This window comes from Melospiza melodia, chromosome 6, assembly GCF_035770615.1.
Source record: "Melospiza melodia melodia isolate bMelMel2 chromosome 6, bMelMel2.pri, whole genome shotgun sequence".
In the NCBI taxonomy this organism is placed as follows: domain Eukaryota; kingdom Metazoa; phylum Chordata; class Aves; order Passeriformes; family Passerellidae; genus Melospiza; species Melospiza melodia.
This window is the reverse complement of record NC_086199.1, coordinates 2,283,691-2,414,293: the sequence shown is the minus strand read 5'-3', so window position 1 is coordinate 2,414,293 and position 130,603 is coordinate 2,283,691. Positions and strand designations below refer to the sequence as shown.

The 130,603-nt window shown below is 51.4% G+C and overlaps 3 protein-coding genes across 9 annotated transcripts; 2 read left to right on the top strand and 1 right to left on the bottom strand.

The window, feature by feature from the left end:
* Positions 1–34,489: 34,489 nt before the first annotated feature.
* On the top strand, positions 34,490–104,520 carry TRIM9 (tripartite motif containing 9). Of its 7 annotated transcripts, none has more exons than XM_063159616.1 (13): positions 34,490–35,387; positions 71,521–71,616; positions 72,501–72,623; positions 81,497–81,607; positions 82,958–83,111; positions 86,422–86,567; positions 89,538–89,676; positions 94,878–95,066; positions 97,826–97,867; positions 98,900–98,923; positions 99,944–100,247; positions 101,309–101,471; positions 103,644–104,520. In XM_063159616.1, the coding sequence occupies exons 1-13, from the start codon at positions 34,572–34,574 to the stop codon at positions 103,704–103,706; spliced, it is 2,370 nt and encodes a 789-aa protein (XP_063015686.1). In that variant the 5' UTR covers positions 34,490–34,571; the 3' UTR covers positions 103,707–104,520. The 7 variants fall into 7 exon arrangements, with proteins under 7 accessions (XP_063015686.1, XP_063015685.1, XP_063015688.1 ...); XM_063159615.1 differs by having other exon boundaries at positions 86,410–86,567; XM_063159618.1 differs by lacking the exon at positions 94,878–95,066 and having other exon boundaries at positions 86,410–86,567.
* Positions 104,521–106,691: 2,171 nt separating this feature from the next.
* On the top strand, positions 106,692–120,709 carry PYGL (glycogen phosphorylase L). The gene is made up of 21 exons (XM_063159614.1): positions 106,692–106,767; positions 107,687–107,939; positions 109,324–109,425; positions 110,709–110,787; positions 111,009–111,112; positions 111,658–111,789; positions 112,783–112,894; positions 112,971–113,053; positions 113,932–114,075; positions 114,200–114,292; positions 114,511–114,657; positions 115,230–115,393; positions 115,495–115,609; positions 116,264–116,365; positions 116,444–116,591; positions 116,686–116,744; positions 117,401–117,542; positions 117,669–117,876; positions 117,954–118,088; positions 119,304–119,370; positions 119,926–120,709. Exons 2-21 carry the CDS (start codon positions 107,697–107,699, stop codon positions 120,112–120,114), a joined length of 2,568 nt encoding a protein of 855 aa, XP_063015684.1. The 5' UTR covers positions 106,692–106,767; positions 107,687–107,696; the 3' UTR covers positions 120,115–120,709.
* Positions 120,526–126,941, bottom strand: ABHD12B (abhydrolase domain containing 12B). Its single transcript, XM_063159627.1, has 13 exons — positions 126,822–126,941; positions 123,940–124,067; positions 123,408–123,510; positions 123,199–123,318; positions 122,883–122,913; positions 122,682–122,727; positions 122,464–122,593; positions 122,215–122,255; positions 121,952–122,031; positions 121,748–121,830; positions 121,213–121,291; positions 120,959–121,083; positions 120,526–120,670 (listed from the first exon to the last, which is right to left on the bottom strand). The coding sequence occupies exons 1-13, from the start codon at positions 126,902–126,904 to the stop codon at positions 120,649–120,651; spliced, it is 1,071 nt and encodes a 356-aa protein (XP_063015697.1). The 5' UTR covers positions 126,905–126,941; the 3' UTR covers positions 120,526–120,648.
* Positions 126,942–130,603: the final 3,662 nt, after the last annotated feature.

Genomic DNA, 130,603 nt, shown 5'->3' with positions numbered 1-130,603 from the left:
CAGGGGAGATGTCAGCACACCTCACATTTCCCTGCCACCATGGAAAAGGAAGCCTGGGCAGCCTGAGAAGCTGGAAAAAGGACCAGAAATTGTTTATTGTGGCCAGTGCTCTGTGTGGTTCATCCCCAGGCACCTGCAGGCCAGTCCCAGCCTTGTGAGGCACTAAAGATCAAACCTGTGGGTTCCCTGCACTCCCTGAGGCTGGAGGGGATTTTCTGGGAAGCTGGGAAGGAAATGATGTTGTTTTTGAAGCCAAAAATAATTCTTTAGATAACTTAATCTGTAGCAGGCCCTTTACTTCACTGTATCAGCTAATGCTGATGAGAGGCAGGTCATGACCTTCTGGAAGATTCTGTTGGATTATTGGATCAGATTAAATTGGATTATCTTCCTGGATATTGAGGTCACAAGGGGACAGAGGGATGGGCTGGTTTTCCACATATCCCCGGGCATCCAAGGGCCCTTCATGGGGAATCACCTCACTCCTCTTTTTCTTTACATCCCTATTGTTATGAATAAGAAGCTTGACTAGGTCAATATTCAAGCAGCAATCAATTTATTAATTAATATGGTAAAGTATGAGCAATACAGCACTGGGAACCGTGGGGGAAGTTTTCCCTCCAACTGCACACCCATAATTTAGGCTTACAGGTATTTATAGGGGCACTCAAAAGCTTTCTCAGCAGTTTCTATTCCAATTTTTACTCATCAGCAGTTTCTATTCCCAATTTTTACGTCACAATTCTTTACACTATTGTGATTTAGTTTTTCTCAGGATGTATCCCAAAAGGAGCATCCCCAGATGGTGGTGGTTTGGTTTCTGAAAGAAGGAAGGAGTATCCCATCTGGTGAAGTCCAGCTCCCTAGCTCCCCAGACCTTTTAATTGCAGGGACTATAAATCTCATAACAGTGATGTCCAGCTTCCCTTGGTCAAAACCATAAACCCTTGAGGTGATGTTCATCTTCCTTTCTCATGCTTTATTAAGGCATGAGATAAGCATGTTTCCTTTATATATATTCCAAAGCTATGGTTTCAAGGATACAAGCAATATCCTAAAATTATACTTCGAGGTTATTATTGCAGAACTCTTTAAGGCTTAGCTACAAGCAAAAAGCAACATCCTTAATGCTTTCATTCCAATGCTCCTAAATAAAGCAAGGTTAATTGCAAACAAAGGATAGGTTCAAAGGCCTTCTTCCATGCTTTACTTTCTTCATTTATTATTAGAATTTGCAACTGTTGGTCTCCACACATATCACAATCACAAATACACACATTGCCTGTATGTACCTGACACCAAACACAGCTTTGTATTTCACACTATTCCATTGACTTCTGTCAGGGAATTGATGCCAACCTCTTTCCAGCCATATCCTCACTGCTGGGACCAAGCCCCCAGTGCCACAAATAAAACCCTGGAAGCATTTGTGCCCTCAGAAAGAGCCAGGCTGGCTGGCTGCTGGCACAAAGCCCTCTGTGCCTCATTTTAAAAAGGGAGTTTAAATCAAATTGGTGGCTTTTTTTTTTTTCTTTAAACAATTTAAATGGAGAGAGCTCAGCTTCCAAGAATCCAACAGAGCAGCACAGAAACAGCCCCAGAGCTTTCTAAGGAGGCAGAGAATGACACTCCTAACCCTGGTGAGGCCAGCAAGCACACAGAGCTCCCAAAGCCAGCAGCTTGGAGCACAGGGGAACATTTCTCCTTGTGGTTTTTCCAGCCAAAAGAGGAGCACAGTGGTAGCATGGCAAGAGAACAGAACTGTTCTTCCAGAAGGAACCAGCATGTCCAGCCAAATATCTCCTCATTGCCACTGGTGGGCTCTGAGTCAGGCTTACAAGGGATGAACAGCACATCAAGGTTTTCCTTGGAAAATTCTCCCCCACTTTTCTCCCTGGAGAGGCTTTCTGTGAGAAGCCCCATTTCTGGCTGGTGCTGATGGATATTTGCTCTCCTGGGCTGGAATTAGGATGACAGGACCCAAAAAAACCCCTGTCTAATTACAAAATACTACCCAAACCTATGAAGAAGAAGGAAGAAGAAGGTAAAGAAGAACAACCTGCCTGTGCTGGTGTTCACAGGGGTCTCAGGTTGAGGGAAGAGACAAGGATCTGACTCCATGTTTCAGAGGGCTCATTTATTATTTTATGATATATATTACATTAAAACTATACTAAAAGAATAGAAGAAAGGATTTCATCAGAAGGCTGGCTAAGAATGGAATAGCAAAGAATGATAACAAAGATTTGTGGCTTGGACAGAGTCTGAGCCAGCTGACTGTGATTGGCCATTAATTACAAACAACCACATGAGACCAATCCCAGATGCACCTGTTGCATTCCACAGCAGCAGATAATCAATGTTTACATTCTGTTCCTGAGGCCTCTCAGCTTCTCAGGAGGAAAAATCCTAAGGAAAGGATTTTTCATAAAAGATGTCTGCAACACCTGCCTCTGCTTTAAAACTTCTATTTTGTTTTATATATATATTACTATATTCTAAAACTCCAAACTCTAAGTTTTCTACCTTGTGATATTACACACTTCTAATCAAATATACACTCGTAATCTTAGTGTTATTAATTAGTTTCGAAAGCTTGTTCCACAGCCTCAGGTCAATGCAGTGTTCCCCTGTCAGCACAGAAAGTATAAAGTTCTCAGCATCCAGAACTCCCAACAGCCATCCAAACTCCCTGAGACTGGAAGAATTTAGATCTCACTGGAAGAATTTAGATCTCTCTCTGGCCTTTCTTATTTACATTTGTTTCTCCTGGCCACATGATTTTGCCTTTGTACAGTGGGTGTGCATTTGCCACACTTGCTCCACCAGACAACTTGTAAGGTTTGCTAAAAACTCCTCCTGTTATTTTTATAACCAATATTCCCTTTGCAGTGCCAGGCCCCAGGGGGCTGCAAGGCAGCAGCTGTGATGAGGATGGAGGTGCTGGCTCACCCACAGGAGGGCTGTTTGTGTCACACTGTCCCTCCCTGTGCTGCTGTCACCGAGGGGTCTCACTGAGCTACCTGCAGAGAGCAGCTGGCTGAGCTTCGTGGCCTCTGTAAATTCAAATGGAAACCTATTTTCACTAACAAAATATGGATTTATTCACCCCTTTGCAGCAGAAGCAGAGTCACTTTAATCTGCTTTCAGGGCATAATTGAGTCAGTGGCTGTGTAATGAGAGCTCTGTCCCTGTTCCTCAGAGGGGGTTCTCTCTGGCACATTTATCCACATTCCTGCTGGGAAGAGCCCTGAACGAGCTGCCCACGCTGTGGCTGCTGTGTGGGTTTATTCAAAATGTTCCTTCACCCACCCTCCCTACCTGCCTCTGCCTTCAAATGTCATTGAGAACCAGCCCAGAATTCAGGCTCGGGGGAGCAGCTTCTGTGCCAGGAGTCTGCTCCAGCCTGGCCCTGCTGACCTGCAGGTGGCAACCCCAAATCTGCTGCAGAGTCTGGAAAGTGGTGTGGGGTTTGGGGCTTGTTTGGCATTCAAAGGAACAGCATGGGGGACATCTGCTTATGTGAAATGATAAAGTCATTGACTGGTTTAGGGTGGAAGGGACTTTCAAGGTCACCTTGTCCTAAGACAAGGGACACCTTCCACTGTCCCCAGGATGCTCCAAGCCCTGTCCAGCCTGGCTTTGGACATTTCCAGGGATCCAGGGGCAGCCACAGCTGCTCTGGCAATTCCAGCCCAGCCAGGAATTCCCAATTCCCAATCTCCTACCCATCCCTGCCCTCTGGCACTGGGAGCCATTCCCTGTGTCCTGTCCCTCCATCCCTTGTCCCCAGTCCCTCTGCAGCTCTCCTGGAGCCCCTTCAGGCCCTGCCAGGGGCTCTGAGCTCTCCCTGGAGCCTTCTCCTCTCCAGGGGAACATTCTCAGCTCTCCCAGCTTGTCAGAGGAGTTCCAGTCCCCAATAATTTCCATGACCTCCTCTGGGCTCATTCCAACAGATCCTTGTTTTCCCTGTGCTGAGGACCCCAGAGCTGGGCTGATATCCCAGCATGGTGAGCACAGGGCTCCTGCCCCACAGGAACAGAGGATGCAGTGATGGGAGAGAGTCTGAGACTCAAACATCAAACACAGTAAAAGTGGGACCCAGGGTTCCCATCAAACATCTAAACCAGAAGCTGGAGCCAGGAGGAATTCTGACAGAATGAATCCATGAAGGAGCAGCTTTTCCTAGCACTCAGCTTGCCTCTCATTTCCATTTATTTCTGCTTTTCCTCACGTCAGGAACAGCCCCGTGTGCTGCTGGAATCAAACTGAACCTCCACACAAGCAAACAAGCAGTCAAAAAAATCCTCCCCAGGAGAAAGGGGCTCATTTTCTGGGTACAAAACACAGGGCAGAGATGGCAGAGAGCGGAGCTGGCACTGCCATGCAGCTGAACTCTGCCCTTTGGCAAAATCCATCTCTGCCCTTCCCTCTCTGTGCCTGAGCAGTGCCAGGCACCCAGCACCTCCTGCACAGACGTGGCTCGTGCTGCCTCTGCCGCTTCCTCCTCTCCTGGCTGCTGCTGCAGTCAGATAAATCAGGTTTCATCACTCCCGAGTCTTATTCATCTTCTTATTCAGTGTTTGTGGGGTTGCAGCAGCGATTTCGTGCAGATCAGTAACTCCTGAGCACTTTAAAAGTGTTGGTTTCACCACGTTCAGAATAGAATTATAGAATCATAGAATCATGGAGTGGTTTGGGTTGGGAGGAACATTAAAAACCATCTCATTCCATCCCTGCCATGGGCAGGGACACCTTCCACTGGACCAGGTTGCTCCAAACCCCATCCAGCCTGGCCTTAAATGGGTATGAGATGGCAGGGGGAGGGTTTTAAGGTGGAAAAGGGTAGATTTAAGTTGGATTTTAGGAAGGAATTCTTTCCTGTGAGGATGGGGAGACCCTGGCACAGGGTGCCAGAGCAGCTGTGGCTGCCCCTGGATCCTTGGAAGTGCCCAAGGTCAGACCAGACAGGGCTTGGAGCAGCCTGGGACAGTGGAAGGTGTCCTTGCAGATGGCTGAGAATTGGAACAAAATTACCTTTAAGGTCCTTTCCAAATGAAACCATTCCATGATTCTATGATTCTCTAACCTCAGAGCCCCTTCCAGTGCCTAAATGGACTCCAGGAGGACTGGAGAGGGACTTGGGACAAGGGTCTGGAGCGCCAGGACAAGGAGGAATGACTTCCCACTGCCAGAGTTTGGGGTTAGATGGATTAAAGCTGGAGATTTCTAGGATGAGAAGGGGAGAGGAGACAGTTGGGACATGGCTGTGGGAACAGCACAGGTCAGAGCAGAGCTGAGAGCCCAGCCCTGTGCCCGAGGAGTCTCAGGTTTCTGAGGTTGAGATGACTTTTGAGGGATTAGAAAATCTCCTTTTTCAGCCCTGCAACCAAAGAAGAAGTTGAGATTCGTCATTTCTGCTTTTCAAGGTTGTTTATTTTCTCTTATCCATGACATTCCTTCTCTGACCTTCTGAGATCAGTCTGGCAGGTCGGGTTGTGGCACAGTCCCTGTCCTTGGGGTGGTGTTGGCTTTTTATACTATGAACTATGTGTGCTTTATTTACAATAATTTTCCAATACCTATCACCTATGTTAGACAGTCTGTCTCTACTCTAAACCAATCCAAAAGTGTCACCATCACAGCAGAAGATGGAGAACAAGAAGGAGGAGGAGGAGGAGGAGGAGGAGGAGGAGGAGGAGGAGGAGGAGAAGGAGAAGGAGAAGGAGAAGGAGAAGGAGAAGGAGAAGGAGAAGGAGAAGGAGGAGGAGAAGGAGAAGGAGAAGGAAGAGGACATGCCCGGATTCCTTCATCTTGCCTCTTGAATCCCCATTCTAAAACCCCAAAATTCTACTTTTTCACCCTGTGACAAATTCACTGTCATTCTACTCAACCCCTTGTGGCTTGTAACTCCTCACATAAAGTTGGGAATTTTTTTTATGGACTAAAATCAAAGGCACAGGTGTCTGTGACTCCGTGCCAAGGTCTCTGAGCCCCTGCCAGGGTCTGGAGTCCTCCAGGGCAGCCAGAGGAATTCCTGGGTCCTGACAGAGGTGGGACATCCTGCTTTGTCACCTTGTCACCCTCACATTGCCAGGCTGGTGCCCTGTGCTGGCCCCGGTGCCATGATCCCAATCCCAATCCTGATCCCAATCCTGTGAAAAATGCCAATCACTTGTTTTTAAAATTTTAAAAGTTTTATAGTAATAAAATGGTTATAAAAAACAGTAATATAATTAGAGTAATAATAATTTGGACAGTTTGAATTAGGACAATATGAGACAATAGAAACAAAGAGTTACAGACAGTCCGGGTGCCTTTTCTGGGCAGCTCGAGCCTGAAAAAGGCCCCACGTTAACAGAGGATTAACCCTTAAAAGCAACAGCCTGTTGCATTCTCATACAGCTCATCCATGGTGCATAAATTCCATTCAAACCCAGGATTCTGGCTGGGCAGTGTCAGCTTCTTCCTCTGAATCCTGACGGCGTCTTCAGGGCTGAGCAAGGCAGGAAGAAGTTCATTTCTTATAATGGAGCAATAAATTCTCTTTCTCTGACAGATTTAGGTGTCCCGTGGCTGCTATCTCAGTGAAAGTCCTTTCTTTAAAAAAAAAAAAGTATCCTATATAGCATCGTTTCTATTTTAACATTATGTTATAACCTAAAACTATATTTAATACACTGCTTAAGAGAATTAACACAGCATCACTTTCTAACAGAACACATATAATATTCATTTTAATATTTGCAAAAAGCCAATCATAAAATATGCATTTTTCACAATCCTGATCCTGATCCACATGCAGGCTCCCTGCAGAGAAAATCCACCCTAATGAAACACTTCCCTCAGTAATTGGATTTCCACTGCAAACCAAGTCATTATGCTGATTGCCCTCGTGCTTTTGGAGATGAGACAAGTGGCAGTGAGTGGCAGCTCTGGCTCCTGGATCCCTTTGGTGGAAAGTCAAGAAGGAGAGGAAGAGCTGCTGTGTGTGCGAGGCTCAGGAGGCCCCTGGCTACAAATGTTCTGCTTCTTCTCCAAAAAGGGGGCAGGGGAGAGGCTCTGAAGTGGGCAGGGGACTTCCAGGAGCGTGTCCCAGCTGTGGTGGCATTCCCAGGGTGGCCTCCCTGGCTGAGTGACAGGCAATTGCCAGTCTGTGGTGCAGAGCTGCTCAGGGCAGGGCTGGCCGTGTCCCTGCTGGGAATGCACAGAACTCCAGCCCACAGCAATGCCAGGTGGGAGAAGGAGCAGGGGAAGGATGGCAACCAAAGGTGTGTGCCAGCAGCAGAGCTGGGATCAGACCCAGGCTCCTCTGAGCTTCCTGATTTTGGAGATTGTGGGAACCCAGAACATCCCTCTGGCTGTCCAGGATGGCCAGGACCCCTGCCAGGGGGCTCAGAGACCCTGCCACGGGGCCCAAAACACCTGTGGCTTTGATTATAACCCATGGAGCAAATTACCAACCTTGTATGAAGATCAGAAAGCCACAACAGTTTAGGTAAAATAATAGTGAAGTTATCACGGGGTGAAAAAGTAGATTTTGGGGTTTCTGGTATGGGGATTCAAGAGGCAAGATGGAGGGATCTGGGCATGTCCAGCCTTTCTCCTTCTTCTTCTTGGCCTCCATCTTCTCCTGTGATGGTGGCACTTTGGGATTGGTTTAGAGTAGAAGCTCACTGTCTAACACAGGTGATAGGTATTGGGAAGTTATTGTAAACATTGCATATGTAGTTTTTAGTATAAAGACATAACACCACCCCAGGGGCAGGCAGAGTGCCTGGAACGGACCTCGACAGGGCAGGAGAAGATTTTTTACAGATAAGATAAAATAAACAACCTTGAGACCGAGAAATGAAGAGCCCTGACTCCTTCTTCAAGTGCAGGGCTGGGAAAAGAGACTTTGGAACTTTTCTCGGGGTCACTCTGACAAGCCAAAGATCCCAACAGGAGATCTCAGCTGAGCTGGTGCCAAAAATCTTCTCCTGCATGGTGGAAAAGAGGTGAAGGGAATTTTAGGACACTCCTGGAACAACCACAATTCCAGCTGGGGTTCCAGCAGGGCTTTGTCATCGTGGTTTGATCAACAGCACATGTCTGCCTGTGCCATCTCCTCCCCCTTTTGTTTTCCGGGTTCTTGAGTCACACAGGGAAATGTCAGGCTTTAAAAAAAACCCACAGAACAAAATGCAAAGCCCAAGTGAAAAGGAAAATGCAGCTGCAATCCCAAGGTTGCCTTTCTGGTTGGTTGTGACTGAAATCCTTCCAGCAGTGCCAGTAGGCCTCACAAAGACAAAATGCCATTGGGAATGGAGGTGCCTGGTTGGATTTGGGACTGGTGAAATGCACAGCACAAGAGGAAATGGTCACAAGTTGCACTAGGGAAGGTTTAAGTTGGACATTAGGGGAAATTCCTTCATGGAAAGGGTTGTCAGGCCCAGAGTGGTGGTGGAGTCCCCAAAGCTGTGTGGATGTGGCACTTGGGGACATGGTTTAGTGCTGGAATAACAGCTGGACTCGATGATCTCAGACCATATTTCCAGAGCTGATGCCAGTTCCCAGGGAGCTCAGTGCTGGTTCCCATCCCAGCTCTGGGGTCACTCTCCCTCTTCCCTCGTGTCCCCATGGCCAGAGGTCAGTGGGAAGAGCAGAAACCCTGGACATGGCTGGCTGGCAGCTGGCAGCAGCTTCCCAAACCTGAGCACACAGACAATTTATTCCATGTCCAACCCAGTGCTGTGACAGATCCCAGTGTCCATCTCCATCCCCTCCACCTCTCCACACACCAGGATGGGCAGATGGACTCATCCACTCACCCACTCTCCCCACCAGCAGCCAGGTGGGATTGGGAAGCAGGGCTGGATTCAGGCTGCCAAGGGGCAAAGCAGCAATGCCAGGAAGAGCCTTTGAGGAAATCTGGGATCCCAAACACTGCTGGAATGCTGAGCCTGGGGTCAGTGTGACGTGTGGAGCCCCTGTGTGAGAAGAGGCCATGACTGGGACAGCACCTCACTGGTGCTCTGAGTATTCCAGAGTGGGTTTGGAAAGCCAGGTGTCTGCTAGGGAAGGCAGGAGCCTCCCTTGAAATGGAAAATGCAAACCCCTCCCTCTGGATTATTGTAATTTTGAAATTATGGTGCTTTCAGGCAAAGATATGGGAGTAGGAATAACAGTTCTTTATTAGGGAAAAAAAAAGAAAATATACAAATAAAAATGCAGTAATACAAAACAACAGTGACAGAATCAGAAATGGACCTGGCACCCTGTGGGTCAGCTCCATGCCACGGGGGCTCAGCCCTCCTGCAGTGCCAGCTGTGGCTCTGCTGCAGCAGGGATCCTGCACAAGGGGGGAGTTTTCCTCTGCAGCTCCAGGGCTGCTGCAGATGGGCCTGGGCTCCCTCTGGCCATGCAGGGCAGCAGAAAGCTGCTCCTCTGGCAGTGCAGGGGGCAAAGGCTGCTGTGCTGTGCCAGGCTCAGATTGTGCCCAGGCAGGAATGCTTGGCTCCTCCCCTGGGCGGAGCATCTCCCCATGGGATGCTGGGATTGGATCAGCCCTGCAGGGACACTCAGTGGCCATGGACAGCAGAGATCTCCTGCAGGGAGGGTTGGCTGTGGGAGAGATAAAGAAACAACTGCCCCAGGAACAGCAGAGAACTGCCCAGCTCTGACAGATGGGGATAGAATACTCATCCCTAACCACACGTTGAATTCCCAACCTAAATCACAGAGCCTCTGGGCAATGTGGAGCAAACTGGGAAAATCCCCTCCAAAGAGCTTTGGGAAAGCCAAAAATCAGGGAGACAGGGCTTGGGAGGGAGAATTCCGGAGACTGTCCCAACAGATAAACCACATATAGGTGAGGGAACACGCAGGTGCTGGGACAACACCTGGGGAATAAATCAAAGATATTGTCCTGCATGTGTGACAGCATCACCCTGGTCTGAGGGAAGGAGCAGCTCTCCTGTTAGGAAAGGTTGGGAGAATTGGGATTGTTCAGCCTGGAAAAGAGATGGCTAAAGAGTGACCTAATCATGGTCTTCAGGTACCTCATGGGAGCCTGCAAGGAAGATGGAGAAAAACTTTTCACAAGGGCTTGGAATGACAGGACACAGGGAATGGCTCCCAGTGCCAGAGGGCAGGGATGGATGGGAGATTGGGAACTGAGAATTCCTGGCTGGGAGGGTGGGGAGGCCCTGGCAAAGAGAAGCTGTGGCTGCTCCATCCCTGGCAGCGCCCAAGGCCAGGCTGGACAGGGCTTGGAGCATCCTGGGATGGTGGAAGGTGTCCCTGCCGTGGCAGGGGTGGCACAGGATGAGTTTTAAGATCCCTTCCAACCCAAACCACTCTGGAATTCTGTGGTTCTCTGGAATCTTAAGCAGGCATCTGCAGACATGAACCGCCAGTGTGGCCTTTCCCTGATCTTATCCAAATGTGGCTTTGAGATCTGCCTGAAAATTCAGGGGAAAAGAGAAGTTTAATATCCCCATTATCCAACAATGCAGAGGCAATGCAGCCCTGCTGTGCCGTTCCCAGGGGGGAGAGGTGAGTGCTGGAGCCTTTTTGATCTAATGAAAACAGTGCATAATGATCCCCAACGGCAAGGAGCTCCAGCCAGAGAAAAATTCCAGATGGAAATTGTTGGTTTTCTCAGCTTTTACAGAGATGGGGCAACTCAGAGGCGTTTTAAAAGATTTTATTTCATTATCAGTCTCGAGGAATAGTGAGACACAAGAGATGTAAAACTCAGTGTCATTCTATCAGAAGCCAACCCACTTCCTGGTCACAATGCTTTATAAATGTTTTTCAGCCTATTAGCTTTTGCCACACAATGCTGCTATTACTTCTAACACCAATCACCTGTATTTTTTCCCCCACATGGTCCTAATACAATGCATCTTTTACAGTTCTAATTCTCTAAAATATCTGGTCTTTTTGCAAAACCATCTTTTGAAACTTGTTGGAATTTGTTTCTAGTTCAGTCTCTGTCTCAGCAATGTCATCTCTACTCCATGGCCTTCCTAAGGCTTATCAGAGCCTTATCTTAGAGTTTGCATACAGGTGGACAAGGCTGTGTGAGCTTTCTGTCAGGTTCTGAGAATAATCCTCTACAAACACATTTCCCACAGAAACGAGATGCACATTTTTAAGGGAAGGGGATGAATCCCTGGAGCAGCCTGCCCTGGGATGGGATGAAGGCTCTGGCACATGGAGCCTTGCAGCCTCAGCTGGATCTGGGAGGGAGAGTCTGTGTGGAGCCACCAGCTGTGGTCATACACATCAAAACTGCTGCCCTGAAACCTGGGATGTGTGTTTGCCATGGGAAAGAATCCTACATAGGATCACACGTTTGGGATGGAAGGGATCTCAAAGCTCATCCCAGTGGAAGGCACACCTTCCACCATCCCAGGCTCCCAGTGCCCAGCCTGGCCTTGGGCACTGCCAGGGATCCAGGGGCAGCCACAGCTGCTCTGGCAATTCCAGCCCAGCCAGGAATTCCCAGTTCCCAATCTCCCACCCATCCCTGCCCTCTGGCACTGGGAGCCATTCCCTGGCTCCTGTCCCTCCGTCCCTTGTCCCCAGTCCCTCTGCAGCTCTCCTGGAGCCCCTTCAGGCCCTGCCAGGGGCTCTGAGCTCTCCCTGGAGCCTTCTCCTCTCCAGGGGAGCACCCCCAGCTCTCCCAGCCTGGCTCCAGCGCTTGGAACATCTAAGGAACAAATCTACACAACCATTTATTTTTCCATACTCTATTTCCATACTCCATTTCCCTAACACTTCTCCTGGCCCCCCACAGCAGACACCAGGATGTCACCCCACACTTTGACCCGTGGGTATCTAAGAAGGGGCTGTGTCCCCCCAGCTGGGGTTCCATTGATCACTGAGCCACATCTCTGTTTGCCCAGTGACCCAAAATACCAAATGATCACATCTTAATCCAGCAGCACACGGGCCCAGGGAATACATTTGTAACACTTTCACTTAATTTATTCACACAATCAGATTAGTACACGAATGTGTGCTGAGCCCTGTCTCTGTTGCTGTCCAGGGATATTTCTCCCTGCATCTGGATGTCTGACAGTTTGTTTACATTATCACAGACATGAATAACTTAAATTATTTGGCTTAGCATCCTGAACAGCCTCTATTTCAGCCGCCTGCAGTGGTAACTCCCAGTGAATTTTAATAAGCCATTAACAATGTGTGCATGATTTGTTGGTGTCAGCAGAAGGATGGGGGCACAGATATTTCCTGAGGGCTACAAAAGGATTAATAATTTCTTTTTCTGTAGAGCTGAGCTGCCTGGCAAGGTGGGGCATCCCCAGAGCACAGACCTTTCCCTGACTCCTGAGGGAATGGCTGTGCCAGGGCAGGTTTGGGTCGGATTTTAGGGAAAGGTTCTTCCCCCAGAGGCTGCTGGCACTGCCCAGGGTCCCCAGGGAATGGTGACATTCCCAAGGCTTCCAGAGCTCCAGGAGCATTTGGACACCACTCCCAGGGATGCCCAGGGTGGGATTTCAGGTGTCTATGCAGGGCCAGGAGCTGATCAATGATCCCTGTGTGTCCCTCAGGATTTTCCCTCAGAATATCTCAGGGTGTTCTGTGGTTCCATGACCACCCTGGCAGGAGCTGTGCTGTCACGACTCAGCTTATTCTCTCCAAGGAGACTCTTTAAAAAGAAAAGGGATCATGGTTGTGAGGAATGAAATCCTGGAGATGAGCGCTCTTTTTCAGGGTAGTAACTGGTAGTTGATGTTAATGACGTTTGATAGGGTCTTAATTTGAAGTGTTGGTCTGTTGTTAAACATTGAATGTTAGAGTTCTAGGACTTGCCTTTAGTTGCCACTGTTAGATGTTACTATTTTACCCTGTATTTGTATCTCTCCCCGGATATTTGTTCTGTATTTGTATTTGTTCCCCTTTCCGTCTCACCCCGGATTTGTATCCATTCCCCTCAGGAACCACTTCCCTGCTCCCCAGAGGCCTTGCACCCGGACTGAATTCAAATGAGAGGCTGTGGGAGCTACATGAACCCTCTCAAAACAACAAACCAGCGCATAAACTTTGACTTTAACCCAGCAGAACCACACTAAACAACAACATTGCCTTCCCAAGGACTCTCGTGAGGGAGGGAAGCCCCAGCTCTGCCGAGAGACAAAGCTGCACTCTTCCTCCTCCTCAGCGTGGTCCTGTGGGAGCAGCGGCGGTGAGCACAACCCCCTCAGGTTCCCCACCCAGAACTGTCTTTAATAAAGGCCTTTTAAAGGAGCTGCTCTCCTGGCCCTGTTTATTACAATGGTCACTGCCCTGTTTATTACAATGGTCACTTTCCCATCCTCCTGGCAGGTTCCTCCCCAGCCCTGCTCTTGTTGCCCACAGTCAGCTGTCTGGAATTCCCTGCTTTGGAGCTGAAGCATCCAAGCCATGGTATGAGTGCCCCTGGGGCTCTGCCATGACTGCATTTCCAGCAGCGCTGGGGCTCCTCAGGGCCCTGCTGCAGCCTTGGGAGCAGCTGTGCCCCAAACCCCTCAGTGCCGGAGGCTTTGTGGCCATGGGGAGCCCACCCGTGCTGGTGGCTGAGTGCCCTGAGGAGTTACCTGCCCAAAAAGAGAGAAAAGCAACTCCAGGTGTGTCACAGGCATCTTTTCATTAAAAATCCTTTCCTTGGGATTTTTCCTCCTGAGAAGCTGAGAGGCTTCGGGAACAAAATGTAAACATTGATTATCTGCTGCTGTGGAATGCAACAGGTGCATCTGGGATTGGTCTCATGTGGTTGTTTGGAATTAATGGCCAATCACAGTCAGCTGGCTCTCTCTGTCGGAGCCACAAACCTTTGTTGATTCATTCTATTCTATTCTTATCTTAGCTAACCTTCTGATGAGAACTTTTTCTTCTATTCTTTTTAGTACAGTTTTAATGTAATATATATCATAAAATAATAAATCAGCCTTCTGAAACATGGAGTCAGATCTACATCTCTTCCCTCATCCTAAAACCTCTGTTGACCACCGTCACACAGGTGCTCAGGGCTGGCTTGGGACCAGGTTTGTGCTGGTCCCAAATGAGGGAGAGGCATCAGGAGCACATCCCTGTGCTCAGGATGGAGCAGAACTCCCCCTTCCCAGGCAGCTCCCTCTCCCCCAAAACAGAAATCATGGGGGGCTCCCACATCCTGCAGATCCTGGGACACCCAGCAGCCCCCAAATCTAAACAGGAGCCTAGCACCAATAACAGGACAGCCAAAATCCCTCCTGCTCCCTTCTCTGCTCTGCTCTGTGTAATCAGCATGGAAATGGTTCCAGGTGCTCCCAGGGGGACACTGCCTTCACACAGCCCTGGGAGCTGCAGGGAATGCTGGCAGAGCAGGTTAATGAGGAGTGACACAGCATGTGGGGGTGGTGGGGAGGTGTTTGGGAGTTTGGCTTCTTCATCCCATCTGATGGGCTCCAGGAGAGGCCACAAAAATCATCAGAGGGCCAGAGATGCTCTGCTCTGGAGCCAGGCTGGGAATGTTCATCTGGAGAGAAGGATCCAGGGAGAGCTCAGAGTCTCTTGCAGCATTCCATGTTCCTGGGAAACAGGGAAAGCCTCAGGCACTGGGAATATTGCTGGAAAGAGGGGAAAATCCCCGCTGTGGATGAGGAAGGTGAGGAGGTGGCACCAGCCTTCACCAGGGGCAGCTGCCCTGGCAGAGCACAGGAGTCCTGGCTGCTCCAGGGAGGGATGCTGCAGCTCTTTCCTCACACACAGAGCAGAAAATTGGACACTTTGTGAGTTTGTTTTTGGGTTTTTTTTTTTAGTTTTATTTGATTTGGGGATGATGAGCCAAGCAGCTGGTGTTGGGGTAAGCCCTGGGGAGCTCCAGGCTCTCCAGAGCACCACGGGGCTGGAGAGAGCCCTGAATTCCTGCTCTGACAGCCCCAACCCTTCCTTTCTTCAAGGCAGCATCTTCCTAATCACTGGTGCCATAAAACAACCTGCTCCAAGTGTGTGCTGAGGGTCTGTGGAAATCTGGGGTGTGGGATGTGCTGCCACATCCAATAGGAGGATTTTGGGGTGTAAATGGGAGAATTTTGGGGTGTAAATGGGAGGATTTTGGGGTGTAAATGGATTTAAACTGCCAGAGGGCAGGGATGGATGGGATATTGGGAAAGAATTCCTGGCTGTGAGGGTGGGCAGGCCCTGGCACAGGGTGCCCATAGAAGCTGTGGCTGCCCCTGAATCCCTAGAAGTGTCCAAGACCAGGTTGGACAGGGCTTGGAGCCACCTGGGACAGTGGAAGGTGCCCTGCCCATGGCAGGGGTGGCACTGGATGAGTTTTGAGGTCTCTTCCAACCCAAACCATTCCATGATTCCACAGGCTGGGATGGCAGAATTTGTCTCATGGCTAGATCAGAGAGCAGCAGACCTGGAAGATGGCATTTCAAACAGAAGGGCATTTTTAAAAAAGGGATTTTATTAGAACATTTCACAAGGGAAGTTTTCACCAGAGCCAGGGGACTGTGACCAGCACGTGCAGAAATGACCCATCCAGCTCTCCCCAAGCCCAGCAGCTCCTAAAAAACCTTTTACAATCAACTCCTGAACTCAAGCAAGGCCACATCTTAACCTCACTCCTCCCACCACCCCGCTGAGCCCAGAGCAGCATCGCAGCAGGAGCAGCACCCACCTGGGCACAGGTGACACCCAAGGGACACATCCCCCGTGCCAGGGGTGTGAGACACAGCCCCCCCGAGGCTGTGCCAGGCTGGAGGAGAGGCAGGAGGCTCGGAGGGAGCAGCTAAAACGGGATTTGCGCACTCTCTCCTATTTTTGCAGAGCTTTAGTCACAGCACCACGTCCTCCCTGGATATTTTTATCTGTTGCAGTTGGGGAGAGCATCCTCGGGAATGCGGCTCCTTACGCAACAGCCCCGGCACGCTGCTGGCCCCAGCCCCTGCTGCTCTCACTCCTCAGGGGCAGCTTTTCTGCTTTTCAGGTGCTGTGCTGCTTCAGCATGTGGGGCTGGGGGGACATCAGGGGATGGTGAGCTCTGTGCACAGAGCAGGGAGACAAAACAATTCCTGCTCTAGTTGGCACCGAGGACAACTTGTTGGGTTGTGATTTCAGGGTTTGCCTCAGAACCTTGAGTTTTCCCCTGATAATTCCCTCCCAGGTGTGTCAGTCACCTCTCCTTTCCCCTCCCAGCACTGTCTGTCAGTCCTGCAATTCCAGAAGGGCATGGAGTGATTGCCAAATTCAAAGGATGGGGGCATTGGGCCATCCAGGTGTCCTTTGTCCCTTGTCCCTGCTTGGTGGCTCCCTGCCCCTTCCCTGCCCCTCTCCTGGGGTTCAAAGGAGCAGCAACCACGGGCTCAGGGAGTTCTGCTGGAGCTGGTGCTGCATTCAGAGGCCTGTGGGCCAGAATAAAGCTCTGGATCCAAACCCTCCATCAGAACCAACTCCTTTCCTTCACCATCGCCTTAAAGCTTCTCTGCCAGAGGGAAACCTGAGCTCCTGCAAGCCTGGAATTGTCTCCAAGCTTCCACCTGCAGCATCCAGCCAGCCAAAGGTGTCTCTGGGGTGAAAACACCACAGTTGCTGCTATTTGGTTCAGCACCAAGGGCCAGACAAACTCAGGCACGTCCTGTCCAGCTATATTGGTAATATTCCAGTAGTACTGGTAATATTTGTTATGAATATATACCAATATATTGGTAATAGTCATTACAAATGATCCAGGCCCAAGAGCACAAACCCCGTGGGCTGGAGAGAGAAAAACAAGCAGGGTGGGACTGCCTGGGCTAAAGCTGCAATGGGACAATGAACTGCAAGGTGCAAATGGAGCAGAACTGATCCCAGGGACAGAGCCCGTGCCCGGCCGTGCATTTTGGGGCCATTTTGGTTGATCTTGGGTGCAGCCCTGGCTGGGCTCTGGTGCTGCCCAAGGTGGATGCATGGAGGAGATGCTTTGAATGAATCCCTGCTTTATTCTGGAGCTCCATCCAGCCTCTGCTCTAGGGCTGCCTTCCCTCCGTGTCCTGGGAGGGGATGTGGGAGCTCAGGCAGAGCCTGGGGAGATCCAGGAGCATTTTGTGGCCTCGCTGCTCTGGGTCAGAGGAAGGAAACACCTTCCTGGTGTTTGTGACCTTTGGAATTTGAGCTCTGCAGGGGCAGAGTGGATTTTGGAAGGGAGCTTGGCAGGAATCATCTCTCACATGGATGGAGAAGGAGCCGCTGCTCCCTGAGAGTTTCCCTTCGTTTATAAAATCCCTGGGAATGCTTGCAGAGCCATCTGTGACTTCAGCCTAACTTTGCCTTCCCCTCCTGCCCTTCCAGAGCATCCCTGGAGGTGGCACCTCCTGCTGGGTCCCTTCCCTTTCCCTGTCACCACATTTAAAAGCTTTGCTGGGAAGGGATCAGCTGAGCTGCCTCCAAGGCAGGCTCAGGTTGGCAGCCCCTGGAAGTGCAAAATGTGATTTTTTAAGAATTAAAACCATCACCAGTGGGGCCTCTGACTTATTCCTCTGCCTGGAGATTAAAGCTTCCTGGGGCTTCTTGAAATTTTGCCATGAAAAGTAATTTCTCCTATAAATACAATGAGTCAGTGATGCCTGGGAATTGTTGTGTGCAAGAGCTTTCTTCCAGAGTCATCCTCTTTTAAAAAGGCAAATGTCTTGTTTATTCCTTACTTGGATAAAGGCTTTTCTTCACCATTTATTATTTCCTGTGAGTCAGGGCACCTTGTAAGGTTGTCTCATTCTCCAACTGGTTATTTATATATACAAGGGGGAGATAATGACAACCATTAATTGGGAATTAAGGAATTGTGTTCAGTCCGTTCTTGCTGCACAAAGGAAGAAGCACAGCTGTAATGAGCACCAGGAGAGGAGTTCCTCACCAGGGCTATTCAGGGCTAAATAAACATCCTTAAAAATTGAATTAATGGCTTGTTTTGAAAGCCAGTGTAAAGGTGATTGAAGCCATTTCAGGCAGAGCTCGCTGCCACAGAGACCCTTTCAGACCTTGGAAAATATTTTCAAAATACAGATTAAAGAGAGTAAATTATGAAGTATTTTCAAAACCAGTAATCCTTTGCATGAAGCGTGAGATGTAACAAACATTGTCCAGAGAAGCTGTTGCTGCTCCTGGATCCCTGGAAGTGTCCAGGGCCAGGCTGGATGGGGATGGAGCCACCTGGGACAGTGGAAGATGTCCCTGCCATTACAGGGGATGGGACTGTGTGGGGTTTTAAGGTCCCTTCCAAACCATTTTGAAAGCTTTTCCATTTTTGTTCTGTTTAGATAAACAGTGAGGCTCCCCTTAGCTTGTGGGAATTTTTTCCACAGCTAGGCAGCATTTGCAGTGTGGGGACATCTGTCAAAAATGATTCATTCCTTCCCCTCCTCTCTCTGCTGGTATTTTCCTCCCAGCCATAATAATAATAATAATAATAATAATTTTTCTCTCTTGATCTTCCTCACACTTGAGTGTTTGGGGTGTTCCTTGCCCCAGGGGGGGATTGGTGAGGAGAGAGAGGGGTGGGACGGAGACCAGGAGCATGGCATGGGGACATGCCTGACAGCCACCTCCTCTGCAGGGCACAGAGCCATGGAACCAGGGAATGCTTTGGGCTGGAAGGGACTTAAATCCCATCCCACACCACCAGTGGGAGGGCCACCTTCCACCATCCCTGCCTGCTCCCAGCCCTGTCCAGCCTGGCCTTGGGCACTGCCAGGGATCAGGGGCAGCCACAGCTGCTCTGGGCACCCTGTGCCAGTGAGCTGACACAGCCAGCCTGGCACTGCCTCCAGCTCCCTGTGACCAGGCTGGATGTCCCCAAACCAGCACAGGACCAGCACAGAGCTCCTCTGTTATTATCACTTGGACATTTACACAAAAATGCTCTGAGAGCTGGATTTCCTCTGCTCTGGAGGCAGGCTGGGAGAGCTGGGGGTGCTCACCTGGAGAGGAGAAGGCTCCAGGCAGAGCTCAGAGCCCCTGGCAGGGCCTGAAGGGGCTCCAGGAGAGCTGCAGAGGGACTGGGGACAAGGCATGGAGGGACAGGACACAGGGAATGGCTCCCAGTGCCAGAGGGCAGGGATGGGTGGGAGATTGGGAACTGGGAATTCCTGGCTGGAATGGAATTGCCAGAGCAGCTGTGGCTGCCCCTGGATCCCTGGCAGTGCCCAAGGCCAGGCTGGACAGGGCTGGGAGCAGGCAGGGATGGTGGAAGGTGTCCCTGCCATGGCAGGAGGTGGAATGGGATGGACTTTAAGGTCCTTTTCCAATCCCAACCACTCCAGGACCCTCTGATATTCAACTCCTCTCAGTCCAGCTGTGGAATGCCCATCCCCAGAGCCCCCCAGCCCATGGAGGGCTCAGGCAGCAGCTGCTGAGAAGATATAAATAGGGAGCTTTTGGCTCCTGTTTCCAAGTGCGGCAGGCAGAGCCAGAGCCGGCTCTGCTCCGCTCGGGCGGTGCTAAATATTCCCGAGCTCAGTGACAGAGAAGACAATGGGGAAGATCTCAGGCGTCGGGATCCTGTTCTCTGCTCATTCCCTGTGCCCACCTCCTGCTCCTCCCACCCCTCGGCACAGATGGAGCTGCAGCATCCTCCAAGGGTTGGGAGGGAAAGGGAGCTGGGGATCCACTTCTCCTGCCTGCACAGCCCTCTCGGACAGGGCATGCTCCTGTGAGAAACAGCGACTCACTTTTGTGAAAAATGCGTATTTTATGATTGGCTTTTCACAAATACTCAAATGAATATTATATGTGTTGTGTTAGAAAGTGATGCTGTGTTAATTCTCTTTAGTAGTGTGTTAAATATAGTTTAGATTATAACATAATGTTGAAATAGAAACGATGCTATGTAGGATACTTTTTATAAAGAAAGGACTGGCAGTGAGATAGCAGCCACAGGACACCTGAATCTTTCAGAGAAAGAGAATTTATTGCTCCATTATCAGGAGAAATGAACTTCTTCCTGCCTCACTCGGGCAGGATGACACCACCAGGATTCAGAGGAAGAAGCTGACACTGCCCAGCCAGAATCCTGTGTTTGAATGGAATTTATGCATCGTGGATGAGATGTGTGAATATGTAACTGACTGTTGCTTTTAAGGGTTAATCCTCTGTTAACGTGGGGCCTTTTTCGGGCTTATTTTGCCCAGAAAAGGTATCCAGATTTCCATAACTCTTTGTTTCTATTGTCTCATATTGTCCTAATTGAAATTGTCCAAATTATTATTACTGTAATTATATTACTATTTTTATAACCATTTTATCACTATTGAACTTTTGAAATTTTAAAAACAAGTGACTGGCGTGTTTTCACAGGATCCATTGGGGCCATCGCTGCTGAGCAGCCCCAGCACCAGCACTGCTCCATCCTCATTGGGAACGCTCCTGTGTCACAGACTTCTTTTATGGAAAATCCTTTCACTAGGATCTTTTCTCCTGAGAAGCTGGGAAGCTTCAGCTTCTCCATGCTTTGGTGCTTTGGAATGTGATTTGGAGAATTGTTTACCCAGCATGTGAAATTGTTTTCACTTGATGACCAATGACAGCCACCTGTGTCGAGGCTGTGAGAAGTCACAAGGTTTTATTGTCACTCCTTTCTTTTCTATTCCTTGCTAGCCTTCTGATGAAATCCTTTCTTCTATTCTTTTAGTATAGTTTTAATATATCCTTTTGTTTTAATATAATATATATAATAAAATAATAAATCAGCCTTCTGAAACATGGAGTCAAGATTCTCATCTCTTCCCTTGTTGGGGTTGCTTGCAAACTCAACACTCTGCTTGCCCCAGGCTGCCTTGCTTTAAGCCTTTATTTTTTATAATAAATACTGAAATCAGTATTTATTATAAAATAATATCACTTTAGTACCAGGAGCCTGCTCTCATTTGTAACAAATCCAATCCCTGAGCCACCAGAGGTCACTGACTTGGAAAAGGGTCAATGTCACTGTAGGACACAAAATGACATGAGGGCACACACTGCTGTTCTCAAGGTGGAAAAAGGAAGTTTATTTTCTGACTCTAACATTCATAGATTTCCAAAAGTGACAGTGGATTGGAGGGTGAAAGTGCCACCTCTCCAATGACACTGGACAAACCAACAGTCCATCAAATTTCTCCTTCTCTATAAAAGAATGCAAAACAAGAAGTTATTTACAGAAAGTGTGTGAGAAAGTTCATTACAAGAATGTAAACATCAGAAAGCTTAGAAAAAATCTTAAAAAAATCAGAGTGACAGGTCCCTCATTCCCTTTGTGTTCACTGCTGGAGACACTCCTAGCCCATGGTACACTGTCAGAACCTTACAGAGAATTACATTCCTCTGGCTGCACTGGAGGACTCAAACCCCTGCCTGGGGGGCTCAGAGACCCTGGCAAGGAGCCCAAGGCTCCTGTGCCTTTGATTTAGCCCTTGGAAAAAATATTTACCAACCTTTATATGAAGAATTACAAGTCAAGAGAGTTTAAGTAGAATGATAGTTTGTTTATCACAGGGTGAAAAATAGATTTTTGGGGTTTTAAGAATGGGGGTTCAGGAGGCAAGATGGAGGAATCTGGGCATGTGCAGCCTTTCCCCTTCTTCCTTTTCTTCTTGGTCTCCATCTTCTGCTGTGATGGTGGAGTTTTTGGATTGGTTTAAGGTAGAAGCTCACTGTCTTACATAGGTGACAGGTATTGGGAAGTTATGGTAAATAATGTACATGTAGTTTTTAGTATAAAAAGAGAACACCACCCCAAGGGTGCTCAGTGTGCCTCAACCCAACCTGCTGGACAGATCTCAGCAGGTTGGAGAAAGAATGATCGAGGTAAGAAATAATAAACAACCTTGAGAATGATAACAGAAGAATCCTGACTCCCTCTTCAACTGCTGGGCTGGGAAAAGAGACTTGTACACATCTGAGAGTCACCGTGAGCAGCAGAGATTCTGAGTCCACCACCCCTCCATTCTTAAATGGACACTGCTGCCATTCCAGAGCATCCTTCCCCAAATCCCTTCCCTTCTCCAGCCTCCCATCAGCAGCTGCTGCTCGCTTTGGTGCCCACTGCAGATGGGATCATTTGATCTCCAGATTTCTCAGTGCAGCCAAGTCGGAGCTTGCAATTTCCTTTCAGCTGCATTAAGTTCCTGCATGATTTTCAATTCACTCCTCCTTTGTGGGGGATGAATAGAGAAGGGTGTTCTCTGTCAAAGAAGGTTTATTAAAATGCAAATAAACTTCAAGCTGAAGGTCCATTTCCACTGAAAATCACTTACATCAACAGGGAATATTAAATTTGGTCACAAGAACTGGGAAGCAGAATAAGGAGGGAACAAAGCATCTCTGCCACAAAGAGATGCTTTGGGTTAAGGTATCACCCCAAGCTCCAGGCAGGCAGAACTGCCATTTCCCATGCCAGGTGTCCTGCCTGCCTTCCTGGAAAAGTTCAGGCCAGGTCAGCCCCTTTTGAGGAAGAAATAAAAGCTGCAGGGGAGGGTGGATGAGTCCATGGTGAGGACTCCAGGGAGAATTGCTAAATTCAAGCAGTGGCACCTTCTCCATCCATGGCTGAAGCTGTCCAGAATGGAAGGGTGGAAATGGCCATGGATTGCCCTCCAGGGAGACTGGAGGGAGCTGCTGGGGAGGAGGAGGAGGGAATGAGGGAGGAAGTCACCTGCGAGCTCAGAGGGGAGCAGTCTGCAGATTTCCAGCTTTCCTCCTCCATCCAAGTGCAGCAGCACCTCTGGCTGAGGTCACATCTCAGCAGGGACCACCAGGGATGCTCCTGGAGCAGCTCCCACCAAAGTGCCTGAAAAGGGACTGGGGACGAGGGATGGAGGGACAGGAGCCAGGGAATGGCTCCCAGTGCCAGAGGGCAGGGATGGGTGGGAGATTGAGAATTGGGAATTCCTGGCTGGGCTGGAATTGCCAGAGCAGCTGTGGCTGCCCCTGGATCCCTGGTTGGACATGGTTTGGAGCAGCCTGGGACAGTGGGAGGTGTCCCTGCCATGGCAGGGGTGGCACTGGATGAGCTTCAAGGTCTCTTCCAACCCAAACCACTCCATGACTTTATGCTTCTATGAACCATGGCACACAGACCCAATTCCTGCCATCCCAGTGGGCACTGCCCAAAATAACCCCCTCAAATCTCCCCAGCACCCAGTCCTGGAGGATCCACAGGGAGGAGAGAGAAGGAAGCCCATCCTGGGGGGATGAGGGAGGATCCAGCACAGTCCCTGCCTGCAGGGCATTCCCAGCCCTGCCAGACCCCAGGGAGCTCTGGCACTCGGTGATTGATGTCCCTGTGGCCATCTGCAGCCAGGGAGGCCAAAGCCGTGACCAGAATCCATCCAGGTTGCCATGGCAGCAGGAACAAAAAATTTAAGGAAAAAATAAAAACAAGAAAGGAGAAAAAAAAAAAAAAAAAAACCAAAACAAAAAAAAAAAAACACGTCTTAGGTAAGGGAGAAGGAATCTCCAGCAAAATAAAAAGCCAAGATGATCTCAGTGCCAGCACAGACCTGGTGGAAGCTCCTGTGGGAAGAATGAGGTGTGGTGGCACAGGGATGGATGATGGATGGATGCAGAGCAGTCGTGGGAGGAGGAGGAGGAGGAGGAGGAGGAAGGAGGGTGCAGCATTACCAGTTTGTCACTCTCCTTCAGGGAGGAAAAAAGAAGCCCTTTAGAGCTTTATGGGATGTCTGGATCAGGTGCCACAGCCCAGACACTCCAAACAATTCCCTTTTTTACAGACAGAAATGCTGCAGTGTTTCCCTTGTTCTTTCCCAATTGCTCGTGCCTCACGCTGGCTCTGGGCATCCAGTGATTGAAACATCCCATCAAAGCAGATTTGTTCCTTACCTGGGCTTCTCCAAGGTCTAAAAGGACTGCACTGACTCATTTTCATTCCCTCCATTTTCTTTTTTTGGTTCATTTTTCCAGTCCTGTTCCCCACACCTTCTCTGCTCCCAGCAGTTCTGCACTGAGACACAAAATCATGGAATTACAGGGAATGGTTTGGGTTGGAAGGGACCTTAAAGTCCATCCCATTCCAACCCCCTGCCATGGCAGGGACACCTCCCACTGTCCCAGGCTGCTCCAAGCCCTGTCCAACCTGGCCTGGGACATTTCCAGCGATCCAGGGGCAGCCACAGCTGCTCTGGGCAAAGAAGTGCATGGACATTTCATTTTCCTGGCATTTTAGCAGCCTTTTCACACAGACTGGTTGTGGGTGAAGTCTCCACACAAATTATGCCCTTTCTGCTGTGCTAGAAAGAGCCTTTGGAGTTTCTTTCCAAAACACACAAAGCCAAAAGCAGGGAGGAAGAATAAAAATCTTCAAAAAATTGTCCAGCAAATCCCACGGAGCACTGATTTCCTGATGTCCACATTTTCCTTTTGCCATGGTCCAGACCTTGCTTTTCCCTCCTCTCCTTTGTGCTGGAGAGCTGCCTCAGCTCCAGCACAGCAAAGGCAGCCAGGAGAAAAAGGGAAAGGTTTTTCTTGGAGTGGGTTTTGTCACTGCATCAGGTGCCATTCCCTTGGCAGGATCCCAAGGCCTGGAGTCACACAGGCAAGGAGCTCTTCTGTCCCCACATCCTGCTGGATCCACCCTGCCAGAGAGGTGCAGGGAGGACACTCCAGGTGCAGGGAGGTGATCACACAAAATGACCCAGAGGATGGATCCTTCATCCTTCCCACATCCCCTCCTCTTCACCTGCTCCAACACTGTGACGGTGCTCACAGGGGTCTCAGGTTGAGGGAAGAGACGAGGATCTGACTCCATGTTTCAGAGGGCTTGATTTATTATTTTATGATATATATTACATTAAAACTATAGTAAAAGAATAGAAGAAAAGGTTTCATCTCAGAAGGCTGGCTAAGAGTAGAATAGGAAGAAATGAATAACAAAGATTTGTGGCTTGGACAGAGTCTGAGCCAGCTGACTGTGATTGGCCATTAATTACAAACAACCACATGAGACCAATCCCAGATGCACCTGTTGCATTCCACAGCAGCAGATAACCATTGTTTACATTTTGTTCCTGAGGCCTCTCAGCTTCTCAGGAGGAGAAATCCTAAGGAAAGTATCTTCCATAAAAGATGTCTGCAACACAACATCTCCTTTCCCCATGTCTGACGCAGATGGGATGCGCCTCTTCCATCCCTGAGCCCAGGCTGGATGCTTCAGGGCTAGACCCCCTGAATTTGCAAGGAATGTGCCTGTGCATGGCAGGAACACCCCCAAAGAAGGATTTCCCACTTTTTTGGAATTAACCTTGGCATTGGAACAGCAGGAGGTAGCAGTGGTGTGTGGGAGGAGTAACCTTGGCTATCCATGGTTGGACAATGGATTCATCCCAGGATGTTTCCACTGCCACCTGGGATGAGATCAAATCACAAAACCCTGAAATATCTCAATGTGCCAGTTTCTGTCTGTTTTGCCCTTTTTCTGAGATTTAAAACTCTGGTGTGCCAGCCAGAGGTGAGTGTGCATGAGGAGTGGGCAGCGAGGAATGGGAACAAGCCTGGTTTGCTTCTCTCACATCTCCTCAGCTCTTCCACCACCACCCCCTGGATTCATCAGAGCGTGTCACTGCAGGCAGCTGGGAACACCCACGCCAGGGATCCGTGCTGGGAACGGGGAGGGGACACCTTGGGAAGCAGAGATTCCTCTGGGAAGGGCCAGGGACAGCCAGGCCTGGAGCATGGGATCCACCACCCCATCCCTGAGGGGCAGCTGAAGGATTTGGGAAGGGTGTCCCTGCTGCTGGGCTTCCCACAGCCTTCAGGGTAGGAGCTTTTACCCAAATCTCAAGCTGCACCAAGGGAAATACAGGTTGGATAGCAGGAAAAAGATTTTACAGAAAGGGTGATAAAGGACATCCAGCAGGAAACGCAGGCCAGGCCTGGAGCAACCTGGGCTGGTGGAAGGGCAGTGGGTTGGGACTGGATGGTCTTGAAGGTTCTTTCCAACCCAAAGCATTCCAGGATTCCATGAAGCTCACCGTGAGGAATGGTGGCACCTTCTGCTGACCTTGGCAGGACATTGCCAGCCTCTGGTGAAGGCTCTGCAGCAGAGGAGTGTCCTGGAGCCTGGGCATCTCCTGAAGGCCACTTGGAGCAACTTGAGAAAAACTCATCCCATGGGAATCATCCCATCCATCTCATCCCAGGCCATCATGAAGACACCCACACCTGGGCAAGTCTCCCAGGCTCCCTTCCCAAGGCCCTATCACAGAATCACAGAATCAAAGAATCAATCACAGAATCCCAGAATTCACAGAATCCCAGAGTCCCAGAATCCCAGAATCCCAGAATCACAGAATCACAGAACCACAGAATCACAGAGTCACAGAATCCCAGAATGATGAGGTTGGAAGAGACCTCTGAGACCATCGAGTCCAACCTGTGCCCTCACACCTCACCCAGACTACAGCACCCAGTGCCATGTCCAGTCTATTTTTAAACACATCCAGAGATGGTGATTCCACCAGCTCCCTGGGAAGAACATTCCAGTACTTTATTATTCTTCTGGTGAAAAATTTCTTCCTAATATCCAACTTGTACCTTCCCGGTCATAGCTGGATTCTGTGTCCTCTGGTTCCAGCTGTCTGCAGCCTCCCTGCAGGAAGGTGTAGAGAGCAATTAGGGCACCCCTGGGCCTCCTTCTCTCCAGGCTGAGCACCCCCAGATCCTTCAAATGTTCCTCACAGGGTTTGTGTTCTCAGCCCCTCTCCAGCCCCGTTGTCCCCTCTGGATGTGCTCAGTGTCCCAAGGTCCTTCCCAAGCTGAGGGGCCAGAGCTGGGCACAGCACTCAGGGCTTGGCCTCACCAGTGCCCAGTACAGGGGCAGAATGACCTCCCTGTCCTGCTGGCCACACCATTCCTGATCCAGGCCAGGAGCCATTGGCCTTCTTGGCCACCAGGGCACTCTGCTGGCTCATGGTCACATTGCTGGCTCATGTCCAGCCTGCTGTTGACCCCCAGGTCCCTTTGAGCCTGGGCACTGTCCAGCCACACTGTCCCCAGCTTGTAACCTTGTAGGGGATTTTTGTGCCCAAAACATAGAACTCAGCACTTAGACTTATTAAATTTCATCCTGTTCGACCCTGCTCCTCCATCCCTGCCTGATTTCAGCTCTCTGATTTAGGAAGAGATGCTGGAGCCCTTGGGCAGAGGCACCACTCAGGGCTGTCCCACACCTGGGAGGGAGCCCCAAAAACACTCCTGGGGTGTCCTCCCTGCAGGCTGGCTCTCCAAGCTCCCCCAGAGCTGCCACCTGCACGGGCAGCTTTTCCAGAAGCCCAGATTTCATGGATTTAGTGGTTTATTTTGTGGTTATTTCGAGCAGATGGACACTGGCCCCGGTTTCATGAGTGTCCCCTCACACGTAACCACAGCAGGTGCTGAGCAGCTGCTCTGAGCACCTCCAGCCCATCCCCAACACAAACCCCAAAGAACACAGGGGAGGCAGGTTGGCCTCCAAAGTTATGCAAAGCATCTAACCTGGAGATAATTTTCCCCTGTAATTAGAGGAATGTTAAACACCGTTACATAATGGCTGCAGATTCCAGGTCAGATCCTCCATACGTCACGGAAGCATGGAGTGTTTTGACATTTATGGGAATGCTTCTTATTTTTAGTTAGTTTGGTTGCCATGGCAGCAAGGAGAAATCTGCACCAGACTCAGCCATACATTAGATTTGAGCCTCCCACTTGATACATCCAAAAAAGTTTTCAGCTGCTCTCCTCCAAAGTTCTCAGCCACAAGCTTGGAGGAGTGGAAGAAGGCTTGGAAAGAAAATATCCCACTCCATCCACTAATGGTTAAGCTGCTCCTGAAGGCCTCTCTAACATCTGGGTGACTCATCAGCAGATCCACTTTAATTGTTCTATTTAGATATAATGTAGAGTTTAGAATTTAAAACTTTGTAATTTAGATTTTATTTTAGGAGATGTCTGTACTGCAAAGGTTAGGAGATTATTTTGAATGAGCAGCTTTCTGCTCAGAAGAAGCAGAAATTGTCTGAAAATGGGAATATCAGAGAATCCCAGAATGGTTTGGGTTGGAAGGACCTTCAAGTTCATCTCATTCCACCCCTGCCATGGCAGGGACACATTCCACTATCCCAGGTTTCTCCAAACCCTGTCTCACCTGGCCTTGGACACTTCCAGGGCAGATCAAACAAGCCTTGAGTTGTTTGTGAAGCCAATAAATTTTGGGCAAAGCTTCTTTTTCAGTGCTGAAGGCACAGGGAATGTCCCACCTGCAGCACATCTGAAGCACCAAGTGTTCCAGCTGAGCCTTTGGGCAGCAGGGAGAGGAGGATGGAGACAAACTGGCTGTGGGAGGAGGGACAGATTTTTCTGGTGGGATGAATTTAATGTTGCTGTTCTCCAAAATGAGTCACAAGCTGGAGAAGTGGGGCATTAATCCCAGAGGGGATGAGTAAGTGGGCAGGCTGGTCAAAGGAGCATCACAATTTAGACTTGAAGCTCTGCTCTTCCCCTGTATTAGCAATGGGTTCTGCTCGATTTTGATAAAAATCAGAAATTTTCCACCAGCTCCTGGGAGTAAGAAAAAATAATGACTTAAAAATAAATGATGTCACCCTTGAAAGTAAGCAGCACATTGAGATGTACAGATTTTTTTTTCAGAACATCTCACTCTGAGGCATCATTTGAGCTTGAACTTCTCCAGTCAGACATGCCCAGATCCTGGCACCTCGCCAGGCTGGCTCATACTGATGGAGCAATTTTGCCACCTTATTTTCAGAAGTGATTTCCAGAGATGTTTTTGGGCAGCATTATCCCTGCCAATGCCCATGGTCATAGCTGGAATTCCTCAGGGAAAAACAATCTCCTCTGGCACTGGGGGTTTATCCCTACCCTGTGCTACCAATTAAATGCTGGGTTTAATCAGCAGAGTTTGTGCTTGATGCCTTGTGCAGGCTGCCCTAGAGCAGAGGCTGGATGGAGCTCCAGAATAAAGCAGGGATTCATTCAAAGCATCTCCTCCATGCATCCACCTTGGGCAGCACCAGAGCCCAGCCAGGGCTGCACCCAAGATCAACCAAAATGGCCCCAAAATGCACGGCCGGGCGCGGGCTCTGTCCCTGGGATCAGTTCTGCTCCATTTGCACCTTGCAGTTCATTGTCCCATTCCAGCTTTAGCCCAGGCAGTCCCACCCTGCTTGTTTTTCTCTCTCCAGCCCACGGGGTTTGTGCTCCTGGGCTGAGATTTGGGTCATTTGTCCTTGGTGCCCAGCTGGAGCAGGAATTGTTTTGTCTCCCTGCTCTGAGCTCAGAGCTCACCATCCCCTCATATGAAGCCCAGACCCACAGGCTAAAGCAGCACAGAATGTGAAAAATAGAAAAGCTGAACCTGAGGCATCATGCTCAGCAATTGTAATTAAAGTCTGACAGAGGATAAAACCATTAAATCAGTTCCACAGTTAATGTTGCCATTGGAGTTTCTCAGGACCCTGTGCCAGAGCAAGGAGCAGCCTTGGACACCTCCACAGCTCCTTGGGAAGGGTTGGAGCAGTCATGAACCAGGGGTTGTTTCACACCCACTCCGTGTGGGTGGTGATGAACAACTCTGCTGGTGTTGCTCATCAGCCAAACCAGCCCTGAGTGTTTGGGGAGAGAGAGGGGGAAGCAGAGAAATCCCTGAATCATGGAATGGTTTGGGTTGGAAGGGACCTTCAGGATCATCCAGTGCCACCCCTGCCGTGGCAGGGACACCTTCCACCATCCCAGGCTGCTCCCAGCCCTGTCCAACCTGGCCTTGGGCACTGCCAGGGATCCAGGGGCAGCCACAGCTGCTCTGGCAATTCCAGCCCAGCCAGGAATTCCCAGTTCCCAATCTCCCATCCATCCCTGCCCTCTGGCACTGGGAGCCATTCCCTGGCTCCTGTCCCTCCATCCCTTGTCCCCAGTCCCTCTGCAGCTCTCCTGGAGCCCCTTCAGGCCCTGCCAGGGGCTCTGAGCTCTCCCTGGAGCCTTCTCCTCTCCAGGTGAGCACCCCCAGCTCTCCAGCCTGGCTCCAGCCCTGGAGCAGCTCTGTGGCTCCTCTGAACTCTCTCCAGCAGCTCCACGTCCTCCTTGTGCTGAGCCTCTTTGTCTGCCTCCTACACAACAGGAAAAATTCTGAGTGTTTTGCCATTGGGAAGCTTTCCTTTACCTTCCACAATCCATCCAACCCCAGGAAACCTCAGCAGCTCCTTGCCAGCAGTGAGGCAGCAGAGCTGGCATTGCCCTCAGCCTGCAGCAGCCCAGAATGGTGGGAAGGAACCTGTCCTGGGTGAAGGAAGGTGATTCTGGAGAAATGGGCATCAAAATGGTCAAAATGCCCAAAAACTGCAAGGTCTGGCTACAGGCACAAAGCCTTTCCTGGATCCTTCATGTTTGTGATATTGGACAAAGATGCCACCTGTATTCAATGGATTCAATCATCCACAAAAATCTGGCATCTAAGGAGACTTTAGAAACAAATGAGAAAGGTTTCCAGCTTTCTGAGCTCCTGAAATGGTGCTCAGAGCAAATGATGTCACCAGCAGAAGCTCTGGAGGTTGTTCTGGGAGGCAGCTCCTGCCAGAACTCTGGGAGCCCTGGAACCTTTCCAGGCACGGTGCCAGCACCCCTGACCATGCTCCTGGCACCAGAGAGCAGAGTGACCTCAGCTGCTGTCCTGCTGCCAGGAGCTGTCCCCAGGACAGGGAAATCAGGATGTGGGTGAGCTGAGGGAGCAGGATGAGCTCAGGGATGCTGATTTCAAGGTCGTGCACACAGGGACTCACAAACGAGGATTGCTCCTGTCAGCCAAGAGCTCATCCTCTCAAAAGGATGGAGGAGGAGGAGGAGGAGGGCGTATTGGTTGGTGACAGGATGAATTATGAGCTGCCAATGTCTTGGAGTCATGAAAAGGCAGCTCCAAGCTCTGGCTGCATCTGCTGAGGGCACAGGGAGAGGTTTCCAGCACAAGGGGTTCTACAGGAGCAGCAGAGATCCTGTGTGGGGACCAGGCTGTCACAGACATCTTTTATGGAAAATCCTTTCCTTAGGATTTTTCCTCCTGAGAAGCTGGGAGGCCTCAGGAACAAAATGTAAACATTGATTATCTGCTGCTGTGGAATGCAACAGGTGGATCTGTGATTGGTCTCATGTTGTATGTTTGTAATTAATGGCCAATCACAGTCAGCTGGCTCAGACTCTGTCCAAGAGAGAAGCCTTTGTTATCATTCTTTCCTTTCTATTCTTAGCCAGCCTTCTGATGAAATCCTTTCTTCTATTCTTTTCGTATAGTTTTAATGTAACGTATATGATAAAATAATAAATCAGCCCTCTGAAACACGGAGTCAGATCCTCGTCCCTTCCTTCATCCTCAGACCCCTGTGAACACCAGCACACCACACACCACGTGTGGGACCTCCAGGGACAAGAGGAAACACATTCCCAGAGCCAGGAGCAGGTTTCCCTCATGGCAGTGGAAGATCTGCTTGCATCAGACACCTGAGGCCTCTCTGGAAAGGTTCTGGCACTCCCAGTTCTCTCCTCTGAGGAGCTCTGAGCCTTTGTCTATTCCCTGATTTATCTGCTCAAGGTGTTCTGGGCATGGGATGAATAAAGAGACTGCAGAGTTGTTGTCTTGGTTCATTCCTCTTTTATTTATGAGCTCTAGCCTGGCTCAGATATTTATGACCATTCACCAAGAGGATCCAACAGCACTTATAGAGTCTAAATGACTTTAATTTATCTCAGCCCAGAGGTGGCTTCCACACTCTCCAGGGCAGAGCCTGGTTACAACAGGAGATGCACCAACAGCAGGAGATGGAGGAGCTTCTACAGCAGGAAAATCCAGGATAATTTTCATCATGGAAAGGGGGGTCAAGCATTAGAAGGGACCCCTGGGGTGGTTTGGAGTCCCGGTCCCTGGAGGTGTCCAGGGAATCACTGGAGGTGGCACATTGTTACTGTGGGGACCCAGATGAAGGAAGGAATGATGAATCTGACTCCATGTTCTCAAAAGGATAATTATTATTTTATAATGCTATATTATATAAAATAATGCTATATTAAACTGTACTAAAGAATACAGAAAGGATACTTCCAGAAGGCTAAAAAGATAATAATGAAAACTCATGACTCTTTTTAGAGTCTTGACCCCAATTGGTCAATAAGTCAAAACAATTCCCAGAAAACCAATGGAACAATCACCTCTTGGTAAACAATCTCCAAACACATTCCACATGTGAGCACAACACAGGAGAAGCAAATGAGATAAGAATTTGTTTTCCTTTTTCTCTGAGGCTTCTCATATTCCCAGGAGAAATCCTGGGCAAGGGGATTTTTCCAGAAAGTGAGATTGCCACGGTGGCACTGAGTGCTCTGGGCTGGGGACAAGGTGGGGATCAAGGCTGGACTCGATGATCCCAGAGATCTTTTCCAACCTCACAGATTCCACGGCTCTGTGTGAAGGTGAGAGCCACAGGAGAACAGCAGGAGCCAGATGAGAACAAGACAATTTCTCCACCCTTTAACTGACCCCAGCCATGTCAGACAAACCAATACTGAAGCTGGGTCAAGTAATTATTGAGAGCTCTCAGGGCAGGGACAAGCGTGACAGGGGCTGTGTGACAGCTGTAAATAAAGCACAGCCAGAGTGCGAGCAGCACTCAAGCTGCAGTGCCAAGCAGAAATCAGCTCCGTGTTCATGACCAAGGGCTGCTTCCAAAGGCACTGCCTGTGCTCCTCTCTCTGCCCATTTCCATGAGCAGCAGCATCACTCCAGCAGGAACGGCAATCCCAGACCTGCCAGGGTGAAAAATGGCCACAGGAAACAAGAGGCAAACGAGGAATGATGGTTTTATTTCAGCAAAAGGGCAGCTCGAGGAGGGAGAGCAGGGGAAAAAAATGAGCAGCTCTGAGCAGAGACACCATCAGGGAGCAAATGAGGAATGTTCAGCAGAGTCCTGGGGAAGCCACGGCCAATACAGAGCCTGAGGAAACAGAAAGGGAAGAACAAAGCACACTGGAATGGAAAAAGGAAGCTCTCAGGAAATCCTTTTCTCCTTATCACTTGTCCTTCCTTGTCAGGCTGAGAAATGGTGGTGCCTTGCTTGGGCATCTGGGCTTTTGGGCTTCCCCCCGCCTGAATATCAGTGCTGGGAATTGCAGCTGCTCCCTGACTGCCAGGACCTGCCCGGCCCCACGGCAGAGGGGAAGGAGCCCCTCAGTGGGTCCTGGCAAGCAGGGGACCCACAGCCCTGGGTGCCAACCTGGCCTGGAACACTTCCAGGGATCCAGGGGCAGCCACAGCTGCTCTGGCAATTCCAGCCCAGCCAAGAATTCCCAATTCCCAATCTCCCACCCATCCCTGCCCTCTGGCACTGGGAGCCATTCCCTGGCTCCTGTCCCTCCATCCCTTGTCCCCAGTCCCTCTGCAGCTCTCCTGGAGCCCCTTCAGGCCCTGCCAGGGGCTCTGAGCTCTCCCTGGAGCCTTCTCCTCTCCAGGGGAACATTCCCAGTTCTCCCAACCTGGCTCCAGCCCTTGGAGCATCTCCATGGGCTCCTCTGGACTCACTTCAGCAGCTCCAGCTCCTTCTGATGTTGGGTCCCAGAGCTGGACAAAACCCAAAGCCATCACAGGGGGCACAGAGCATCTGCACCAACGGGCAGCGCCAGATTTGTGCACAGAGAGAGGGAAATAGGAGATAACACAGCGGCATCCCGAGCAATCCCATTTTTCCATTGGCTGAGCAGGACCCGCTGTGCCGCTCTGTTGCCAGGAGGGTTTAAGACCTCAGCCGACCTTGGCAGCGAGCAGGGCCGAGAGGCAAAGCCGCGGGAGCCCCTCGGCGCCGCTGTCCCCGCAATCCAGTGGCGGAGCGCGTCCCCACGGGGGCGTCCCAGCCTCAGCGACCGCGTCCCGCTGCCCACGCCGGGATCACCGCGGCACCGGGCAGCACTCCGCTGCCATCCCCCGGCATCACCGCAGGGCACCGGGCACCGCTCCGCTGCCATCCCCGGAGAGCCGCGGCACCGCCAGCACCACACGCGTGCGGCTACGCCAGTCACTACAATTACTCCCTCACGACCGCATCCGTCAGCGGGTCCCTTGCACTGCCAAAGTCACCTCGTGAGGGCAGAGGGGAAAGCGCAGGAGCGCTCCTGGATCCCGGGGAGGGGATGCTGCGGGGCTGTGGTGTCGGTTCCCGGGAGCCGGGGAAGGGAAAATGAGCGAGAAGATGAGAGGGAAGAGCAGCGGGAGGAGCGGCGGCATGCCCGGGACCGCCGCTCGCCCTCACGGACCCCGCAGCGGCGCCGCAGCCCCGAGCGCAGCCCCCGCAGCGGCGCCGCGGGGCGGGCCCGCGAGTTGACGGACGGGCGTATCAGCCAATCGCAGCGCGCAGCGCACCCCCGCGCCGGCGGGCGGGCCAATGGCGGGGCGGGGGGGGCGGGGCCCGGCGGCGCGCGCGGCGGCGGGCGGCGAGCGGGCGGCAGTCGGCGCCGAGGCGCGGTGCGGTGCGGGTTGCTCCTCGGGCTCCTGCCGCGGCCGCCGGAGCCGCGCCGCCGCCCTCCTCCTTCCCTCCCCTATGGAAGAGATGGAAGAGGAGCTGAAATGCCCGGTGTGCGGCTCCTTTTACCGGGAGCCCATCATCCTGCCCTGCTCGCACAACCTGTGCCAGGCGTGCGCCCGCAACATCCTGGTGCAGACGCCCGACTCGGAGTCTCCGCAGAGCCGCCGCGCCTCGGGCTCGGCCGTCTCCGACTATGACTACCTGGACCTGGACAAGATGAGCCTGTACAGCGAGGCGGACAGCGGCTACGGCTCGTACGGGGGCTTCGCCAGCGCTCCCACCACGCCGTGCCAGAAGTCCCCGAACGGGGTCCGCGTGTTCCCGCCGGCCGCGCCGCCTCCTCCCGCCGCGCTGGCGCCGCCGCCGCCGCCGCGCAACGCGTGCCTGACGTGCCCGCAGTGCCACCGCAGCCTGGTGCTGGACGAGCGCGGGCTGCGGGGCTTCCCCCGCAACCGCCTGCTCGAGGGCGTCATCGACCGCTACCAGCAGGGCAGGGCGGCGGCCCTGCGCTGCCAGCTCTGCGAGAAGGCGCCCAAGGAGGCGGCCGTGATGTGCGAGCAGTGCGACGTGTTCTACTGCGACCCGTGCCGCCTGCGGTGCCACCCGCCGCGGGGACCGCTGGCCAAGCACCGCCTGGTGCCGCCGGCCCAGGGCCGCGTCAGCCGCCGGCTCAGCCCCCGCAAGATCTCCACCTGCACCGACCACGAGCTGGAGAACCACAGCATGTACTGCGTGCAGTGCAAGAGCCCCGTGTGCTACCAGTGCCTGGAGGAGGGCAAGCACTCCAGCCACGAGGTCAAGGCGCTGGGAGCCATGTGGAAGCTGCACAAGGTGAGCCCCGGCTTGTGCCAGCAGCCCCAGCAGAGCCGCCTTGTGCCCACAGGTTCCATCTTCCCCGGCTGGCAGTGTGGGAGCATCTCCAGCCATCCCATCCTCGGTCATCCTCATCCCCGGCCATCCCATCCTTGGTCATCGCATCCTCTCCTGTCCCATACTCGGCCATCCCATCCTCAGCCCATCCCATCCTCGGCCATCCTCATCTTCGGCCATTCCCATTCCCGGCCATCCTCATCCTCGGCCATTCCCATCCCCAGCTGTCCCATCCTCTCCCGTCCCATCCTCGGCGATCCTCATCCTCAGCCATTCCCATCCCCGGCCATTGCTCATCCTCAGCCATCCTCATCCTCTCCCGTCCCGTGTTGTCCCCTCGGCGTGGGGACCTTGGCATCGTGCAGATGATGCTCCCCTGATGTGGGTCCCCAAAGGAGCTGGCAGGGTCCCCCGGGAGTGGCTCGGGGACATCCGCGCCGCAGGGCTGGGAAAGCAACAGGAGCGATGGTTTGGGGAGGAGGAGGAGGAGGAGGGAGGCGTGAATGCACCGTGGGAGCCGCGGGGAGCCACCTCCTGCCGCACTCGGAGTCACCGGGAGGAGGAGGAGGAGGCAGCGGGCAGCCGGGAGCTGTCCGTGAATACTGATCAGCTGCACTCGCTCCCCACGCGTCCGTGCTGGAGCTTGAGGCAGGGATGTGGCCATCATCATCATCATCATCTTCAGCTCCTCCGTGCTCTGCCTCCTCGCAGCAGGGGCCGAGGGAACTGGGGCAGAAGTGAGCGGGACACGGGCGGACAGGGATGGGCGTCATTCCCTGCATGAACATCGCCCTAATTGGCCCCGCTCCAGCAGATGGGAGCAGGTGGGGGGGACCTGTGACAAGGGGCTGGGGAGGGTGTGACCTCCCGGTGGGAGGGACCGGGCTGGGATTGCTTTCCAGGAATAATTCGGGATGCTCTGGCTGGATGCAGATCTCTGGGATGGAGCTCTGCACCCCAGTTGGGTCAGTGGGTGCATGCAGGGACAGGCTGTCCCTGTCACAGTGCCCCAAAAAGGGGGTAAGCACGTTATGCTGTGGGGAGAAGGTCTGGTGGTGCTTTGGAAGGGTTTAATGGTGCTTTCCTGACCACCTTGTGCTGCGAGGAGAAGGTTTGGTGGTGCTTTGGAAGGGTTTGATGGTGCTTTCCTGACCACCTTGTGCTGCGAGGAGAAGGTTTGGTGGTGCTTTGGAAGGGTTTGATGGTGCTTTCCTGACCACCTTGTGCTGTGAGGAGAAGGTTTGGTGGTGCTTTGGAAGGGGCTTTTCCTGACCCTGACTTTGCTGGGAGCAAACAGGAGCAGCTCCTCTCCAGGTTTTCAGAGCTCTTGTGGAGATGTGCCAGACCAGGGCAGTTTGGTGCCCCCGTCCCCATCCATGGGGTGCAATCCCTGATCCCAGAGTGCTGGCACTGGTGTGGGATGAGCCTGGGTGTTTCCTGACCCAGGGTCAGGGTGGCACAGGTGACAGGGGAGCTGCTGGCAGGAGGCAGAGGATGGAGCCAGGATCCTGTGGAGTGGTGCAGAGGGATGAGAAGCAACAGGCTGAGTTTGGAACACAGGAAATTCCACCTGGAGAGCTTTACTCTCATTGGAAAGGGCTTGGAGCAGCCTGGTCTGCCCTGGTGGGAGGTGTCTGCCCATGGCAGAGAGGCTGGAATGAAATGAGCTTTAGCTTTTCCTTCCAAATCCCTTTTCCCCGGGGAGAGCTTTAGCCAAGTGCTGTTTCATTGATGTAGCTGACAGATGAGGATAATGTAACATTATTTCAAATGATGGGCTTGGACAATGGAGCCTCATCTGTCTTGAGAGAGCTGTGGTTCTGCAGGGGTTCACTGCTATTACCTGGTGCTAGTTTGCTTTTTTGGGGAGGGGAGGAGTCTGTGGAGTTAAATGGGTGTTAAGGAACAATTGAAGGAGTGATTTCAGGGCTAGAACTCAGATTGTTACTTGAGATGCCATCTAACAAAATCAGGGGGCACGCTTATTTACCTTAATTTTTGTTGCACACACACACCAAAAAAAAAAAAACCCAAACAAAAACAAAAAAAAACAAAAACACAAACAAAAACCAAAACAACAACAACAAACCAAAAAACCAAAACAACCAACCAACCAAGGGAAAAAACCAAAACAAACAAACAAAAACCCCAGAACCAATGCCCACGATTTCCAAGCTTGATCCTGGTTGGGACTGGGCATTAGGAACCAAAGCACCTGTGGGCTGGAGTGGTGATCCTCTTGCAGGAGTGTCTGGTGGTGTCATTTTTTGAGAGCACAGTCCCTTGGCAGTGGGACAGATTTGCTGAAGGGGTGACTGTCTCTTTTTGCCTGATCTTTTCTCTGTGATGAGCAGTGTAATGATACCTGCAGCTCACAGGAGGGAATTATGGAATGGTTTGGGTTGGAAGGGACCTTAAATCCCATCCAGTTCCATCCCCTGCCATTCACAGGGACACTTGCACTATGCCAGTTTGCTCCAAGCCCTGTCCAGCCTGGCCTTGGACACTTCCAGGGATCCAGGGGCAGCCACAGCTTCTCTGGGCACCCTGTGCCAACCTCTCACCACCCTTCCAAACAATAATTCTTTCCCAATATCCCACCTAAATCAACTCTCTTTTAATGAACACCCATCAGGCAGCTCCTGAATTCTCTTGTGCCATTCCAGCACCTCTTGGTGTGAATGTTCTTTGGGATGCTCTTCCCTTGTGGCCCGGGGGGGCTGGGATTGTCCCCAGAGCCTGGCTAAGCTGTGGTTCCTGAAGGCAGCTCTGTTCATGCCCCAGTAGGTGATTGCCAGAGCCAGGGCAATCAATCCCTGCTAATTGCACCGTGCTCCCCTTGGAACCAAATCCAAAGGGTTTTTCACAGCCCTCTCTGGGAGCTGCCCCAGTTTCCCCTCTCCTCCCTGAAGGTTCTCTGGGATGATCATTGGAAATAATCTCTGCTGAGACACAATCAGTTGTCATTCAGGGAGCTGGGCTTTCTAAGCTGGACACAGATTGTGCCAAATCCTCTCTGCCCCCGTCTTCCTCTCACTTGTTGGGAGCAGGGTGAATATTCAGAGAAGCACTGAGGGAAATGGGTATTTAATCTGAATTGTCCCAGTTTTGCACAGATATTGCAGCTGTCTGGGTTTTTATCCTGACGAGCTGGAATGCTGCTTGGCATGCCAGGAGCAGGAGCACAAGATGGAGCTGAATCATTTATTCCTCGCACATCTGAGTCCCTCTTCTGCTGGAGATGTGTGCAGAGTGCAGGCTCAGCAGCTGGATGGTGTTTTTATGGATGGATGGGTGCATGGATGGATGCTTGTGTACAAATACAAACAGGCTGGCAGGGATCTCACTGATGCCTTGTGCAGGCTGCCCTAGAGCAGAGGCTGGATGGAGCTCCAGAATAAAGCAGGGATTCATTCAAAGCATCTCCTCCATGCATCCACCTTGGGCAGCACCAGAGCCCAGCCAGGGCTGCACCCAAGATCAACCAAAATGGCCCCAAAATGCACGGCCGGGCACGGGCTCTGTCCCTGGGATCAGTTCTGCTCCATCTGCACCTTGCAGTTCATTGTCCCATTCCAGCTTTAGCCCAGGCAGTCCCTCATTGTCACAGGTGTCACCTCACTGTCACAGGTGTCACCTGGGCTCAGCCCCTCCTGCCCCAGCACAGGTGCAATGAGGGATGTAGGTGATTCCTATTAAGAGCCAAAAATCCCACACTGGGACTTAATCCTGGCTGGTTTGGATGTCTGGGGAGAATCAGGGATGGGAAGCACTGCATGGGTCCCTCACTTTGTGCCCAGGGGTCACCAGAGCCAGGACAGGGATGAGCAGAGAGGATTTTTCCTGTTTTCACTTGCCAGGGCTCTGTGTTGGCTGCCAGAGGAGCTTTGGAGGGGAGATTTGGACACTGGGAATGTGCTGCTCTGGTGTCCATGGCAATTCCTGCTCCCACAGCACTTGGGGAAGTATCCAGGGAGTTGCTGTATGACCAAGATCTGTTTGCACTTGCAAAGTAAAATATTTGCTGTTTAAAGAGAAGCAGGGAGAATCCTTAATGCTTCCCAAGCCTTGGTGTGATGGCCTGAATCCCACCACCCTTCTTCCATCTGCAGCAGCAGGATCCATCCTCCAAATGCCCTCCCCACCTCCTCCATCCCTCTCTGGCCAAATCCAGAGGGTGCCAAACAGCCTGAGAGACTTTGAAGTCAGAAAAAGCCAAGAAATGTCAGGATCTGGAGCAGAAATGTGATGAGGAGAAGCTGAGGGAGCTGGGCAGGGGCTCAGCCTGGAGCAAAGGAGGCTCAGGGGGCCCTTGTGGCTCTGCACAAGGAGGGGACAGCTGGGGGTCGGGCTCTGCTCCAGGGAACAGGGACAGGACAACAGAAACTGTCACAGACACATTTTCTGAAAAATCCTTTCATTAGGATCTTTTCTCCTGAGAAGCTTGGAAGCTTCAGCTTCTCCATGTTTTGCTGCTTTGAAATGTGATTTGAAGAATTGTTTACCCAGCATGTGAATTGTTTTTACTTGATGACCAATGACAGCCACCGGTGTCGAGGCTGTGAGCAGCCACAAGATTTTATTATTCTTTTTTTTTTTTTTTTTTGCTAGCCTTCTGATGAAATCCTTTCTCTATTCTTTAATATAGTTTTAATAAATCATTTTATCATTTTCTTTTAATATATATCATAAAATAACAAATCAGCCTTCTGAAACATGGAGTTAAGATTCTCATCTCTTCCTATGTTGAAGTTGCCTACAAATTCCACAGGAAACCATCTCAGGCTGCTCCAGGGCAGGTTCAGGTTGGATATTTGGGAACATTTCCTCATGGAAAGGGTGGTTAGGCACTGGATAAAGCATCCCAAGGCAGTGCTGGAGTCCCCATCCCTGGAGGGATTTAAAAGCTGTGTGGGTGTGACACTTGGGGACATGGGGATTTAATGATTTAAAAGCCTTTTCCAGCCTGAATGATGCTGTGATTCCCACCAGCCTGTGCCTGCCCAGCATCCAGAGGTGGTGCTGCTGATCCTGTTCATTTATTTGGATAAAAGCTTTCTGTCAGGTGGCTCTTTGCTTTGCACTCCCTGCAGTTGATGGAGTAAGGAGCAGCCCCAGACCCCCTGTAAATCAAAGGTGGTGTGGTACAGCAAGTTCTCCAGGGGTTTGTGGAGCCCAGGGGGCAGGAGGTGACCTCTGGGTTATCTGCAGATGGAAATGGGCCCAGGGTCATCTGCAGATTTTATTCCATTCCAGTGGGAAGGTTAGATTAGAGATGAGGAACAAATTCGTCCCCTGGCACAGGGTGCCCAGAGCAGCTGTGGCTGCCCCTGGATCCCTGGAGGTGCCCAAGGCCAGGCTGGAGCTCCCTGGGACACTGGGAGGTGTCCCTGCCATGGCAGGGGTGGAATGAGTTGAGCTTTGAGTTTCCTTCCAACCCAAACCTCTCCATGGTTCTGTGTCCAAAAATGCACAGATCTGACAGAGCAGAGCTCTGTTCCACCATCTGCCTCAGGCTCTCCACAGGCTCCACAAGCAGATTGAGCTCTGGTGGGGTCCATCTTCATCTGTAAATATCAAACCTTTTCCTTTCTCTCCCCTGTCTTCTCTTCTCTTGGCCAATTGATGAATGAAGGACGCCCCTGGCTGGGTTTTGCTGCATTTACTGTAGGAGCACCTCAGCTAAGATGGGGGAAAATTACCCAGGGACTGATTCTTGTGTCTCTTTCAAGGAAATTTCTGCAGTATCCATACCCAGAAATTCCCCTGTTAAGGTTTTTATTGACTCAGAGGTGGCGTTTTAAAAACTTTTATTCTATTTTCAGTCTGATGTGAAGGGTGAGGCAATCCAGATGTTATAATTGACACCATTATAATTAGAAGCTCTTTTCTAATTACAATGCATTAAAAGTGTTTTTTAGCTTACATTACTTGAGAATTAAAATATATGAGAAAACTTTTACCAGAAAGTAGCTAAACAAGAACAAGTTTGTATACACTTACTATGTGAGCCTCCTATCAAGCTTTAAGAATTCTCTACAGATTCATTTCCCACAACCACATCCCTAGCCTGGAAAAACAGGAGAATGAGGAAGAGCAAACACTGTGCCTGGTGTTAAATAAATTACTTGAGAGTGTGGAAAGGCTTTGCTGTTCGTTAGGCAGGTTTCACAGGATGCTTTCCAGGAGCTGACATTGCTACAGGGTGGATCTTTGTTGGGAAAATGTTCTCAGGAGGCTTTGGGGCTGCTCTGCATTGCTGATTCCTGTTCCTCTAAGTAATCCAGCACCCAGAAGTTTTGGCTTTTTAGGGGAAAACTTTGCTTGGTGTCACAGAACCCCAGAATGGGTTGGGTTGGAAGGGACTCTCAGGATCATCTCATCTCAAACTCTGCCATGGCAGGGACACCTTCTACTGTCCCAGGCTGCTCCAAGCCCTGTCCAGCCTGGCCTTGGACAGAATTCCTTCCCAATACCCCATCTAAATCTTTCCTGTTTTTTTCTTCTTGCCACCACCCTTTCCCCTATGACCACAAGTTCCTTTTTGGAGTCCTGCTGTGCACTTTCTAGCAATCCAGCACATAGCGCTGGGAGATATTTCCCTTCCCTGGACTTGGAAGGAACTTCCAGCAGCCTTTGATTAACTCGTGTAACTCACACAAATTCATTTAGTTCAGAGTGCCTTCAAATTGCATTGCTCTTCCCAGCTGTATGAAAGAGTAATTAAAGAAAAATGTGCCTGAAACATAACGACTCTCAAAGCTGCTCTTTTGTCAGCCTTGGTCTTTGTTTTGTTTGTTCTTGGGACGAGGCATTTTACACTGGTAAATTGGCTTATAAATAAGCCAGCTCCTTCCCTGTTCATTCAGCTCGTCCTGCAGGGATGAATTGGATAAATTTCTATTTAGAGCAGGCCCATGAGGCACAGAGAGCTGGGGGGATAAATCTCTGGTGACCCTGGCTCAGGTAAAGTCCTGGAAGAGATGGAATTACTGTGAGGAGTAAAACTCTCAGGGTGAGTTTCTCAAATCCAGTTGTAGCTGGGAAGAGCAGGGATGGTTTGGGGTCTGGGATCATAAATGGGAAATGTATAAAACTCTTCAACAGGGAGACAAATAAATAGAAATGAAGCCCAGCTCTCACCCATTCCAGTGGCAGCTCCCTGATTAATGCAGGAAGGAGAGCAGAGCTGAGAGCAGCAGGGCAGAGAATTCACCTTGCCTCTGTTGGAAGGAAAATTTTGTTTGCAGCCTGAACCAGCTCATATTTTGCCTTCAGAATTGGATTCAGCTTTGGGGGCAGCCTGACCTGGAGCTGGCTGGAAAAGCTCAGCAGAGGCTCTGATCAGGGCAGAATTTCTGGGTGGAAAGAACAAGACAGAAGCTGAGTTTGCAATTTTCTTGAGCAGCAGAGGGATGACTGTGAGGGTGATGCCAACCTCAAACACCATATGCACAGCATGGATTGAGGTTAGGGCCACGTTTTTGTATTTAATTAGCCATTAAATTCCCCGTGTCACAGAAATAGAGGGCTGTTAATAGGAGCCTGCTCAGTTCTGTAGCAGCAGAAATTGCCCTGGGAGGGATCTGGCAGTTGAGGGATTTCCCATCAGTGTTAATTACCCTTTCCCCTTTACTACCTTTATAGGAATTGATGGGTTTAGGATAAAAAAAGCTGGAATTGGATGTGAATAAGGCATGCATGGATGCTGCCTGGAGGCTGAGAGTGGAGCCGCAGTTGCCATTCCCAAGGGGAGTGGGCTGGATCTGCAGCTGGGGTGGGTGAAGGGAGCTCAGATCCATGGAAGCAGCTGCAGCAGCCACTGGAGTGGAAGATCACATTTGTGACTTCCAATGCCTCCTGAAAATCCCAGGAGATCTCCTGTGGAGATGCCAGCCTGGCTGCCCACACTGGAGCTGCTGCTTCCTGCTTGGTGTAAAGCCAAAATACGTGGGAAATATCAGTTAAATTATTTGCACCACCCCCAAAAATGTGAAATCTCTTTCAACCAGTGATCCTTTTTATTTCTTTTTGGTCTCCAAATGTACAAATTTAATTTGTATTAAATCCTGTCATTTTTTCCCTTGCTCCTGGCCTCTCTGGATTTGCATGGTCAGTTCAGTTCCCTTCTTGTTGCAGTTCCCTGTGGCAGGATTGGGGTTTTTGTGTGTGAATTAATGATGGGTTATGGCCTTGCCTTCAGCTCAGTGCTGCATCCATGGCATCACTCATGACAGCCTGTGCTGTGGAGCTGCTTTCCACCTGCAGCTCTTGGGGTTTTCTCTGGTGAAATCCCTCTGTTTTCCCAGATAACCAGTGTCAAGATGTATTAATTCACTGCTTCTGTTAACTCCACCATTTTCCTTCTCCCTCCTTCCTTTCCATGAGAGTATTTCAGGCCAGGCTGGACAGGGCTTGGAGCAGCCTGGGACAGTGGAAGGTGTCCTTGCCCATGGCAGGAGGTGGAACAAGATGGGATTTAAGGTCCCTTCCAACACAAACAATCCTGGATTCTGTGATTCCCATGGTCTCTGCTGTGCCTGTGGGATTCCTGCTTGAGAAGGACCTTTCTGCCTGCAGTGGCAAACTCAGAGGTCTGAATGTGATCCTCCTTTCAAAACAGATTTCTGTGACCCTGTGCCTTGGTCTCTCTGGCAAGCTCAGAGGTGTGAATGGGATCCCCTTTTCAAAACAGAATTCTGTGATTCTGTGCTTTGCTTTCTCTGTCAGGGGATATAAAGCTGGCAGAAGGGGGGTTGTGACAAGCTTTGAAATGGATTTTTCCTAACAAGGCACATTTATTGATTTCCAGACGCAGACTGCTTTGGGGGCAGAGTTCCCTCCCTTCCCTCTGTTCTCTCCCTGTTTCACCCACATCACCCAGGGATCCAGGCTGGAGCAGGGGTGGACTGGCAGGGAATTGGGGCAGCATTTCCCTGAGGATGCTGGAAAAAGGGAAGGGCTGGGCTGGAGATCTCCCTGCCAAGGATTTGCTTCGTCCTCCTGGGCAAATAATTGCACAAAGCCCCTGTGTGTCCTCTCCCAGGAAATGTGTGTTTAGCACCAGTGCCCTTCCTCCAATTATGGTGGGAATTGATAACAGAACACGTGGAGATGAAGTGGGAATTTCCAAACTTGTGAGAGCTGGGTGAAATCCCATCAAGGACACAACAGGAGCATCAGCCTCCCTCCCTCCCTGGGAAAGTAGTTCCAGCCTTGCTCAGACAAGGATTGAAGTCACAGAGATTTGAGGGCATGACTGAAATGCTTTCTCACGTTGGAACATCGGAGATGATAAATTGGGAGAGCCCTGGATGTGCAAACAATGCTGGATTAACGAGGTGCTGGGTGAGGCTGGTGCTGTCCCTTGGCTCGGTGACAAGTGCCACCATTCCCTGGGTGGCACAGCACTCATTCTTTGGCAGGGTACAATGTTACTGTAGGGATTTGTACTGAGTAAAAGAATTTACTCCTTTTCTAGAAAAGGAGGGAAGGAGACATGGGGTTAGGAATTAACTTGGGGTAGAAATCAATTTGGGATTTACATGAGGTGTGCTGGTTTGACTTGTTTAGTCTCTGGCTTGCTCACATTGATGCCTTGTGCAGGCTGCCCTAGAACAGAGGCTGGATGGAGCTCCAGAATAAAGCAGGGATTTATTTAAAGCATCTCCTCCATGGATCCACCTTGGGCAGCACCAGAGCCCAGCCAGGGCTGCACCCAAGATCAACCAAAATGGCCCCAAAATGCACGGCCGGGCATGGGCTCTGTCCCTGGGATCAGTTCTGCTCCATTTGCACCTTGCAGTTCATTGTCCCATTGCAGCTTTAGCCCAGGCAGTCCCACCCTGCTTGTTTTTCTCTCTCCAGCCCACGGTGTTTGTGCTCCTGGGCTGAGATTTGGGTCATTTGTCCTTGGTGCCCAGCTGGAGCAGGAATTGTTTTGTCTCCCTGCTCTGTGCACAGAGCTCAGAACTGCACCTCATCAGAACCATCCCCTGATATGGAGCCCAGACCCTCACACTAAAGCAGCACAGAATGTAAAAAATAGAAAAGCTGAACCTGAGGCATCAGCACAGATGAAGTGTGCTGTGTGTTTAACTTTAGTCTGTGAGCTTGCTGTGCAGAAGGCAGAGGTGTAGAACAAGCTTCAACCTCCTCAGCAAACGCTCTGCAGCTCAGCCCTGCTGTGTGAGGGAGCAGTGACAGCACCTCTGATTGTCCCCACGTCCCTTCCCTGCTGCTCCTCTGTAGCTCAGCCAGCTCCCTCTTTCTTGTGCCATTTCTGTTCTTTGTGGGGCTGTTCCCTCAGAGGAGCAGCAGTGCTGTGTTACTGTCATTTTTTGAAAAACCTCTTCACTAGGATTTTTTCTCTTGGGAAGCTGAGAAGCTTTACAGAAAAATGAAAACAAGATTTGGAGTTTTTTGTGTTTTGGTTTTTTGGGAATGTAGTTTGGACCTTGTTTACCAACTGGTCATTGTTTCATGTAAATTGTTTTAACTTAATGACCAATCACAGTTCAGCTGTGTCAGGAATCATGAGTTTCATTATCTTCGTAGCCTTCTGTCTGTATCCTTTCTCTATTCTTTAGTACAGATATAAATAACATAACGTAACATAACATAACATAACATAACATAACATAACATAACATAACATAACATAACATAACATAACATAACATAACATAACATGACATAACATAACATAACATGACATAACATAACATAACATAACATAACATAACATAACATAACATGACATAACATAACATAACATGACATAATATAACATAACATAACATAACAAACATAATCCTTTTAAGAACATGAAGTCAGATTCATCTTTCCTTCCAATGACAGAAACCCCAGAAAACACCCCAGTGGAGGCTCCTGTCACTCTGTCACACCAAACCCGTGGCTTAGCCTGTGCTGCCTCCATCCTGCACCAACACCTCTCCCATCCTGACGTTCTGTTCCCAGGAAATGAGGACCTCAGAGGGCATTTGCTGAGGTCTGTGCTGCCAGCAGCCCACACCTTGGTGAATCAGAGAGCTTAGACACAGTTTCTCACCTCTGAGATGATTCCTCACCTCCCACGGAGCACAGCAGTTAAAATTCGTGAATATATGAATTTTTATTTTTTTCATTTATCTCGATTTGGAAAGCCAGGTCTTTGCTAAGCAAGGCAGGAGCCTCCCCTGAAACGGAGAATTTAAACCCCTTCCCTCTGAATTGCTATAAATGTTAAATTAAGGGGCTCTCAGGCAAAAAATATGGGAGCAGGAATAACAGTTCTTTATTAGGGAAGAAAATAAAGGATAAAATAAACAATGCAGTGAACCAAACCAACACTGCCAGAGTCAGAACCCAACCTGACACCCTGTGGGTCAGGCTGGTGGCAGCAGTCCCATTGGAATTGTGGCTCAGCCCTCCTGCAGTGTCAGGGGTGGTTCTGCTGGAGCAGGGATCCTGGAGAAGGGTGCAGTCTTCCTCTGGAGATCCAGGGGAAGAGGGAAATCCTCTGGGAAATCCAGTGGAGAAGCCGTGCTGGTGTTCCAGAATCTCCAGATTATATCCAGGCAGGAATGCTTGGCTGCTGTTCCAGAATCTCCAGATTATATCCAGGCAGGAATGCTTGGCTGGTGTTCCAGAATCTCCAGATTATATCCAGGCAGGAATGCTTGGCTGCTGTTCCAGAATCTCCAGATTATATCCAGGCAGGAATGCTTGGCTGCTGTTCCAGAATCTCCAGATTATATCCAGGTAGGAATGCTTGGCTGGTGTTCCAGAATCTCCAGATTATATCCAGGCAGGAATGCTTGGCTGCTGTTCCAGAATCTCCAGATTATATCCAGGTAGGAATGCTTGGCTCCTCCCTCTGGGCTCACATCTCCCAATGGGATGCTGCAGTTCTTATCAGCCATGCAGTGACATTCAATAGCTGTTATCAGCAGGTGTCTCCCTAAGGGAGGAATGGGTTTGAAAGAGATAAGGAAAACTGCCCACTGAACAGAAGACAACTGCCATAAGGATGGCAAATAGAATAAAATTTGCTTGACAATCCAGGACATATTTTTAAATAAAAATTAAATAATTTTTTAAAAATAAATAATTTTTTAAATAAAAAATAAATAATTTTTGCCCCTGGCAGTGGATGCTGCACCTGCCCTAAGGACAGATGGAGGGTTGGAAGGTCAGGGAGGATGGACAGCCCTGATGGAGGGGCAGGGAGGTCACATCTGCTGGGCTTGGTGCTGGGAGCCTTGCTGTCCCCCTGGAGCTGCGGCCAGATGATCCATCTGTGGCTTGGGCTCTGCACTGACCTCCTGCCATGGTGCCAGGCTGTCAGATGGACAAGGACAGGCCACAGGCAGCTTCAGGAGGATCTTGGCTCCATTCCTGCCTGGCAGGTGCTTTGCCCATGTCTCTGCCAAGCTGCCAGCTGAGCACTGCTTGTTGCAGGTTTCTGGCTCCTCTTGCCATGCTGTGCTGTTTGATGGTGGCTGGGTGGCCTGGGATGGGATTCCTGCATGAGCTGGAAGAGGTAGGAAGGTGCCAGAGGAGCAAAGGAGGCTCAGGGGGGACCTTGTGGCTCTGTACAGCTCCTGACAGGAGGGGACAGGGACAGGAGCAGAGGGAACGGCCTCAGGCTGGACCAGGGGAGGTTTGGATTGGAAATTTGGGGAAATTTCTTCATGGAAAGGGTGGTCAGGTGTGAGAAACACTCACATCAGGTATTGAAAGGAGCTGCCTGGAGAGGTTTGGAGTGCCCACCCCTGGAGGTGTCCCAGGAATTCCTGGAGGTGGCACTCAGAGCTCTAGGCTGGGGACAAGGTGGAGATCAGCTTGGACTCCATGGGCTGGGAGGTCTTCTCCAACCTCAGGGATTCTCTGGGATGTCTCATGATGGTGGGAAGCCTGAAGGAACTGCAAGGTGGAAAGGTGGAAGAAGGAAAGGGGAAAGGAAATGGGATCCCACCCCATTCTCCATCCCCACCCCGCAGGGCTCCAGCACCTGGAGAGGCTTCAGGGGCAGAGATTCTGCTCAGTTTGTTCCAAACTGGGCTGAACTGGGCTTGGGGCAACCTGCTCTGGTGGAAGGTGGCCTCAGACATGAGCTCTGAGCTGGGGAACACCTCCTGCCATTGTGGGATGGTTCTGCAGCTGAGGGGGAAAACTGGGATTGCTTTTATGGTGTGGTGGTGTTTGCAGGAGTCCCAGGATGACGCAAGAGATGAGAATCTTGACTCCATGTTTCAGAGGGCTGATTTATTATTTTATGATATATATTACATTAAAACTATACTAAAGAATAGAAGAAAGGATTTCATCAGAAAGTTAGAAATGAAAGGAATGGAATGATAAAATAAAAAATCATTTAAAAATGATAAAATCTTGGGACTGACCAGAGTCTCAACACAACTGGACTGTGATTGGTCACCAAGTAGAAACAACTCACATGGACTAATCAAAGATGCACCTGTTGCATTCTACAGCAGCAGATAATCATTGTTTTTCTTTTCCTCTGAGGCTTCTCAGGAGAAAAAATCTTGTCCAAAAGATTTTTCATAAAATATGTCTGTAATATTATTGTTTTTCTTTTCCTCTGAGGCTTCTCAGCTTCTCAGGAGAAAAAAATCTTGTCCAAAAAAGTTTTCATAGAATATATCTGTAACTTTATGGAGCTGCTGCAGTTCCTGGGATGGTCTGGGGTCTGACAAAGGCAGCGACAGGAGGATGGTGCTGCACAAGGTCATTAGTGGCAATTAGCACAGATTGTCTCCCAGAGACCTTGTGCCCTCAGCATTTGGCACCTGGGTTCATCTCCTGCTGCACCCAAAGGAGAGGCAAGGAGGAATAATTGATGGCAGGGCTGTGTGTGGTGGGATAAAACCCTTCCTGCCATATGCCAGGTTTGGCTTCAGCCAGGCTGGAACTGGGGAATTCTCATGGATCACAGCAAGTCCCAGAGCTTTGGGTTTCACCAGCCTGACAGTGACCCTGGCAGGGAGGGACAGACTTTGTGACAGGGCCTGTTGTGATGGTTTTAAACTAAAAAAGGATGGATTCAACTTAATTTAAGGACAAAATTATTTATTGTGAGGGTGGTGAGGCACTGGAGCAGAGCAGCTGTGGCTGCCCCTGGATCCCTGGCAGTGTCCAAGGCCAGGTTGGATGGGCTTGGAGCAATCTGGGATGGTGGGAAGTGTCCCTGCCATAGCAGGGTGGGATGGGATGAGCTTCAAAGCCCCTTCCAGCCCAAACCATTCTGGGATTTATTCAGAGTTAACATCAGGTAGGTCATGGCTCAGTTCCCTCCCAGCGAATGTGTTACAAACAAGAAAATAAGTCTAAGTTAAACCAACCAGTGGGGTTTGTGTTTATGCAGCCCTTCCTGAAGGGGCCACATCCCAGCAGGGCTACTGATCCCAGGAAAAATACACTTTCTTTGTACATGCCCCAGAATACAGCTATTTTAAATAAAATCTATTATTTTATTAAATTATTGTAATTAATTATATCTAATATTATTATATAAACAATATTATATAATATATAATAATAGAAATATATAATTATATAAAAATATATATTATATACTATATAATACATATATAATATTCATTATATGTTATGTGATAATTATAGAATAATCAATATTTCATAATATAGAATGTAACATAATTTAAATATATAATAATATTTAATATCATTAATATTTATAATATATTACACATTATATGTTGTATAATTATAAAATATTTTTGATATTGTATTAAAATTATTCTATAATAATTGTGTCATTATTATATTGTGTATGTTATATTTTTAATTTTATCTTTTTATTTTTTTAATTATTATATTTTTTAAATTTTAAATTAAATATAACAAAGCTTATGGAGCCAACACCATCACATGCTGCATGTGGAGTTTAGGGTGGCTGTGCTGGTTTAGCCTGATTCAAACTCCACTATAAATCATGACCTGTTCCTAAATGTGCTTCCCAGGGATCCAGAGCAGGGTTTTGTGCCTAATCTCCATCTCTGGGAAAAGCTTTTAACCTTGGTAAAACATTGATGAAATCAGTAATTATTATTTTATTGCAGCCATTTAATTTAAGCAGATTACGTGGTTTGGGGTCTCCAGGTTGATTTGCAGTTACAATTTGAAGGAGCCAGGAGATCTCTGAGTACAAATAATGTCACAAATGTCACAAATGGGTGTCCAGGGTGGGATTTAAGGCCTGATTCCGCCTCCTGCATTTCTCCTGGCTGTCAGGAATATCTGTGGTAACTTGCAGTGATTGATTCCTTCAGCATGAGGTTGGTGGAGTTGGACTCTGAGCATTTCTGTGGGGTTGGGAGGTAATTTATGTAACATTTTATGTAACAGCTTGCTGCCTTCACCACTTTGCATGTGCACAAATCCATCAGCCGAGCTCTTCCTGGAGCAGAATATTTTAAAATCAGGTGGTCTTGGTGGCTGCACAGCCCTGCAGCAAAAAATAGGTGTTTATTCTGAGGCTGGGGTGATGTAGAGATGCTGATTTTGGATGCCTGTTCCCAGATATTATGATCTGCAGTTAAATACATGAGACATTGCTGGCCCTTGTGGGGATATGGAGATAATCCAAGGCTGGGAGAGCTGGGAATGTTCTCCTGGAGAGGAGAAGGCTCCAGGGAGAGCTCAGAGAGCCTAAAGGGGCTCCAGGAGAGCTGGAGAGGTATGGTATTTTCAGGGTCCCCAGGGTGAAGGAGGAGTTGAGAATCTGACTCCATGTTCTCAGAAGGCTAATTTATTCTATTATAATATTACATTACATTTTATTACATATTACATTACATTTATATTATAGAATGCTATACTAAAGCTATACTAAAGAATAGAGAGGCTACATCAGAAGGCTTAATAACATACTAATATTACATTATTATATTATATTATATTATATTATATTATATTATATTATATTATATTATATTATATTATATTATATTATATTATATTATATTATATTATATTATATTATATTATATTATATTATATTATATTATCATTATATTATATTGTATTTTTGTTACATTATATTGTATTATATTTTTATTCCCTTGTATTATATATTTTATTATATTATGCTATATTAAGCTATAGTAAAGAATAGAGAAAGGATACATCATAAGGCTTAATAAGATACTACTTAAAAATTCAGAGTCCCGACACAGCTGGACTGTGATTGGTCATTAACTTAAAACAATTTACATGAAACCAGTGAAACAATCACCTGTTGGATAAACAGTCTCCAGACCACATTCCAAAGCAGCAAAACACAGGAGAGAAAAATGAGATCTTGTTTTCCTTTTTCTCTGAGGCTTCTCAGCTTCCCAGGAGGAGAAATCCTGGTGAAGGGGTTTTTCCAGAAAATGTGACAGTGACAGAGAGGGACTGGGGACAAGGGATGGAGGGACAGGACACAGGGAATGGCTCCCACTGCCACAGGGCAAGGATGGATGGGAGATTGGGAATTGGGAATTCCTGGCTGGGAGGGTGGGCAGGTCCTGGCAGAGGTGCCCAGAGAATCTGTGACTGTCCCTGGATATTCCTGGCAGTGCCCAATGTCTCTCTAGGGCACACAGGTCTCTCCTTGGTGGCTCTCCATGTTGGAAGTGCCAGTGAGAGCTCAGAATTCATGGAGCTCTCGGCTCCTGGTGCTGCTCCCTGTGCAGGGAATGGTTTTGGTGCTGTGCAGGGAGCCCCTGCCCTGGGCTTGAGAGAAGGATGGGCCTGGACAAGCTTTGCTTAATGAGCTGCTTCTCCTTTGTGTGTTCAAAACTGGTTCTAAGTTTAAATGGAAGCATCCTTAAATAAAGCAAAGCCTCCAAGGGAAAGGAACAGGCCTTGGCACTTCTGTGACTCAGCCCTCACCTTGGAAAAGCCAAGGAAAAATGGAAAAAAGCCACTGGAAAAAGGCCAAATTTCACATTTTAGGGTTAAATTGAAACCCCTGGTTCTCTGTGACATTTGTGTGCAGACCCTTTGTCCCTGTGAGGAGCCAGCAGAGCCTCCTGGCAGTGCCAGCGCTCCCAGGCTGGAGGTGAAGGCACAAAGGCTGGGTGGGACAGACAGGACAAAGGGCACCCATGGGACAAATCCAGGCTTGTCCTGTGCCTCTGGAGTGTCACTCCAGTGGGTCATGGCAGGGACACTCAGGCTGACCACCTGGGAGCTAATTAAAATCAGGGCTAATGAGATCAGGCTCACTGGGCTAATCCTCCTGTGCAGTGGACATCCCACACAGGGGACAAGAGGAAACAGCTTCCAAATGCACCAGGAGAGGTTTGGGTTGGATAATGGGACAAGTTTTTATCCAAAAAGGGCTGTTCAGTCACAGCACAGCTGCCTGGGGCAGTGCTGGAGTCCCCATCCTTGGAGGGACCAAAATCCATGTGGATGTGGCACTTGGGGACATGGAGCAGTGGTGACTTAGGCATCCTCAGCACTGTGAAAAATGCCACTTTTAAAAAAAAATGTTGGTTTTTTTTCCACTTGTTTTTAAAATTTTAAAAGTTTAATAGTAATAAAATTGTTATAAAAATAGCAATATAATTAGAGTAATAATTTAGACAATTTGGATTAGGACAATATGAGACAACAGAAACAAAGAGTTACAGACAGTCCGGGTGCCTTTTCTGGGCAAAATAAGCCTGAAAAAGGCCCCACGTTAACAGAGGATTAATCCTTAAAAACAACAGCCTGTTGCATATTCATACAGCTCATCCATGGTGCATAAATTCCATTCAAACCCAGGATTCTGGCTGGGCAGTGTCAGCTTCTTCCTCTGAATCCTGACAGCACCTTTGAGGACAGAAGAAGTTCATTTCTTCTGATAATGGAGCAATGAATTCTCTTTCTCTGAAAGATTCAGGTGTCCTGTGGCTGCTATCTCACTGCCAGTCCTTTCTTTAGAAAAAAACCTATCTTACATAGCACAGTTTCTATTTTAACATTGTGTTATAACCTGAAACTATATTTAACACACTACTTAAGAGAATTAACACAGCATCACTTTCTAACACAACACATACAATATTCGTTTGAATATTTGCAAAAAGCCAATCATAAAATACACGTTTTTCACAAGCACCATGTTGTGTTACACCTGTATCTGTGACTCCTTTCCTCCTTAGCCTGGTTTTTGTTTTTTTTTTCTTGAAAGGGTTTTCCCCTAGAAAAACCCACCTCTATTACTGAGGTAAATGTGAATTTTCCCTCCACTCCCGTCCCCTGATATTTCCTGGGTTCTTCTCCATAAATGCTCATGAATGATTCAGTGAGCCCAGCACTGGCTTCCCTGGTGACACCAGGATGGATTTCTCTGCTCCAGTGGTTCAGATTGTGGGGATGGAACCCCCTCACTCCTCCTTCTCTGTAGAAACACTGACGAGTTATTCATTACTTCCTAATTAGCCAGACATCCCTTCTTATTAAAGATTAATTTTTTTAAAAGGCAGTCATTATCTCAGCTCTTCCAAGGGTTATTGATTTATTTTTCTTCTTTTTTATTAATGGATCTACAACCTCCTCATAATCCATCCAGTGCAGTGGTTCCCCTGCCTCTCATCCTCCTTTCCCTACACCATTAATGTAGGAAACAGATTTGTAGAGAATTTTAAAAGTTTGATAGAAGGTTTATATATGTAAATTTTGAGATAAGAAATGGTAACTTAGAAATTATATGGAATAGGATAGTCATTGTTGAGAAAGAAATGGAATTAGAAATGTTTGAAAAGGTGGTTTTATAAATAAGATTAGATATTTTGGAGAAATAGAATTATGAAAGATGTATTGTAGTAGGACTTAGGAAAAGTAATTTTAGATAATTAACTTTAAAACATTTACAACATAGTGTAGCTAATGCTGATAGGCCAATAAATGCTTATAGTGTATTATAAATAGGAAATAGATGGCTTCTGATAGTAATAGCATAAATTATAACATCTGTATTCTCTCACCCTTCGCATGAGACTGAAAATTGAATAAAAGTTTTTAAAAACCTCTCAGTTACCCCATCTGTGGGTCAGAACGGGGAATAATCCAACACATTCCCAGTCTCCTGCTGCCATCACTGCTTTTCTCACTCAGTGCCTCTCTCTGGGCTTTATTTTCCTTGGGAATCTCAGTGTGGGTTCCCAATGGGCCACTTCCAAACATCTGCTGAGCTTGAGGGAGTGGGATTTCCGAAGAGAGCTTGGGTTTGTTTTCCTGTGGCCATTCCAGCCCCCTGCCAGAGGAGGAAGAGGTGAAATTCCTCCCGTGCTCCCTGTCTCAGGTGGGATTTCTGTTTATTCTTAGTCTGGGAATGAGTTGCTTTCCCATCTCTGTAAATCCATCTCTCTCCATGTTTTGGAGCCCCTGTAATCCAGGCTGCCTTTTTGGGTATCTGCAGCACCAAATCTGCAATCTGGTTGCTGTCACATTTTGGGATAAATTCCAAATTCAGCCCTTTCCAACCTGGGATGCTGGCATCCAGCTGCAGGGGCTCAGACCCAGTGCCAGGAGGAAGGAGTTAACAGAGAAGAAAAGCTGAATTACTGTGTTTTTCCTGTGATTTCCTGCATTGGAGGGGAGATCTGAGCTCCTTAGGTGTGTTTTCCTGGCAGCATCCACCCAGCCCAGCCGTGGTGAGTGGTGCATTCCCAGTGCTCCAGTATCCATGGTGATGGGAAGGATTTCTGAAGGGCTGCTCTGAAGGAAATGTGAAATCTGCTCCTTGGACCTTCCCTTCAGTGTCTGGCAGAGCAGGACTGTGTGGGGCCCAAGGGGTCTGGGTGGGCTTGCTCAGCTTTGTCCCCCCTGAAACCACAGTGGGGACAAGGTGGGAGCAGCTCTGCTCAGGCAAAAATGTTCCTGGCAGGAAAAATCTTTTTTTTTCCAGTCACAAAGCTTTGGTCATAAAAAACTTCACATTAGGAGGGACCTCAGAGCTCAACCTTCTGCCCAGAAGCAGCAGCAGTAACTGAAGGAGTTTTCCAGAGTGATGTGGGTTGGAAGGGACCTCAAATCCCATCCAGTGCCACCCCAGCCATGGCAGGGACACTTCCCACCATCCCAGGCTGCTCAAAACCCCCAATTTCCAACCTGGCCTTGGACACTTCCAGGGATCCAGGGGCAGCCACAGCTGCTCTGGGCACCCTGTGCCAGGGCTTCTCCATCCTCACAGGGCAGAATTCCTTCCCAGTCTCCCATCCATCCCTGCCCCCTGGCACTGGGAGCCATTCCCTGTGTCCTGCCAGCTCTGCTGCTGAGAGCTCCACATCTTTCAGGCTGCCTGGAATGTTCTAGAGGCTCCTGGCTGAAAGCTCTCTACTGCTGAGATCTCCACATCTTTCAGGCTGCCTGGAATCTTCCGGGTTGTATTTGTCCTGCTGAAAGCACAGATCCAAGGTGATGCTCTCCAGGGAGCATTTCCCATCCTGTTAGAAAGGGGAAGAAATGCAGCAGCAAGAGCAGGTGATTTTCCTCCTCCTCCCTGCTGCTGTGTGAATCCAGCAATGTGATTAAAAGCAGCATCAAATTAGTGATAATTAGCTGATGAGCAGAGCAGAGATGCTGCAGTGGCTGTGAGTCAGGTGGGCAGAGCTGCTGGTTCCTGGAGATGTGAGGGGGAGCGCAGGGATGCTGCTGGGGATGCTCAGGTCCCTGAAATGTGTTTTGCTGCTGGCTCTGGGCATCCTGGTTACAGCAAGGGTTTGAATGAGAGATGTGGGATTTTAGGCAGCTCTTCAAAATGCAGTTTATCGCATCTAAGACATTACAGCAGCCCAGGGTTGTGGGTGACAGAGCTGTGCCCACAGCTGTCAGCTCCAGCTGCAGGCAGGCCTGGAGTCCCCCATCCCTCATTCAGGCCCTGACTGATGGTGCCCCACGTTGGGCGCCACTGTAAGAGCCTGAATGAGGGATGTGGGACTCCAGGGGCTCTCCAAAATGCAGTTTATTGTACCCAAGGTGTCACAGCAGCCCAGGGCCGTGGGTGACAGAGCTGTGCCCACAGCTGTCAGCTCCAGCTGCAGGCAGGCCTGGAGTCCCCCATCCCTCATTCAGGCCCTGACTGATGGTGCCCCACGTTGGGCGCCACTGTAAGAGCCTAAATGAGGGACGTGGGAGTCCAGGGGCTCTCCAAATGCAGTTCATTGTACCCAAGGTGTCACAGCAGCCCAGGGCCGTGGGTGACAGAGCTGTGCCCACAGCTGTCAGCTCCAGCTGCAGGCAGCCCTGGACACCCTTAGTTTAGGTTACAATGCATTATAGACTTTTCTGTGCTGAGCATCTTCATACAGCAGAACCAATCTATACTTTAACTTTTACCTATAGCCCATCATAACTGCTGTAATCACCATATTCATGTCACTGTTCTCCAGTTACTAAAAGTTAGCACATTACAGTTTAAGCTAGAAGATATTTTTCAGTTTTTTTGCAGTAGAAAATTCTGAGACCTTTTTTCTACTTGCAACATCAGCAAGCTTGTTTGCTTGTGTTATTTTTCTGCCTAGTAAAAACATCTTCTTGTTTGGGGTGGGTTTATCCTTTGCTCTAAGCCATAAAAACCCTTTCTAACTAACACACCCTTTGCCTCCTTGGTCATCCAGTGAGACTGGCTCAGCAATTCTTTTCTTCTGGAACAAAACTTGCTTCCATCTCTAGCCCTTCTTCAGACTCTACATCCAAAAATCTTTCTGCTAAGCACACATATCTGTGAGACTTTCTTGTCAAACTTTCATCCTTCCCAACATGCTTCCTCCTTGGAGGCTGCAGCACTGAGGATTCTTTAGGAAATGCCAGGAGATGAGTGCAAAGCCCCTTGTGGGGATGCTGGAGGATATTTGTGCTCCCTCCTGTCACCCAGAACATCTCAGGAGGTTTAAGATGTCATTTTTGTGCTCCTCGGGCACTCACCATGGAGCACCAGAGCTTTAAAGCACTGGCCTGGCCAGGAGCAATGTTGAGTGAAACACCAAAAATGATGTTTTTAAGAGAACCCACATGGTCCTAAAAATGTGCCAGGCAAGCAGAGGGAGGGGCTTGCTGTGTGCTTGGAGGTCAGGGACACCTTCCGCTATCCCAGACTGCTCCAAGCCCTGTCCAACCTGGTCCTGGACACTTCCAGGGATCTGGGCACCCTCTGCCAGGGCTTCCCCACCCTCCCAGGGAAAAATTTCTTCCATATATTGAACTTAAATCTCTTCTCTTTCAGCTGAAATCCATTCTACCTTGTCCTGTCCCTCCATCCCTTGCCCAAATCCCTCTCCAGCTCTCCTGGAGCCCCTTCAGACCCTGGAGAGGGCTCTGAGCTCTCCCTGGAGCCTCCTCCAGCCTGGACTCTCCCAGCCTTCATGGTCACCACCCAGCCACTCACAGCCATGGGATGTGTTCCTTTCCCTTCTTGCCTCAGTGATTGCTCACAACTGGAGAATCCAATACTATTTGTATTTCTAGGCAATTAAATGTCAAAGCAAAGTCAAGATGCTGGCGAGCTGTCAAGGCTGTTTATGGCTGAGGCTGGCTCCAGAGCCCAGATGGTAATTAAAGCTGTAGGACAAGACAAAAGGATGGTCAGGACACTCCCTGCAGGAAGAGGAATTGCCCCACAGGGCTCTCAGCCCTGGGTTAGGGCCAGGAATGGGGGAAAAAATCATTGTTTATGCACTTAATCAGGTTTAAATTTATTGTAATCAGATTTCAAGACTTAATGCAATAATGGGATGGGAGAGCTGAAGTGTGAGTAACCACTGGAGAGGGATTGGAGCAGATGGAGCAGAATTTTAAGGCAGGAAGCAGCAGATCTGCAGGGTGCACATTCCTGGGTGTGCCTGGACCACAAACACTGCCTGGATGGAGTTGGAGGAGAAGCTGCTTGGTGCTCACAGGCAGTGGAGACCACATCTGTGTGTTCCTGTGCTAATTCTACCCCAAAACCTGGGTGTGCCCATCCCCTGACAGCTTCATGGCCTTCATCCAGGATGGAGAAGAGCTGTGTCTGAAGCGACAGTGTTTGCCTGCTGAGACTTCCCTCACCACTCACAGCAATGTCCTCCAGATTTTTATTTTTTTTTTTTGAGTAGAAAGATGCAGCAGTGATTTGTGTCCTTCAAACTCAGCAGGAACCAACCCTTTCCCTAGCACTGACCTGGTTGGGAGTGGTTTGGGTTGGGAGTGGTTTAGGTTGGAAAAAATGGTTTGGTTGGAAGTGATTTGGGTTGGGAATAGTTTAGGTTGGAAATGGTTTAGATTGGAAGAAGTGGTTTGGGTTGGGAGTGATTTGGGTTGGAAATGGTTTGGGTTGGAAGAGATTTAGATGGGAAGTGGTTTAGGTTGCAAGAAGTGGTTTGGGTTGGAAGTGGTTTGATTTGGGAATAATTTAGGTTGGAAGAAGTGGTTTGGGTTTGAATTGGTTTTGGTGGAAGTGGTTTGGGTTGAAAGAAGTAGTTTAGGTTGGAAGTGGTTTATTTCAGAAGTGATTTAGGCTGGAAGTGGTTTGGGTTGGGAGTGGTTTAGGTTGGATGTGGTTTGAGTTAGAATTGGTTTAGTTTGGAAGTGGTTTTGTTTGGGAATGGTTTGGGTTGGGAGTGGTTTAGTTTGGAAGTGGTTTGGGTTGGAATTGGTTTTGGTGGAAGCGGTTGGGATTGGAAGAAATGGTTTAGGTTGGGAGTGGTTTAGGTTGGAAGAAGTGTTTTGGGATGGAGTGGTTTAGGTTGAAAGTGGTTTAGATTGGAATTGGTTTAGGTTGGAAGAAGTGGTTTGGGTTGGAATTGGTTTAGGTTAGAAGAAGTGGTTTGGGTTGGAAGTGGTTTGGGTTGGAAGTGGCTTATTTCAGAAGTGATTTAGGCTGGAAGTGGTTTGGGTTGGGAGTAGTTTCGTTTGGATGTGGTTTAGGTTAAATGTGGTTTGGGTTAGAACTGGTTTAGTTTGGAAGTAGTTTGGCTGTCACAGATATATTTTATGAAGAATCCTTTCATTAGGATCTTTTTTCCTGAGAAGCTGAGAGGCCTCAGAATCAAAATGTAAACAATGACTATCTGCTGCTGTGGGATGCAACAGGTGCAGCTGTGATTGGTCCCATGTGGTTGTTTTTAATTAATGGCCAATCACAGTCCAGCTGTCTTGGACTCTCTGATCAGTCACAAGATTTTATCATCATTTCATTCTTTTCTATTCCTTGTTAGCCTTCTGATGAAATCCTTTCTTCTATTTTTTTAGTATAGTTTTAATATAATATATGTCATAAAATAATAAATCAGCCTTCTGAAACATGGAGTCAACATTCTCATCTCTTCCCTTGTCCTGGGACCCCTGTGACATCACCACAGTTTGGGTTGGGAGTGGTTTAGTTTGGAAGTAGTTTTTGGTTGGAATTGGTTTTGGTAGAAGTGGTTTAGGTTGGAAGTGGTTTGGGTTAGAATTGGTTTAGGTTGGGAGAGGTTTAGCCTGGACATGGTTTAGGTTGGAAGTGGTTTAGGTTGAAATTGGTTTAATTTGGAAGTGGTTGAAAGCTCCTTGACCTTCTCTGGCAGTCATTCCCCCAGCACTCATTTGTCCTGCATAAATAGGAGCATTTCACAGCAATCCCTGAGGAGCTCATTTCCTTCTGGATGAGCTCAAACCCTCAGGCCTGAAGCAGAAGGGAGGTCAAGTGGAGCAGTGCTTTTTTAGGGAGATGACAGCAGGTTGCTGAGGAAGAGAGAGGAGTTTGCTGCCTCCAGGATATAATTAAGGATGGCCATGACACTATCAGTGCTTCGCATCCTACTTTTCATGTTGTGGGAATCCTTGGGAAGAGCTGAGGTGCCGGACCATCGCTGCTCTGTCCCTAAATCTTTTTTTTCTTTTTTTGTTTTTCTCTTAATTCTAAAACTGGTGGGAGTTCGTAGCTGGAAACACAGAATGGTTTGGGTTGGAAGGGATCTTCAAGCCTGTCCCATTCCAACCCTCTGCTCATGGCAGGGACATCTCCCACTGTCCCAGGGTGCTCCAAGCCTGGCCTTGGGCACTGCCAGGGATCCAGGGGCAGCCACAGCTGCTCTGGCAATTCCAGCCCAGCCAGGAATTCCCAATTCCCAATCTCCCACCCATCCCTGCCGTCTGGCACTGGGAGCCATTCCCTGGCTCCTGTCCCTCCATCCCTTGTCCCCAGTCCCTCTGCAGCTCTCCTGGAGCCCCTTCAGGCCCTGCCAGGGGCTCTGAGCTCTCCCTGGAGCCTTCTCCTCTCCAGGGGAAAATTCCCAACTCTCCCAGCCTGGCTTCAGCCCTGGAGCAGCTCTGTGGCTCCTTTGGACTCTCTTCAGCACATCCACATCCTTCTGATCAACTTCCCTTTTGTTCAGCCTCCTCCACTGCCCCTTATTTAATCCCAAACCTCCTGCAGAGGCAAATCCCTCTCTGCTGTGCCCTGGGATGTCCCTGGAGATGACACACTGGGACTTTTTGTGTGGCCACTGGTCCCTGCGAGGGTGACCCAGAGGGAGTTGTGAGCTCTGCACCTCAGAGGGCAGCACTGGAGGAACCAATGGAACCCCTGGAGCTGACCCTGGAGCTGAGGACAGCACAGCCGAGTCTTTAATACCCATTCCCTTCTGTCTGCTGCCCCGTGGTGAGGGGAATCCAGGGCTCTGAGGCTTAGGAGTGAAGGGAAAATGCCACAAGGAGCAGGGATCAGCCATGGGGGGATTAGCTGCTAAGCAGCCTGCTCAGGAAATGCAGCTCTGGCTCCATTAAGGGCCTTTCTCTCTAATTAAGGCTCTGCAATGAATTTGTTGCTTATTAAGAACAACAGGAATGCTCTTTCTGTGGCTGCCTGAGATGGGAGAGATCTTTCTTGAGGATCAGGAATATTGGGAACTGGGAATTCCTGGCTGAGAGGGTGGGGAGGGGCTGGGGTGGAATTCCCAGAGCAGCTGTGGCTGCCCCTGGATCCCTGAAGTGCCCAAGGCCAGGCCCCTGCAGGATCCCAGGACACAAGGAGCAGCCCTTAGCAAAGTTGGGGCTCTTCTTGCCAGGGCTCAGCTCCCCAAAAAAGCCAGACTCAACTCCAATGGATTTGGAATTCTCTTGTCCTGATTCTCCACCCTGATGTCTGTGCAGGGCTGCAGCACCTCCTCTCAGGGACACAATCTAAAGCATGGAGAGTGAACTTCATCACCAGCTCTCTCAACAAGGAGATATTTGGAGATTTTACTTTCTGTCCTTACCTCGTTTCCCCTCTCTGTGCCTGTGGGAGAGCAGCAGCTCCTGGCTGAGTTTTTCTCAGCATCCCTGTAACAGATCCTGCAGTTCTGCCAGTGCTTTCAAAGGGCCCTGTGTCAGGTGCTGGCAGGGAAAAGCTAAGATCATTTTCTGTTGATCATTAGTGAAGCAAGCCAGGAATTAATTGGACAAAATCAAAGGGCTGTTGCGAGGTGCTTACATTTCTTCTCCCCAAAAATCAAAGCAAAGACTGGATCCTGTATCAAAGCAAGGACAGAGAACCTTTAATACATCCTCACAGCCAGGAGCAGCCCAGGACATCCCAGAACTCTGGTATTTGTTTGGCCTAAACACCAAGGACAGCCAAAAAAGTCAAATTACTAATCCACACTGAGTGTCCCTGAGGGCAAAACTGGCCTTGCTTGGCTTCAGCCAACCTGGAAGTTGGACTTGATGATCTTGGACGTGTCTTCCAACCTTTTAATGATTCTTGGATTCATCAAGGAATCCTCCTAGAGCATTTTCCAGGGGGATGAGATAAAATGAGGCTGATCCCACTGCAGTGCTTGAGGTGGGGAGGGTCACTGCAGCTCTGATGCAATCTGGTAACTTCACCTGGTGCCTCCATGGGTTTGGAAGGCTGGTACCTCACAGGCCACTTGGGTTTGTGTCTTCTGCTGGGGAACTCACAGAATTCACAGAATAATCACTGGGTTGGGAGAGACCTTCAAGATCATGGAGTCCAACCCAGCTCCAACAGCTCAGCTCAGCCCTGGCACCCAGTGCCACATCCAGGCTTTGTTAAACACACCCAGGCATGGGGACTGCACCACCTCCCTGGGCAGCCATTCCAGAACTTTATCACTCATTTTGTGAAAAACTTTTTCCTAATATCCAACCTATTATCTCAGCCTGTCATATCAACCAAAATCTCAACCACAGCTTGAGCCTGTGTCCTCTGGTTCTGTCACCAGAGAACCTCTGGTTCAACCCCACCTGAGAGTTTTGCATGGTTATTGTATTTTCAGGGTCCCCCGAGGCAGAGAGGAAGGAATGATGAATCTGACTCCATGTTCTTAAAAGGCTAATTTAATATTTTAAGATACTATATTATATTAAAGAATACTAAACTAAACTATACTAAAGAATAGAGAAAGGATACTTACAGAAGGCTCAAAAGATAATAATGAAAACTCGTGACTCTCTCCAGAGCCCTGACACAGCTTGGCCCTGATTGGCCAAAGAGTGAAAACAACTCCCAGCAGAATCCAATGGAACAATCACCTGTGGGTGAACAATCTCCAAATTCCAGTTGAGCAAAACAAAGGAGAAGCAAATCAGATGATTGGTTCCTTTTTCTCTGAGGCTTTTCAGCTTCCCAGGAGAAAAATCGTGGGTGAAGGGATTTTTCCAGAGAATGTGAATGCCACACCTGGTTTGCCCCTCAAAGACATGGGATCTGAGAGCAGGGATGCTGGAGTTTGGGGGCTCTTTCTCCCAAATCCTGCTGAGGAATCACTGCAGGCTGCAGGGCAGCAGCTGGCCTGGCCTGGGAGCCAGGGAATAGCAGGTCCAAGTGAGCACAAGGATTCCCAGCAGGAACAAAACGCTTTAAACACTTTTGCTGTTCTATTTCTGCAGCGTGTGACCTGTCCCTGAGCATCCCAGGCATTCCAGCCAGGCCCTCACCCATATGGCTCCTGGCAGGAGGGCTGCAGCCCAGATTTGTTCTTTCACAGCTCTGACATAATTGTTTTGTGCCTCAGAATCCATGGCAAGAGAAGAAATGCTGGGTTTTACCCTCCTGCTTCCAGGAGATTGCAGTGCAGGGCTTGGCGACCAAATAATTTTTAAAATATTAAAAATCTCCTTTCAGGGATGACCCCAAAGCTGGGGGCTGGTCAGGGTGTGGGGTGAGGGGCTCTGGGCAGCCAGCTGGCCTGGGCAAGCACAGATGGATGGCAGACACTGCCACTGCTGCGGGATTGTCACCGTCACCAGGCTGGATAAACCCTAAACCCAGCATGGCCTGGGAGAGCACCGAGCCTGCCCAGGGCCAGGGGACCCCACATGGGAGGCAGTGAAAGGCTTTCAGTAAGGTCATGCTTGAAAAGAATCCATCCTTGCTTTATTTGCAGGCTGGAGCTTTGAATCAGCTGTGCCTGCTGAGGGAACACAGTGCCCCTGTGTGTGCCTGAACAAAGCCAGGCCAGGGCCATCTGTGCAGCCCAGGCACAGCACACGGGGCTGGGGCTCCAGCTCTGCCTGGGCTCTGCCAGCACCACCCCACAGCGAGCTCAGGCCACCCTCGGGCGGGGGGAATTTTGGAAAGAATTCCATTTATTTTTAATAAATTTTTACAATTTATTTATCTTTCTGTAAAAGCAGGAAGGGTGAGTTGGGCTCACATCTTCACTGTTCAGAAGGTCCCAAGACCCCTTTTAAGGATTTATTGACCAATAAAACACAAGGCTATTTATGTTTTTGACCCAATCCTTAAATATTTCTGCTTATTTCTTCTACATTGTAAGCTTTCTTAGCCAATCCTGTTATGGCAAACAAACTCACAGTGTTGCATTCTAAACTCCTTGTTTATCTCTGGAACTACTTTTATTTCTATATCTTGAACTCTAAAACTCTGTACTTTCTTCTTCTTAACTTTAAACTACAAATCCACATTCTCACTTCTAGCACCTCAGTTTGGAGCCTTTTCCAAGGCTTTATGGAGCTGCTCTCCCAGGGGCTGTCCCACCTGAGGATTTACATTTCACCTCCCTCCTGCACACCTCAGATTCCCTGGGGTAACTGCAGTGAAGGAGGAGAACCAAGGCCCCTGTGGAAGGCAGCAGGGGAGTGGGATCCATGCCTAAAAATTCCTTTTTCTCCTACAGTTTGCACCCAGGTTTGTGCTCACAAACCTGCCTCTGTCTGTGTGTCCTTCTGGTGATAAGTGTAGGCACTTCCTTGATTTGTTGTTTGATTTGCAGCTTTTTGGCAGGCTGGGATATTGTATTTGGGGGGTGCCCCATGGCAGGAAGGAATGATACATCTGACTCCATGTTCTCAGAAGGCTAATTTCTTATTTTATGATACTATATTATATTAAAGAATACTAAACTAAACTATACTAAAAAATACAGGAAGGATTACTTGCAGAAGGCTAAAAAGATAATAATGAAAACTGGTGACTCTTTCCAGAGCCCCGGCACAGCCTGGCCCTGATTGGCCAAAGAGTGAAAACAACTCCCAGCAGAATCCAATGGAACAATCACCTGTGGGTAAACAATCTCCAAACACATTCCACATAAGCACAACACAGGAGAAGCAAATGAGATATGAATTGTTTTCCTTTTACTCTGAGGCACCTCAGCTTCCCAGGAGAAGGATCCTGGGTGAAGGGATTTTTCAGAAAATGTGACTGCCACACTGGGATCACATCTTCTTGTGGAAAACCAGGGAAAGCTGAGCTGGAGCCATGTGAAATGCTCAGCAGCAGTGGTGGAGCTTTGGCAGAGGGACAGTTCAGCCCCTGTTCCTGTCATCTGCTTTGGCTCAGTTACACACATTTGCAGCTGAGATTGGAGAATCACAGCATCAAGGAGTGGTTTGGGTTGGATAGGATGTTCAGGACAATCTCATCCCACTTCTGTGGCATTCACATTCTCTGGAAAAATCCTTTCACCCAGGATTTTTCTCCTGGGAAGCTGAGAAGCCTCAGAGAAAAGGAAAACAATAATTATCTGATTTGCTTCTCCTGTGTTGTGCTCATGTGGAATGTGTTTGGAGATTGTTTACCCACAGGTGATTGTTTCATGGGATTCTGCTGTGAGTTGTTTTCACTCTTTGGCCAATCAGGGCCAAGCTGTGTTGGGGCTCTGGGAAGAGCCAGGAGTTTTCATTATTATCTTTTTAGCATTGAGTGAGTATCCTTTCTGTATTCTTTAGTATAGTTTAGTTTAGTAATCTTTAATATAATGTGTAATGTAATCATAAAAAAATAAATTACCCTTCTGAGAGCATGGAGTCAGATTCATCATTCCTTCCTTCATTGGGGCACCCCACAAATCCAATCCCACAAATCCAATACACTTCCACCTAGTCCAGGTTGCTGCAAGTCCCATCCAACCTTGAGCTGGAGAGGGACTGGGGACAAGGGATAGAGGGACAGGACACAGGAAATGGCTTCCAATGCCAGAGGACAGGGATGGATGGGATTTTGGGAACTGGGAATTCCTGGTTGGGAGGGTGATGTGTCATTACAGGACACAAAATAAAATGACACAGACACGCAACGCTCTAAGGTAAAAAGGAGGGAAGTTTAATTTCTGACTCTAACATTTATAGATTTCTAAAAGTGACAGTGGATTGGAGGGTGACAGTGCCACCTCTCCAGTGACACTGGACAAACCAACCGTCCATCAAATTTCTCTTCTTCTAGAAAAGAATGCAAAACAATCAGTTATTTACATAAAGTGTGTAAAAACATTTGTTATAAAAATGTAAACATCAGAAGGCTTAAAAAAAAAACCAAGGCAACAGTGGTGAAAGGCTGAGATGGAATTCCAGAGCAGCTGTGGCTGCCCCTGGATCCTGGCAGTGTCCCAGACCAGGCCCCTGCAGGGTCCCAGGACATGGCACTGTCTGACCCCTCAATCTCAAGGGGCAGGATCAGCCCAGGCTGCAGCTCCTGGTTCCTTTCCAAGGGCAGCCTTGAATCCAGAGGTCAGGCACTGGAGCCAAAAGCCAATTAGCAGCAGTTTAGCTTCATCAACTTCCTGACTGAATGCGAGTTTTAATTAAACGTCCCATTTTAATTAGGCAGCCACCACGTACAGGGGGCTGGCCTCAAGACTCAAAGGCTGCAGGTCCTGTGCCTTAATTAAAAGGAAGATTCACATGAGTTCAATTCCAGCATCTGTGACAGCTCCTGATCCTTTGGAGGGCAGGAGGACAGCTGGAAACAGCTCCTGCCCTGCCATGGGGTTCTGTGGTGGTGTTCAGTGAAGGAAGAGATGAGAATATTGACTCCATGCTTCAGAAGGCTGATTTATTACTTTATAATAATTATATTAAAGAATATTATAGTACATGTCAAATATTATTAAATTATTATATTATGGAGTACTATACTATACTAAAGAATACAGAAAGGATACTTACTGAATACAAAAAAAATATAATGAAAACTCGTGACTCTTTCCAGAGTCTTGACACAGCTTGACACTTATTGGCCAAAGAGTGAAAACAACTCCCAGCAGAACCCATTGGAACAATCACCTGTGGGTAAACAATCTCCAAACACATTCCACATGTGAGCACAACACAGGAGAAGCAAATGAGATAAGAATTGTTTTCCTTTTCTCTGAGGATCCTCAGCTTCCCAGGAGAACAATCCTGGGCAAAGGGATTTTTCCAGGGAATGTGAATGCCACATTCTGCACTGGCTGCTGCCATCCCTATGTGGGGACAAGGCAGAATCAGAGAGTGACAGAAATGCCTTTGTCAGCCTGCCTGGGAAGGAGGAGGGTTTAGTGAGCACAAAGAGAGGACAGATTCTCTCCTAAGTGCTCTGGGGACAGAAAGATTTAAATGCTTAGCTGCCATTAATGCTGATGTGAATCACAGAGGTCTCTTCTTACTGCCTTGGACTGGGAGCATTGAGAAAAGAGGGCAGCTTTCCACAAAGAATTAATTCCCTTGATTTTAAGGCACCAGAAAATGGGATTTTTCTTCATTTCAGACTCATTAATTCCCCTGCCTGTACTGGTTGAGGGCTGGGCTCAGCTCCACTCCAGCCCCCCATGATGGTGTCCCCAGAGCAGGGTTCCCGACCCCAAAAAGCCACAACGATTTTGTTGTCATGTGGAGATGCAAAGTGCAGCACTCCAGGTTGCTGCAGCGTGCCAGAAATACTCACAGTTATTTGAATGCATCACACAATATTCCTTTTGTGGAGGAATAAAATGCCTAAAGGAGCTCCAAGAGAGCTGGAGAGGTGTTGAGTTTGTGAGGGTCCCCAGGATGAGGTGAGAGATGAGTATTTGACTCCATAGTCTTAGAAGGCTGATTTATTATTTTATTATATTTATGTTTATATTTATATTTTTCTATATATTTATATAAATATATAATTACATAAAAATATGTTATATTAATTATATATTATATTAATTTCATAATTATATTATTTTAACATTTTATATAAATATTATATTGTATTATATTATATTATATTATATTATATTATATTATATTACTATACTAAAACTATACTAAAGAAAGAGAAGAATACAGACAGAAGGCTTAACAAGAATGAATAATAAAAAGCTGTGACTGACTCCTCAGAGTCCGACACAGCTGGTTGTGATTGGTCATTAAATAAAAACAATTCACATGAAACCAATCAAACAATGACCACAGTCTCCAGACCACATTCCAAAGTAGCAAACCCAGGAGAAGCAATCCGATAATTCTTGTTTTCATTTTTTTCTGAGGCTTCTCAACTTCCCAGGAGAAGAAATCCTGGTGAAGGGATTTTTCAGACAATGTGACAGTGACAGAGAGGGACTGGGGACAAGGGATGAAGTGACAGGACAAGGGGGAATGGATTCCTGAGGGAAACCCATCTGGAGATGGGAATGAAGCTCTGCTGGGGAAAAGCCAAACCTTGGAGCTCCTGTGCCCACCCATGTTTAGGAACGGTCCTGAAAATTCTGGAAATCCTTAAAATTCTGGGGAAATTACACTTTTCAGACTAGACAATGCTCTTCCCTCACTTGCCGTGGAGGCATCAGGAGTACCTGGAGCAGGGGGAAGGGCTGAGCTGAGACAGGGGTGCAGGGAGCCCACAGGCAGGGATGCTCTGAGCTCCTGGACCATCTTTTTGTGAGGGCTCCAAGGTTGCTGCACCAGGGGAGCTGCTGTGCTGTGAGTCTGGGGGTGCCTGGGGTGGAGGAACCTGCATGGACAGCACACACAGGCACCACAGAGCTCTTATTAAATTTTAAGCCCACTTTTAAAAAGCTTTCCCATCAGGAAAGCCTCAAAGAATTATGCTGATCTAAAGATATCCTTTATGAAATTCATGTTAATGGGAAAAAAAAAAAGCCTTTTAAAGACATTAAAGGGAAAAAAAAAAAAAAAAAACACAAACCCAACATGTTGCAATTTTAATGAGGAGCTTGTAAACACAACCAACCCCTGCTGATTTTTTCCATTAATTGCTTGTGTTATCAGGGACCTGGGCCCTGCAGCAGCACAGCTCTCAGCAAAACACCTTGCAGGGCTTGGGGCATCTCCCCAGACCCAGCAGGGCTGAGGAAGGTGATGGAGGCTCTGCAAGAGGCAGGGCTGGTTGTCCCTGCAGGGCCCTGACCTTGCCTGGGGAGGGAGGAGGGATGGGGGAACTGCTGAGCTGAGTTAGCAATCCCATTTCCATTAGAGATGCATTCCCTGATTAGCTCCACATCCCAAGGATAAATTACAAAGGGAATGCAGGAAGCACTCGGGTGAGATTAAAGTCTCCCCGGGAAGCAGCAGCGAGGTCATTTTCTGGGCCATTATTTCTGGGCCATTAAAGGGCTGCCACGGCTCTCCTCAGTAGCAGAGCTGGGTTTTACTCTTGATTTCAGCCCAGAAGGAGCAGAGCCCTTCTCTGTTGTATTTGTGGGGTTCCCAGACAAAGGAAGGAATGATGAATCTGACTCCCTGTTCTCAGAAGGCAAATTTATTATTTTAAGGTATCATATCTATTAAAATATTTATATTATTATATGTAAGTATATAAAGTAATAAATTTATATACATATATTATATGTATATAAAGTTATTAAATTTTATTTATTATATATAATGTATAGATATTATATGTTATATAATATATAATATTATTATATAGTATTATGTCATATGTATTTATATTATATTATATTATATTATATTATATTATATTATATTATATTATATTATATTATATTATATTATATTATATTATATTATATTATATTATATTATATTATATTATATTATATTATATTACATTATATTATATTATATTATATTACATTATATTATATTATATTATATTATATTACATTATATATATACTAAACTATACTAAAGAATACAGAAAGAACACTTACAGAAGGCTAAAAAGATAATAATGAAAACTCATTACTCTTTCTAGAACCTCCACACAGCTTGACCTTGATTGGTCATTAAGTCAAAACAATTCACATGAGACCAATGAAACAATCACCTGTTGGATAAAAAATCTTGAAACACATTCCACATGAGCACAACACAGGAGAAGCAAATGAGATAAGAATTGTTTTCCTTTTTCTCTGAGGCTTTTCAGCTTCCCAGGAGCAAAATCCTGGGCAAAGGGATTTTTCCAGAAAATGTGAATGTGACATTTCTCCCCTCTCCCATCTCATTTCCCCTCTCCCACACTGGCATCCAGGGGGGCACAGCCCAGTGCCCACACCCTGATCCCTGGAAGGATGGGCACAGCAGAATTTTGGAGATTTGGGCACATCAGCCACCATCCCAGCACCTTTCTGTGTCTGCCTCAAAAAAGGATCACCCCCCCAAATCCACGGGGTGTCTGCAGCCAATTTGCAGCCCACAAAAGAGGCAAAATCTCTCCCAGAGGAAAATTGCTGAGGGTGGTTTGGGCAGCTCTTGAGATAATCCACACACTGCTGTGATGGCAGAAGGGGGAGATGGGGAAGATTCCTGAGTGAGTGTTCAGAAAGAGCCATGGAAATGAAAAAGAAAAAGCATTTGATGAACATAATGATTGTTATTACCACGTTCTGCCGCTCAGGGCCAGGGCTGTGGGAGTGTTCCCACTCCAAAGGGAGAAGGAACAGTCAGTGTTTTGCAGGAAAACCTTTACCTTCTCTTGGATAATGTTTTTTCTGACCTAGAGATGGGGTATCTGAGTGGTATTTTAAAACTTTTATTCCATTTTCAGTCTCATGAGAAGGGTGAGACAACACAGATGTTATAATTCACACCATCACAATCAAAAGACAACTATTTCCTAATTACAATTCATTATAAGTGCTTCTTGGCCTATCAGCTTTTGTCACACCATGCTGTAAAAGCCTTAAAGCCAATCATCTAAAATTACCCCTTGTGAGTCTTACTACAATACATCTTCCACAGTTCTATTTCTCCAAAGTATCAAGTCTTTTTAGCAAAGCCATGCTTTAAAATTTGTTTCTAGCTCCATTTCTCTCTCAACAATCTCCATCCTATTCCATAACATTTCTAAATCAGCATTTCTCATCTCAAAGTTTTCATACAGATACATACTATATAATCTTTCTGTCAAGCTTTAATTTTCTATAAATCCATTTCCGCCGGGGTGTGATGGCTCACCCTCCTTTTCCTCTCCTTGCACTCAGGCACACCTTGGTGGGATGCTGGAGGCAGGGCTGGGCTGCAGCCCGTCCCCAGCCCAAATCCCACACAATCCTATCTCTTGGGCCCATTTCAGATCAAATTAAATCTCCTTCTGGTCTCTTACATCTTGTGGGTGTCCAGTCCATCAGCAGCATTGCAGGAGCTCTGTTCTGGGTGTGGTGGGAGAATCTGCCCACCTTTCCATAGCTTGCCTGTTAGCAGGGCAGGGTCTGTGAGGATAACTAAAGTTGTGCATGTTGCTTTTGGTTTTCCCTTGTTTTTCCCTTGTTTCCATGGATTTTCCTGATTGTTACAAGCTCTTTTTCTGCCTGTTAGTTCCACTACTTAGAGGGCTTGAGAGGGAGCTCTGTGGAGTCAATTGTGTTTGTACTGGGGGATGGATGAGTCCTGGACATGGAAATGACCTTGCTCTTTGTTTCCCCTGCAGAGCCAGCTCTCCCAGGCCCTCAATGGATTGTCAGACAGAGCCAAGGAGGCAAAGGAATTCCTGGTCCAGCTCCGCAACATGGTGCAGCAAATCCAGGTACAGAGTCTGAACTGAGGAACTGCCCCTTCCCACCAGGATGAGCCATCCCTGTCCCCCTTCCCAAGCTGGGTTGGGTGGGTGCTTTCCCAAAATAACCTCCTTTTCCATATTGCCCCCCAAACCCTCCCCAAAACTGCTGATTGTGGAGGGAACAGCAGAGTCCTGAGCCCTTCCCATCTCTGCCAAGGGTGGATCCAAACCTGATCCTCACCTGCCAGTGATGCCTCAGGTTCAGCTTTTCTGTTTTTCACATTCTATGCTGCTTTAGTGGGAGGGTCTGGGCTCCATATTAGGGGATGGTTCTGATGAGGTGCAGTTCTGAGCTCTGTGCACAGAGCAGGGAGACAAAACAATTCCTGCTCCAGCTGGGCACCAAGGACAAATGACCCAAATCTCAGCCCAGGAGCACAAACCCCGTGGGCTGGAGAGAGAAAAACAAGCAGGGTGGGACTGCCTGGGCTAAAGCTGGAATGGGACAATGAACTGCAAGGTGCAAATGGAGCAAAACTGATCCCAGGGACAGAGCCCGTGCCCGGCCGTGCATTTTGGGGCCATTTTGGTTGATCTTGGGTGCAGCCCTGGCTGGGCTCTGGTGCTGCCCAAGGTGGATCTGTTGAGGAGATCCTTTGAATAAATCCCTGCTTTATTCTGCAGCTCCATCCAGCTTCTGTCCTAGCTCAGCCTTCTCAAGGCATCCCCACCTCCACATTTTCCACCATCCCAGGCCGTGCAGATCCCACATCCAACACTGTGGATTCATGAGGGGCACTGATGCAGCTGCACGTGCTAAAATGACCCCTGTGGCACCATTAAAAGGGCAAACCCAGTTTTGCAGCTGGCCTGGGTTTGTTCCCCGGGCTGTGACCCCTCTGTGCCCACAGGAGAACAGCGTGGAGTTCGAGGCCTGCCTGGTGGCGCAGTGCGACGCCCTCATCGATGCCCTCAACAGGAGGAAAGCCCAGCTGCTCTCCCGGGTCAACAAGGAGCACGAGCACAAGCTGAAGGTGAGCCTGGGGTCCTGCAGGGGATGAGGACTGGGACGCTGTTTTTTGGGGAGCTCGCTCCTTTTCCACGTGAATTCCATCTTGCTGCAGGTGCCCAGCCCGCTCACAGCACGTCCCTGACAAAGCGCTGCTTCCTCCAGGTGGTTCCCACCCAGTTGTTGGGTTCATTTCTAGTCCTTAGGTCAGGAGAACCACATGGAAAATTACTTTGTTCATGTCACATGTTGCTCCCAAGCTTCTGGAATGATCCTGCAGGATCTGCTTGTAGCTTCTGCTGAAGCCCTGAGCCGCTTGGTGTCCTGAGTTGTCACCAGGAGCAGGCTTTGCTCTGATTTCTGTGCTGTCATGGCCTCAGGGTGGAGGTGGCACTGAGGTTTCTGGTGCTGGGGAGCAGCTCAGTGGGAGCTGTGGGAAGGGGCTCCTGGTTTGTGCCATTCCCACCACACCACGTCTTCCCAGCTGCTGTGGGGCTGGGAAGGGAAGCAAAGGAGCAGATCTCACCTGGGAGCAGTGGAACAGGGGCAGCCATGCCCAGAATTGTTGGACAGGGGAGTTGCACCCTGGCCATCAGTGATGGAGTCCAGCTGAGGGGTGTCACACCTACATTTGAGATTCCTCTTCCGAGGTCATTTCAGTGTTCTGCCTTCTGTGTCTCTTGGCCTTGCTTTGGGCCACCCAGGAGGGATTCCTGGAGCTGCCTAAAACGAGGGTGAAGGCCACCGGTCCTGTCTGCATGCAGACCATGGGCAGCATGAGGACATTTCCACGGGACAGGGACAATGGCAGCTTTGTGGGACCATCAGTGCTCATTGCCACGACAAAGCACAGCCCCAAACAGCCCCAGCACAGAGGGACCCCCAGAGCCTGGTGGGCTCCCTGTCCCTCATCCCCTTCAGGGCATGCTTAATTAAACTCTCACAAAGGCAGGCAGCACAAAGCAATTTCCCTGCTCAGCACAACCCACAGAGGCCTTTGGCTGAGGGAATGGATCTGCATCCCCCTGTTTGCTCCCATCCATGGATCTGCATCCCACTGCTTGTTCCCATCCATGGATCTGCATCCCACTGCTTGTTTCTGTCCATGGATCTGCATCCCACTGCTTGTTTCTGTCCATGGATCTGCATCCCCCTGTTTGCTCCCATCCATGGATCTGCATCCAACTGCTTGCTCCTGTCCTGTCCTGTCCATGGATCTGCATCCCCCTGTTTGCTCCCATCCATGAATCTGCATCCCCCTGTTTGCTCCCATCCATGGATCTGCATCCCACTGCTTGTTTCTGTCCTGTCCATGGATCTGCATCCCCCTGTTTGCTCCCATCCATGGATCTGCATCCCACTGCTTGCTCCCATCCATGAATCTGCATCCCACTGCTTGTTTCTGTCCATGGATCTCCATCCCACTCCTTGTTCTGTCCAATCCATGGATCTGTATCCCCCTGTTTGCTCCTCTCCATGGATCTGCATCCCAGTGTTTACTCCCATCGATGGATCTGCATCCCACTGCTTGTTCCCATCCATGGATCTGCATCCCACTGCTTGCTCCTGTTCCATGTCTTCCCACCCCACCCACCCTCATTATCAGCGGGGCTTTGTCACTGCCCAGGCCTGGTCCTTAAAGCAAGAAGCAGCCCCTGGGTTTGTGACTGGGCTCCTAAATTAGCCCTGGAGCTCCCCAGCTCCACGTGCTGTGGGGAGGGCAGGGAGGGCTCTGTGCTGCCCTGGCAGATGTGGCACGTGGGCCTCATCCAGGCAGAATCAGAATCATGGAATGGTTTGGGTTGGAAGGGACCTTAAATCCCATCCAGTGCCACCCCTGCCATGGCAGGGACACCTCCCACTGTCCCAGGCTGCTCCAAGCTCTGTCCAGGGATTCCAGGGATCCAGGGGCAGCCACAGCTGCTCTGGGAATTCCATTCCAGGATCTCCCCTCCCTCCCAGCCAGGAACTCCTTCCTCATGCTCATCCTAACTTCCCCCTGCAGTGGGTGAAGCTGCAGTGATCTCCACTCACTCTGAGGTGACCCAGGGCCCATTTCCATCTGCAGAGAAGCAGGAGGTCACCTCCTTGGCTGTGCTTTGGTGGGGCTGTGAGCAGGGAGGGTCCTGCAGGGCTGTGGGATCTGTCCTGGCCAGTATTCCCATCAGCACAGGACACAGGGGCCACTTGTGCTGGGAGGCCTGTCCTGGATGTCCTTTTTTCACTGTCCTGTCCTGGAGCATCTTCCCCTGGGAGATGAGTGCCCAGAGAGCCTTGGCAGTGCCAGGGAGCCCTTCCAGGCCCCAGCTGGGACAGGGCCGCCGTGTCCTGGCTCCTGTCCTGGAGTCTCCCTGGGCTGCTGCTCCTGCCCAGTGGGATTTTGGCCATCCTGGCACCGTGGAATGGAGGGAGCAGGAGAAGCACAGGGCACAGAGCCCTGGCACAGGGCCACAGGCGCCTCTCAGGACACGTTCCCAGCCCCAGTTCCCATCCTTGTGTGGCTGGCACCAGGATTTGGGGTGGCTTTGGGTTTAGGATTGCCCTGCTTTGCCCTGACACACATTCCATGGGGGAATACAGCCTGGATTTGGGGTGAGTTTGGCTTTGGGGCTGCCCTGCCTTGCCCTGACACACATTCCATGGAGGCAGGCACAGATCCAGGCCTGACTCTGGGCCAGCACTAATTAATTGCTGCAGAGCAGGGAGAGGTGTGTGAGGACACCAGCTGGGAAGGGACATCTCCCTGCCCTTCTGCAGCCTCCAGCTACTCAAGAATGAGAACCTGGGCTTTAAAACCCAAAGGAGGTTTGGAGGAGCCCTGGGGCCGGGGCAGCTCCTCCTTGTGTGTCCTTCCCAGTGCTGGGCCTGGTTTCCAGAGGAGCAGTGGGTGATGTCCTCCCTTGGGCAGGTTTGTGCAGGGACACAAAGGCTTCCCTGGAGTGCTGTCCCTGGAAGAAATCTCCCCTCAGTTCACCACACACACAGACTGAGCTCTGGGTGCTCCTCCTGAAGCCCTCAGCAGCATTGTGAACCATTCCAGTCTTTTTCAGGCCATGGGATGCCTTTGCTCCATGATTTCTCCAGGTTGCTGTTTGCCACATTTCCCAGGAGAGCAGATGGCACAAAACACTCCCCAAGGCTTTCTGTCCATGGCACTGCCTCTCCATGGGTGAAATGCTGCTCCTTCTTCAGGGTTTCGGTGAGGATTTCCCAGTGGAACCGGGTTGGAACCTGTTGGATCAGGTTCCTGGTGGTGCCAGCACTGCAGCTCTGCTTTCCCAGCCCCTCTCCTGAGTCACCCACCTGGAAAAAGCTCTGGCTGTGGGGTTCTGCACACTCAGAACCTCGCCAGGGTCTGTCCTGGGGGTTTTCCAGCTGGGATTTTTCCATCTGGGCGTGCAGGTGAGCCAGGGTGAGGAGGGTGACATTCCATCTGTGTCCTCCGTGTGACATTCCCAGCAGGACTCACCCCAGCACTGGGAAGGTTGAGTGCCTTGAAGTCTGTTATCCACCCAAGCACTTGAAAAAGGAGGAGGACACTTAAGTGGAGATGGTATTGCCTTCTAGGAGCTGTATTAAAATTAAAATGTAAATTATAGTTAATGCCATCTGAGGGAAGAAAAGCTCTTGAAGGAACTGTCCTATTTTAAGGTTGTTGTGAACTGCTGTGAGTGCACAAAAACCCCTTTTATAGGCTGGAATGAGCAGCCAGATTCTGGCTGTCGCTTTATTTAGCACTTAAAGGGGGGGAAATTGGTATTTGGTAAAAAATGACCACAGAAAAAAAGTGGAGCTTCCCAAATCCCCTCAAAATCTGAGCCAGGCTGGGCTCAGTCTCTTCTCTGAGCAAACAAAGGGAAACAGCCTCAAGGTGCTTCAGGAGAGATTTAGATTGGAAAATTTCTTCATGGAGATGGATTTCCAGGCCAGCAGTGGGATCACCATCCTGGATGTGTTCAAACCCCTGTGGATGTGCCAGGTTTTCCTGAGAGTGCCTCCTGGCCCCAGAGCCTGCCCCTCAGCCCAGCACAGGCTCTTGCACAAATCCAAGGCAGAGGAACCCCCAGATTTCCCTTCCAGCTCCCTCCACCAACAAACTCTGCATTTCTGGGGTCCCAGGGAGTACAAATCCCTCCTGCATGAGGAGAATCCCAGGGTTCTGTGGCTTAGGAATCACAAGATTCAAGTGGCTTCATGCCACATGGAAAATATTTTGGCTTTGGTGACCCCACTGGGTTTAGACCAGGCCCAAATGTGTGAGAGATGTTGATGTCTTATTTCTAAGACCTTTAATTTTACTGATCAAAGTGACTGATGGGATCTTCCTGCCCTGTGTCCATCCCATTTCTCCTTTAAAGCCCCACTAGATCCCAACCAAAAATCCTTTTTATTTGCCTTAAAAGCACTTTGGCGCTGGTGAAGGCAACTTGGATTTCTGCTTTTGGCTTTTGTGGAGATGGTGAAATTAAAATGCTGTTTTATGCTCTGGTTCTCCAGATGGGTGATGCTGGATCCCTGAGGGGATCAGAGTTAGAGAAGGGCTGAGACAGGGCTGCAGCTTTGGATTCACCTGGAAAAGGCTGCCCTGGGAGTTTGGAGTGTCTCTGCTGCTGGAGCCTCTTTTTTTCTGGTCTTTGACCACCTTAATAGGAAAAAAAGCTTTTATTATGTCTTCACCCAGCAAATGCTGTTTCCTGGAGGCAGCAGATGGCAATTCTGCTGGAAATCCTTGGAAAGCAGCAGCTCCAGCAGGGAGAGGTTCACAAATTCATCATCCTGGGCAAAGCAGACAGAGACTTAAGCTGCAAAGAAGATAAGAAGATTGGTGTAGCAATCCCATCTTTGCTGCCTTCCCAGTGGCACGTGTGTTTCCCCACAGAGGGGTCGGGGTGGCTTTTCCAGGCATTCCACGTGGGATCCCCTTCCCAGCAGGCAGGGAGTGCAAATCCTGCCTCTGCCATGGCTGGTGCAGCCAGGATGAGCCCTGAGAGCAGAGCTGGACCCCACAGATTGGTTTTATCTCACGGTCTGCAGCTGGGAGACCCAAAATCCACACAGGCAAAAACCCTTCCAGGGGGCAGACGAGTCCTGAGCAGGAGGGGTCACACAAAGCCAAAAAGCTGCTTTGCACCTTCTGGATCCTGTCCTGGGGGACTGAGAAGGGAAATCCAGGGGCTTGCCCTCTTCCAGGGAGGTCAGGGTGGGAGTGGGATCTCCAGGAGCTGCTGTTGGCTCTGCTTTACCCTGGCAGGGCCTGAAGGGGCTCCAGGAGAGCTGGAGAGGGACTGGGGACAAGGGATGGAGGGACAGGAGCCAGGGAATGGCTGCCAGTGCCAGAGGGCAGGGATGGATGGGAGATTGGGAATTGGGAATTCCTGGCTGGGCTGGAATTGCCAGAGCAGCTGTGGCTGCCCCTGGATCCCTGGCAGTGCCCAAGGCCAGGCTGGACAGGGCTTGGAGCAACCAGGGACAGTGAAGGTGTCCCTGCCATGGCAGGGGTGGCACTGGGTGGCTTTTATAGATCCTTTCCCATCCAAACCATCCTGGAATTGTGTGATTCCACCTTGGAATTGTGTGATTCCATCCTGGAATTGTGTGATTCACGCCAGCAGAGCTGTTCCAGTGCACTCAAGCGTCACAAACTGGAATTGAATGAACTCCCCGCTCTAACAAGAGCAGTGTTTGAGCCAAACCCAGCCTGTGCAGGTCCAGCTCTGTGTCAGAGCATCTCCACCAGCCTGTGGACAGTGTCCAGGGCCAGAGGAGCAATAGGGGAGCTCCCTCTGCTGCCCTGTCCACCCTGCATCCCTTCCTCCCTCTGCCACAGCCTGGCATTGCTGAAAGCAGCGAGGAATGGCTGCTCCCTCAAAATCCCAGCAGCTCTTCTGGAGAGTGCCATTTAATGGCAATTGTCACAAGCTGTGCGTTGTCCCAGATCTCCCAGGGAACGGGATGAAAGGGAACAGCCTCAACATGCACCAGGGGGAGGTTTGGATTGGGTAGTAGGGAAAATTTATTCATGGAAAGGTTTGTCCAGCCCTGACACAGGTGCTCAAGATCTCCGTGCCTGGAGGGATTTAAAATTCGTGTGGACCTGAGGACTTGAGTCAATGTGGATTCTTTGTTTCCTTTTTTTTGTTGTTGTTGTTTTTGGTTTATTGGGGTTTTTTTGCGAGGGGTTTGTTTTGTTTTTTTTTTTTTTTTTCTTTTTTGTGGTTTTGGTTTGGGTTTTTTTTTTCTTTTTTTTTTCTTTTTTTTTGTTAAGGTTGTGGTTAATAGTGTGAGATGTGTTTGAACTCAGATGTGTATAGGTTCTTATCTATGTCAAAGTCTCACAAGCCCTGAGTTCTACAGCACTTTACCATATTAAAAATGGAGTCATATCTCTCTCTCTACAAGGCCTTTTAAAGATAAACTGTTTAATTAAGCAATTATTAAATTATTTTTACTTTTAACTTAATGACTAACTACTCATGTCCCACAGTATGGACATTTTTATCCAATTACGCAATATTACCTAAACTTATGAAGGATTAGCTTCTGCTTTAAAACTTCTGTCTTGTTTTATATATATATATATATATATATATATATATATATATATATATTACTACATATATATTTTTATATATATTATTACATTATATATATATTACGACATTATATATATTTTTTTTACTACATTTTAAAACTCTAAGCTCTACATTTTTTACTCTGTGATGCTACACACTTCTATTCAAAGTCCACACCCATAATCTCAGTTCTATCATTTAATTTTGGAAGCTTTTTCTACAGTCTCAGGTCAGTGCAGTGTTCTCTTGGGGGTCAGAGCCTGTCAGCACAGAAATCTGAAATTCTCTGCAATTCCCAGGGTTCCACCAGGGCAGTGCTGGGGGGACAGTTGGCCTGGGTGGTCTTTGAGGGCTTTTCCAACCTGAAGGAATCTTTACTTCTAAGCTGCAAGGCTGGTAATTCTTTTCTTCCTGCTAGGTGATTAAGTAGAGGTGATTAAATTTTAATTAACCAACACGTGATGGCCCTGCAGGACTCACAGGTTCCCTCACTGTAATTCCTTTCCCCTGCCCATCCCTCAGACAGCAGTGCTGGCAGGAGGAGCAGCAGGCACTGAGCTCCCAGGAATGTCCATCTGTGGCACTCACTCATATTTTTTTGAAAAATCCTTTTGCCCAGGATTTTTCTCCTGGGAAGCTGAGAAGCCTCAGAGAAAAAGGAAAACAATATTATTTCATTTGCTTCTCTTGTGTTTTGCTGCTTTGGAATGTGGTTGGAGATTGTTTATCCAACAGGTGATTGTTTCATTGGTTTCATGTGAATTGTTTTGACTTAATGACCAATCAAGGTCAAGCTTTGTGGAGGCTCTAGAAAGAGTCATAAGTTTTCATTAGTATCTTTCTAGCCTTCTGTAGGTATCCCTTCTGTATAATATAATATAATATAATATAATATAATATAATGTAATGTAATGTAATGTAATGTAATGTAATGTAATGTAATGTAATATAATATAATATAATATAAATACTTATATATTTATAATATAAATACTTATATATTTACATAGATTTTATGTATTTTAATTTATATAAAAATCTATATATTATTTTATTATATATATTATATAATAAAACAAGAAATTTGCCTTCTAAGAACATGGAGTCAAATTCCTCATTCCTTCCTTCATCTTGGAACCCCACATATACAACATTCATCCCTGTTTATTGCAGCTTTTCCCATCTGGCTGCAGCTGCCAAGCTCATCCTCACAGCTCATCCTCTCTGTAACACTCCACAGAGCTGCACAGCTTTGTTCAGTGCCAGTGGAGGGCTGTACACAGCTTTTTAAAGCTCTTCCACAAGTGGAAAATAAAAAATCTTCTGTGAGCACTTGAGCACATTCATCCAAGAATAAAATCTTTCTTCCTGAGCTGCTCTGCCAGTGAAATCCTGGACCTGCAGGATTCAGCGTGAAGGAGCAGCCAGCTTCAAATAAATATATAAAAATAATCCTTGTGGCATCCAAATAAATCCTTGTGGCATCCAGCCTGGGCCCTCTGCTCCTTGCTGTGCTTCAGGGAAGGTCAGCAGAGCCCTGAGGCACCAGCAAACCTCACCCTTGGGATGCTGGAATGTGATTCCTTGGGGAAGGAGCTGTGAGTGCAAGAGGTGCCTTAATGTGGAGCTTGGGCAGCCCCAATCCAGGCTGAGTTGGATTTATTTTATTTATTTATCTCCTTTCCCTCAGAGCTCATCCCCCAGTCTGTGGAGGAAAAAAAAGGGAATTCTGCAGCATGGTCCCTGCAGCTGCTGAGCATCACAAACACATCCTCAGGGATGGAGCTGTGGGAGGTGATGTGTTCATCCCTCTGGCAAAGAGCAGCTGCCAGAGTCACTCCTCATCCTCATGAGTGCACTGCCCCAGAGCCAGCCCCACAACCTGGCTGCACGCCCAGGGATGGATAGGGCAGCTCTGGATCCATGGAAGTTGGCATTTCCTTGGCATGGAGCTCACCAGCTGCCATTTGGAAGCTGGCTTAATTAAAGGCAGGGCACGGAGCTGCCCTCCTGCTTTGAATAATTATATGTGTTAATGATGATTTTGGGCTGAACAAAGCTTGTTAGAACAGGTTGCCCAGAGAAATTGTGGATTCCCCATCCCTGGAAGTGTCCAAGGCCAGGTTGGGCAGGGCTTGGAGCAACCTGGGATGGTGCAAGGTGTCCCTGCCATGGAAGGGGATGGAACACGATTCCTTTGGGTTGGAAGGGACCTTCAAAACTTCCTGTGATTCTGCACTGTTGTTCCCCAGGTTCTGAAGGGTCTGGAGCCCGGTGTGTGAGTGTTGGCCAGCCCTGGTGACCGTGGTGTCCTTGTCCCCTGCAGGTGGTGAGGGACCAGATCTCGCACTGCACGGTGAAGCTGCGCCAGACCACGGGGCTGATGGAATATTGCCTGGAGGTCATCAAGGAGAACGACCCCAGTGGCTTCCTGCAGGTCAGGCTGGGGCCTGGGGGTGCTGCAGGGCTGGGGCTTCTCCAGGGGGGATGGCACCATAAAACCAGGGATCTGCCTCTGGTCAGCTCCACGTTCACAGCAGGGCAGGGACATCTCTGGAGGAGAGTGTCAGGAAAATTAATCCACAAACACCAGAGCTTTATGTCCAAAAAGGAGACAGAGCAGTCCTTTGGCTCTATTCAAATAAAGGGAGAGGCCATGGGGCATTCCCCTAGGATCCCTCACAATTTTGGAGGATACAGCCTCCTTTTTATCCCAGTTTCCTGGCTGCATTTCCCTTCTCTCTTCCCGATTTCTGAGGTACAGACTTCCCAAAACACCTGATACCAGAGATTTCCCTCTAATGTATAACCCTCCCTTTTAATTTTTAATTCTTACATAATTTAGGGGGTTTTCTTCCCCATTGTTTCTTTCATCTTTCAATGTCTAATTTCATTTATTAGCAAACCTAAAGTTTATTTCTAAAGGCAAATATATTTTTCCATTCAGCAATCAGTGGAATCCTTCCCATTGTTTATTTCCCAGTGCTAATTTTATCAATCAGCAGACCCACAGTAAAGACAAATCCACCATTCCTGTCAAGAGGGATGCATCAGGGGGTGGATGGTGCATCTCTGGAGCAGGGATCACACCGTGCTCCTGGCTCTCCACTGAGACACCAACACACCAGGCATTCCTGGGCTCCCTTTGCTGTGAGAAATGGATTTGTAAAGGGTTCTCAAAGCCTGGCAGAAAGCTCACACAGCCTTGTACACCTGTGTGCAGATTTGAGATGAGGTGTGCTGGCTTAGGAAGGCCATGGAGTAGAGATGACATTGCAGAGACTGAACTAGAGACAAGTTTCAAACTATGGCCTTGCAAAAAGACCAGACATTTTAGAGAATTAGAACTGTGAGAGACACATTGTGGGGAAAAATAATTAGGTGATTGGGGTGAAGTATTAGCAGCATTGTGTGGCAAAAGCTGATAGGCTGAAAAACATTTTTAAGGTAATAGGTTGGCTTCTGATGGAATGGCGTTGAGTTTTACATCTCTTGTGTCTCACCCTTCTATGAGACTGATAAGGGGATAAAATCTTGTAAAACGCCTCCCAGTTGCCCCATCTCTGTAAAACTGGGGTTTTCCAACACTTTAGCACAAAACCCTGCCATTAAATAGCAGCCAGCACTCCAGGGTTCCTCCTCCAGCCCAGCCTGCAGGGAAGAGTGATGCTGGAAACCTCGTGTGACATCCCAGCCTTCAGCCTGGGAGGCAGAGGGACAGGGACAGCAGGGTGGGGACAAGGCATGGGACACACCCACGGCAGCTGAGGCTGCTCCTGCCCTGCAGATCTCAGATGCTCTCATCAGGAGGGTGCACATGACCGAGGATCAGTGGGGCAAGGGGACGCTCACCCCCCGCATGACCACGGACTTCGACCTGAACCTGGACAATGCCCCTCTGCTCCAGTCCATCCACCAGCTGGACTTCGTGCAGATGAAAGGTAAGGATCCTTCCAGTGCCTTCCTGCCTGGGTTTGGAAAGCCAGGGGTCTGCTAAGCAAGGCAGGAGCCTCCCCTGAAATGGAAAATGTAAACCCCCTCCCTCCAAATTGTTATAAATTTGAAATTAAGGAGTTCTCAGGCAAAAATATGGGAGCAGGAATAACAGTTTTTTATTAGGGAAGAAAATAAAGGATAAAATAAACAATGCAGTGAACTAAACCAACCCTGACAGAGTCAGAACCCAACCTGACACCCTGTGGGTCAGGCTGTTGGCAGCAGTCCCATTGGAATTGTGGCTCAGCCCTCCTGCAGTGTCAGGGTGGTTCTGCTGGAGCAGGGATCCTGGAGAAGGGTGCAGTCTTCCTCTGGAGATCCAGGGGAAGAGGGAAATCCTCTGGGAAATCCCGTGGAGAAGCCGTGCTGGTGTTCCAGAATCTCCAGATTATATGCGGGCAGGAATGCTTGGCTGGTGTTCCAGAATCTCCAGATTATATCCAGGCAGGAATGCTTGGCTGGTGTTCCAGAATCTCCAGATTATATCCAGGCAGGAATGCTTGGCTGGTGTTCCAGAATCTCCAGATTATATCCAGGCAGGAATGCTTGGCTGCTGTTCCAGAATCTCCAGATTATATCCAGGCAGGAATGCTTGGCTGGTGTTCCAGAATCTCCAGATTATATCCAGGCAGGAATGCTTGGCTCCGCCCCCTGGGCTCACATCTCCCAATGGGATGCTGTAGTTCTTATCAGCCATGCAGGGACATTCAATAGCTGTTATCAGCAGGTGTCTCCCCAGAGGGAGGAGTGATTGTGGAAGAGATAAGGAAAACTGCCCAATGAACAGAAGACAAGTGCCATACAGATGGCAAACAGAAAACAATTTGTTTGGCAATCCAGGACACAACCCAAAGCTCAGCTCTGCTCCTGCTGGGAGCTGCCATGCCAGGGGAAGGGCAGAAAAGGAGAGTTTCTCCCCTCCTGTAAGATATTAATTCATAGAGAATTCTCCAAGCTTAACAGAAGGCTGTCATAGAGTGCATCTGTATGGAAACTGTGAGATGAGAAATGCTGACTTAGAAATGCTATAGAGTAAGACAAAGATTGTTAAGAGAAAAATGGAACTAAAAACAAGTTTCAAAGGCTGGCTTTGCAAATTAAACTAATTAAACTAAATACTTTGGAGAACTATAAAAGGTGTATTATAGTAGGACCCACAAGGGGTAATTTTAGATGATTGGCTTTAAGGCATTTACACCATGGTGTAGCAAAGGCTGATAGGCCAAGAAACACTTAAGAGTGTGTTGTAATTAGGAAATAGTTGTCTTCTGATTGTGATGGTGTGAATTACAACATCTCTATTGTCTCACCCTTCTCATGAGACTGAAAATGGAATAAAAGTTTTAAAACACCTCTCAGTTGCCCCATCTCTGGGTCAGAAAAGGGCCTAATCCAACAACCTCCCAGCAGGGCTGGGCACCCCAGACCCAGAGTTGTGCCCATTCCTGGGGGTTTTGCATCCCTGGGCATCTGTGTGCCAGAGCAGGGTGCCAGGGGTTTGGCTTTGCCTGGAAAAGCACTCCTACTGCATTAAACATTTACTAGTGCATTAAAAAGTGCTATGACAAAGTTATTAGTGCACTGAAAAGTGCTCTGCAGGTCGGGACCTCTCTTTTGAGAGCAGCACAAGGCTTTTCCCAAACCTCTCCTCACATCCCCGTGCTCAGCAGCATCTGTCACAGAGCAGATGTCCCTGCAAACAGAGCCAGGTCACCCAGCCTGGGCTCTGCCCTCCCTCCCTCACCTCCCTGTTGGTTTAGATCATCATTTTGGCATTCTATTCTATTCTATTCTATTCTATTCTATTCTATTCTATTCTATTCTATTCTATTCTATTCTATTCTATTCTACTCTATTCTATTCCAGTTCTATTTTTCTCTATTTCCTTGCTGTTCCCCCTTCCCTCTGTGCTCCTTCTCCTGTCCCACCAAGGGCTGCTGCAGCCCATGAGGAATTTGGGGTTTGGGAAGCCCAGGGAAGCTGACAGAGCTGCAGAGGGGCTGTGACACAGGGAGGCTCAGGGGGACACTGAGCCTGGCCTGGACCTTCAGCCACCAGCCAGCTGCAGCTCTGGCACTGCTCTTCCCCCCACCACAGCTGGAACTGCTGGCCCAGGAGCTGTCTGCACAGCCCAGGGTGTCTCAGGGGCCAGGGACAGGCAGGATTTTGGCCACACTCTTCTCTGTCACCACAATGAGCATCCTCAGCTGATGGTGCTGGTGGCAGCGAGGAGCTGCCCGTGCTGGCTCTTCCTTAGCCAGGCTGTTCATCTGAAATGTCAGGAATATTTTTGGATAGCAAACCCAGGGAGGGCTGGATTGCTGTTTCACATCCCTGTGTTCCTGCCCTCCCTTCCTGCAGTTTAGCCCAGAGGGTTATTTTTAATTAATAAGAGCAAATCTGCTGCTGGTTCAGCCGCCCACCCTCCTCTTATCAAATCCCTCCTCCTCATCCTCCCAGCTCAGCCTGGCTGTGCAAATCAGCTGTTGGTTTTGCAGACTTGCAGAAGGTTGGGTTTGCATCCCAAATCTGTGTCACAGCACCAGGGGAGAGAGGGCAGCACCTGAGGCCTCCATAAAGAGCAATCCCAAAGCATCCCACACCCTCAGTCAGCCTGGAGGATGCAGCCCAGGAGGTGGAGGAGTCACAGAGGGGGAATGCTGGGCAAATCCAGCTTTTTCCCAGGCATCCTTGGCTCCTCCATGTCTACTTCCAGTGGCTCTTGTCACTTTGGGCAGTGAGGATGAGGATGGTGGATGAGCAGCTCTTTGAGAGCTGTGTCAGGGCACATGTCCCTGTCACTCTTCCCTTGCTTTTCAGAGCAGGAGTGGGCTGTGGGACATGTGGAGATGCCCAAACACAGCAGGAAAATCCGTGGCAGTCCTTTCTGTCCCCAGTGCAGCTGATGGCAGCCAAAGGGGGTGCTCGGCCCCCCCAGTTTTGTTGCAGTGGATTTATTGAAGGGAAAAGCAGGGCTGTAGATAAGCCCAGAACCTGTGGGAGATTTGTTCCAGGTTTGGGACTGGCTTCATGGAAGGTCCAGGCAGCTCAAAACAGACACATTGTGCTGCCATAATTCCCCAAAATCAATTAGAAAACGGGAATAAAGCAGAACAGCTTCACCAGGCTGGCAGGGGGGAGGAATTCAGGGGGAGAAAAATCCTTTCTGCTGCCGTCGCACCCAGGCAGGAACTGCACCCTGCATCCCCCGGGGTCGCACTAATCGCACTAATTGGTGATTAGTGTCGTCCCCAGTGCCGGCGCCGCCGATCCTGCAGCTGGAGGAGTGCTGCACCCACAACAACAGCGCCACGCTGTCCTGGAAGCAGCCGCCGCTGTCCACCGTGCAGGTGGAGGGATACATCCTGGAGCTGGACGATGGCAACGGCGGCCAGTTCAGGGTACGCGTCTGGGACGGGGCTCTGCCCCCAGGGATTCCCTGCCATGGGATTTGGGGATGTTCTGCCTCCAGGGATTCCTGAGACAGTATTTGGGGATGTTCTGCCTCCAGGGATTCCCTGCCATGGGATTTATGGGGGTGTTCCAGCTCCAGGGATTCCCTGCCATGGGACTGGGGGGATGTTCTGCTTCCAGGGATTCCTTGCCATGCGACTGGGGGGATGTTCTGCCCCTGGGGATTCCCTGCAACAGCACTGGGGGGATGTTCTGCCCCCAGGGATTCCCTGCAACAGCACTGGGGGGATGTTCTGCCCCCAGGGATTCCCTGCCATGGGATTTGGGGGATGTTCTGCCTCCAGGGATTCCTGAGACAGTATTTGGGGATGTTCTGCTTCCAGGGATTGTCTGCCATGGGATTTGGGGGATGTTCTGCCTCCAGGGATTCCTGAGACAGGATTTATGGGGATGTTCTGCCTCCAGGGATTCCTGAGACAGGATTTATGGGGATGTTCTGCCTCCAGGGATTCTCTGACACAGGATTTGGGGGATGTTCTGCCTCTAGGGATTCCTGAGACAGTATTTGGGGATGTTCTGCCTCCAGGGATTCCCTGCCATGGGATTGGGGGGATGTTCTGCCTCCAGGGATTCCCTGCCATGGGATTGGGGGGATGTTCTGCCCCCAGGGATTCCCTGCCATGGGATTTGGGGGATGTTCTGCCTCCAGGGATTCCCTGCCATGGGATTTGGGGGATGTTCTGCCCCCAGGGATTCCCTGCAACAGCACTGGGGGGATGTTCTGCCCCCAGGGATTCCCTGCCATGGGACTGGGGGGATGTTCTGTCTCCAGGGATTGCCTGCCATGGCATTTGGGGGATGTTCTGCCTCCAGGGACTCCTGAGACAGTGTTTGGGGGGATGTTCTGCCTCCAGGGATTCCTGAGACAGGATTTATGGGGATGTTCTGCCTCCAGGGATTCTCTGACACAGGATTTGGGGGATGTTCTGCCTCTAGGGATTCCTGAGACAGTATTTGGGGATGTTCTGCCTCCAGGGATTGCCTGCCATGGGATTGGTGGGATGTTCTGCTTCCAGGGATTCCCTTTCACAGGATTTGAGGGGTTCTGCCTCCAGGGATTCCCTGCCACAAGATTTATCCTCATATTATTTTTTTAGGTCCTGTCTTCCCTGCTGGGTTGCCCAGGGAAGCAGATGGTGCAGACACACTGTGGGGTTTGGGGTGCAGGCTGATTTGAGGGGGTGTAAATGCCTTTCCCGTGGCCACCTGGACTTGGAAACTCAAAGTTTGAAGCTCTTGTTACCCAGAGCAGCTGTGGCTGCCCCTGGATCCCTGGAAGTGTCCAAGGCCAGGTTGGACAGGGCTCAGAGCAGCCTGGGATAGTGGGAGGTGTCCCTGCCCATGGCAATAGTGGAACAAGATGGTTTTTAAGGTCCATTCCAATCCAAACCATTCCATAAAATCCATATTTTTAGGCTGCTGAATATTTAATGCAAGGCATGCTAATTGCCATGAAAGCCTCATGGTTTGCCAGCTGCCAGCAAGCAGAGGTGTTTAAGGCCTGAGGGCTTTTAAATTGCTGTAATTACACAATTAAAATATGATTTTTCTCTGATCCAACACGCCAATAATTATCCTGGCGCGTTCACATCCACGGAGGGAGGGCAGGCACAGGAGCAGCCCAGTGCACTCTGAATTCACCCACAGTGAGCTGAGGGGTGGGACCTGCAGGGAAGGGACCAGCAGGATGGGTGTGGGGAGGACAAGGTCAGTGCTTGCTGCTGGTAATATTCATCCCCAAAATCCACCCATCCCCGCCCTCTGACACTGGGAGCCATTCCCTGGCTCCTGTCCCTCCATCCCTTGTCCCCAGTCCCTCTGCAGCTCTCCTGGAGCCCCTTCAGGCCCTGCCAGGGGCTCTGAGCTCTCCCTGGAGCCTTTTCTTCTCCCAGCCTGGCTCCAGCTCCATGGATTCCTCTGGGCTCTCTCCAGCAGCTCCACATCCTCCTGATGTTGCACCCCAGATCTGGGGACAGAGTTCCATGTGGGATCCCAGCTGAGCAGTGCAGAGGGGCAGAACCCCCCCAGCTCCTGCTGGAGCTGCAGCCCAGGGAACAAACCCCACCTTGCTCAGCCTCAGCCCTCCCCAGCCCCCAGGGATGCCCAGGGGGGGATCCTGTGCCCCCCAAGGCGTGCCAGGCTGTTCCCTGGGCTGGGGCTCACAGGGGTCCCGGGGGGGAAGAGATGAGGGTCTGACTCCGTGTTTCAGAAGGCTTGATATATTATGTTATATTATATTATATTATATTATATTATATTATATTATATTATATTATATTATATTATATTATATTATATTATATTATATTATATTATATTATATTATATTATATTATATTATATTATATTATATTATATTATATCATATCATATCATATCATATCATATCATATCATATCATATCACATTATAATGTTACATTACATAATATTACACTCTATTATTATAGTATATTATTGTATATTATATTATTATTGTACATTATAGTATATTATATATATTATATATTAACATATTAATTACTTTATATTTATTACTATATTATATTAAAAGATATATAATATATAATATAATATATTATATAATATATTAAAACTATACTAAAAGAATAGAATAAAGGATTTCATCAGAAGGCTTCAAAGGAAGGAAAGGAATGATAATAAAATCTTTTGATTCTCAGAGAGTCCGAGGCAGCTGTGCTGTGATTGGCCATTAATTAGAAACAACCACATGAGACCAATCACAGATGCCCCTGTTTCATTCCACAGCACAGATAATCAATGTTTACATGTCGTTTCTGAGGCCTCCCAGCAGAACAGATCCTGGCGCGGGGATTTTCCATGCCGTGTGCCAGTGGCAGTGCCATCCCTGGCGCTGACAGGAGCCGTTTCTTGCAGGAGGTGTACGTGGGCAAGGAGACCATGTGCACGGTGGATGGGCTGCACTTCAACAGCACCTACAGTGCCCGTGTCAAGGCCTTCAACAAGTCGGGAGTCAGCCCCTACAGCAAGACCCTGGTGCTGCAGACTTCCGAGGGTAAGGAAGGGCCTGGACACGGCCCGGGAGAGCCCAGCCCAGCTCCTGCTGCCCGCCCTGGGCCAGCCCTGCAGCAGCTCCGGCGCTGACCGGGCACAGCTGGGCACAGCTGGGGCAGGAGCCTCCGGCAGAGCCAGCAGCTCCATGCCAGCCTTTCCCTGTGCTCTCTGGGGAGGCACGGCGGGAATGCGGAGTGCAGGGACACCCCAAGGTCTGGGAGTGATTGGGGTCTGACTCCATGAGTCAGGATGCTGAACAATCAAGCTATTCTATATTGCTAATACTAATAAATATATAATTATTCTGTATTATAGGATAGTATTAGTAATATAGAGTATAGAATATGTATTCTATATTACTAATACTAATAAATATATAATTATTCTATATTATAGGATAGTATTAGTAATATAGAGTATAGAATATGTATTCTATATTACTAATACTGATAAATATATAATTATTCTGTATTATAGGATAGTATTAGTAATATAGAGTATAGAATATGTATTCTATATTACTAATACTAATAAATATATAATTATTCTGTATTATAGGATAGTATTAGTAATATAGAGTATAGAATATGTATTCTATATTACTAATACTAATATATATATAATTATTCTGTATTATAGAACAGTATTAGTAATATAGAGTATAGAATATGTATTCTATATTACTAATACTAATATATATAATTATTCTGTATTATAGGATAGTATTAGTAATATAGAGTATAGAATATGTATTCTATATTGCTAATACTAATATATATAATTATTCTGTATTATAGAATAGTATTAGTAATATAGAATATAGAATATATATTCTATATTACTAATACTAATATATATAATTATTCTATATTATAGAATAGTATGAGTAATATAGAAAATATAATATATATTCTATATTAGTAATACTAATATATCTATGATTATTCCATGTTATAGAATAGTATTAGTAATACAGAAAATATATATTCTATATTAGTAATACTAATATATCTATGATTATTCCATATTATAGAATAGTATTAGTAATATAGAATATATTACATATATTCTATATTACTAATACTAATGTATTATTAATACTATACTAAACAGATACTATACTAAAGGAAACTGTACTTATGTTTTATATTATACTAAAGAAAAACCCGTGGCTGTCTGAGCCAGCCAGGACACAGCTTGGAGTGATTGGTTAATTAACATAAACAACCATCACCAGAGCCCAATTACCAAATCCCTTCAGGTAAACAATCTTCCTGGCACATTCCACATGTGCAAAAACAGCAGGAGCAGTGAATAGAGATAAGAATTGTTTTCTCTCCTTCCCTGAGGTTTCTCACTGTGTTTCCCAGGACAGGTCCTTGGCAAGTTGTGCCTGCTGCTCTCTGGGAAGGGAGTTGTTTGAAGTTGGGGTGATGTGACACAGAAGGGAAGCTCAGATGCTTCCATTGGGCCCATTTAAAGCAAAGCACTGCCAGCACTGCTCCTGCACAATGCCACGAGCACAGGATCCAGGCCTGGCAGGGCAGACAGGGAGCAGAGGGGCCATGGAGCAGTGTTTTGGTGTCCCGGTGTCCTTCCAGAGCCAGGGAAGCCCTGCAGCATCGTCTGCATCGCCCCCACACCCACTCAGAATGTTAAACCCTCCCTTGCAGGCTGCAGGGGGATCTCCCTGCCTGCCTTTCAGTCCATTTGTCACAGCAGGCACTTAATCCATGGTGGAAAATTGGTTTATTCCTGCCGTGCAGGTGGAGAGTGGCGGGGCTGGCTCCGGGGTGGGAGTGGGGAGCTGCAGATGGGCAGGCAGGGATCAGCCCCCTCCAGGCACAAATCCCTTCTGTGGGAGCTCTCCATGCTTGCTGCAATCCCTTTTCCTTGCTCCCAGATGAAAATCTCTCCTTTCCAAGCCATGTGAGGGTTTTTGACAGCAGCATCCAGCTGGGATCAGAAGGGAACACACACAGATCATGGGGCTGCTGGGGGGTGGAAGGAAGGGGAGAGCCACAGAGCAGCCCTGGGGGCTTTCAGCAAGGAGAAAAATGGGATTTTTGCTGAAGAAATAGAAGACAAAAGCAGAGCAAGCTTGTTTCTCTTAGAGAAACTAAGCTACTTTCCCCTGCTGCCTGCAGATCACCATTCCAGTTTGGAAAGGGCAGGTCAGCCAGGAATAGGATTCACTCAGAGCTAGAGCAGACAGCAAAACTGTGACAATCTTCTCACAGGAGAGGCAGGGAGGGCACAGAGGCCTTGGCACAGCACAGAGGCCTTGGCACATCTGTCAGAGACACCTCAGTGCCTCTTTGCAAACTGAGCACCAGCAGCACGGGAGCTGCAGGAGTTCCTCTGCAGATCCAGGGAGGGGATGAGCTCCATCCAGCCCCGTGCCAGGCTGGCCAGGCCTGCTCCCAAAGCCTGAAGGTCAACAGCTCCCACGCCAGCCTTAGCAGGAGACAGCAGAGCTGTGACTTCTCGTCTCCTCTGTGCCTCACACCACACATTTGAGGCACAATTTCCTCATCAAAACCAGCTGGGCTTTAAGTTGTCCCAGCCAGGAGCTGACAGGGTCCCCTCTATGATCTTCCCAGCTTTGATTGCCTCTCAGAGGCGTTCTCACCTTGAGCCAAGCTCCAAAATACAAAGGAATCTGGGAGAAAATAGCTGCTTGTGGTCCCAGCAGGGCTGTGCCACCACGGAGAAGTTCCATCTCCTTGGCTGCATTCATTCAGCCTTTTCACTTGAATGAGCTCTTGCATTTGTTATTCCAGCACAAAAAAAAAAGAGCAGGGAGAAAAAGTCAAACGGGCCTGGAGCATTTTGTGCTCTTAGAGGCTGCCTGAGCTCTTTGGGATTGAAAGAGAAATAAATCACATCTGTGTGTGCAGCTTCCGGATATCGCAGTGCCTGTGAAAGGAGCACATCACAGCCCTGGCTTGGGCTTTTATTCCTGGCTTTTAGAGCACCATCAGCCCTTCTTAAGAGCTATTTTGTCTGAAGTAGGCTGAGCTCTTCCCTTCAGCCAAGCTCTGCAGCTTCCTGCAAAGTGGTTGTGTGGGAAGAGAGGACAAAAAAGGGACAGGCTGGATGTGAAGAGAGAATCTCTCTGAACTGCTCTGAATCTCTGGCTGTCCTGCTCTAAGTGGCTCTGAGGAATTCTGGCATTGAAGAGCTGGTTTGTAGCTCTGGCCCATGAGATCTTTATCTGCAGCCTGTGGAAGGGAACTGAAGCCTTTCCTCTGTTTCCTGTGACCAGAGGGTAGTGGGGAGCAAAAGGCCTTGCAGGGTTCAGCATCTGAGGAGAACCAGGATGAGAAGAAGGGGATGGGTCTGGGGCTCTGCAGGTGCTGCCCAGGCAAACAGCCACAGCAATTGCCAGGTGGAAAATCCCATGGGAAGGCAGCACAGGCAGGAATCTGCAGCAGGAACATCTTCCCAGCCCTTGGGAGAGGCACCTTCTGCTCATCCCCAGGGAAACTATGGCAGGTCACTCTTCAGAGCTGGTTCTTGGTGCCACCAGCAGGACAAGGCTGGGAGAAGGTCTGAGCTCCTCAGCCCTTCTGTGTGCTGGGGCTTCCCAGGGATGGAGATCCCTGTCCCCAGCACGGCCAAGGGACAGCAGGGGTGGAAGGTGACGTCCTTGCCTTGGACTGTGTCCCCTCCTGAGCTATTTGGGGCTCACAATCCCTGGGATTGCTCTGTCACATCTTAGCCCAAGGCTCTGCCTTAACCTCTGTTTCTCCAGCACCTGAATGAAGCTCAGCTGTGGGCTGGGAAGTGAGTGTGGAAGTTCCCAAGGTGACCCAGGGCACAGACATGTCCCACAGCTTGGCTGGTGGCAGCTCTGCTTGGCTGCCCTGGGCTCTCTCCCGGCCTCCTCCTCCTCCCTGAGCTGGGCAGCCTCTGCTCTCCTGCTTTTCCCTCATCCAGCAGATTTCCTGGCCTCTGGCCAGACTCCTGCTGACCTCTTTCCATGCTCTGGGTGTCAGGATGAAGGACCAGGTGGAGAGGGAGAAATGGAGCTCAGCAGTGCCTCCCAGGCCTCTCTCCAGGCCCAGGGCTCCCTCCTCCCTTCCCCAGCCAAGCCAAGCACCAGAACCTTTTCTTTCAAGCCCAGCTCCTCATCTGGAGCCCAGCTTTAAATTCCTGACCATCCATGGAGCGACCCTGAGCAGCAACCAGGGTTTTTAAAGGTTGAGCAGCCCCAGGGGGACCGGCCTGCAGGGAGCCTCAGGGATGTGAGGGGTTAATCAGGGAGAGCCATGAGCACAGCCACTCGTGGTAGCAGTTACTCTCACTCCTGGTAGGGTTTAGAAGCTAAACTAATAAACAAACTTTGAGCTCTGTTTATTGGCTGTTGTGCAATAATTTCTCTCCTCTGACCCCGCTGACACCTTTGCTTCCACAGCCTGAGCCACAGCAGCAGCAGCAGCGAATTGCAGAAGTTACAACCACCATGCAAGGAAATGTTCCCTTTTTTATCTGTTTTAACACAATTCCCAGCTCAATCCATTCTCACAGCAGAGCTGGGAAGGCTGGGGGATGCAGTGTGAGTGTGTGGATGGTGGATTCTACATTTTCATGTTAACACAATTCTGGAAGAGGTCAGGGAAGAAACTGTGGGAGGTGACTGTGGTAGCAGGGAACAGGAACCAATGACCCCAGAGGTTCCCTCTGCTCTGACATCATTTTTGCTGTGAATGCCACAGGTTGAATTCTTGCTGTAAGGCTCAGATGTGTTTTGACAGGTACAAAGGGATACCAAGAACACAACCTCCCGAACAACCCTTGAGTAAGGTGGGTGCTTGGTGGTTCTTAGGGTGCTGGAGCTTAGCACAGCCCTGCAAAATGTCACCAGCTGGGTTTCCCACCCCTGGGAAAAGGTTTGGGATGTGTTAAAGCACGGTGGGACTGTGTGCATGGTAACCTTTGGATTCTTTTAGGTGCATTACTGTGAAGAGATGCAGAACCCTCCCCCTTTACAGAAAACCAGTTGAATTTTTGAATTTGTCACGGGGACACTTTGGAAGATGAACTTGTTTTCCTTGCTGCCAGGCTGCCCTGAAGGGTCTCTGTGGGCTGCCCAGCACCAGCCATTCCTCAGGGACCTCTCAGAGCTCCTTTGCTGCTCTGTGCCCAGCAGCAGAGAGCCCGTGTCTGATGTGCAGTTTGCCTTGATCTTACGTTTAGACACGCAGTCAGAAGAGCAGACCCTCCCTTTCCCAGTGCCTTTGGAAAGATCGCAGCTTCGTAGAATGAGTCCTTTCTCCTCCACCCTTAACCTGCAACCCAGCTTCTCGGGGAGATCCTACTTTGAGCTAAGATCTTCGGCCCACCAGCTGAGCTTGCATTCCTCCTTACAGTCCCTGAATTCAGCCGGTGAGCTGAGCGCCTCTGGCCTTGCCTCTTGGTCTGTGCTTCTGGGCATCTCCAAACTCTCTGTTTGTTCTGTTCTGTTGTGTTTGTTTTTGCCATGACATGCAGAATGGCAGCGGGAATTCTTTCTGTTTGTCAGTGGCCTGCTCCTGCCGCCCAGGGGGGTCAGTGGTTGCTTCTCCTGGGGTGTTTCAGGTGTGGGCTGATGGAGCAGCACAGTCATTCCTTACCTGGGTGCTGCTCTTGGCAAGGCTGAGCCCTTTGGTGATCAGAAATCCCTGAATGGTTTGGGTTAGAAGGGACCTTAAAGCTTCCAACCTCCTGGTATGGGCAGGCACACTTTCCTCTAGAAGATTCCTCATTTCTGGTTTGTGTCAAGGGTTAATCAGAAAAGGCATTCCCTGGGTGAAACCTGAGGGAATATCCCCAAGCTTTCCTTTCTGAGCACAACCAGGAAACACAGCCTCTGCTGGGAGATTTGGTCTGTGAAATGAGTTTGGTTGGTTAAATCTAGACCCCTCTTAGGAAAGAAGCGAGTCTGGACGCAGGCTCTGGCTTGTTGCTCAGAGAGACTGAGGACTCCCCATCCCTGGAGTGTCTGTCCCAGGCCTGGTTGGAGCAGCCAGGGATAGTGGAAGGTGTCCCTGCCCACAGCAGGGGTGTGGAATGAGGTCATTTGTGGAATTAGGTGATTTGTGGAATTAGGTGATTGATTTGTGTCCCCTCCAACCCAAACCAGTTTGGGATTCTGTGATTCCAGCTCACAGCCCGACTTAGGGCCTGGAGACGTGGGCTCTCTTCTGCTCAGCTTTGAGCACTGGGCTCAGCTTTTCCAGCCCCAGATGTGCCCATCCCAAGGCCCTGTTTCCTGCAGAGCAGAGGACACCACCCCTGTCCTGTGCTGCCTCTGTGGCCTGGCAGCCCCACACGAGCTCGGATCCGTGTGCCCAGAACTGCGGGCTGTGCTGGGATGGAGGCAGCTCAGGCACAGGGAGGGATGGATGTGGGCAGCCAGAAGGGAGCCACAGGGATCTCTCAGAGCTGTTTTCTAACCAATCTTTGCACATCTTCTGTTGCTAAAGATCCTGGGCCCTGATTCTTCCACCACTCTGGATTTACACCGCTCCAAAGGCGATCATTCCCAGCTTTCTCTGGTGGAAGCCCTGGAAGAATGGGGGCCCCCGATTGTTTGACTTCCATCCCATAACACGGAATGAGGAATGCTGCAGCATGACCCTTGCCAGAATAACCAGGGTGGGGTGGGGAGGACCCTGCAAACTTTCTTTTCTTTGTGCTTTTTGTGTTTGATTTCTCATCGTGCTGCTGTGAGCTGATGGCTTCCAACGCTGTTTTGTTACGGACGTTCCTTCCTTTGTGTCCGGGGTCCCGGGACCCTCCCGTGCTGCCCGTGAGCCAAACCCGTGTGTGCACCTTGCACCAGCCCCACTCTGGGGTGGGGGGACAGGGAAAATCGGGGTCCTGACAGCCACAACAGGGGCTGTGTGTCCCTCATGAGAGGTTGGAGCACAGCGATGCGCGGAGCCCTGGAGGAGCGGTGCTGGAGCCGGGACACGGGGCAGGATTCATTAAAGCAGCCTCAGGAGGAGCCTCTTGGCACAGCACGGAGCACAGCCACAGCCAGGTGCCTTCCCACCAACACCCAGGGCACGAGGGGGAGATCAGGCACAGAGCTGGGCAGGGCTGGCCCGAAAATCCAGGCACAGAGCTGGGCAGGGGTGGAACTAAAATCCAGCGCCCTTGGTGAGTGCTGTCCCACACAGCGCCAACACAGGGCTTGTGTTGGTGTCTCCTCCTGGTGAGGATGAGCTCCTGGACCAGGACAAGCTCCTGGACCAGGACAAGCCCCTAGGTCAGGGCAAGCTCCTGGATCAGGGCAAGCTTCTAGGTAAGAAAAAACTGGATCAGGACAACTCCTAGGTCCTGATCCAGGAGGATCAGTACAAGCCCCTAGGTCAGGAAAAACTCCTGGAACAGGACAAGCCCCTAGGTCAGAACAAGCTCCTGGATCAGGGCAAGCTTCTGGATTAGGACAAGCTTCTAGGTAAGAAAAAGCTGGATCAGGACAAGCCCCTAGGTCAGGAAAAACTCCTGAATCAGAACAAGCCCCTAGGTCAGGACAAGCTCCTGGATCGGGACAAGCTTCTAGGTAAGAAAAAGCTGGATCAGGACAAGCTCCGGGATCAGAACAAGCCCCTGTATCAGAACAAGCCCCTAGGTCAGGACAAGCTCCTGGGTCAGTCCCTGGCTCCCATGAGGTGCCTGCAATGAGGCACAGGAGCATGAAGGGCTCCCCAACACATCCTGCCCTTGGAGCTGATGAAGCTACAGCCCATTGGGGTCTGAGGCAGGTGTCAGCCCCCAGGGATCTCCATTCCAGCTCCATCCCACCCCAGACCCATCAGGAGCTGCCTTTTCCTCCATCCCTGTCCTTCCAGGAGTGGTTTTTCAGTCAGTTTAGACAATCTTTACCAAGCAGCCAAGATACTCCACCAAGGCTAAAATTTCCTGCCTTTTTCTGGAGAAAAGCAGAATAATTTGGCATCCTGAGCAGTCAGACTTTATCCAGTCCACACTCAAACTCCCAGGCTGTGTTTGCCACCCCTCTCCGTGCCCTCTGGCTTTTAATGAATCAGGCCTCCCGTGGCTGCTGGATGCTTAATTAGCAATGAAATGCTCAGAGTGTTTGTCAGGAGGTTGTTGTTCCTTAGCTGTGATGTGTGAAATGTAGTATCTCTTTATAGGATGCAATTTTGACTCACAAGGATCGCCTTACTCCCAATTAGGCAAGTATCTTAATTACAATTAACTGGCACCTCCTGCCTGTTGCTTCATTCTTTTTATTCTTTTTGCTTTTTTATCTTTTCTTTGGCGACTGAGCAGCGTTTCTCGCTCATACCCTGCTTGCAGAGCACTCCTGGATGTGACAGAATCATGGAATTGTTGAGGTTGGAAAAGCCCTCTGAGTCCAACTATTCCCCAGCACTGCCAAGGCCACCACTAAGCCATGTCCCCAAGTGCCACATCCACAAGGCTTTTAAATCCAAGAATGGGAACTCCACCACTGCCCTAGCCAGGAGGCAAATTTGGAGAAGTTATGGTGGCTGGATGTTGTAAAGGCATTTTGGTTTTCCCAATAATGGTTTTAAAGGGAAGCCTGAGGTCAGTGCTCTGGAAATGGCCTTGTAATTGAGCACTGATTCTTCTGCTCTCCTTCTCTTTTAAACTGAAAGAGGGCAGGGTTAGGTTGGATATTGGGAAGGAATTCTGGCTGGGAGGGTGGGCAGGCCCTGGCACAGGGTGCCCAGAGCAGCTGTGGCTGCCCCTGGATCCCTGGAAGTGTCCAAGGCCAGGCTGGAGCAACCTGGGATAGTGGAAGGTGTCCCTGCCCATGGCAGTGGGTGGAACAGGATGAATTTTAAGGTTCCTTCCAACCCAAACCATTCCATGATTCTCAGTGCACATCCCTGCTCATTAAGGCACTTGAACATGGGCCAAATGCCCTGGATGCAATTAGCCCCTTTGCAGCTAATTAAAGCAAGGTGGCTGCTGCTTGCCTGTCCTCTTCAGACTGTCTGCAGGGCCTGTCCTGCCCATTCCCCTGGAGAAGGAGCCTGCAGCCCTGTGGGGTTCTCTGCTCACCCTGCACCCTCTCACAGCCCCAGCCCATCCTCGCGCCTCTCGCCCCACCATGATGCAAACTGCCAACATGCTCTGGCTGGAGTCCCAGACAAGCAGGAATGGTTTCTCCCTCTCTCCCCACCCAACCTGACGTGCTGTTTTCTCTCCGGCATGCCTTTCCCTGGGGATGACCACAGTTGACATTAAAAAAATGGTGGCAGGTACGGCACCCCCGTGCGCGGGGAGCGCGGGCGGCGCGGGGCGGCCGCGTGCATGGCAGCTGTCCCGTGCAACCTTCCAATAAACCAGAGTCAACCAGTCTCACACGAGTGGTTCTGTTTTTCAAGCCGCCAGAGTGTTCTGTTGGATGTGTCAGTTCACGTTTTTCAGCTGGAGGAAACCACCTGGGGAACCGGGCTGGTGGCTGTGAATGACTCCCTGTCCCTGTGTCTTGTCGAGGACGTGACACTGTGTCTGTCAGATTTGCAGTAACCAAGTCCTGTGCATTCAAACCAGCAGCCCTACGGAGTCCTGGAGGTTTTGGGGCATTTTCCAGCCTTCCCATGAGTTCTTGTCTTAGGTGTGGCTCGTTGCTTGGCAGGGAGGTTTCTTTGTGTGACTCCGTAAATGAAGATCTATGTGTGTGCTTTTGGTTCCCAAAAACAGCCCTTAAATACACACACAGAGTTTATCTGCTGATCCTCAGTCCCCTTCCCACACTGACCTGACTCTGCAAACTGATAACACTTGGTCCTGAGAGTAAGTTACATTCCAGGCCAGGCTGGACAGGGCTTGGAGCAACCTGGGATAGTGGAAGGTGTCCCTGCCATGGCAGGAGTTGGAACAAGATGGGCTTTAAGATCCCTTCCAACGCAAACCCTTCCACGATTCCATAATTCTGTTAGAGCCTGGAGACCTGGTGAGGATCACATCTCCTGCAAGGGCCAAATTTTAGGAGGCCTTGAGGATCCTGCAGGCTCACGAGCTGAGACATTGGGAACCACGGAGCAGCAAGAGCGAAACTCCTCCAAGTCCTGGCCATAAAACCTCAGGCACACTGGCAGCTGCAGCCACAGGAGCTCAGAGCATCCCTGCGTGGTGGAAGTTGTCTCTCTGTGGTGGAAGTTGTCCCTCCCTGGTGGAAGCTCCGTGTCCTGCATGCAGCATGCCCCGTCCGTGTCGCTGCCCGCGGCCCCGGCGCGTCCCCACCGCGCTAACCCCGCCTTGTTTGTGTGTTCCAGTTGCTTGGTTCTCTTTCGACCCCTCCTCTGCCCACGCCGACATCATCTTTTCCAATGACAACCTGACTGTCACCTGCAACAGCTACGACGACAGGGTGGTGCTGGGCAAAACGGGCTTTTCCAAAGGGCTGCACTACTGGGAGCTGTCCATCGACCGCTACGACAACCACCCCGACCCGGCCTTCGGCGTGGCGCGCATCGACGTGCTCAAGGATGCCATGCTGGGCAAGGACGACAAGGCCTGGGCCATGTACGTGGACAACAACCGCAGCTGGTTCATGCACAACAACTCCCACACCAACAGGTACGTGGGCAGCTGCGGTGGTGCAGTTTAGTTCAGTGGTATGCTCTGTCTCACTCCTTGAAAATGTAGGGGTTGTTCCAAGCCTGTGATCCTCTCGCCTGAAGTGTTGTGGATCTGTAATCCCATTGGCCCAAGGCTCATTCTGTGCCCACTTTGAATCTCCCTGTTAAGCTTTGGGGGGAGACCAGACTCTCTCTTGGCCCTTTTCTCCCCAGGCTCTCCCTCTCTCCCCCTCCTTCCCTTTTCCCCCTTCTCCCTCACAAACCATGCTGCTTCTGGGGATGGGACCCCCAAAAAACCCTCATCTAATGAGCACCCTCAGAAGCCATGTGGAGTCTCCTTGCCTGCCTGCTGCTACCAGCAAACACACAGCTTAGGGGGCCCCCAGGGATCCCCCCAAAGGAGCTGCATCAGGCAGGGACAGGGGCTTTCCCTGACACCACAGCCCAAAGAGCCTGTGCCTTTGAGAGTGGCACCTGCAAGTGCCCACAGGGAGGGTGGCATCAATCCTGGTCATCTCTGCTGGAGGATGTGCCCTTCCCCGAGTGGGGATCAGGCCCTGCCTGCTTGGTGCTGCCTTGTTCAGTGTTCCTTCCCTGCCTGCCACCACTTTTTCCATGCTGGCCCTTCCTGTTGGCATCCCCTTCCCAGTAACAGCCAAATCCTTGCAACTCCTGCGGCAACATTTGCCTTGATCCCTGTGCCACTGCTCGTGTTCCACGTGGGACTGGGGACTTTGGGGAGAGCCTGGGGTCACCTTCCTGCAGGCCTTTCCCTGGTGGATCAGCAGGTTCTGGTGTGGCTTTGCTCCACAGTTCCACCTGCTTTCCCCCGTGGCTGTGTGGCTGGAGCTGCTCTCAGGGTGGCTTTTCATGGCAAGAGGAGAGCAGCTCCATGGGAGGGTAAGAGGAGGGGGTTCCCAGGGAATGGTGAGCATGGCTGGGATGGGAGCAGGTCGTGGCCTGGCTCCTGGGTGAGTTGTGGTGTTCACCATCATCAGTCCTTGATCTCCATGGCCTGAGCCAGGAGCCCAGGGGCCACTGAGCCTTTTCCCCCCACAGAACGGAGGGCGGGATCACGAAAGGGGCCACGGTGGGAGTGCTGCTGGATCTGACCAGGAGGACTCTGACCTTCTCCATCAACGAGGACCAGCAAGGGCCCGTGGCCTTTGAGAACCTGGAGGGCCTCTTCTTCCCCGCCGTCAGCCTCAACAGGAACGTGCAGGTACGGCTCGGTCGGGCTCTCTGGAGCAGGTGTGACATTGCCAGCACTGGGAATGGTGACCTCGCTGTCACACTCCCCCTCATGCTGCTGTCACTGCAGGAGCAGGAGGGTTCTTGTGCAGCAAGGGTGGCTTGGAAGGAGCTGAACTTGCACCTAAACCACCTGTAAGTCTCCAGAATCAGGACAGGCTTCCCCTGTAGCCTCATCTCTCACTCCAGGTTCCTCCCTCAGGGCTGCTGAAGCACCAGGGTTCTCCAGCCCTCCTTGATAACTGTGTGATGCTCCCTCAGAGGAGCCTCAACAGCCCCTACAGCTCTCCCAGGTCCTGGATGGACCTTCACCAGGGAGAGGGGCACCTCGCAAAGCCTGTTTGCCTCTGGGACATTTCAAACCCTTCTTCTCTCCCTCTCTCCCAAGCTCTCAGCTCTCCTGAACATCCCCAAGCGGTGCCACCATTCCGGTATTTCCATCTTTCATTTCTCTTCTCGCTGACCACATCCCTGCTCTCCTCTGTCCCAGGGAATCCTGCACACCCTGGCCTTGGCACATCCCCCTGGCACTGCCTGCACCCCAACCCTGCACAATGCCCAGGCACATCCCAGGACACAGGATGGATCATCTCAGGGTGCCCAGTGGGTGTCAGATCTGGAGAGGGGCTTTGGAACAGAGCCTGGAGTGACAGGAGAAGGGAGAATGGCTTCCCAAAGGGCAGGAGGAGATGGGATATTGGGAAGAAACTCTTACCTGTGAGGGTGGGGAGGCCCTGGAATAGAATTCCCAGAGCAGCTGTGGCTGTCCCTGGATCCCTGGCAGTGCCCAAGGCCAGGTTGGACACTGGGGCTTGGAGCAGCCTGGGACAGTGGGAGGTGTCCCTGCCCATGGAGGGGGTGGAATGGGATGGGACTTGAGGTCAATTCCAACCCAAACCATTCTAGGATTTTATCATCACCTCTGTGCAAGGGCAGAGGCACCAAGTGGCCTCTGTAATCAGGGATCCATGGATTAGCACATGCTCTGCTCTGTCCATCAGGATCACTGTGATTCAGGGATCCATGGATTAGCACATGCTCTGCTCTGTCCATCGGGATCCAGGGCTTGCTGCAGTGACAATTTTCCAGCAGCACTGGGACAAAGGTGTGATGGGACCATCCCAAACTTTGGGAGCATCCTTGCCAAATTTTCCCACCCCAAGGGTCTCACTGGCAGGGGGCTCTGCCTGGCTTGGAGTAATGTTTAATTAGGAAACACTAACGAATCCCTTGTTGTCTATGCTGGGTTTAGAGGTGCTGTATTAATTTGGTGTGGTGAAAGCATCCTGCTGAGTGCTGGGTTTAACTCCTACCTCAGTCCTCTACCCTGCCATAAGGGACAAGACATCTCTGGAGCCCCTTGGCTGTGAGAGTTCCCTGGGCAAGGCAGTGCCTAAATCCCCTGACAGCACAGGAATCCCTTGGGATGCTGATCAAAGGCTGCTAATTAAGCCAAGCCATTTATTATGCTTTTTCAGAGGTATATGCCTAATTGAAAACAACTCTAATTAGGAGGGAAATCTCTGTATTTTAGACAGTTTTCTTCAAATGTGTATCTGAAGGGGGAAATACTGCTGCTGCAATAAGAGGAGGAATTGTGCTCTCCTCCCAAATGAAGGGAGGTGGGAGAGGGAGGGAGCTGAATTTCACCAGTGCCTGTGTGAGCATGGCCCTGCCCCAACATCCTGGTGCTGCTCAGCTTCCCCACCACAAAGCTCCCTCCTCCCTCCAGCAAAGAGCCACAGCCCTTCCACTGTCCCTGTCCCCTCTCTGTCCCCATCCCCACTCAGCTCAGGATCTCCTCTGATGTCTTCACTGTCCTTCAGGTCCCCCTTTGTCCATCTCACCTGCACAAAGCCCCAGCTCCTGCCATGTCCCACCTCTCTGGCAGCCAGCTGTGGGATTTGTACACAGCCAGCTGGGAATATTTGGGGCTTGCTACCAGCAGTCCCAGCTCACTCCAGCAGCACAGAAAAGTGAGGAACAAGCCAGATGGAGCCACTGCCACACTCGTGGGGACACCCGCATCCCCAGTCACGCCCTGCCTGTCCCCAGCACTGCTCCTGCCCTCTCTGGGGACCGTGTGGCAGCTGCCACAGCAGGCGCGCTGGGACACAGCTGAGGCCCGTGTCTGTCCCTGCAGGTGACGCTGCACACCGGGCTGCCCGTGCCCGAGTTCTACGCCTCGCGCTCGGCCATGCCCTGAGGATGCTCCCGGAGCCGGCTGCCTCTTCTCGGGCTGAGAGGAGCCAGCCCGTTCCCTCCTGCAGGACAAGGCCAGGTCCCTGCCCAGCTGCCGGGTCCCTCTGGCCGGAGATGGGGAAGGAATCAGGAAGGAAGATCCCGGCTTTGGGCCGCCTCCGCTCTCCGGCCGCCGCGCTGTCCCGTGTGTGTGCGCTTTGCTCTTTAGCTCTCCTTGGCTGATGAAGTACCTAGGTAGCCTGAGCTGTTCTCCTGTGTCTGCTTTTAGGTTTGATTTTCCTGATTTGAGTTGGGGTTTTGGGGAGGGGGGCAGTTCTGTCTCGCTTTCCCCGCCCGTGGGGGCAGCCCGAGGGACCCCACGCGGGAACGCTTCCGCCCACGCCAGCCTGGTTACTTTGCAGGATTATTTCTTTCCCCTGTGGCCTTTCTTGCAGAGCACCCTCGGTCATGTGTAGAGGTGGGCCCTGGATTACCAGTCAGTCTCCATGTCCTTACCAGAACACCCCACTCTGTCCTGTGTCCCCTGGGGCACCTGTGTGGGACAGGGGGTGGCCGTCCTGTCCCCAGGTGCTCCGGGTGCTGGCAGGCCCTTGGTCGGGTGCTGAACGCCTGCGGGGGGCTCTCCAGGGGCCCCCCACACCTCGGTGCACAGCCATAGACCGGAGAGCCCTCGCCCGGCTCTTTGGAGATTAGTGTTTATTTTTTTATAGTTGCCATATAAAGCCTAGCCTTAAATTGAACTGATAGTGTCCTTCCAATCACCGGAGAATTCATCCTGCAGCGAGGGCCTGACCGAGAGCCCGGGGGTGGGGATGGGATGGGATGGGATGGGATGGGATGGGATGGGATGGGATGGGATGGGATGGGATGGGATGGGATGGGATGGGATGGGGAGGAAGGAGAGCTGGCCACAGCCCCGCACTCAGGAACGCGCGCCTGCTGCCGGCAGCAGTTCCCATCGGCCGCCATCCCCTGCTCGACTTTCTGGTAATCCAGAGGCAGGAGAGGAACGGTGCCAGCCCCGTGTGGAGCCGAGAGCGCCTGCATGCGCTGTCCCCTCGCTTCCTTCGCTGTCCCCGCGGAGCCGGGACGGGCACCGGGAGCGCTCCCGGCCCGGCTCCGGGCGGGATGCGACGGGAGCGCCGGCCCAGCAGAAAGACAAATGTAAATAGCCCATTCCTTGCCAGCCTGCCCTCCTCTAGGACAGCCCCTTGTTGCTCTAGCATTAGGTTTTCCTAATTTATTGGATGGGTGCTATCTCGTTGACTCCCAGCGAGGGGTTCCTCCCAGCTGCCCGAGCCGTGTTGCGGGACAACGCCGGGCAGAGCTGCTGGGTGGATTCCTGAGGAGCCCCCGTGGCCGGCTCACCCGGGGCTCCTCCCTCAGCCTGAGTCATCCCCCGTTCTTTAGGGTGTCCATGGTGCTTCTTAGAGTCCCAGTGATTGTAAGAGTCGTCCCCCCGTTGCGCGATGGTAGCCGCACACAGCCGCTGTACTGACGACAATGTCATGTTTGCCGTTCTAATAAAGGACTTTTACCAGAGAAGGGCAGAGCTTCCCGAGCATCTCTGGGCCTCACTTCCCATCTCATCCCCCCCCCGGTGCACACCCTTGGCCAGAGGCAGCAGCAGAGAATGGACAGAACTCGCTCAATGGGAGGGAATGGGCCGTGGGAGCTGATGGAGAAGGAATTCTTGGCTGTGAGGGTGGGAGGGCCTGGCACTGCTTGCCCAGAGAAGCCCCTGGATCCCTGGAAGGAGGGAGGAATGGATACAGAGCACCATCTCCCCGGGGAGATGAAATAGAGGCAAAATTCAAAGGGATCAGTGGAGGGGGAGCCATTTCCAAGGGAACAGCGTGGAGAGTTCTCCCAGGGCCGTGAGAAGGACTCGCTGCTGGGATATCAGTGCCTGCTCTGTTTTCCCAGAGTGGCTCAGGAGAGGTTTTCAATGTGCAGCCTCTGAGCTCATCACGGGCTCCAGTCCAGGGCTAAAGAAGAAAATGCTAATGCATGAAGTGCATCTCAGAAGGATGCTTGTTCCTTCCAGAGTGGGAATGTGCCAGGAACACCGGAGATACAGGAAACTGCATCTTCCCTGCAGCATGTAAAACCAGCCTGAAAGTCGTGTACAGCACAGGGAACAGCCCAGGGCCAGAGCATCTGTGGCACTGGGACAAGGGGGAATGGTTTTATACTGACAGAGGAGAGATTTAGATGGGTTATTGGGAAGAAATTCTTCCTTGTGAGGGTGGTGAGGCCCTGGCACAGCTTGCCCTGTGGCTGCCCCATTCCTGGAAGTGTCAAAGGCCAGGCTGGACAGGGCCTGGAGCAACCTGGGCTAGTGGAAAGTGTCCCTGCCCATCGCAGGGGGTGGAACTTGATGATCTTTAAGCTCTTTTCCAACCCAAACCATTCCATGATTCTGTGAGTCTGTTACTCTCTGGGTGGAAGCCTGTGCATGGATCTAATCTAATCTAATCCTGCCCTCTGGCACTGCAAAGCCATTTCCTTATCCTGCCACTCCAGGACTCCACTCCAAAGTCCCTCTCCAGGTCTCCTGAAGCCCTTTTAGACCCTGGAAGGGGCTCTGAGCTCTCTCTGGAGCCTTCTCCTCTCCAGGTGAGCACCTCCAGCTCTCCCAGCCTGGCTCCAGCCCTTGGAGCAGCTCTGTGGCTCCTCTGGCCTCACCCCAGCAGCTGCACATCCTCCTGATGCCTTCCCAGGGCTCGGTGCAGCACTGCAGGCGGGGTCTCACCTGAGTGGGGCACAGCAGCACAATCCCATTGCCCTGCCTTGCTGCCCACCCTGCTGGGGATGAGGCCGGGACTGGGAAAACAGCCTGGGAAGCCTGGCTGGAGGAGGAGGAGGAGGATAAGGAGGAGGGGGAGGAGAAAGTGCTGCGTTGGAAGCTCATATCGGATATTTTTGCCCTTGGGAGGAACCGGAGGCAGGGCAGGGCAGGGTCCTGCGGGCAGCCGCGGTGCGGGAGGCAGCCGGGAAGCGCCCGGAGCGGGGGAAAGCGACCCCACGCCATTTCCAGAGGGACTGCGGGCAGGCAGAGAACAGTGAGGAGACCGGGGGGAAAGGGAGGGGGCGGGAAATGCTGCGGGGCAGGGCGGGGGACACTCGGGCAGGAAGGGGCCGTGACACGGGGGTGGGACCGCGACACGGGGGGAAGCCGCGGCTCGAGGATGGATCACGACACGGGGGGACACAGCACGACCCTTTCCGGGTTTTCCCGTCACCTTCCTCGTACGTGCTCCGGCGGAGCTGCCCGCGGGCGGGGCCACGCGTGGGGCGGTGCCGGCCGGGGGCGGTCGCTCCGTGGGAAGCGCTGGGGGGCGGCGGCCGCGCCCGGAGCGCTCCGCTCCGCTCCGCCCGGGGGCTCCGGCTCTGCCCCGGCCCCTCCTCTGCACCGGCCCGGGGCACCCCCTCTGCACATCCCCGCACGGGCCCCTTTGCGCATCCCTCTGAGACCCCCGGCATCCCCCCTTTGCAGACCCCTCTGTGCCCCTGCGAGCTCTTCCTGTCTTTGGCACATCGCTCTGTCCGTACCCGGGGTCCCCCTCCCTTGGCACACCCCTCTGTGACCCTCGGGGTCCCCCCTTTGCACAGCCCTCTGTGACCCAGCCGAGGGGCGGTCCCCGGGACATCCCCCCGGCCACATTCCTGGAGTCCTCCCTTTGCACCCCACTCCGTCCAATCCTTGGCATTTCCCCCTTTGCACCCCCTCTGTAAATCCTCGGGATTTCCCCCTTTGCATCCCCCTCTGGCCCTCCTCGGGGTCCCCCCTTTGCCCCCCCGGTGGCGGCCGCCGCTCCCGCCCCGCTGGTGGGCGGCCCTTGGCGGGCCCGTCCCCATCGCCGTCCCCGTCCCGTTCCCGTCCCGTCCCCCGCCGGGGCGGTGCCAGCTCGGGGCGGAGGCGGAACGCGGCGCCGGAGCCCAGCCCGTGTGTCCGTGTGCCCCCTCCCCGTGTCCCCGCAGCCCCGCCGCGATGTCGCGGCCGCTGTCGGACCAGGAGCGGCGCAAGCAGATCAGCATCCGCGGCATCGTGGGCGCCGAGAGCGTGGCCGAGCTCAAGCGGGGCTTCAACCGGCACCTGCACTTCACGCTGGTCAAGGACCGCAATGTGGCCACCCCACGCGATTACTACTTCGCCCTGGCCCACACCGTGCGGGACCACCTGGTGGGGCGCTGGATCCGCACGCAGCAGTACTACTACGAGAAGGACCCCAAGGTGCGAGCGGTGGGGTATTGGGGGAGCCCCCGTGCAGGGCGGGGTGCTGGGATCCCCCCACGGTGGTTGTGGCTGGGGTGGGAACCGTGGGAACCCCGTGGATGGGAACCCTCCCTCGGCGCTGGAATAGAGGGGTTGGCGGGGCTCGGTTTTCCGTGGGTTCGGGGCTGTTCCGGTAACTTTTCCGAGAGGAGGGACTGGACTTTACCAAGCGAGGCCACTGTCCTTTGCTCTGCAAAACAAACAGAGCCCGGCTTGGCCGGCAGCGGGGTGCAGGGCATGGGAACGCCGCTTGTTGTCCCGCGGCGCCGGCGTGGGTGCTGTCTACCAAAAGCAACTCCAAACCTTCCCGGGGGAATTATTGGAAAGGCTTAAAGGCACCCGAAAGCGACGGCAAACAGGTCTTGTTTAACACAAGTGATGCCAAGCGTGAGAGATCCGGTTTGTGCAGGAGTTGTTGTGCTGCTGCTCGTCCCGCTGCCTTGCTCCGGGCTCTGCCGGGGGGGATTAAGCCCTAATCCCCCTCCTGACACCTGGATGTCCCTGTCGGCATCAATTTCCTCCCTGCCAGCGCCTCGCTGGGAGCGTGCCAGCCGCGGCAGCAGCTCAGCGCTCCCCGGTGCTGTGTGGGGCTGAGGAAAAGGAGCCTCTTGCGGGGTTTGGGGTTGGGATTCTCCCGGGCAGCCCAGGCGAGCCGGGCGCTGCCTGCCTCGAGTCGCTGCTCCCGGTTCTGCTGGAGTGAAACCAGTAAATCCCAGTGGATCCTGCCCAGCACATCCTGCCCGTGACAGGAGCGTTGGGACGAGGCGATTTGTGCTCCCTCAAAACCCGAACCATTTCAGGACTCCGGGATTCTCTCGCACCTCCATTCCCCGCCCGACCCCGCGCAGGTCCTGGGGAGGGAAAGCTGTGGAGTCAGCGACTTCCCCAGCCTAAATCCTTCCTTAAAACCTGCCGGTGCTGACGCCGGGGCTCGGCTTACACAGGTCCTGAGCCCTGTGTCAGCGGCAGTGTCCCCACGGCCCCATGTCCCCACGGCCACCGCCTGGCCCCGGCTTTGCGGCCCCGAGTGGCATTAGGGAACGGCTCCTCTTTGAAGTTTAACTTAGTGCTGCCACCGGTGACCGTCGTGGAGCTGTCCCCACCCTGGGACAGGGCAGTGGAGCTTTGTCCAAGTGAAACAGCCTGAGCAGGAGAAGGGCAGGGGCTGCAGGGCCACCCAGCAGCCACCAACCTGGAATTCCTGGTGCAAACCACCGTGCTGTGTTGAAGATGGGATTTTTCCCTGTTTGTTTTTGAGATATCACACAACAGCAGCTTCTGGAGTCCAGGAGAGCCTCTCCAGCCCTGGGCAAGGTGACCACAGAGTGCTTTTCTCTTCCAGAGGATTTATTACCTCTCCCTGGAATTCTACATGGGGCGGACGCTGCAGAACACGATGATTAACCTGGGGCTGCAGAACGCCTGTGATGAGGCTGTCTACCAGGTGAGCGTCCCATGAGGGCTGAGGACCTGCCCTGGGAGAGATCCATGTTTCCCAGCTCCTGGGAATGTCCATGTTTTGGTACATTGGCTGCAGACTGCTCCCTGAGCCACTGGGGATGGCTTAGGGGATAAAGGCTGCTCCAGAACCTGCCCTTGAAAGGGCTGGAGCTGCCCAGCCTGGCTGCGTGTTCTGGGAATGCAGCAGGATCCTGGCAGGACACGGGTGGTTCTGTGGATTAGGCTGTTCATGTCCATGATCAATGGCAGGGGGAATAAAACCTTGAATTAAACCCAGCACCAAGTGGCACTGTGGTGATCAGAGGGTTTTGGGTGGCTTCTTTTGTCCCCACCCCTGTCACCTCTTGTGTTCAACATCATCAGATGTGGCCAGGGTGGTTGCACAAGAGCAGGAACTGCTTTTGTGCAAACACTACAAAGGAGAGGAAGTTATTTTTAGGGGGGTTAAATTTTTATCCCCACTTGCTGCGACCAAGGGACATCAGGGCAGGGCAATGACCAAAGGTCTCCACCTGAGCTGCCCAAGGAGTTTTGCATAGGCAAAACCACTTCCTCCTACAGCAGCCTGGGCTGGAAAAATTAAATTTCCATGGAAAAGGGGTGTAGATGCTTCTCACCCTGAAGGGAGATGCCTGCAGTGGGAGGAAGGGCACCAGGTGCCTGTTCCAGAGGATGGAGGTGCTGAGGGAAAGGAGCACAGCACTTGGATCCTGTTCCCAAGGGATTGGGGTGCTGGGGCAGCAGGAGGGTGGCACCCAGATGCCTTCCTGCAGGGAACAGGGGTGCTGGGAGTGCAGGAATATTCCATCTGGGCGGCTGCCTCAAGGGGTAGGGAGTTCTGGACCAGGTAGGGAACAGGAACGTGGTGCCATGGAGAGAGGGAGCAGGCCTGGAAATATCCTCTCAGAGCCCTTGGAAGAGTCTGGAACCCCAAGGACAGCACTCTGGTTATAGTTTGGTGCCACCCACCCCCAGATCTTGCCCATGGTGAGGTCAAGGGTGTAAATATCCCTTGTCAAGCCTGGCAGAGTGACCTTAAACATGGGACATGGTCCCTGCCATGGCACAGAGACAGAGCTGAGGGGAGAGCAGCTGCTTTGGGTGCAAATCACAGTGCCCCACCTGCAGAGATGGGTTTTGTGGAACTGGGTGCCTTTCCAGCCCTCCTGGAGCCCACCTGCGAGTGACTGTGTGCCAACAATGCCTCTCCTCTGTGGAGCTGGGCACCCTGACAATCTCCAGCCCTTCTCCTTTTCCCATCTGCAGCTCGGGCTGGACATGGAAGAGCTGGAGGAAATCGAGGAGGATGCTGGGCTGGGCAACGGGGGTCTGGGCAGGCTGGCAGGTGAGTGACCCCCAGGTGGTGGGGACATCCCTGAGGGCTTTATATCCACTGTGGGAGCTTCCTAATCCTGGGGGTTACTGCTCCAGCCTTTCCAGCACGGAGCAAGGTGCTGCTGGGTGGCTCATGTGGGACTGGCTGCTGTCCCTGTGGGGCCTGTGGGTGTCCCAAGGAGAGGGATCCATCTCCAAGGGATCCATCACTGCTCTCCCCTCTCCTGGCAGCCTGCTTCCTGGACTCCATGGCCACGCTGGGGCTGGCAGCCTACGGCTACGGCATCCGCTACGAGTACGGCATCTTCAACCAGAAGATCCGGGACGGGTGGCAGGTATGGATGGAGATGGGTGGCCCTCACTGTCCCCTGGCACAGCTGGAACCCCACATTCACCTCCTCCCCCTTTAACTGGGGGGTACAGACACTTCCCCTCAGCTCAGAGGCTGCTGCTGTTGTGATATTTAAAATTTAGCAGATATTTTCATGGACAAATGTAACTTCTTAACCCAGTGCAAGTTCACAGCTTCATTCCTTGTCCCCATCCTCAACATGGGCCACCCCAAGAGCTCAGGGCCACCCCAAGAGTTGCTCCATGGCTGCCTGGAGCAGGTGAGGATGGAGCAATTGTGTTCCTCTTATGGAAAAGACTGGTTTGGAAATGCAACATTAGCAGTCCACCTTGGGTTTATCCCCATGCCCACGGAAGGCAGAGCTCAGGGTGGTGCCTCCAGGTGACCCTGCTTTGCCAAAATCCAGGTTTAGGGTGGGCACACTCAGAGCATCCTCCCCTTTGCCATGAGCAGAGCCTTTCCCAGCCATCCTGCAGGTGGGGTGTCCCCAGGCTGGGTGGCCCTGTCACTGCTGTGTCCTCTTGGCAGGTGGAAGAGGCTGATGACTGGCTCAGGCATGGCAATCCCTGGGAGAAGGCCCGCCCTGAGTACATGCTGCCCGTGCACTTCTACGGCCGTGTGGAGCACTCTGCCTCTGGTGCCAAGTGGATTGACACCCAGGTAAGGCTTGGGGACAGGAGTGTCCCTTGCATGGCTTGTCCTGTCATTTGGGGGGCTCTCCCTGGCTGGCTGCACCCCATGGATGAGTCCTGCAGAATCTCTGCCGGGAAGGTTGGGCTGGGATGGAAAATGCAGTGGTGGGGCAAACTGGGGAGGAGGTGGACATGGAGATGGAAAAGACAAACTGGGGAGGAGATGGACATGGGGATGGAAAAGGCAAACTGGGGAGAAGGTGGACATGGGGATGGAAAAGGCAAACTGGGGAGGAGGTGGACATGGGGATGGAAAAGGCAAACTGGGGAGGAGATGGACATGGAGATGGAAAAGGCAAACTGGGGAGGAGGTGGACATGGGGATGGAAAAGGCAAACTGGGGAGGAGATGGACATGGGGATGGAAAAGGCAAACTGGGGAGAAGGTGGACATGGGGATGGAAAAGGCAAACTGGGGAGGAGGTGGACATGGGGATGGAAAAGGCAAACTGGGAGGAGATGGACATGGGGATGGAAAAGGCAAACTGGGGAGGGGGTGGACATGGGGATGAGGACAGATTTGGCTGCTCCACATCTGCAGTCAAGCTCTGCATCCCTGGAAGTGTCCAAGGCCAGGTTGGATGGAGCTTGGAGTAATCTGGTCTAGTGGGAAGTGTCCCTGCCCATGGCAGGGGGGTGGAACAAGATGGACTTTAAGGTCCCTTCCAACCCAAACCATTCTGGGATTCTCTGAAATACCAAAAGCAGCTCCAGCAGGAATAAATTAAACCTAAATTAAGCTGCTCCTGACCTTTACAAGCCCCTCTCCATGCCCTGAGCACTTCTGGCAGACACCAGCCAGCAGGCAGAGCCAGAGGGGTGTCCCCACGCAGGGGTACCAAGGACGTGCAGGGACACCAGGCTGAGCTCAGCCCTGAGCAGGAGCCCTGTGGGATGGGAGGGCTCCAGGGGGGCATGGGGGGGATCCCAGCCCAATTCCAGCTGCCCTGGGGATGTCCCAGGTGGTGCTGGCGCTGCCCTATGACACGCCCGTGCCCGGCTACATGAACAACACGGTCAACACCATGCGCCTGTGGTCAGCCCGCGCTCCCAACGACTTCAACCTGCGCGACTGTGAGTGGAGGTGGGCAGGGTGGGGTGGGCACAGCGGGGGGGTCCCACGCCCACCTCACCCTCTGCTCCTCCCCAGTCAACGTTGGGGACTACATCCAGGCCGTGCTGGACAGGAACCTGGCCGAGAACATCTCCCGGGTGCTCTACCCCAACGACAACGTGAGTGGGGGTGTTTTAGGGGGTCCTTTAGGGATGGAGGGGGAAAGGGAGCAGCTCCTCACTCCAGGATGCTGCAGAGATGTTTTGAGTTGTGCTTCAAGCTGCCTGCAGTGCTTGTGTGAGGGTTGCTGCCTCTCAGCAGGATGAGTCTGTTCCCCTGAGCTTTGCCCAGAGTGGGGATGAGCAGGCCCTGCTGCAGAAACGTTCCTTGAGTCTCAGAATGTAACATGAATCAAACTGCTGAACGCTGCTGGTGTTACCCTGGTGGCTCTTTGCAACCCTGGGACCCGAGGTCGTGCCTCAGAATTGCTGTTTGCACCCAGCCCTCTTGCTGTGGGAGTTCCTGCCATGCTGGCACTGAGGTGTGGTGGGACTCCCAACCCTTCCCTAGCCACAAACCAAGTTGTGGAGTAGGAAGAAAAAAAAGGGAGGCTCCCCATGCTCTGCAGTCTGTTTGAGCCAGGCCCTGATGGTGTTTTTCCCATTTAATCCTCCTCCAGCCTTCCCAGCTGGTGAGGAGAGCTGGGGGCTCTGCAGCTCCAGTGGTGAGGTTGTCTCCTGCAGCTTTTCCTTTGCATTTGATTTTTTTTTGCTGCATGAATGGTGGTGAAATCCTCATCTTGGAAACACCTCCTATAGCTTCCCTTCCCATTGCCCTGGTACCTTTCCTTGCAGCCAAAAAGTTCAAACCACTGACAACAGGTTTTGACAATGGGATTTAACCAGCACATCCCAAACCCTTGTGCTGGAATTTGGGAAGCAGGAAGAGCTTGGGATTCCAAGTGATGCTGGGGGAAGCACACCCTGGGAAAACCTTCCCCCAGGAAGTGCAGTGAGTCCTGCAGGAATCCTGCAGCTCCCTGCTCCTCTGCCCACAGTTCTTCGAAGGGAAGGAGCTGAGGCTGAAGCAGGAGTACTTTGTGGTGGCTGCCACCCTGCAGGACATCATCCGCCGCTTCAAAGCGTCCAAATTCGGGAGCACGGACAGCGTCCGCACCGTGTTCGATTCCTTCCCGGACCAGGTACGAGCCAGGGCTGCTCCCACCTCTGCCTTGGAGCTTGTTCCCACACCTCCCAGATGATGCAGATGTTTGTAGGCCCTCAGTGGGGTGCCCGGTGTCCCCACGTGCCACCCTGCTCTCCCAGGTTGCCATCCAGCTAAACGACACGCACCCTGCCATGGCCATCCCTGAGCTGATGAGGATTTTTGTGGACATTGAGAAGCTGCCGTGGGATAAGGTAGGGACACCCCACCTGGTCTCCTGCACTGGCACCCAGCTGTCTGTGGTGGAGGAGCCACTTCTGTGGCTGCTGGGAATGATGTGGAGCAGTCAGGCTGGGTTTAAGTGGTGTGGACTGGGAGGAGCTGGCTGGGCTGTGCTGTTGGGAGTGGTGGGAGGACCAAGGGTGGGTTCTGGCACTTGAGGTGTGACTGAGCACTGGCTCTTCCCTGCCAGGCCTGGGACATCACCAAGAGGACCTTTGCCTACACCAACCACACGGTGCTTCCCGAGGCCCTGGAGCGCTGGCCCGTGGACCTGGTGGAGAAGCTGCTCCCCAGGCACCTGCAGATCATCTACGAGATCAACCAGAGACACCTGGATGTGAGTGCCTGGAGCTCCTCTGGAGAGGGGCACGGGGATGTACTGTCAGGATGAGGGGCACACACAAACTGGTGATGTTGTGTGTGGGGCTGGGGGAGTCCAGCTGCTGTTTTGGGAAGTTGATGTGTAGGAGAGCCCATTCCCACCAGCACATTGCCATCCTGCAGTTAGTGACTGTTGAGAAACTTCACTTGCTGCTTCATGGACTTGAGAGCTGGCATGTCTTTACTCCCTGAATTCATCCTGGGCAAGATGATGTTGGGGGTGGTTTGACCTCCTGGTCTGACAGCACAAGGCTTTTGCCAAAATGGCCTCGCTGGCCAAGTGTGTGTCCCCAAACCCCTCTGTGTGGCAGCTTAGGAGGGTCCTCCTATCCAGAGACATCCATGCTGAGAAAGGGATGTCTGTCCTTCCTTTGGAGGGAGTTTGCACCACCACAACAGAGTAAAAGCCACCGCTCTGGCTGGTGTGAGATGCACTGGGGACATTGCGGTGGCCCCTCCTCGTAAGCCATGGGGTGGGACACCCGTCAGTGCCACCCCCTCCCAGCCCCTGCCTGGCTCCCCCGGCAGCACATCGCGTCCCTGTTCCCCAACGACGTGGACCGGCTGCGGAGGATGTCCCTGATCGAGGAGGGGGACACCAAGAGGATCAACATGGCCCATCTCTGCATCGTGGGCTCCCACGCCGTCAACGGCGTGGCCAAGATCCACTCCGAGATCGTCAAGACTCAAGTGTGAGTGAGGGGAGGGAGGTGCTGATGGGTCCCCCTGAACTGGGGAGGGGTGCTGGTGCCAGGTGGGCAAGGCTGGAGCTGTGCCATCCTCGCCCTCGCAGGTTCGAGGACTTTGCAGAGCTGGAGCCGGAGAAGTTCCAGAACAAGACCAACGGGATCACCCCGCGGCGCTGGCTCCTGCTCTGCAACCCGGGGCTGGCCGAGCTCATCGCAGAGGTACCGGCATGGGGGGAACACCCTGAGGCCACCAACCCGTCCCTGCGGAGCCCAGGGTGCCAGGGAACCTCAGCCATTCATTTCTGGATGGCTGAGGAGTTCAGGGTCGAGGGAGGGGATTCTGCCCCTCTGCCCCGCTCAGGTGAGACCTCACCTGCAGAGCTGCCTTCAGCCCTGGGGTCTCCAACAGCAGAACGATGAGGGGCTGCTGGAGCAAGTCCAAAGGAGGCCACAGAGATGCTCCTGACTGTGCCTGCTGGGAGTGTTCAGCCTGGAGAAGGCTCCAGGGAGACCTTAGAGCCCCTTCAAGAGTCTAAAGGGGCACCAGGAGAGCTGGAGAGGGACTGGGGACAAGGGATGGAGGGACAGGAGAAGGAGGAATGGATGTAAACTGACAGAGGACAGGGTTAGATGGGATATTGGGAATAAATTCTTCTCTGTGAGGGTGGGCAGGCCCTGGCACAGGGTGCCCACAGAAGCTGTGGCTGCCCCATCCCTGGAAGTGTCCAAGACCGGGTTAGACAAGGCTTGGAGCACCCTGGGATAGTGGAAGGTGTCCCAGCCCATGGCAGGGGGCTGGAACTGGATGATGCTCAGGATCTCTTCCACCCCAAACCATCCCACCATCAGCATGTGCCCTTGCTCCTGTCGCAGAAAATCGGGGAGGACTACGTGCGGGACCTGAGCCAGCTGACCAAGCTGCACAAGTTCGTGGACGACGACCTCTTCATCCGGGAGGTGGCCAAAGTGAAGCAGGTGAGGGGCGTGGGCAAGGGGAGCACAGAGCAGGGCTGGTGTTCCCTGGGGGCTGACGTGGTCCCTGCCCTGGCCCAGGAGAACAAGGTGAAGTTCGCGCTGTACCTGGAGAAGGAGTACAAGGTGAAGATCAACCCCTCCTCCATGTTCGACGTGCACGTGAAGAGGATCCACGAGTACAAGCGGCAGCTGATGAACTGCCTGCACATCATCACCATGTACAACCGTAAGCCACCACGCCCTGAGGGGACAGGGTGCCCCGGGGCTGCAGCAGCACCCCTGTGCCCCACATCCCACAGTGACCCTGCTGTTTCCTCCAGGAATCAGGAGGGATCCTGCAAAGCTCTTTGTGCCCAGGACAGTCATCATTGGAGGCAAGGTAAGTTGGGTCAGGGGTTTTAGAGATTTTGGAGGAAGTGTCCTGGGGAATGTGGGTGCAGATGTCTCATGGGGCCACATCTCTACAACTCCCTAACAGGAAGGTGCAGCTGGCATGGGTCGGTCTCTTCTTCCAGGGAAAAAGGGACATGACAGAGGAAATGGCCTCAAGCTGTGCCAAGGGAGGGTTAGATGGGATATTAAGAAAAAAATCTTCATCAAAAGGATGGTCAGGCATTGGAACAGCTTCCCTGGGTAGTGGTGGAGTCCTCATCCCTGGAAGAATTTGAAAGATATGAGGATATGGCACTTGGGGACATGGGTCAGTGGTGACCTTGACAGTGCAGGGGGAATGGCTGGATTTGAGGCCTTTTCCAACTTAAACAATCCCATGATTTCATGGTGTTAAGTCCACAAAGTTGTCCCAAAAAGCACAGGAGTAGCACTGGTGCTTCAACTCAAGCAAGTTTGTGTGAGGTTTGGACAACCATCTGCTGTCTGTGCTCATGGAAGCCCCCAGAAATGTTGTGGTGTAACATGTTGGATTAGGTGATGGGAACAGGGATGAACAGGTTGTCCCTTGGACACTGGGAGCTGGCTGTGCCTCACCTGCCCCTGGCACTAGCCCTCCTGGCTCACCTGTGGCTTTTCTCCCAGGCTGCCCCAGGATACCACATGGCTAAAATGATCATCAAGCTCATTAACGCCGTGGCTCAGGTGGTGAACAACGACCCCGTGGTGGGCAGCAAGCTGAAGGTCATCTTCCTGGAGAACTACAGGGTGTCCCTGGCAGAGAAAGGTACCTTGGGTGGGACATGCCCTGGGGAGGGGGTGTCCCTCCATCCTGTGGCTCCCACCATGGGCCTTCAGCAGGAAGCAAACCCAAAGCTGGTCACCACGAGCCCCTGGTGTGTTTTGTTGGCAGTGATCCCCGCGACCGACCTGTCGGAGCAGATCTCCACAGCGGGCACCGAGGCCTCGGGGACGGGCAACATGAAGTTCATGCTGAACGGGGCTCTGACCATCGGCACCATGGATGGAGCCAACGTGGAGATGGCCGAGGAGGCTGGAGAGGAAAACCTCTTCATCTTTGGCATGAGGGTGGAGGATGTCACAGAGCTGGACAGGAAAGGGTGAGGGCTGGGGATGCCACAGCGCTGCCACCTCAGGTCCCTGGGGCAGCACCATTTTATGGCCTCCTTCCCTCCAGGTACAACGCCCAGCTCTACTATGACCGGCTGCCCGAGCTGAAACAGGCTGTGGACCAGATTAAAAGTGGCTTCTTCTCCCCAAATGACCCCAACCTCTTCAATGATGTGGTCAACATGCTCTTCCACCATGACAGGTGAGGTGCTGAGGTACCATCCATCCATCCATCCATCCATCCATCCATCCATCCATCCATCCATCCATCCATCCATCCATCCATCCATCCATCCATCCCCTGGGCTGGGACCATGTTGTACATGGATGATGCTCTTCAGGCACAGATTCTGGCCATTGTCACATGAATGCCTTTGGGTGCACAGCCCTTCCAGATGATTTGAGGCATCTCAAGGGCTTTCCTGGCCAGAGCACTGGTCAGCCATTGGGATTGGAGAAATGCTTTTACTGAATTTCCCCCCTTGGCATCCAGGGTTCTTTACCAACAAGGTTTGAGGTGAGGTGATTTGGCTAGAGGTTTTGTTTTGGTGGACACCTGTCAGAGACAGGATTAGATCGATGTCCGGAGCCGGTTTTGGGGTTTTTGGGACACCTCTGTGTGTGTGGGGCTGGGGTCTGGCCCGGCTCTCTGCTGAGGCAGTGCCCAGACCCCTCAGCCTGGCGGAGCTGTCAATCATGGCACTTCGTGTGTGGGGCTGTGCTAACCGAGCCTCTGATTGGCCGAGCTGCCAATCAATCATAGTAAACAACCTCTGATTGGTCGTGCAACAAGAAGTCCCGCCTAAGGGCGGGCCTACAAAGGGCTACGGATATAAAAGGGGCTGAGGGCATTATGGCCGATCTTCCCCTGACGTCTTCCTTGGAGTTTCTGCCTCACCCACGCTGGAGCCCAGGAGTTGGTAGCTGTTTGTTTTTTCTGCACCTTTTCCATCTTTCTCTCTCTCTCTCTCCTTAATCCTTTTAGGCAGCTTTACGAGTAACATAACATCTTAAGGTTTTAAAGGTTTCCCAGTTAAATGGGCTAAGCAAATGCTAAATAAATCCTAAGTAAATGCTGAATACTAAATTAATGCTAACTAATGCTATGATAAATGGTTTTACATTTAATTCAACATTGTGTTTACTTTGAATACAGTGTTGTAATTTTTGCCAGTTTCCTTAATTTGCTCTGTTTTTGCAAGTTAAATTTTGTGTGATTTTTTTACCTCGAGAGTATCTGGTGGGGATTTCTCCTTTGTACTCAAAAAAAAAAAAAAAAAAAAAAAAAAAAAAAAGGAAAGAATAAAGGAACCTTAAGTTTAACCCCTGGATTTAAGGGTCTGGGGTGTGACAACGCCTCAAATCAGGGCATTTCTATTTCTCCTGCTCTTGACTCCTCCTTTCTTTGCTGCTCCAGGTTTAAAGTCTTTGCAGACTACGAGGCTTATGTCAAGTGCCAGGAGAAGGTCAGCGAGCTGTACCTGGTGAGTGCCAGCCTGGGGACCGGGAAGGGAGCCGTGCTGGGTGACAGAACCCTGGGGACAGGGCAAGGAGCTGTGCTGGGACACAACTTCCCATCCCGCAGAAGGGACATGCCGGAGATGAGGCTGATCTCATCCTAGGGCATCATCCCTGGCTGAGAACCCGCCCTGGGGTCAACCTCACCCCTCTCTTTTAGAGAAAAGGAGACTCAGGGGTGACCTTATCGCTCTCTACAGCTCCTAAAAGGTGGCTGTGCTCAGGTGGGGTTGGGCTCTTTCTCCAGGCAGCACTGACAGAACCAGAGCACACAGCCTTAAGCTGCCTTAAGGGAAATACAGGCTGGATATGAGGAAAAATTTTTTCCCTGAAAGAGTGATACAATTTTTTTCACTGAAAGAGTGATAAAGGCCTGCCTGGGGAGGTGGTGCAGTCCCCATCCCTGGGTGTGTTTAACAAAGCCTGGATGTGGCACTGGGTGCCAGGGGTGAGTTGAGCTGTTGGGGCTGGGTTGGACCCCATGATTTGAAGGTCTCTCCCAACCTGTGACCTCCTTGCAGAACTCCAAGGCCTGGACCAAGATGGTCATCAGGAACATTGCAGCAGCTGGGAAGTTCTCCAGCGACCGCACCATCAAGGAGTACGCGCGGGACATCTGGCACGTGGAGCCCTCGGACCTGAAGATCCCCCCGCCCAACGAGCCCCGGGACGCGGGGCAGGACAAGACCCCCAACGGCACTGCAGCCTAGGGGGGCTGAGCACACACCTGTACAATTCCCTGCTGTCTGAGTCTCTGTGTTCCTGCTGCTGCTGCTGCTGGCTTTCCCTGGGGGTGGGCAGGAGGGGAGGGCTTTTTATAACTCAGGTGTCGTGTGGGAAGCGAAAGCACGTCGCCCCGTTGCTTGCATTAGGTGCTGGAAATAAAAAAGTGCCCTTGGAGTCCAGAAGGGGCTGTTTGCTGGAGGCTGAAATTAGGGCTGGGCTTGCTTCCACCACCTGGACACAGCTGTCTGGGCCCTCACAGGCACTGCTGAAACAGGACAGGGAGGTGCCAGGGCCACCAGTGTCCCGTGGGATGCTCCCAGTCGTGGCTCTGGTGGCCCAGCCCACACCAGTGTCTCCATCCCTCCAGTAACCTGCAGCATCCTGGAGGCAGAGGGTGACTTTAAAAGTTTCTTAGTAGTTTTTATTACTTACAGCAGTAAGTTCAGTGCCATGGAGGGAGGAGGGGGTCCTGGAGTGGATTTGAGGGAGCATGGGATCAGTGCAGGCAGCAATTGGCATCACTTCATGTTTAAGAAGTCTCTGCAAGAAGATGTAATAAATCTTACACTGTGTCACTGACCCTCCTGTGCTGTGTCAGAGCCTGATTTGAGCTGGGCTTGGAGCATCTCTGCACCCAGGGCAAAGAGGAGCTGGTGTCCCCAGAGCCACCTCAGCTGAGGACAGGCTCAGGGCAGGGGGCAGTGACTGAGGTTTGGAAAGTGATGCCAGCAGACACCGTGGGGAGGGGAAGGAGCAGGGGGCAGCAGTGAAAGGGAGGCCAAGGCTCGTCCTGTGTGTGCCCCCCCATTTCTGTGGAGCAGCACTTACTTCACCAGGGCAGGCAGCTCCGGGTGGAAGGAGATGTAGTCGTGGCCCAAGCCCAGCTTTTGGGGGAAGGTGATTAGCTTCACCTTGGATTTGTCCCTGTAGGCCTGCAGCGCTGTCTCGTAGAGCTGCCACGGGGCAGGAGGGTGGTCACTGCACCAGCAGGGACCCCACACCCCTCCTGCTGCGTGGCCACCCCCTCTCTGGCCACTTCAGCCTCCACAGGCAGGCTCAAAGCCCGGGTGGCCGGTGCCCACCTGGTGTCCCAGCTTTGGAGGCACGACTCCATCATCGTCTGCGTGCAGGATGAGCAGGGGGCAGCTCAGCACCTTCACACTGTGGGCGGCAAGCACAGCCCTGAGGATGCTCCCCAGAGCCAACAGAGCCCCAGGAGCCTCCCCAGTCCCTGTGAAAATTCCCACAGCACCCTGACCCCCCAGCACTGCCCCTCAGAGCCATCCTCACGCCCATGCTGCTTGCCCTGGCATGGCAGCACCCAGCACCCCAATCACCTTAACCCCCAATTTCAAAAGCACCCATAAATCAAACGGATTTGGGGCAGGCTCTGTGTGCTACCAGGAACAGGGGTGCCAAAAAAAGGGTGGTGGCTTGTGGACTTTGCTCAATAATCAAACTGACATTATGCAAACAAAAAGTCACTTTTGAAGTATGAGTAAGCTGGGTAAACACAGGAGGGCAGGAATTTCAATGGGGTGACTGACACCTCTCCTCAGCCAGGTGCTCCTGGCATCATTCACACAGCCCCTGTGCCCCTTCCCACCGGGAACTCACTTCTCATCACTGGGGAAGAACATTCCTGCCCGAGCCATGGAGTCCAGGATGAGGTACCCAAAACCTGGGAACTGCCGGAAGATCTGGCAGGGAGAGAGAGAGTTTGGGGTGCTAAACCATGGCTGGATCCAGCTGTGAGGGGGGAGAGCCAGGAATCTGGGGCTGACACTGCTGGGGGACCCCAGAGGCAGCCCCCAGGCTCACCTTGGTGATGGGGATGTTGGCAGCTGCGTCTCGGATGTTGGTGTAGGGAGACTCCAGGACAACAGCACCAATCTGGACCCCTGAGGGCACAGGGAGGTGGGGGTGGGCATGGCTTTGAGGGGCTGTCCCCCCTGCCAGGCTGCAGTGGGGCCAAGATGTCCCCATCCCAATGGGGAGGGCTCCTCATGCCACAATCAGGCCAGGGCAGTGCAGAGCCTCAGGGTGACACTGCACGGGGACAGCCCATCCATGCTGGCCCTCACCTCGCTCCTCCTGCAGTTTCCTCGCTGCGTTGGTGGCAATCCTGTGACAGGAGAGGTGACAGTGAGGGGGAGCACAGCACAGGGGGACACACAGCTCCCTCAGGTTCCCCCTTGTTGGCTGTGTTTGGCTGTGCAGGGGCCTCCACCAAGGAGCTGCTTGGTCCACCCCCAGGTGGCACCAGCCTGGCAGCAGCGTCACAGGGCAGAGGGCGGGCTCTGGTGTGTCCCCATCCTGCCCCCTGCACCTACCCTGTCCCCAGGGAATGTCCCCAGAAGAGGATGCTGCTGTTCCCACTCCGTGCTTTCACCCAGTCATAGAGTGCCAGGACATCTGTGTTGATGCCATTCTCTGAGGGGTATCCAGTGGAGTCCCCATAGCCTGTGGGGACACAGCTCGGTGTCACAACCCTGTGGGGACAGGCCCCAAGAGGGGGATCACCCAGCAAGAGGCAAGGGGACAACTGTACCTCTGTAGTCGAGAGCCAGGATGTGGAAGCCAGCAGCCCCCATGGTCTGTCAGAGCAGCACTGAGTTATGTCCTGCCAGGGGCTGCCCCCCAGGCCCCCAGCCCGGCCCGTTCACTCTGCACAGGGTCTCTGTGGGGTCCCCAGGGCCAGCAGGAGCCTCGCTCCCAGCAGGTCCCAGTGTCCCCACAGGCCACCACTTACCTTCAAGAACTGGACACGGTGTCTCGCAGCCCTGATGGGGAAAATGGGGTTAGAGCTTGGGGGGACCCCTCCCCTCCAGCACCAGGGCAGATGAGGAACCTGATCCCAGAAGGGAAGAGCTGGATGCTGTGGGGTGGGTGGATTTTGACTTTTCCCTTTATTTTATAGGGATTCTCCCTCACTGCTGGGGTCAGAGACCTCTGCAGCAGCCCCAGCCCTGCAGCACTGCTGCTGCTGTCTCAAGTTTGCTGCTTCTCAGCCCAGAGCAGCCACCCTGCCCTGCTCCTGGCCCTGCAGCAGCAGCTCAGGACCTCACCTGGTGCCCCCATTGCCGTGCAGGTAGATGATCACAGGGTGGGCATCAGCCAGAGCCTCCTCGTACCAGCGCTGGTCCTTGCCCTGTGCCTCGGCCCCTCTGCTGCTTGGCACCGTGTGCCTGGGGGGACAGGGGTCACCCTGGGGGCTCCACCAGGACACTGCTGGCCCCCGAGGATGCTGGGGATGTCCTGAGGCCATCCTGCTCACCAGATGCCAACTGTGACGCCCGGCTCGGTGGTGAGGTACAGGTTGATGGTGTTGTTCACCAGCAGCTCCGGCCGCCGAAAGTCCACGAAGAGAGGGAAGGACACTGATGGAGAAACCACAGCCATCATCCAGAATCCTCTTACCCAGCTGTTTCACACAACTCTTTCTAAATCAATGTGTTATTTGTTCCAGATTATCGAGGGCCACGCTGAGCCAGATGAGCCGAGCCCTCTGCCACCTCCTCCTCCTCCCACCCGAGTTCCCAGCCCCGCTGATGCTGAGCGTGCCTGGGCGTGCCGTGGCTGCAGGCAGCAATCAGGGTGGGCAGCAGCACCTAATTAGAGCTTGCAAAACACGGGCAAAGATCCTTCCGTGCCTCCTCTGCTAGCCCAGGGCACAGCAGGATTAACGCTGTCCTGATGCCACCCTGGCACGGTGCCACCCGTGCTTTGGGGGGTCTGCAGCAGCCAGCTGAATCCCTGTGAGGGTTCTGAGGGGGTTCTCCTGGTCAAGACAGCCCCGGGATACTCACGGAAGTTCAGGTAGACAAATTTGTTGAGCAGGCTGGGGAAGAGGCGGATGAGGAAGGGAAAGGAGACGTAGGTGAGGAGCGGGGCCAGGAGGAGCGTGCGCAGCCATGGCAGCCACCAGCGCCCGGCCCTGTGAGGGAAGAAATGTCAGCACGTCCCAGTTCATCCCCGCCCATCCTGAAGGATTTGGGGTGCAGCTCCCCATCCCCAGTCCCAGCCATGATGTTGTATTGCACCAAATAGTTTATTTAGTTGTGAGGAAGGGCAGGGAGGTGTAGGTGAGGAGCGGGGCCAGGAGGAGCCACGGCAGCCATGGCAGCCACCAGCGCCCGGCCCTGTGAGGGAGAGAGACACCTTCAGCACATCCCTGCCCATCCCAAGGGATTTGGGGTGCAGCTCCCCAGCCCCAATCCCAGCCATGATGTTGTATTGCACTAAATTATTTAGTTGTTGTGAGGAAGGGAAAGGTGGAGGTGAGGAGCTCCAGGAGGAGCGTGCGCAGCCATGGCAGCCATGGCAGCCACCAGCACCCGGCCCTGTGAGGGAAGAAATGTCAGCACATCCCAGCTCATCCCCGCCCATCCTGAGGGATTTGGGGTGCAGCTCCCCATCCCCAGTCCCAGCCATGATGTTGTGTTGCACTGAATAGTTTGTTTAGTTGTTGTGAGGAAGGGAAAGGTGTAGGTGAGGAATGGGGCCAGGAAGAGCCATGGCAGCCATGGCAGCCACCAGCACCCAGCCCTGTGAGGGAGGCACCCTCAGCTCATCCCTGCCCATCCTGAGGGATTTGGGGTGCAGCTCCCCAGCCCCAGTCGCAGCCATGAGGAAGGGAAAGGTGTAGGTGAGGAATGGGGCCAGGAGGAGCGTGCACAGCCATGGCAGCCACCAGCGCCCGGCCCTGTGAGGGAGGAATTGTCAGCTCATCCCCGCCCATCCTGAGGGATTTGGGGTGCAGCTCCCCATTTCCCATGAGGGCTGGATACAGCTACAAGGGCCTGAGGGTGATCCTGACCCCTCTGGGGAATTGGATCCCCACATCCCCACACCGGTGCTGTGCTTGGCTTTTGGGGACGGAGCCGAGCAGCCCCACAGTGACATTGGGTGACACCGGCTCTGATTTGGTCCCACGCCCTCCCACGGGTGCCTGGAGGCAGGAAGGGCAGGGAACGTGCCAGGGCTGGGAGCTGCAAGTCAAACCTGCAATAAGGAGCAGCAGATACCCTGTGACAACACCCTGAGCCCTGGCTGGCCAGGCACAGCCAGACGTGTCCCGAGCCTGGCATTAAGAGCTCCTGCAACACTCTGGGGACAAGGAGGAAGGAAGGAAAAGGGCTTGGGGGTGATGTCCCCCAGGGCCACCAGCATCACCTCCCAACAGTGCCCTGCCATTCCAGGGCTGCCCCACAGTTCTGCTTAAACCAGGCCCCGCTGCTCCACAGGTGACCCCAAAACGCCACCAGTGACCCACAAGTGACCCCAAAGCCCCTTAGCAACACATACGTGACCTAAAACCCCATTAGACACCGTCAAGTGCCACCCAAACCCCATAACTGACCCACAAGTGATCCCAGACCCATGGGTGACCCCAAACCCCATTAGCAACATGTAAGTGACCCATAAGTGACCCTAAAACCCCCTTAGTGACCTATAAATGACCCCCCAACCCCATAAGTGACCACACAAGTGGCCCCAAACTGGCCCTTGCTGCTCCACAAGTAATCCCAGAATACCAAAACCTCTAAGTGACCTCACAAGCGACCCCAGGACACCATTAGTGACCCTAAAACCCCATAAGTGACCCCAAACCAGCCCCAGGTGGGGAAGGAAAGCCAAGAGCTGCAGCTTTCCCAGCACCAACACCCCCGTGGGCGAACGGCGATGGGGAAATCAGTCTGGGCAAGGGGGATTTGGGGCAGAGGGCTGTGCTGGCAGCCAAGCACAGCTCAGTCCCTGCCACACCAAGAAAGCACCTGGCCCATTCCCTGCCCCGAGGAAGGACTGCCAGGGGGTGCCAGGGCACGATGGCACCGTCCCCAGGGAATGGGGACATCCCAGGATGGTGTAGGGTGGCGGGGGCTGTGCTGGAGGCACAGGGAACCCCCAAATCCCGGTTATCCCACAGGACATGGGGCTGGGCAGCCATGGGACAGCAGGGAATGCCCTGCACGGGCTGCGGGGAACTGTCGGGCGGCCCCTGCACAACACCCGGGGCAGGTGGGACCGCGGGGACAGCCCCGAGTGGGACAACACAGGGTGACAAGGCACAGCACAGGAGCGTGGCCACGGCAGGGTGACACAGCCACACGGGCTCACGGTGCCGGCAGGGTGACACGGGGACAGGGCCACTGCAGGGGTCATGGTGCCGGCATGGTGACACGGGGACAGGGCCACTGCAGGGGTCATGGTGCCGGCACGGTGACACAGCCACACGGCCACTGCAGGGGTCACGGTGCCGGCACGGTGACACAGCCACACGGCCACTGCAGGGGTCACGGTGCCAGCACGGTGACACAGCCACACGGCCACTGCAGGGGTCACGGTGCCGGCAGGGTGACACGGGGACACGGCCACACTGTGGAGTCACAAGATGATCCGGGGACACGGCCACAAGGATGGGCTGGTGCCAGCCACAGGGTGACACGGCCACACGCGGGGACACACACGGGGTCACGGCCCAGCAGGGTGAGCGGGTGACCAGGCCACGGCGTGGGGACACAGAGCACGGGGTGACAGCGCCAGCGGGACAGCACGGCCAGAGCACGGGGACAGAGCCACGCACGGGTGACAGCGCATGAGACGCGACAGGGACAGGGGACAGGGCTGGGGACAGGGACACACAGCTCGGTGTCCCCACGGTGATGTCCCCATGGTGGCCGGTACTCACCGCCCGTGCTGGGCCACGCCGAGCTTCCCCTCCGCCCGCACAATGTCGCCACCGCTGTCGCCGACCCCGCCGCGCCGCCGCATCGCTGCGCGCACGACAACAACGACAGGCCACGCCCACCGCGGGGACACGCCCACGTCACGGGGACTCCGTGTCACCAGGACACGCCCATGACACGCCTCGGGGAGGGGACAGGGACGGGGCCACCCGCGGTGTCACCGCCCGCGCCTGCCTGGGGACCGGGAGGACACGGCCGTGCTGCAGCCCCCTGTCCCCCAGGGTGGCATCCCCTTGTCCCTGGCAGGGTGACATCCCCTTGTCCCCCAGGGTGGCATCCCCTTGTCCCCCAGGGTGGCATCCCCTTGTCCCTGGCAGGGTGGCATCCCCTTGTCCCCCAGGGTGGCATCCTCTTGTCCCTGGCAGGGTGACACCCCCTTGTCCCCCAGGGCTGACCCGGCGTCTCTGGCAGGGTGACATCCCCTTGTCCTCCAGGGTCCCAGGGGGTCTCTGGCAGGGTGACATCCCCTTGTACCCCAGGGTGGCATCCCCTTGTCCCTGGCAGGGTGACATCCCCTTGTGCCCAAGGCCTGGCTATGGGATGCCATCAGGGTGGCAGTCCCCTGTCCCCCAGGGACCCCAGGAGATCTGCAGCCCCCTGTCCCCCAAAAGAGGCCAGGGGGAGGATGTGGCCAGCAGTAAGGTGACACACCAGGGAAAACAGCCTTGCCACGGGGAAAGGTTCAAAAATAAAAATAGTTTTAGATTCCAAGCTCAAAAACAAAAATAATTTTTAAAATGGTTGAACACCAAACGTGGTGTCCCCAGGACTCAGCAGGAAGGGTGGGAAACCTGCTGCTGCCTGCCCTCCCAGCTGAGCCTCCCACCTGCAGCTCTGTCAGGGTGAGTCAGGATGAAACCTCCCAGCAGGAGATAAATAAATGCCCCTGTTTCAGCAGGAGATAAATGCCCCTGTTTCAGCAGAATCCCCTGCCAGGTGCAGCAGGATGTGCTGTTGGAAGGCACCCACGGCTGGGCCAGCCCTTCAGCACCTCCACAGCAGGGACCCCATAAATCATGGGAGGGCTGGGGACAAAGCTTTCCCCAGAGGAGCCACCACCCAGGCTGGCATTTGGAGCTGCTTTTATCCAAAGTAAGGCCTGTGCTGCTTCTCCTGGGTTGGAATCATGGAATCCCAGAATGGTTTGGGTTCAAGGGGCCTTGAAGAGCATCCCATGCCACCCCTGCCATGGGCAGGGACACCTTCCACCATCCCAGAGCCCTGTCCAAAAGGGCCTTGGACACTTTCAGGGATCCACAGCTGCTCTGGGCACCCTGTGCCAGGGCCTCCCCACCCTCCCAGGGAACAATTCTTTCCCAATATCTGATCTAAGCCTGCCTCAGCAGCAAAATACAAACGCAGAGACAAACAGGTCCAGCCAAACCGGGGCTGCGGGCAGGCACAGCGTGTTCCCCACCAGCAGCTGCTGCAAGGAGGTGGCACAAGGCAGCCCTGAGCTGCTCTTCCCATGCCTCAGGGGCAGGAGAATGGGGGAAATGACCAACAGACCCAGCTGGTTTCACAGGCCAGAGTTTTTCCTTCTGCCTCCAATTTCCCCTCATTCCCAGCTGCTTTCACAAACCAGAGCTTTTCATTGTACCCCAAATTTTTCCCCATTCCCAGCTGCTTTCACTGGCCAGAGCTTTTCCTTCTATCCCCAATTTTTCCCCACTCCTAGCTGCTTTCACAATCCAGAGCTTTTCCTTCCACCTCTGGTTTTCCCTATTACCAGCTGGTTTCACAAGCCAGAGCTTTTCCTTCCACCAATTTTCCCCATTCCCAGCTGCTTTTACAAACCAGAACTTTCCCTTTCACCCACATTTTTCCCCATTCCCAGCTGGTTTCACAGGCCAAGCTTTTCCTTCTAGCCCAAATTTTTTCCCCATTCCCAACTGTTTTTACCTTTACCATACCTTTTACCTTTACCATACCTTTTCCTTCCACCCCATTTTTTTCCCCATTCCAAGACCTGCTTTCACAGACCAGAGCTTTCCCTTCCACCTCAATTTTTCCCCATTCCCAGCTGCTTTCACAAGTCAGAGTTTTTCCTTCCACCCACATTTTTTCCCCATTCCCAGCTGGTTTCAAAGGCCAGACCTTTTCTCTCCACCCCGAATGTTTCCCCATTCCCAAATGTTTTCACAAGCCAGATCTTTTGACTGAACCCCGAATTTTTCCCCATTCCCAGCTGCTTTCACAGACCAGAGCTTTTCCTTCCACCCCTGATTTTTTCCCCATTCCAAATGAGTGCCGGGGCTGCAGCTCAGCAGTGAATTCTCATGAAGATGACGGGAGGGGTGATCCCCAAAATCTCCAGCGATGCCCACAAGGCTGGGCAAGATGCCAGAGGGGTCTGGAGCTCCTGAAGGGGCTGGCACAGAGCTCGGGAAGCTCAGAGCGCTCACCAGGACGCAGCATCCACCCAAATATTTCTCGCCATAAGGACCCAGCACAGCAAACGCGAGGTTTTCCCGGGCTGAAGGGAAAATCCTCGGCTGGAATGGGGCAGGACGAGGCCGGAGAGGCGGTGCTGGAAGGAGATTTGTGCGCCGGGAGCCGGACGGGGGATGGCAGCAGCGAGCCGAGGAGCGGCGGCGCCACTGCGGCTGAGCAGGACTCGCCTTTGTTTAGCGCAAAAAAAATAGCAAAGTTTGGGCTTATGTCATTCCAAACTTCTCCCGGCACCAGCTGGGAGGTGGGGAGGTTCCCTCCAGCTGTTTTTTGTTTTTTTGGTTGGTTTTTTAATTTTTTTTCTACAGTGTATTTTCCTTTTTCCCTTTATGTTTTGCTGATGGCTTCATGGCTTTTTTTTCTTCTTCTTCTTTTTTTCTTTTTTTTTTTTCTAATTATTATTTTTTTCTGAATTTTGGCTGTTTGACGACCCTCTTCCCCCTGTCCCGAGCGGGATGAGGGGTTCCTGTGCCCAGCAGGGCACAGCTGGGAACGCCCCAGGAATGCAGGAGCCGCTCCCGGCGCAGGCGGCCGGACTTTTCCTCGCCCTGGAACAAAGCACCCCATTGTTCGGGGAAAATGGGAAGGAAAGCGTGACGGAGCGGCCAGAGCCAAGGCGGGAGGGAGTTCCTGCAGGAGCCGGGCACCCACGGCCTCGCACAGGGGGCACCCAGCGCCCGCCCCTGCTTTTGGGTGGCTCCGTGCCAGCCGCGGCTCCATCGGTGGCAATGATGTCCCGCGATCCCTGTGTTTCCCACGTGTCCCGGTTTTTGTGACGCTGCCTGAGCCGAGGTCTCCCTCCCTTCCTTCCTTCCTTCCTTCCTTCCTTCCTTCCTTCCTTCCTTCCTTCCTTCCTTCCTTCCTTCCTTCCTTCCTTCCTTCCTTCCTTCCTTCCTTCCTTCCTTCCGCCACTTCCGCCACTTCCGCCACTTCCGCCACTTCCGCCACTTCCGCCACTTCCGCCACTTCCGCCACTTCCGCCACTTCCGCCACTTCCTTCCGCCACTTCCTTCCGCCACTTCCTTCCGCCACTTCCTTCCTTCCTTCCGCCACTTCCTTCCTTCCGCCACTTCCTTCCTTCCTTCCGCCCCTTCCTTCCTTCCTTCCTTCCTTCCTTCCTTCCTTCCTTCCTTCCTTCCTTCCTTCCTTCCTTCCTTCCTTCCTTCCTTCCTTCCTTCCTAGCTGGCTGTAAATGCCATCCTGGAACGCAGCTGCTCGCTGGGAAGGGGGCTCCAAAAATAGGAGATTTTGTTGTGGCTCCCCAGAAACGCAG

Bases quoted from the DNA above. Each gene is read 5' to 3' on its own strand.
- TRIM9 (XM_063159615.1), top strand. From the start codon at position 34,572: ATGGAAGAGATGGAAGAGGAGCTGAAATGCCCGGTGTGCGGCTCCTTT. The intron at 86,568-89,537 runs GTACGCGTCTGG...CGTTTCTTGCAG, and splicing joins GCAACGGCGGCCAGTTCAGG to GAGGTGTACGTGGGCAAGGA. The intron at 98,924-99,943 runs GTACGGCACCCC...TGTGTGTTCCAG, and splicing joins CATTAAAAAAATGGTGGCAG to TTGCTTGGTTCTCTTTCGAC.
- PYGL (XM_063159614.1), top strand. From the start codon at position 107,697: ATGTCGCGGCCGCTGTCGGACCAGGAGCGGCGCAAGCAGATCAGCATC. The intron at 110,788-111,008 runs GTGAGTGACCCC...CTCTCCTGGCAG, and splicing joins GGGTCTGGGCAGGCTGGCAG to CCTGCTTCCTGGACTCCATG. The intron at 115,610-116,263 runs GTACCGGCATGG...CTCCTGTCGCAG, and splicing joins TGGCCGAGCTCATCGCAGAG to AAAATCGGGGAGGACTACGT.
- ABHD12B (XM_063159627.1), bottom strand. From the start codon at position 126,904: ATGCGGCGGCGCGGCGGGGTCGGCGACAGCGGTGGCGACATTGTGCGG. The intron at 122,914-123,198 runs GTGAGGTCCTGA...TTTCCCCATCAG, and splicing joins CACGGCAATGGGGGCACCAG to GGCTGCGAGACACCGTGTCC. The intron at 122,728-122,882 runs GTAAGTGGTGGC...CTGCTCTGACAG, and splicing joins ACCGTGTCCAGTTCTTGAAG to ACCATGGGGGCTGCTGGCTT.